The 144,179-nt window shown below is 40.8% G+C and overlaps 4 protein-coding genes across 4 annotated transcripts; 2 read left to right on the forward strand and 2 right to left on the reverse strand.

The window, feature by feature from the left end:
• Positions 1–1,191: 1,191 nt before the first annotated feature.
• Positions 1,192–7,515, forward strand: GJB7 (gap junction protein beta 7). Its single transcript, XM_075707671.1, has 2 exons — positions 1,192–1,885; positions 7,365–7,515. The coding sequence occupies exons 1-2, from the start codon at positions 1,192–1,194 to the stop codon at positions 7,499–7,501; spliced, it is 831 nt and encodes a 276-aa protein (XP_075563786.1). The 3' UTR covers positions 7,502–7,515.
• Positions 7,516–7,655: 140 nt separating this feature from the next.
• On the reverse strand, positions 7,656–63,198 carry ZNF292 (zinc finger protein 292). Its single transcript, XM_075707309.1, has 8 exons — positions 63,164–63,198; positions 33,515–33,669; positions 32,900–32,978; positions 31,296–31,431; positions 21,896–22,098; positions 18,904–19,040; positions 17,518–17,659; positions 7,656–15,795 (listed from the first exon to the last, which is right to left on the reverse strand). Exons 4-8 carry the CDS (start codon positions 31,411–31,413, stop codon positions 8,608–8,610), a joined length of 7,788 nt encoding a protein of 2,595 aa, XP_075563424.1. The 5' UTR covers positions 31,414–31,431; positions 32,900–32,978; positions 33,515–33,669; positions 63,164–63,198; the 3' UTR covers positions 7,656–8,607.
• Positions 63,199–88,148: 24,950 nt separating this feature from the next.
• CGA (glycoprotein hormones, alpha polypeptide) lies at positions 88,149–90,957 on the forward strand. Its single transcript, XM_009480536.2, has 3 exons — positions 88,149–88,248; positions 89,213–89,397; positions 90,880–90,957. The coding sequence occupies exons 1-3, from the start codon at positions 88,149–88,151 to the stop codon at positions 90,955–90,957; spliced, it is 363 nt and encodes a 120-aa protein (XP_009478811.1).
• A 37,312-nt stretch (positions 90,958–128,269) lies between these two features.
• HTR1E (5-hydroxytryptamine receptor 1E) lies at positions 128,270–129,397 on the reverse strand. Its single transcript, XM_009484402.2, has one exon. The coding sequence runs from the start codon at positions 129,362–129,364 to the stop codon at positions 128,270–128,272; it is 1,095 nt and encodes a 364-aa protein (XP_009482677.1). The 5' UTR covers positions 129,365–129,397.
• Between the last annotated feature and the right edge of the window lie 14,782 nt (positions 129,398–144,179).

Consider the following 144,179-nt stretch of genomic DNA (forward strand, 5'->3'; position numbering starts at 1 on the left):
TTGTTTTCCAGCAAAAGTCTGGCCACAGGCAGAGGTCATGATGGGCTGCAGAATCAAGGGACAGCAAAAGAGGTACTGAGCTTTCCGTCTACCTTGAGCTTTGTGATGCTGTGGCCTGATCACTACTCATACTCAAATTTGCCAGTTGATGAGCTTGCTCATACATCAGCACTAACTGCAGCTACAGCAGTGGCAGAGGGATTTGCGTGTGCCACTATAGCCACAGAGGGGTACATTTTCTCTCCTGCTAGGCAGAGCTCACAGGAGCAGTAGATGAGATGAGGACATTAAAAGATAGAACATACAGATCTGGAAACTTCTCAGATTTCCCTCCTCATGTCTCCCAGCCATTCTATGTCCTGGAAATACATCTACTTTTTGTTCTTACAAAACAAAGGAGTGTGGTGCGAAGGTGACTGTATGCTCTTGGTGGTTATCTCAAGTCTTCTTCTGACTTTGAGGAGAGTCTGGCTGCCAATGGTTCCTTAGGCAGATCTTCCAAAAGAAGTGTTCCAGAGTTAGGACAGGGGAAGACTTGTGCGGAAAAGAAACTATAAAATAAAAACATTTTTGGAGCAAAGCTTAGTGCATTTCTTAAATGATAAGAAATACAGCAAAGAAAATCCAATGAAGCAGGACAGGATTTAAAATATTGCACAAGTTTACCGAGAAGTTACACCACAGACAAAAAGAAAACAATTTGCATTTTTGTAGTCAACTTATTATGGGACACATGGTTCCTATACATAAATTTGAAAGTGAAATCTGATTTGACTGTGCTTAGTATTTGCATAACAGACAGGGCTAATTTGAGCGTACCTCAGTGGTAGGGTGCTAGCCTGAGCTTGCCAGAGAACACTCTACCTGATGCTCAGGAGCCCCCTGGGAAGAACAGGCACATTTACTTGCAGAGGACAGTTTAACAGAACAATTAGGCTTCAGCCTAATTGACAAAATCTATTTTAACAGCAAATAAATTTTGTGCAATAGCCTCAAAAGGTACAAATTATCAGAACTAAGAGCAGTTTGTCGTCGTTTTCATTTTTAAATGCTTAGTAAGTTTAAATTGCTTCAGCTACTGGTTATATTTCACCTTGAATGAACGTCTCATTTTTCTTCACCCAAGAGGAAGCATCTCTCTGATCTTGTGTTTCTTTGATACAGCATTTCCTTCTTTCCTTGAGCAGAAAAATGAGCTGGGGATTCCTATGTGATCTGCTGAGTGGAGTGAATAAATACTCAACAGGAATTGGAAGAATCTGGGTAGCAGTTGTGTTCATATTCCGCTTACTGGTTTACATTGCGGCCGCAGAAAACATCTGGAAATATGAACACGATGAATTTGAATGCAATACCAGGCAGCCTGGTTGTGAAAATGTCTGCTTTGACCATTTTTTCCCTGTTTCCCACATCAGACTTTGGGCTTTGCAATTAATCATGGTCTCTACCCCTTCGCTCTTGGTTGTTTTTCATGTTGCTTACCGAGAGAACAGAGAGAAACACCACAACCAGAAACTTTATAAAAGTCCAGGAGAGATAGACGGTGGATTGCTGTGCACTTACCTTATCAGCCTTATTTTAAAAACAGGATTTGAAATGGTTTTTCTTGTTCTGTTTTATAAATTGTACAATGGATTCAAAGTACCACGTCTTGTGAAATGTGACATCAGACCATGTCCCGGTACTGTAGACTGCTATATTTCCAAACCCACAGAGAAGATGATTTTCCTCTATTTTCTGGTGGCAACTTCATGCCTGTGCATTGTATTAAATGTAAGTGAATTGAGTTATCTCATTTTCAAATACCCCATAAAATGTTATCCGAAGAGGTACATCAAGAAACGTCAAGGCTCAAAAAGTGATTGCTACAAATCAGAAATCATCGGTCACAACAGACCAGCAGCTGGAGGACAGCTCCACAACAGCTCCCCATCCTTGCCTCTGAATATACAAGACAAATGTGAAAAAAAGCTCCCCGTTGACTTGAAGGAAGAAGGTCAGAGACCACCTTCCCATTACACAAAATGTATTTGATGAATTGCTTTTCCAATCAGTGCTTTACAGAACTGAAAGGTTACATAGAAAATATCTTTTTCTCTATTGTTCCCCCTTCCTTGAGTGGATAAATTCAGTTGCATTATGTATGTTATACACAGAATCATCTAGATCTATTCATGTTGAAACAAGAGGTGTAGAAGTCTGAAAATTCCATGAAGCTTTTAATATAAACACAGATGCTTAATGATAAATCATGCTGAAACAATTGCTCAAACAGTTGCGTTTTGAATATTACACAGAATTGCTTTGGTACAGGCAAAAAGAGGCTTTTTATATGCAGAGTTGTAAGAACCTGGGATTAAAATGCTGAACAGGAAGGGGATGTACAGCATTTGTCAAGTGGGTGGATGCAATAGCTGTTGAAATAGTGATCGGAAAGCTCTGGCATACAGTGGCTGCTGGTGTCTTGAAGTGAGCTGGGTGGTCACAAGCCCATTCCACCGGACTACTGTGAATCATCTCAAAAAAAGAAAAAAAATAATAAGAGGTAGACACATCTAGTTTAGCCCATGGTGACAGAGACAGACCTGGTTATTTAGCTATTTGTGGAGCACCTCCTTCCGGAGGTATTTAAGCCCTTTACAGTTTTTAGGGTATTTATCATGAGAACGCAGCCTGTAAGGAAAGGTACTTGCTCACACTTGTGCAGGCAGCGTGTACCAGAGCACAGAGTTAATTCCTGGTCACCTGCACCGAGCAGCTCCCGAGTCATTTGACTTCTTTTCTGTTCTGTGGCTGTGGCATTTAAGGGAAAAGATCATTCCCAGTTCCCTAGGATCTGAGTAATGTAGACCACACAATACGGCAAAACAGTAGCCAGCAGTCCTAGTATTCAGTAGCCTGGAATCTGGTCCCTTTAATACCACTGAAAAGTCTGCTACTCCTTCAAGTAGATTTCACTGCCATGGAAGAACATGTGAAATCTAAAAATACGAGAAGCCTGCAGTAGAAACAAAGTAAAAAGAACCACGTATTCCCTCCACCCAAAGTTCAGAATCTCTCTTAAACACCACACATCTCTGCTCTTCATTATGTGTGTCACTTGGGCTAACAGGAAAGGGACAGAAATTAGCTAGGGTGTGTCTTCTGTTGAACCTAGACTTCTGAGATGATAGAAATGAAGTACCTAAAAAGACTTATTTCAGGGCAGTGTTCTCTTTCCATCGCTGGGATGAAAAGACCTTTGGACACACAGCAGTACTGAGCCTGACTGAAACACACCCTTTAGAGAAAACCACCACCTGCCGTAAGAGGAGCTGCCTGAACCTTGATTTTTATCATTCGTGCCAGGATAAAGAGGAGGAAACAGTAGCAAAAGCATGTGAACTGTTTTTTCACCCTCCAAAAACCTCCAGCTTTGGTTACAAAGTATTACTTTTATGAGCACTGGGGTAGCAGTTACAGAATTAGCTTTAAGAACTAATGAATAAACTATGTGCTTCTGACTGTGATTTTCAAGCATTTTTGCTAAAATAAACCTGCTTTTATAAAAGATGAAAATACATTTGCTGCTGTTGAACTTAACAGCGACGGCAGTCTCTCAGACACTAGCTTGCCAGCTTGTGGCCAGTTAAAGTTTTACATCTCGAGTGACGCTGAATCGGTGCATGTATCGAGACAACGTGCTTTACACAATTCACAACATTTTCTCTTAAATCTCTACGTACGCAGAATACGGCTCATGACAGACATGCAGTTAGAAACTCTTTCGCAGCTACTGGACAAAACCCCCCAAGCAGTGCATGAAGCAAAACCATTGCCCATCAGCCCTGTGTAACTGTGACTGCCAGTTTGAGTAACTGAGAACAAACCCCAAAATGTATCTTGGCCCTTTTATACCCTAACACATACTTTTTTTAAGACAATGGCAACACTATCAAAATAAAAAAAATTGCTTCCAAAATGACTGGTTTTGAATTATTAAGGACAGAGTTTAAGACAGCACAGTAACAAAAAATATTTATTCTTTTTTTTTAAAGCAAAGTTTATTTGAGAGAAACAGAAGCACACACAGTTTAGCCAACATAGGTTTCTGACTAAATTTGTGCATTAGCTGCTCTCTGATAGAAAAATTATGTTAAGTCAGGGCTTGAAGGGTTTTAGAGCATCCCCTAAAGCTTTGCAGCTGGTCAGAGCTTTAGACCAAAACTCCTCCTGTGAAACAAGAACTTTAATTCTTTGGAAGGTATATTCAAGGTTTTATTTCTAATTCCCATCTTCAACAGCCATGAAATGATAAATTCCAAAATCAACAGGTTCCAAGTCTCAGAGGATACTTCAGTTTTCACAAAGCCAGTACCTTACACGAGAAATATTCTGAAGAATTATTATGGACAAACTCTGTGTCACCCCCAGCTCACTTGTAGCAAACAGCCAGGTGGCTTTTACACCATGTGCTGCAAAACGAGAGGAGTGTTTGACAAAGCCACTAATGAAATGATCATCACACAAAGCAGCTCTGGCAGATTTTACTTAACCTGAGAGAACAAACTCATCTACTTTCTGAACCTCTGCTCTTGGCCAGCATTTGGTCTTTTACCATCTCCCTCCCTTGCACAGCCCTTTCCCCGCTTTTATAATCCTTTGTGCTCCAGTTTAAGTTTCAGTCATCCATCCATCCCCAAAAGTTGTTTGCTCTTACATTTTTGGTTCAAATGAGTTTGTAGGCTCGGTCCCTAAACTAAAGGTTTAAGGGCTGTTTTGCGTATTCAACTTCCAAGTCACTCAGACAAAATTAAAAAAGGTTTCAAGTGCTATGGTTTTTTCTTTTTGAAGTGTAAAAGTACAGTCTCCGCAAGCACACAGCAATTGGTAGGAAGCTGACCTGAGCCCATACTGTAATGGAAAAATAACACGATCACTTCATGTGCATTCATGCAAAAATATTTACCTCATTCATAGTTCAAAACATCTCTGCGAACATTGAAAGACCCAGCTCTTACAGAGATCCTTGTTTTCTTTAAAACCTAAGTAATGCCCTTGCCTTGTGACAGAAAAGGTTTAAAAAAGAAAAGAAAAAAGTCACAGAAAAAAGCAGGGCATGAGCAGAGCTGCTGCCCCCACTCCCACCTCAGTGAGCTCCTCCAGCCCTGGTGGCCTAAGCCTCGGGGCAGCGTGCCTGCGCAGGGGGCAGCCCCAACCATACTGATTCTTTGGCGCAGAAACTACTTGCAAGAACACAGCCAACTACTTTTCCTTACCTGAGCTAATGACTGGTTTTAGTGTTAATTTTAAAAGCATTGCTCCCTTGCTGTCCAACAGCCGTAGACAGGACACGCCAGAATGCCTTAGGACCAACGGTCCCCCCATCCTGCCGAGAACGACCGCCCCAAAGCACGCGAGGACAAACGCACTACTCTGATCTACACTGCATTAGGGCTCAGACAATGTAAAATTTCTTTGTAAAAACAGTTAACCACAAGAGAGGCTGACTGCCAGTTTAAAGATGTCTTTCAATCACAAAACAGTCTGTACTCTGCATCCAGGCTCCTCGATTTGGTTGCTTCCCCCATCAACAACTGCTTCGGTCAGCACGTTCCCGCTGGTGACAAGGGCTGTAAGGGAAAGCGCCTTTGCTCAAGCGCACCACGGTTCACGGGTGGCGCGTCTGGAAGACAAGCGACGCCGGGCAGGAAGGAGAGAGGGGCCGGCAGCCCCGCAGGCCGAGGTGCTGCTGGCAGCGCAGGGCTCGGCCGGGCGCCCCATCCCGCCCCGCAGCCCCAGGGGCAGGGGCACGGCCCCACGCTCCGGAGGAGCCATCAGTCCAGGCACGCTGCCACAGGAGATACTATACATCACTCGAGGTAGAAGATCTAAATGCAAATACCGAATTTATTTCCCCAAGAGCTTTTGTAGTGCCCTCTGCAGTCCATGACATCTTAAATCAGACCCTGCCTTCAGTCCCCTGCTTTAAGTTTAAAAAACTTTTTTTTTTTTTTTTTAAATTAAACCAAATACCATACTAGCTTACCTGTTGGACAGGCTGTCAGTACCCACCTAAGGAGTGTGCCATGGAGGGCACTGACTATAGTGGTACAGCACCCACTTTAATTGAATTAATTGGGCTAAGAATGAGACAGTATTAAAAATTCAATTCTCAAATTCAGACCCTGCATTCAGATCCAAACCAGAAATTATTTCCTGGATACTTATGACATCGGATTTTTTTTTCTTTTTTTTTTTTTTAAATAGCATTCTAGTATAGTGCTGCGTAGCTAAATAGTTCTATGCTATTCTCAGTCTAACAATTGCTAATAATACAGTCTCTATCATTGGGAATGTCAACGTTGAAACTATTTAACTTACACAACACAAAGATATCTTCTAAAACCTAACAGTTGTGAGGTCTGTTGACAGCGACTGCAGTGGTTAGGTACATCTGAAAACAAAGAGATTTCAGGCAAGCACTGTGGACCCCCTCCAGAGAAGATCCCCTCTACGATCACCACGGCTCACATCCAACAGGAACTCCAGCCAGGGAGACCGACCGGCCTCTGGTAGGTAGAACGTGGCATCATGTGCTTGTAACTATTCTAATGCTCTCTCCTAGAGTTAAAATGCAAGGATTTTTTTTTTTTTTTTTTTTTTTTATCATTCTCAGTCTGCACCTTTGATTTATTAACTTGGCAGAATTATCAGTTTAGTCACCCGGGAGGGACCAAAAGCAAGAGGAGCAAACAGGCTCTGTTCAAATGGAAGCAGAGGCTTTCTGAGAAGGTACGCAATTTAGCACTAGATAGCAAACCAAGGGCTACGCCCAAGCCGAAACGCAGTCGTCTTTCTCCTTTTTCATAAATAATCCTCTCACGAGTCACTTCATGTGGTTGTAGGAGTGTGCTCTCTGCATTGATATTCAAGTAAACTGTCAAAGATTCCAGGTGAATAGCTTAAGAGCAACCAAGAGTAGCATTTAATGCAAAGATTTACATGGCAAGACAAGTTTATAGAAAAAAAAAAATATCAAGCCAATCTCTCCCAAGATAAAGACTATTTTATATTACTGAAGGTAGGTCACATCCAGTAATGAGAATAATCCAAGAAAAATTTTTGGTACCACACAATCCAGCTGGCTTGTCCCATCCAAGTTAAGCACAATGACGCATGGAAACCAACACTGTAGATTCCTGGGTACTGACAGCTCCCACCAACGCATTCACGCTTTTGGTTACTCAACAAACTGGATACCTGTCGTTTCAGTTAGCAGCATAAAGAAATCGCTCCAATCCCGGGCACTACCAGCGGCACCACTTCCGAGGCTCGTTCCAGTGTGGAAAAGAGAGAGGTGGCAAGAGTGCTGCCAGGAACAGTCAGCAAGAGGCAGAAGAGCGCGGAGGGAGCCTATGCCATCAATAGAGCACAACCACCGAGTGTATCTGTAAGATCACAATGTCACTTCCCTTTCAGAAAGTGCCTTGTTTATTCAGTTTTTAATGGTATGGCATAAGGACTCATGTATTTTATAGATAGATACCAAACTGGTATTATCAAAATAAACCATCTGTTTTATAAACCCACTATTTACAAAAACGGTTTCTGAAGTTTTTTTGTTTTGTTTTTTTAACAAAAATTAAACTATACACCAATCTAAGTTACAGAAACAAAAATAACCTTTATAAGATCACATGTATAAAACAAGAAATGAAATGTGATTTTATTTAAGGCAATACTGGGCTACTTCACAAATCACCACCTCAAATATATACACTGCTCCACACTACTAATTTTCTATCACATTCACAACGGATTCTTTAATACCAAATATTGTTTTAAATCTCCAATGTAGCAAACTATTTTTATTCACATTTCCATTTTTATTATGGAATCATAAATGCTTTGTATCCAATTAAAAGCAATGAAAAATGTAGCTATAAGAAAACTATTATATTTATGAGTTAACTACATATGAATATCATCCATAGATACTGGATGTTAAAATTTACAAAAATGAGAGTGTGTCAGTACGTTTAACCTATGAAATGTGATCTTATCCAGCTCCTCTCCTGTAAATAAATGCTTTATGCAAAATAAACTGGATATGGCAGACTTAGCTAGTTTTAGTTCAAAAGTTCTTAATTTAAAATGACTAAAGGACAGTTTTAAAAACTTGCTCACTTAGTTACAAATTAAAATTCCGAATATAAATGTGTCATTTAATAGTTTAGACTTACACACTGCTGGTGGCAGCAAATGATTTACAATAATAAATATATACAAAAAAAATGTATCTACAAATAAAGAGTACTGTTATACATGAGCAGTGACCTGGTGAAAGATACCAATCACAGACAACTCACAAAGATTTAGTTCATGGAAAGGACAATCTGATAGAAAGTTGAGGTTTTGATCAACTATTTACAAAACTGAAGCAATTACTCTGTTCTTCAAGTCCCATAGGGATAAAAACAAATAAGAAGTTTACATGACTTGTGTCATGTTTTTTGCTAGATTAAATCACTTCAAAATAAAAGAGCTCCACAGTTACTAGCATGCTTGATGGCTTCCTATTCAAAATAAATTTTATTACAGGTCATGGTTAAACACATTAGGTTTTCAGTATTTTGACTCCCCTTCCTCGGTACCCATAACAATTACTTTTGCAGGTGTAACCTCTGGATTATCCTCCCAACGTCCTTCGAGCTTTCTCAAACTGACGATAGGTTTCATTTCCTGAAGTTGCTTCAACACACGCTCAGTGCAGTCTTTAAGAGTCTTGTCTAAAACTATCTTTACATTATCACCGCACGGAAGCCGTGATGGGTTGGCAAATGGTACAAGGGTTTCAGTTTCAGAACACGACCAAGTGACATTATTACTTGCTACGGAGGTCTTCTCGTTGGATTTTCGCGAGTTTGAATGGGATCCTTTTTTGCTTCCGCTGCTATGGTAGTCTCTTTCAGTGTTTTTCTTTTGCTTAACAGCAGACTCTTCAAGGAACTTGAGGAATGACACTTCAAAACCCATTGGCTTAAACGAGCTCCAGTCGAAAGCTGCAGGTTGCTCTTCGGCCGTTTGAATAGCGACAGCAGTCTCTTCCTCCCTGTGCATGCTACTCACATCAACGGGTGGTACTTCCTCAGGTTTTTCGGCTCTCCTCCTCTTATTCTGAGATACATTTTTTTCTTTGTTTGCTCTTTTTAAGTTGTTTGATTTTTGCTTTTCTGAGGGGCAGGAGCTGGTCTCCTGCAAGTCACTATTTACACTGGAAGATATTTTTGCTTGATTTTCAGCACTTGAACAATCCTCGTTAATCAGTTTAGTAATGAATAGTTCTGTCAGTTCATCCACTTCATCCTTCTCACCTTTTTCAGTTTCCTTTTGCGGTAATGTAGATGTGCTTGAATCATTATTGCTCATTATCAAACTTGGTTCAGGCTCTTTCACATCACTCTTTTTATCAGTGTCCTCTTGCTCACAAGAGGCTTCCTTTACTTGTGAGACAGAGTGCTTTTTAGATACAATAAGAAGATTTCTGTGTTGGGAAGTAAATGCCTTGGACAGCTTGTGACATTTATAATGCCTTATTATGTTACTTTCACTTGTAACTACAGAGGAACATCCCTTTATCATACACGGATACTGAGTGATGAACCTGCTCGTACATTCTGATAAGGCATCATTTCTAGCCTTTATTGAATACACGTGCTTGCCACGTTTCAGTGAATAAGCCTTATTTTCTTGAACTTGCATTCCTTTTGCGTTTTTGTTTTCCACATTCACGCTTTTCTTTCGTTTTGTTTTCACTGACAGCCTGTTACCTTCTTTTCCCGATCTGTTTTTTAGTCCCCTCTGTTTGGACTTCAATGGTTTCTCCTGATTTGCTTTGCTCGAAATGTTTTCCTGACCTGGTGTCAGTCTCCTGGGTCTTATTAGATGATCTTTATGCTTGTCATTATGTTTGTTAAAAATATGCCTCAAGAGGTTAGACCTAGTAGCATAAATACGGTCACAGCCTTCACAGTCACACTTGAATACGCTGTCATCTTCTACTTTGTTTGGCCTTATCTTAATACCGTGATCTGCCTCAAGATGTACAATGTAGTTAAGATACGCTGTAAACGAAGACTTGCATTGAGACTGATCACAAGAAAACCTTCCCGCCTCTGGAGCCAATTTCATGTTTCCAATTTGCTCTGGGGTCATGTCATGAAGCTTCATATAATGTTGTATCAAGCTGGTAACTTCCTGGAAGATGCGAGAGCAGTCACTCACCTCACACCTGAACTCTCTGACGGCAGGTTTGGTTTCCACCTCATCGCGTTCCTCTTTGCCTGGGTCATTCTCCTCCTCCACTTCGGCAGAGAAGGCAGGGAGGTCAGATTTGTGCACAGCTTGGTAATGAAGGATTAGGTTTTGTTGTATTGTAAAAGCCGCGAAGCAGCCCTGATGGACGCATCGGTATGGTCTGTAAGGGCTGTATCTAGTGGGAAACTCCAGAGATTTTGTTACAGGCTTCCTACGTTTTCTCTCCTCTTTCTCCTTCCTGTACCTCCTAACCTTGCGTACTTTGGGTTGTGCCTGTGTACCACCAAAAGAGGCTGTGTTATGCTGCTCTGGTGGAACAGAAACCGCCTGGGGAGGTTTTTCCAGTCTTTCAGGAATATTATTTTCTGGTAGAAGTTTTTCCAAGACTTTTACAGGCTCTACAACTTCTTTTATCTGAGCTTCTTTGACCAATGGAGCTGCAGTTTTGTTTTCTATTATTAGTGTCTGCAAAGTTTTTATTTCAACAGGTCGTGGAGCTGTGTTTACTGTTTCATTTTGAGATCTTCTGCCATAAGGTCTTTTAATTTTTAATTTTACCATCTCCTCTGTTGTAAAATGATGTACAAGCTGACAATGTGCTCGGAGATTAGAGTTTCTTGTGAATGTTTTTGGACAGGTAGCTACAACACATTTGAAGGGGGCATACTTCAGTTGATGTTTCTTAATTTCTAGTATCATTTCTGCAGTGTACTGATGAACCTTGCCATAGTGTTTAAATAACGCGTCCTTTGTCATAGCACTGTAATTGCAGCCTGGATCCTGACATACAAAAGGCTTATTAACTTTATCACTAAACTGAATGTTACTTGCCTCTGAAGTTATCTGGACAAGGGGTTTATTTTCAGTTGATACAACAGGAACTGGTGGTGCTAGCGTATCTGCTGGAGGACACTGGGGAACAGTCTCAGAGACCTGAATGGGTGAATCATTTTCTAGTTTCAGTTTTTGCAAGCCCTCCAAGATTTCCAATATTTGAGTATCATCCTTTTGAGGTGTCTCAGACTGAGCAGAGCTACTCTTCGCAGCGGTGACATTCCCTGCGTGCACGGCAAACTGTGTGGGAGTGGGTAGTTTTACACTATGTGCAGAATTTCCCAAAGAAGCCTGTGCATTATTTACTTGCAAGTTCTGTCCTGAAGCAGCAACAGTATCCTGAATTTCAGTTTTCACCTCAAGTATCTGTGAATTCATAGCAGTTTTAATTATTTCCAGGGTTTTTTCAAAGTTCTGCATAACATTGTCTTCTGAAATCTGTTCCTCCGAATTTGCTTGCACACAAGAATTTACAGCCATCATTTGGGAATCGCCATTTTCAGTTTTTACTGTTAAAGGGGGTAATGTTGTATGAGCCTCAAGATTTGTTTTGAAGTTCTCTTTGATACTGGCCATGAGTAACTGATTGTCAACATTATTGAGTTTCTGTGTGAGATTTTCCACCACTGCTTGAGAGCCACAATTTGCCAGCAGGTTGGACTGAAAACCTTCTCCCTGTATTTGCACGTTTCCTTCAGTGCTTTTGGTTAGAAGTCCCATCGTTGTATTATTTACTGCTAGTTTCTGCGATGTATCAGGTGCAAGCAAGGGCGTAGTTGCTTTTCTCTTCCTCTTTGAAGCACTGGTTCCCTTCTTATTCAAGTTGCTTGATCCTGAATTCTTGGGACTACTTATAACTGAAACTCGAGAACTGTTCCCTGCAAAGTTTTGCGCTGCTGCAACAGTATTAGAAAACGAGCTAGGACATAAGCCATTTTCAATAGTCTTCAGCATTAAGTCCTCGGTTGCAAAAACAGGCAAACTCTTGCATTCGTTTATTGGAGGAATTTTGGCATTGAGGGTCCTGTTTTGGTCTGTTAGCAGGGTATTGGGGTTACAGACTGTCTGCAGCAGAGGGGACGTGGTTGAGTTGGGGAGAACAGCTGCATTTATCTGAGTCGTACCAGTGACACAGCTTGTTGTAACTACATGTGGAAGTACTTCTGTATTATCAAAGGTACTCGGAATGCCTGCAGTTTCCAAGGCTTGTTTTATAATTTGATTTCCTTCCTCATTCCCACTGGCATTAAAGTTAGTCACATTGGCTCGTGGAAACATAGTCTGCAGTAAGGCTGTGGAACGATTTTCAGCTGCAAGTAACTGGAGGAACGATGGATCTTTAAAGCACGTCTCTGGATTGAAGGCAGACTCCTGGGGTTGCTGCAAGTTTAATGAATTTGAGGAAATAATCATACTGGCAAGCAAAGACTGTCCATTAGCCTGCAGAGCTTCTGGAGAAATTTCTGATCCTTCAAGAGGCTTGCAGTAAGACCTCTTAGATAAGTGACCACCAAGTGATCTAGGATTAGTGAAAACTCTGAAACACCTGCTACAGATAAATTTGCCATCCCTAATTATCGCTGGCCACTTTGCCCGCTTGTTATGTTTTGGCTTCCTTTCTTTCCCATTTGGGCCCCGGCCACGATCTTTTTTCACCTTTTCTGAAGCTGGGTGTTGAGAACTAGTTTCACTGAAGTTATTTTCATTACTCAACTGTGAGGGAAATATTTGATCAACAGTTTCCTCTTTTGGGAAAGCAGAACTAGTGTTTCCTTCCAGTTGCGATGAAAAGTTATTTGTGTTATTTTCCAGTTGTGAAAAGACTGAATTTGGGGGATTCTCTGCTGACGAAGGAAAGGGAGACATTGGACCATTTTCTGCAGGCAAAGGAAGAAAAGGATCTGAACCGCCGTCAATATTCAGAGGCATAACTGTTTTTGCCAGATCATCCAGCTGGGAAGGTAAGCTTGCACCAGACAGATTTTCCATATGTGAACATAAAACACTCTCAGGCTCACTTTTAATACGAGTCGACAAACTTGGATTTATGACACTTTCCACTACAGGCAACATAGGATTGGCCAAATTTTCTAGGTGGGTTGGGAAAAGTGTACTTGAGACATGTTGCACTTGACCGGAACAGGTGGGATTCAAATTAGGTTTGTTCTGTGCAGTAAAAGCAGCACCACTGGGATTGCTCACTTGCGATGGCATAAGATATACAATCTTCCCATCGTTCGGCACATTTTGCAGATTGCTAGATTTTCGTGGTTTCTTATTTTTACGCTGCATTTTAAAAGCAGCATATTGGTCAGGATGTGCTGCCTTCATATGTTTGCCAATGCTCTGTGACGAGTTGTATGTTCGAGTACAACCTTCAACCTGACAATTAAATTTCTGAATTGGGGCTGCTGGTGACACAGCTGGAACTAAAGAGCTATTTATGTTAGGCTGTGAAGGAATAAATGTAATACTTTCTAAAGTTTTTAAAGGCAGGTTATATAGATTAGCTGCAGCCTTAATACTGTCTTCAATTTCAAGTTTGGAAATGGGTACACTGTTTCGGTATCCTGCCTGATTCTGCACACTGAATGGATTTACAACGCTCACTTGTCTTTCTAAGCTTTTTGATTCAAGGGCTTCTGGTTTTAGTGTGTCTGAGGTCACAGAAATACTTTGAATATTCTGAGTCTGACTGAGACAGTCGTCTTCCTTTCTCTCTTGGAAAACTGGAAGACAAGAGTCAACTGATGAGCACAGCTGCTGGGCTCCAGGTTTAGTAGTATCTACTTTACTGGCAGTAGCAGCCAATTTACCTCTTTTTACAAAGTTATCTCGGATCTTCTGGTTAACAGCAGGCACTTTAACACTGCTTGCTGGAATTGCCACTTCTGTCTTCACTGAACCTGTAGGGGACTGCTCCGAACCAGCATTAGGCAACGAATCGCTTTGCTGCAGTATACTTGCTGACGCGTTTATACTTTCATTCCCTACTGGTTCTGCTTTGATTTGATTCCAGACGACACTCTCTCCTTCGGTAAGACTACTTTGGTTGTCAGCCAGAGGAGATGTCAATTCCTCTTTAACGACGACTCCATCGGCATTTTCATTAGCTTCAGAAGGTTGACTAAGATCAGGCTGATTAGCCTGGCTTTCAGGCTGTTGCACTTTTTCATCAGGCTGCTTGTTGTGATCCTCAATGTGCTTTTCCAGTTCACTCTGGGAACGATATACCTTTCCGCAGCCTGTGACTTTGCAGGTATAGGTATTATAGTGTTGTGCTTCGTGATCATAGAGTAAATAGGCTTCGGAAAACACTCTGCCACATTTAGGAAACATACACTTTGCTCTGAAGACTTGATGCTCTTTCCTATGTGTCAGCAGCTCAGCGTAACTGTTAAAACCAGCCTTACATTTCATCTGTATGCAGATATAAGGCTTGCTGCCACAGTGCATTTGTAAATGATCGTTCAGGTGAGTAACACTTACGAAATGTCGTCTACAGTACTGGCAAATCACTTTTTTGCTTTGCATTTCAAGAAAACGTTTAGCTTCTTCATTATCTTTATGCCCCTTTGCATGCGCTATTAGATTTTTAAAATATTTAAAGCCTTTTTTACAAAATGTTACAGGGCAGGTGAATTCATTAACAGGTAGTGGCTTTTGAACTGGCACTATCTCTGGTATGTAAGGTTTATCTTTGTCATCGTTTTCATCATCTGAGCCATCATTATCATTAAACACAATGAAGTCTGTTGAATAGAGACTGTTCTTCTTAATGGGTCGCTGCTCCTGTTTGGATACAGAATCCGTTTTCTGATTCTCATTGGCAGTTGCTATTTTAGGAGGTCTTCCCAGTCTTCTCAGTGGTTTCATAGCAGCCAATCTCTCTTTGCTGGATTTTTTAACATGCAAAGTTACATGGGGAACAAAGTTTTCTTTAGAATTAAAATTTTGGGCACAAATAGGGCAACTGTAAATTCCATCTTTATAATGTTTTTGTGCATGCCTAACTATTCTATGACCTAGGAATTCTTTGTCGCATAAAACACAATACTGCATATAAGCTTGCCAGTTCCTAAATCTAGCTGATATGAACCCCCTCTCTCTGAGTTTTTTAATTTCTCTCTTTTTCTGCTTTTCATCTCTGATACCCTTAAGATGGCTTGTAGCTTCATCAAAAGTGCCAGCAAGCCCATTCACAGAAGTTTCTTTAGTCTCTTCTTGGCAATCCTCAACCTTCTCATAAACTTCACTATCGTTTAGTTCATCTATTGATGACACGATGGATGCCTCCTCTCCCATCAGTGCCAGACACTGACGCTTGAGAGTTTTCCAGTCCCAGAATTCTGGATCAAAAGGCCACTGAGTTTTCAGTACCAGTAAGAGCTCACAGCGCAAAGAATTTGGTATTGGAAGATTCTCTTCATCGTACTTCTGGTCAGGCTGATTATATAGCATTTCAACAGCATAATATGCATCCACAGTGGGTTCAAGAAGAAATTCACTCAGCTGACAAGCACGTTTAACCTCCAAATCGTCTGGAAGCAAGCAGGAGATAGTCTTGCAAATAGATATCTTGACGTCTGTATTTTCACTGGATTCCAAGCGCAATGCTTTCACACACAGTTCAATGCAGGTTGCAAGTCCAGCACCATCGATCTGTGAAGGAAGACTAATTTTAGTAAGTCAGCTTATGACAACCGTTTCTGCATTTGTAAATAGAAGATATCATTATTCAACCCTAAGTGTCAGAAAAAATGCACCTGGAGTTTATAATAATACTTTTTACTTTAAGAAACATAGTGGTTTGTCTTTAGATGCTATTCCTTAAGTTGCATAATTTGTCTTCGTGCTACTAAAAAACCCTGAAAGTTTGCATACAACTAAAACACAAATTAATTGTATGTTTTGTCTCGTTTGAGAGCTTTAGGGCTGTATGTTAGAGGTGTTCAGTTTATATTACGGGAATATTGAGCCTCTTCCATGAAATGAAGCCTGCCAGTTGTGTCACAGTTATTTGAGATGAGCTTCTATGGAGCATTAAGTTAACACTGGGTAGAATTCAAATGGTAAAATGTGCTACAGTAAGAGAAACACACAATCTTCAAAAACATCTATAATTTGGAAATCACTTAAGGTATAAGGGTTTATTTTTATTTTTGAAGATTATGCCACTTCAAAGTCAACTGACCTCAACTGAACACCTGGCTTTATTCCAACTGAAAGTAATAAGTATAGTTAAATGTTCCATCATTGAAGTGTTCCAAAGGTCACGTGGTCTTTTCTCATTTATACCCTCAGGCAATGTAAATTACATTTATGTCCACTTTACAGTCCCTTTATGCTGCCAAGGATGCAAAGAGAGGCCGTGGTATACATGAGAATAAAGTCCAGCAAATTTATGAATGCAGAAGTCTCCTACCCACATGGTCTCCAGTTTCTGCCATCAGTGAAATGATCCACAGCTCACTAGAGAAAAATCAGTGGCACAGAGCAGACAGAGCTCTTAATATCAGAAGCCCCTGCGGAAGTTAATTTTCCTCCCCCTCTCTAACTCCAATTTAGTTCAGAACTTTGGAAAAAATAATCTTTAAGAGTAGAAGCCCATGATTAGCCATACCAGAACACTCCAAAAGGAAAAAAAGAATTTTTATTCTTAGAATGAATATACTGAATTACAGAAATCTCCCAACCAAAAGCTTTCAGAAGAGGTCAATTTAGCTATAAACATTAAATAGTGCAACTATTGAGAGGAAACTAGGAAAGTTAGATAACAAGATCAGCTGAGATAGATGAACAGAGTTTTTAATACAACATTGGATCTAAGTCCACAAAAGGCAAGTATTTATCAAAACAAACTGCATTCTTAAGTGGGAATTCAAAAGGTAGGGGTTTTTTTGTTTGTTTGTTTTTAAAAAAACCTTCCTGTAATTTTCTTTTATATTAACATACAGCCTTCATTTCTTCTCCTCATAAGCTTTTCCTCTCAGTTTTCTGTAATATTTGAAATACAGAAAATAATGAAGAGGAATGTTAGGACCTGCTAACAGAAAATACCTCATTTAGAGGACATGGACAACAGTAGAGGTTATAACCTCACCTTTAGTTTTTCCTTCATCTCAGTTGTGGCATCCAGCTCTATTGTTTATCCCCCCATTTTTTTTTTTTTCCAAAGGAACAAACAAGTTTTAATGATTCAAAATGAATCAACTTATAGTTTGTCTGCAGAAGGAAGTTGCTATAGCGTTTCTTAAAACCAATTAGGATTGTCCCAAAGCCGATGCTACACAAAGAGACAAGATGTCTAAGCAGCCTTCATAAATATTCCTGATTACAGTTCCATTAAAAGTGCCAAAAATATTCTTTCGGGAGTATCCTTACCTCTGAATTAATTACTTTAATCAGGAAGAAAATGTGATAAACAGTCTTAGTTAACACAGAAAGTTGACGACATCTCTCTAGATACACTTGAATAGAAGGCTCTACCCTTTGCTGCAGTTTACTCCAGAAAAGAGTCAGTTCCCTAGAACAAGAGAACAATATTTCAGGGCCAGCAACGCAACCACTAATCTGAGCACAAGAAATGCAAGGTTGAGAACAGTTTCTATATTGTCTTCGGGAAAGGAAAAAATCTGAATTTATTCACACCTTATCACACACAGAAAAAAGCTTTTATTAATATACCCACAGTATTAGTATCTAATTTTCACAATTACTACAATGACTCAATTCCAGAAGGACAGATCAGAATAAAACCAGTGTTACCACAATTTATGCTACATAATTTACAGACTCATGGATGTGGCCTTGAAAGAAGGCTTGCAAAGTAGTTTACTCTTCACTCCACAGACTGGAATTTTACACTTCTGAATTCGTAGTAATTACTAACAGCTATAGGAGGATGGCTTTTCTCTGCTAGATACATTTTTCTTGAGCTGCTCTGCTTTAAGAGCAGAATCTAACTGCAATTTAGTAGAAATTAGCCCCCAAAGCCAAACAGCACTACTGGATCTACATTAACTCACTAGTTCATTCCTCCTCAGCTGCAAACAGCCAAGAGTATTTAGTACCTTGTGGAATGGTGTAACCCCCAAAACTTTAGCAGAATCTGTTAAAGCAAAATCCTGCATTAGCAGATGTTCTCCTGCTGCTGCTGCACATAAAAAGGAGGTACACAAAGCCAATTCTTCAGGAATTGTACAGGTTTGGAAGTACAACCAAACAGTTAGCAGTTGGAAATTCAGAGCCTAACAGCTCAAATATCTGCCAACGAAGACCAGTTATTTGTTCCCACATTAATGAAAGCAAACCCTAAACAATAAATATATTATTATTTTGGTTATAGTAGTAAAGAGCTCCTTTTCTAGAAGTTTGTTAGAGAAAAAAATACTGTGTTATGAAATAAGGACAGATGGGAACAGTATGTATGCTTTAAATGTTGACATAATGCTGACTAGCTGCCTGCAGATATTAAATTCCTTACTTCTACAGCGCAAGATTATTGTCAAGAAAAATTATTAACCAGCTACTTGTATTTGTAAATGCCTCATCATACATGCAGCCTTCAAATTCCTATAATGGAAGCTAATCTTGTCAAATACTTTTTTTTTTTTCCTTTTCTTTTTTAGCTTTCCAAGAGCCTTATCTCCTTCCTGCTTAGCTCAGATTTTATCAGCTAAAGAAAGTTAACTTATGATTTATGTATCAGCTCTGTCTTCCCAAAACTAATTTTTGTTCCACTAGACAGAAAACAATATTCAAACTCACCAGGCACAGTACATCTCTCCTTGCTGCAGCTGGCGAGACAAAAATGCTGCACATAAAATTAGAGCACTTTTTTCATCTCCATCAGATTCTAGGTTACAGATCATTTCTAGAGCATCTTTGCAATCTACTTCTGCAATCTAGAAGGGAGGAAAGGAAACAAGACCAAGACTAAGAAAGTGGTTTCATTTTCAGACATACAGTCATCCAAGCCTTTACAAAAAGACAGGAATTTAGAACTTAGTGAATATTTAACTCTATCAGATAGAGATAAGCTTGAAAGCAAATCAGTGTGTTTCTAGATAGTGTGTCAAAACTGATTAATAAAACAGTTTTTCTAGTGGTGCAAAGTGAATATAAACTTATTTCTCAGACATAAGATTTTTTCGTATCTACTCTCCCAGTCACTTAAACATTTTAACATATATATATGAATAATTAATGTTTTATTACATACATATGATAATTGTAATAAGCAGATTTGTAACTGTAAATTGCAGCCTAACACAAAGATTATTACCTGAAATTCTAACCCAGTCTACTAGTCACTGATGTTACTACTGCTTTAATAGCTGGGCAATTAATGAATCCGACGTTTTACATGAATATTCCAGTATTTTTTAAAAAAATCAAAGATAAAAAGAAAAGATAAGCTGTACAGTAAGAAGGTGGTCAACTGAATGCTCTTCTAGAAGAACATTACAGTCTCTGAAATGTAACTTATTTGTTCAAGCAACTATGGAAACAGTTTTGTAGCAAAACAAAGGAAAAGCCACAGTCACCTGGTAGTACTAGACAGCTGTATCAGTACTGAATCAGCACACTTGTTATAACAACTACTGTCTAATTTGATTCTTCAGCAGACTGGTTCAATTACATCAATTAGCGCATCTGGCAGGACATGCTGGTATTTATTCTTTGACACTGGCAGTTGAAGAATAACTTAAGCATTGCAACAGCACTGTTGGAAGTCTCTCTTGAGAAATCACAAGACCACCCAAAGCAAGAACCAGAAGTGCCCACCCAAACACCCAGCTAGTTTGGTACTTTGGATAAGGTGGCAGCACAGCTTGGTTGGGCACAATGGTATCCAGCTATTGGCCCAGCAATCAAACTACAATATTGAAGACTACAGCAACTTTTTTTTCTGCTAAATTGACACTTTGTAAATACACTAACAACCCTTCACTGAACGTCATTTGAAGTTTAATAACCTCAAAGTCACCTTCTAAAGAAAACTGCATTTCTCAAGACCTCAGAGAGGATGGATTAACATAACTGTAATACCAATTTAGACTGAAGGTCTACTTTGCTCAGCGCCCCATCTCAGATAGGGACCATCAGTTAAAAGCTTAGGGAAGAATATGGGAAAATGAACTTACAATAAAGGGAACTTTTTTCGGAAATGTTTTTCCATCCCCTCAGAGTTCCTAAGGGACCCAGCTTCCAGCAATGGTCTGTACAGGTACAGCCATCAAGTCTGGCAGTCTAACATTTCACATACTGCAGATTTGAATTCTTCACACTATTGAAGCAAACTGTTAGACTAATCCAAGCTGAAAACAAGCTCAAATGCTACTTTTCTGCATATTCTGAATGGATATCAAAATTACCACTAAAGAGTGAGCTGCACTTCTTTACAGTTTACCTTTTTTCCCCCCCTCTGTTTTGTTACTGCTCTCACACCACGAAACAATTATGCTTCTCAGTTCAGAAGTCCACCTTGACATGTTAAGAGCGTATCTGCCTTCTCTCGGTAACACGTGAACTTTGCAGAGTGGTTAGTAATACCGCAAATCATGCTGCAGCTGAAGCTGCAAAGCTAAGCAACTTAAGCAATCCAAGGTTTGGAAGTATCTGAATTAGGTTCTCTGTGACAACCCAGTCTGAACTTATCTGTATGTTACGGCACGCTAAGAAACAAGGCTACCCCACTCCTTTTGTCCACAGGTTTCACGGTTCATTCACTGACCAAGCCCATTCTGCTTTGGGAGCGCGGTGGGGCTGAGTAATGAAGGAAGCATGTTTGCAGGGCCACAAATTCCAAGTTCCATTAAGAGTCTTCAGCAAACAAACACAAGATTGCACATCCCTGTCACAGCTCTTCCTGAGCCTGTTCTGGCACAGCCTACAGCAGCCAGAGCTGGGAGCGTAAGACCAATCCAATCCTACTGATCATTGGAAGAACATGCCCAGTAAGAAGCTGTCATCTTAGAATTCAGTCTGTATCTAGGGTAGGAAACTTTTCCAACTCTAATCACTGCATAGTTTTCAACCCTTTAAGATCAATTTAAACACGCTTAATACTTATTATTAACATAAAAAGATGACAGAGACAAAAAGACAGCAGAGAGATGCAGACAGTCAAAAACCCTGACAATTGCAGTTATTTTCCTTTAAGAAGGGCAAAAGCTCAGATAAAACTTTGGGGTGGGGTGAGAAATGAAGATGTTGCCTGAAAGAATGCAGAAGAGCAAAGCTGTCAGCTCTTCTTTGACTTTTGCATTTAAATGAGAAGGATTTTATATTTCAAACCAGATCAAATATCTGGTTTTACCTTCAATTTCACCCAGGCATTTGGGTCAGAAAAGGTTACATTTATTCTCTGAACTGAAAGTAGCATCTAAAGGGCTCAATTCTATGTACTAGGTACTACACAAAAAGCTATAGTTAAAATAGTAAGGGTGGGAAAACCATTATCTTCACCTTACTAATAAGATCCAAGGCAGAGTTTTAAAATACTTCAAGCAAAATCAAAGTTGTGGCAGAGCCAGAAAATTCCTACTAGCGACCTAATATTACACTTCCAGAAGTGTTTCAACTGAGTCCAGTCAGTTTAAGTGTGACTTAAATGAAAAGAAAAACCGAAATACCAAAAATATTTTAGATCGTATTTTAAAAGAAAAACCTCTTCTACAGAAAAACAACCTATGATTAGTGACTTTATTATCATTAAAGAAATAAGTCTTAAAGAAGTTCTTCACTTTTTACTTACTTCTTCCATTAGCTTTTCATTTGGTGATCCTGAACAAAGACAGACCAAGTAGGTTTGCTTGAAATTGCCTTTTGCACTGATTTCTGGATGGTCAGAGCACAGTTTTGCCAGGGCAGTAGCTTGCGTTAATTGCTTTGTTTTCATTAGGTGCTTAATACGCATATCCAGCAGGACAGGGCCTTCAAACACTAAAAATTCATTCACTTCAAAGAAAAACAAGCCAAAATATTACATACGCATTTCACAGCAGGTTACAGAGTTAACAGTTGGCATTTACTCATTCACAGTTAACCCCTAAAATTTATACTAATCAAAAAAGGTACAAAAGGTACAAAGCATTGATGAGAAAAAGCATCTTTGAGAACTGTACTTGTTTATTATAAGGATTCCCTGCTACAGGAGACCTTTTATCTACCTGCAGGTTTTAATTCATTCTAGTTTCTTGGCAAAATAGCTGCACACAAAACAGATTTAGAAAGCATATGAATATTAAAATATTTAGATACCATTTAATTATAGTTCTACAGTAAGACAAATAACACAAACCCACTTCTCTCACATCCTTCTTTATGTGTTTGTGCTATGCCTTTGCTAATAGTTGCCTTTTAAAGACCTTGCTACAGAAGGATAAATGTGACAAGTGTAGAAGCATCTGAAGTTCTTTGTATCGGTGTTGAATATTTTGTATTACACATCCATACAATGCAGTCAAACTCCTTTAAAAGTTTTTCAGTCAAGGAAGTTCACCACAAAAAAGAGGCTTGTCGTGTATGCACTTGACTGTGTATAGTTTAAAACTCAAAGACACAGGAATGGCTGTATTTTATTCAACTATATTCTGTAGATATGCTGCTACCAGAGTTAAAACTCTACACTAAGAACCCGACTCTAAGTGCTTCAGTGGAAGGCATAAGAATCCTACAAAAAAGGGGAGCACAGGGTAATGTTCCTACTCTTACATATACATCTCAGGTCTCAATCAGATCTTCAAGATCAAAATTACTTCAGGTTTAGTACCACCTCCAAAATATTTAGTTATTAGAACTAGACAGACACCGAGACAATCGATTTTGTTTAATCCTTTTGACATCAACCCCTCCCCGAGACAACTGTTTCCACAAGCTAGTTACATACTGCATGAAAAATCTTTTTGGTTTTCAATTACCCACATCTTAATTTCATGACACATTCCCTCATCTTTTAAAACCAACAGAATTTTCTACTGTTTTTTATTTCTATTCTTTCCTGAAAAACAGCAGATTCATGATGTTCTTTCGATGTTAGGCTAAAATCTTCATCTTTTCTAAATGACATTTTTTCCAGCCTTTGAGTATTTTCATCATCCCTTCCTGAAACCTTCTGGGCATTTGCTGTGCTCACTTTCTGACACATCTTGGTAGAAACATTCATTATATTGCTCTTAATTTACTCGCCTTGAGTTTCACTTGAATCATGTTTCCCATTCACCTAATTTATATTTTCTTGACTTTCAAAGTCCTGTGCGGTCTTGATGAAATAATTAATTTCAGCATCTGCAAAATTAATTACTTCTCTCATATTTGGAGTGTTAGTATACCAAACATGAGGTTTACTGAAAGAAAAAAGATCATCTAATTTTATTCTCTGCTTCCTCCCATCCTAGTTAGTTTTTGATTCATGACTGTCTTTCATTCTATCTCATGATTTCTCCTTTTTCTAGCTGCTTATACAGGATATTAGTAAAAGCCCATCTTGCAATCGAAATTAGGTCAACTGTTTTCTTTTTTATCAGTTTAGTGCACAGAATTTTAGGGCAGAAAATACTGCCTTTTGCAGAAATCAGGCCTGTTAGACCCCATCATTATCTTTCATGCATTTTCAGATTTATGGTTGAATTATCATTTCAAGCAACTTGTTAGTTATTTGTTCAGGATCTGTGTGCACTATTACAAATGATCAGTGATGGCTCACTGATGCATAAGAATATTCAGTCAAATACAAGTTCTTTCTTCCTCTCTCCATGTCAGTGAAGATGAGACCAGGTTTTTATTCACGTAGGAACAAAGGAAAACCAGAGTGCACTAACAGACAATTGGTAGATGGTAACCATTTTTGTGTTTATTAGAGGCCATTTGCCTTTCAAGCAGCAGAATAAATGTTCCTTTCATGTCATTACCAATGTCTTATAAAAAACGTTCATACTCCTGTCAACCCACAAATGACCCAGTGATTAATTACATTCAATAGTTTTAGCCTTGCTCTTCCTCCTACCAGGTACCAGTAATCCTTTCGCCCACAGTGCTTACTCCCAGCTAGTCTGCCTGGAATAACACTGGAACATTTTACCTTATTTCTGTAAGAAGATACAGGAAGACCTTAGACTTTAAGCTATATTGGTAACCCAAGACATTTCACTGTGATTTATTATTATTATGACTGCATTTAATATTTTAGGGACTGTGTTCTATCTGCTAGTTCTCAGTAATCCCCTTCCTTTAGTGTTTACTGCTTCAGCCAGCCTACCTTGCATAAGCATCAGAGCATTTTCTGATATTTTTCTCAACAAGATATAGGAAGACCTCAGGGTTAAAGCTACATATTAGCTCTTAAGCCTTTATTCTAATCCAAGTGATTATAATCATTACAGTTAACATTTGAAAGCTCATTCAAAACAAGTTTTAATTATATTTATTTAATAACTGAACTATGTACGACATTTTGAGACACAAAATGGTGCTGAGGTTGCAGGAGCAAGTCTATGGTAGGGAAGAGTCTAAGATCTGTGTGGTGGGGTTTTTTTTGGTTTTTTTTTTTTTTTAACATTTTATAAACACATTTTATAGTGTTGTGTCTATTTCAAAAGTTATTGTAGACAAATTGTGAGTTTAGCTTAACAAATATAACTTCATAAAAAATACTTTGAGGCACAAGTACTTTTTCAGCACAAATTAGTTAACCTCTATGAGCACAAAACCTGAAGCATTTAATGAGAATGATAATAGTTTATCAGAAGCATGATTCTTGGAAGAATTCTTACTCTTCTTATGGAAGAATTAAATGTCATTTTTGTGCAATGCTCCACCATCCATTAAAATTCACAAACTTATCTTTGTGCAAGGCATGTGCACAATTCACATAAAATTACAGAACTAACATGAGAGGAAAAAAAGACAAGCAGATGACATCTGACAGATGGTATTATGATCTACTAACTCTGGCAAACAAACTTGAAGATACTGGAATCTAACCTTTTAGACACAGTTTCCCCATTATTCCTTTGAATCCCATAGCTGGTCATACTACCAAGTGATTCCACGTCAAGTCCACAAGAACTACTATGAACTTTTATTACAGGTAATGCTTACACCATACATGAATTAAAAAAAGAGAAAAGATATTCCATAGATTAGTAGCACACAAGAGCATGAATAAGCCGCGAGCATAGTTCTGTAGTAATAAGTTCTCTATGGTGGACAGTCCACATGTATGTCACGTTTTGGCTGACTGGAGAACGTGTGAAGCACAAAGCAAAGAATTTTTGCCTTACTGAAAGCACTTATAATCCTACTAACTCTACCCTTCGCCAATTCTTGGGTAGGTATAGATTAATCTACCACAGACCTTTTTTTCTTCTCAACCTTGCTCTGGCCAAGGAGGATGAAGGCAGGAAGTGAATGTACATGTGGACTATCCATCTCAAAGAACTTCAGTTACTAGTCAGTAACCTCTTTAGTCATCTTCAAGTGTTAGTCCACATGTGCGTTCACACTGTGGGAGGCTCTGAACTGTACTTGATACTTTCATATTTACCTGGAGCTGGGTCTCAGAATCCTTCATGCAAACAACATCTCAGCACAATTCTGCTGAATGCAGCACCAATCCTGGATGCTTCTACGATGGCATATTGTCTGGTGAAAGGGTAAAAGAAGTTCCAGGTGGCTGCTTTGAATATACCCAGGATGCAAACACTTTTTTTAAAAAAAAAAAAAAAAAAATTGAGGCTGCTGGTATGATTCGCCTTCTGGCAGTGGATGCTCTGATTACTGAAAATAGTTCCATGCTGGCTGTTTAAATTCTAACCTGCCTGTTATCCACCTTGATAATCTCTGAATAGCGATGTTTGTATCCTTGAACCTCTCTTTCAGTGGGACATAATTCAGAAGTCTGCCTACTACATTTGAACTTATGAAAAATTCAAGAACTTATTTCTTGACATCCATGTTTAAATCTCTAAGGATAAGCAGAATCAGATAAAAAAAGCAGCAGCAGCCTGGCTTTTTGTAGGGTTATCTCAGATCCTTTTCCTCTAGACAGTGCATCTGCTCACCCTCAGTGCCAGCTGAGGAGACACCAGTGACAGTTTTGAAGGATTTCACCATCACTACAAGAAAATGACAACCTCGAGGATGGAAAAACAGGTTCATGCTGAAGATCACAAGCCTCACTGACAGAAACTGAAGGTGCAGGTGCAGTAAGTAGTGTTTTACCATTGCATAGGCTATCACATAACCCAACCGACTTAGGCATACTTCAACTTTCAGTTTTTGGTACACTAAGCAATAAGGCTGACCAGATTAGCCACTGAACTTCAAGAAACATAAATTCTGGTTGTCATGAATTCAGATCAGTTTCAATTCAAGATTAAATCAGTCCTGATCTCAAATTAAGCTGGTAGTTCAGGAGGAAGCCAATAAGGCAAAAGACCCACTATCATGTGAAGAATTAAGACTATCTTACTAAGGTTTCCTTCCCTAACCAGTCAATGAAGCAAAGAAACATGGAAAATTCCTCTCTCCAAATACAAGCGCTTCTTGTTCATCATATGCAATCTCAAGAAAAAAAGGAGCCATGCAGCTGAAACCCAAAGTAGTATCAGGTCCAGTCAACATGCAAATGCAATGCAGTATCCGATAGCAATATGAAAACAGTTGCTGAGTGCTAAAGCAGGTGAACCATTTACTTTCAGACTAGTCAGCGATCACAGCTAATACTGCCATCCTAAATTTAATGATGTGGATAAGATATTTTATTTTCATGTCTAGGATATCTTTCCAAATTTCTTTCTGCTTTGGTACTGAGACTAGTTGTTCCCACTATTTGGGGTCAATGGAAACTGGTTGACTGGTGCTCCACAGCACAGAATGTTACCAACGTGCTCAGAAGGGATCTCTGAAATATTATTTCAGAAGATTGGTACTTTGCTATCCTCATGACCGGATGGGGTCATGTAAGCTTGGGTGATCTCTTAAGTCTAAAATGTCTATGATGCTACACAGACAAAGCTCAAAATTTGATAGACATTCTTTAAAGACAAAGGAGACAGGTTGAGATGGAAAAAGAAGAAAATTCACATGAACCAGCAATATTTTACAGCTCCTGAGCACACTTTAAAGAGATAATACTACTGAGGAACCAGAATTTGAATCAAGAAGTTGCAGGCCTACTTGCAAAATTGTTGTGGGTCCTGTTGGGTAAAGACATAGGCAAGGGACAGAAGCAAGAAACAATAAGATACATTGAACTGGGAGAAGGATCTCTCTTTTCGGCACTCAACTGCTCTGAGGGAGTAGAAGATTGCCTCAGCATTCTTCAAATGAATGTAGATTGATTCATGACACAATACCAAACAGATTCAGGAAACTCAAGAAGAGTTTCTCTCAGGAAATCTCTCAGATGGCAGCCATGAGTAGCGCTATCAACTCCAGATGTCCACTTTGGGGGCTCACAAATGACATCCAAAGACCATGCTGACAATTCAGTTTCTGCAAACAAATTCTCTTTGGAGTCACCAGTCAAGAATAAGGGGAAAAAAAAAACCCTCCGCAGCTCATTAGGAAACCAAATTCCCATTTCCAGGTTAGTCCTCCATACAAAACAGACTAGCGTTTTGGGAACAAGCACAGCCCCAAATGACAATACTGATGTTCCACTTGCAGGGGGAAGAAAGGTAAATTTTCTTCAGAAACAACTCAAGTAGGGTATCAGCATTACAATAGTTCCCAAGAGGAGATTCTCTTTCATTTGGTGACATCTATTGCACAGAATCTGGTAACTTAAGCCAGGTTTCCCAACATTCATGGTCAGAGACGGGCTAAAAATCCAGGACAATGCCAATGTTTGTCACCCAAGCAGATGACAGATCAAGTGGCTGGAAAATACTTCCATTGTGAAAAAATTTTATATGTGCACACACACAAATCTGTATCTACTGTATGTATGTAGTTCCTGCAGTACAGTTCAAGACAGATTTTACTATTTTATATGATAGTACTGTATGAACACCTTGTAGTAATGCAGTAAATCCCATCAGCATCAAAGAAACCAGTGAGAGGCATGCTGTTCTTGTCATTACTTCAAACAACTGGGTATCCATCCTCTACTTTTTTTGAGCTCCTTAGTGCATGAATCCTTACAGACATACATTCATCAGAAAATTGAGCTGTGCCCAAGGCAGTCAGGAGTAAAGCAGTTACTTAATGACATGGCACTCAGAGAACAGTCTCCCTAACATCTTAGGAAGTGAGCACCTCCTGCTCACATTTAGGTGGAACCCATGCAACTGTCCATTCCCAAAACTAGGACAGCAAGAGAATAGTCCAGTTCAGACAAGCCTGCATTTGCTTGACTGTCATCAGAACAAACTAGCTGTACTGTGTGGTCAGAGAAAATGAACTTGCCTCTCACACAATGTCCTGAGTTTATACAATTTGAAAATAGAGACATTCAAAAGGATCCGTCTCTGAGATGAAACGGACACCTATTCGTGCTTCCTACAGGAGACTCAAAGAGGCAAACTGACCTTCAGGACTCAACAACAGAGGCCTTCAAGAAGAGATAATCACTGACCTAAAATTCAGGAGATATCTGGTTATGTCAAAGATTCTGAATAGGTTATAATTATTCTGAATAGGTCATAATTGAGACTACCAAGACTGAAATAAAATGAAACAAACATGAAGAAACAACTGAAACAAATACAGGCAACAAAAGCTTAAGAGGATGATATTAGGAAAATCACCTGCAGTCTCAACTAGTTGTTTCATCTCCAACAGATAAATATTTAAACTAACCATTACTCAAAGACCAAGTTGATCAAATCTGCCAAATAATAACATCCCAGTGTAACAAGGTGACTACTTAAATACTTGAGAACTTCTGAAATAGCAAATGGTAAAGGCAACATTAAGAACAAAATCGAAATCCTGTAAGTGAAGTTTACAAATATTCCAAAGACTGTTATACTGGACTTAAGGTTGAAGACTGCTGAGACAGTTGTCCACTGGAAGAGGGTAAGTGGTAGCCAGTGGGAGCGGTGGATTACAAACAAGAAAGCCAACTCTCAGGGCAACAGAGTTTTGGTATTAATGAAATATCCTTCAAATTAGCAAGATGATGACACAAAACAATGCAGTATTACAGAGGATGACAACAACTAGAGAACAGCTTGTCAGCTGAGTAACAAAAATATGGATATGTAGCACGACAATTTTGCCACTGATACAAGTCAATAACTCTAACAGGAGTCAGTCAGTCAAATCTGAGGCGGAAGCATCCTTGAGTAAAAAACATCCAGGAGTAAAAGGAATCCTGAAATGTCCATAAAAAACTTTGCAGGAAAACACCGATAAAATGAATAGTCATCAAAACCATATTCATGAGGGAGTTCTTAAAAAACCCCTCAAATGTAAGGCAAGTAAAATATTAATTAAACCTCTCTCTTAGAAGTAAGAGGACTGTTAAGAGGACTAAAAGGTGGTTGATATGAAGCTAGTAAAAGAGTACTCTGGGGGACTCAGAGAACTGCATACCAATCCAGAATATGTATTAGAAGCATAATAAATTATTAAAAGAAGTGGCAAAGTGCAAATCTTGTGGAAGAGTAAGCACAACTTCTGTAAAAAAAATGATAATCACATTATACGTTTACTGGACTTATCTGAGGGAGTTGTGGTAATATGAATAAAGGAGATCCAATTAATTTTCTAAAGGCATTAAAAGAAGTCCCTCAAAACCCCTAAATATACCAACCTATCTTGGTAGTACAAAGAAGATCCTTATATGGATAAATTATCAGTGAAAAGAAAAAAGTAAAAAAGAAAACAAACTCTCAGTGGGTTCCCAGAGGATCTGTACCAGGACCTCTGCTGTAAAGCATTTTTATAAATATTTGGAAAAGTGGGGTAGAGAACAAGGTGACAAAACACACTGATAGAAGAAGGGCAGTAAAAACATGCCAGCAGTAGAAGACTAAAGACCACTGCACTCCACAACGTGGCATAACAGACAAAATTAAAATGTGGATAAAAACCCCAAAGTGATTTTCATTGGGAAAAAATGTGATCCTAATTGTACATACAGAAATATAGGCTGTGTGTTAGGGGAAAATCCTAACACTGAAATAGGTACTACTCAAGAAAGAAATCAGGAATAAACCAATTTTAAGAAAACATTGGTTCAATGCTCAGTCAAGAAGCAAGTCTAATGTTAGGAAATACTACGAAAGGAATGCAGAACGAAGCAGAAAATCAGTACGTCTGCATGGTGACTGCTGAATAAACCTTTTGTCCCTCATGAGGAATGGGACAGTAAAGCTAAAAGATGGTATGGAATAGACACTACAGAAGAGCAAAGATGGGATATGACAGCACTCTAACAAATCATGTCTTATGATGCATTCATTAAAAGACGCAAGAATAGTTTACTTTTTAATAGAGAATACTACACGAAATAAGCAGGCATCAAGCTAAAAGGAGGCAGACAGTAAGAGGAACTACTTTACTTGACATGAGAACTGTGTAACTGCCACAGCCACTTAGGTGTGACAGTTCATACAGATTCTAACACTAATTAGGCAAAGAATCAAAAAACCAGCTAAGACTTATTAACACAAGGACACCACTTCTGAATTGCAAATCATTAACAATGGAAATAATACATCAGGAAAATACCATTGTAAGCCTCTGTTGATCATATATTCTTCCCTATGCAACTGCTGTTAGCCATTCTCAGAACTCTGGTCTAAATGAATCTTCAGTAATGGCCCTCTTTGCATTTCGTAACTGAGTAAATGCCATTCTCATTAAAAACAAACAAACGTATTTTTTATTTTTTATGTCAAATCATTTTTGTATACCAGTACTGAACTTACCCCATCGTAAAATAGCCTGTATGTAATCTCCCTTCGCATGGCTTATAAAGAAAATGGCAAGAGATCTCCAGGGATGATTACGTTTTATGCAAAATACCAACATTAAATTCTTTGTATATTCATAGGAACATACTGTCTTAATAATTCAGACAATGCTACAAGTATATTTATTCATATAGCTTATAAATTATCACAAACTATATTCAACGAAAGACTTCTATATATCATAATATTTCAATGTATTATAAAAATGAGGCATGTTTTAAATTTTACCTTTATCTGGATCCAACTGTTCCTGGGAAAGAATACCACACAACACTGGGTTCTTCCACACTCCCTTCTCTTGTGTAAGTGTAGTCAAAATGTGCAGTTCCCGGCTGCCATTTTCCATCAAGTTTTTATGAGCCACCTGAAGAATATATTTTACAAGAAAAAGTGTTGTTAAAAAAAGATATGAAGAATATGTGCCTTTTATACTTGTTTATACCTTATGTAAAAAAAAAAACCTAACCAGAAAAAAAAAAAAAGGAGTTAAATGTATAACAAAACAATCTTAATATAAAACAATCTTAATATTCAATAAGTTTTACTTCTGCCTCTGTCGCCTAAGATTTAGGCTGAGAAACCAAAACAATTGAGTGACCCAAACTCACCTTGAGATATTATTAGTATGGCTACTTCTTAAATTTCTGAAACTAAATTTTGAAATAGGCCTCCCCTTTTAAAATGGATTAGCAAGTCCTCTGGTCCACATATTGGTCTGGCACCACCAGCTGCCTAAACTCTTATTCTTTTCAGACTCTTCAACAGCTCAGTTTTTATGCACTGCAGGCACTAAAAAATACTTTTGTAAAGGTAAATATTTAAGCTGCAAGACATCACTACATGGTTCTGTGCAAATATGATGAAGGCAGGCTGGAGTCTTAAAATCAACTAAAATAGTTTCTACTGCATTTACATACCAGGATAAATTCTGGAAGCAGATGTATGCTTGAGAGCAAACTAAATACCTGCACAAATCTGTGGCTTAAGTAGCAATGCACAACTAACACTGGTCCTTCAACAAACAAAAAAAAGAAAGGGCTCATCTCTCTTCACTTTTCTTTAAATTTTCCACTTACTCCAAAGGCTCTGAAACCTCCCGGCACCAAACACACCTCTTCAGAATTGATTTACATCAGGCAGTTGCTAGTCAAAATTCACTTGAAAAATCAGCCTTGCATCTTCCTATGTCTTTTAGGCTGAGAATCCTGAGCTAACTGTATCTGGTCTTTTTCACTATTATTCCTTCCTTCTCCCTAACCCCAGTGTTTTCTTTTTGTTTGTTTTTTTTGTTGTTGTTCGGGGTTTTTTTTGTTTGTTTTGGGTTTTTTTTTTTTAACTGTAGGCAGAACTTCCTACTACATATTTCTGATAAATACTGAGGAGCTGAACTTGTTTCAACACCCTCCTTTAAAGCAGAGCTCTAATCCTTAACCAGCTAGTGCCCTGTGGGAGATCTAACAATCCTGCAGTATCAACAGATCTTTCACTCATACTAAGTCTCAAATGTACAACCATAAACAGTAAAGAATTACTTATATGATATTATTTAATTTCTAACAGTGTTAATAGACAAATATCTTTTAAAACATGAGCTTTCTTTCAAGCACCTAAAAATATTTTTTTTTTCCTCCACAGCTGCTAGATGAACCATGACAGACAAATGATATGACTGACAGCAATTCTGGCAGAGCACATAGGATTTCCAGCTGAAGGCCTTGATCTTTATCAGCCACCAGGAAACAAGTCTTCAGACATGCTGCATGCTTAATATCCCTAGGTTTCCAAACCATTCTTCAAAGCTGCTAAGTCTTCATTTCATGAATCAAACTCACCTGTACAAAAGCCTGAAATTCTTCCCATTTATTTTCAGGTAAATCAAGAGGCAGACACAGTAGAAGTTCAATACAGCTTCTGGAAGTCAAATGGGAATATTAGTTGAGGCAATTTTTGGCTTTTAAAACATATAATCAACAATTCTAGTATCCAAGTAGTTATTTGTTTGAAATGCCAAAGTCACAAAACAGTTTGCTTTCTTTGAACCCTTAAAGAAAACATGGTCATGAACACTCTTGCAGAAACTGAAGCAAACTCTCCAAAAGACACCGATTTAAAAAAAAAAAAAAAAAAAGGATTTATCTTTGAAATCCAACCCTGTAACAGCTTGTGTAAATTAATGCACTTTCAGACTACATGCAGATCAATAGTAGCAAAGCGTTTCAAAGCCAAGGATGTTGGCTTGTCCTAAGATCAGGAGTCCTTCTCAAGACTGCCCTATTTCCAACAACCAAAGATACTCTCTCTCACATACAGGCATTCAGCATGAGGAAGGAAGGCGCTTCCCAAGCTCTTCATAATTGCTATAGATTGTGAACTGGATTGGGAAAGCGTTTAGGCAGTGAAAAGTTAATCCCATACAGGTTGGTTTAGTAACTGAAAAACATACTCACAGTGCTAAACGTTCAAGCACAAAGGCTACATTTTCACACTCAGAGGTAAGATAAGGTCGTGCTTTAACATAACTTCGGATAGCCACTGTATACACCTCTAACAAGGGCAGAGGGTCTTCCGATGTTTTCCACTTTTCTGCATATTCCAGCAAAGTCTGTTTAAGAAAAGGAAAAAACAACCCCAAAAATTCAGGAACAAATGTAAATGTTTAGCTTTATACTCTTCACTAGTAGACTATCCTTCTTAATGATTAAGATCTATCTCCTTAACATGAATTACATGTTCTCAAAGCGTGCATTTTTTCCTTAAAATTTATTGTTTCATTAAAAACTGGGACATAAACTCCACACACAATCATTCTCTGATCATATAAAAATGTTATGAGGAACACTTCCCCCCTATGGTATCACCATATGATTCATTTTACATTCATATTTTCCACATATAGAAGCCTGAAGAGCATATCTGGGAACATACATACTTAACTTTTTTTCATAAATTCATAATTAAGGGACTGAAAACTCATTTTTTAGACATTCACCTCTACAGTTCAGCTTTTAAGGCAAGTAAATTTGAAAGTATTAGCCTTTATTTTAACTTCTCTACTTTCAGGAACGGTTTTACATTTCCTCTCTCTTGCCGCCTTGCCGATATAGGTATTGTCAGGATATTGCTTTTTCCATGGTCCTGAAAGGAATATGAACTATGCATTTTAAAGACACCATTTATACACCAAAACCTCATTAGACAAAAAGTTGTTTTCCTACTTGCCACACGAATACCTACAAACAGTGATTTTGAAATAAAACTCACGAGAGCAATGGAACAACCATCACCACCTGAAGTAGAAAAGGCTTCTGTTCATTTCAGTTAGGGCCAGGGGACTTGGACTCAGACACACATTAAGGTGGAGTAGCTAGTAAGGTTCTCCTACCAGCATCCAAACCATGTCCCCTTGGATCTCTGCTCTCAAGCCTGAGGCAGCTTAATGGAGCGCAAACCAAACAGCTGCATGTTTCAGCCTGTCATATTAACATGATCAGTTTTGCTGTTTGGTTCTTGGGGTTCTAACAGGCAGAAAGCTCAGAGTAACAGATAGCAATTTAGGTTTTGTGACACCCTGTTCAAAGCAGGGCCATTAGAATAAGTTGTTTGCAGCAACATCCGATGGAGTTGTGAGTAACCTGAAGGACAGAGACCCCACAGCCTCTGTGGGCAACCTGTTTCTGTGTCTAACATATATTGTGATTCAAAGCATTCTACATAGCTCATACTATCAAGGCCATTTAGCTAAAGTCACAGTTCCCCTTTTTATTACTGTCAGCTGTAATTGAAACAATTTTGACAATTTTGGTTTGGAGCCCTCTAGATAGTAAAGGTCTTCTGCTACAGAATCCCCCACATACCTAAACAAAAACCAGAACAAAGTGGTTCCCATTTTAACATGCAAATACTAAAATTTTGTTTAATTTCTAATATGCAAATGTAAAAATCTTAATAAACTTGCTACACCTGGGATATACTGCAGCTCAAAGGATAAAATCTGTCTTTGAGCAAGTTGTCTCTGGCTTTATGTATTAGAACGTAAGAAAACCGAACATTAATTCTTCAGGAAAGGCAAGTCAGTCACATTAAAAGAGAAGACAAAACAAAACTAGGTTTATTCCTGTCTTCAACTCTACTAGGTTTAGCATAAGTTAAATTCAGCATTGCCCTATGTTAGATACGTGTGCTGAGTTAGCTAGTGGTACCATTAAGAACATACTTAAAATTCTTGTATTTGGCAGTGTCCAAAAGAAACCCTCTCAATAAAAAATGTCAATTATATTAAACAGAGTCAGAAAACTGTTCAATGTGGTTATTTGCAGTCGCAATACTGCTGCCAGGTTATAGCACATACAAAACATGGACCAAAGGTATCCCAGTCAAGGGCATAACAGGTAAGAAATCTGCAAGAATTGGCAAACTGTTGCATTAAAACCTATTTTGGTTTTAAAGGAGGTCTTAATACACAGTCACCTTAAAAGAAGTTACATACTGTACCTTTCTGCTGCAGCAGCAGATGCTTCTGCAGCACCTAGTGCTCCCTACTGGAACCTTGAACCCAACTGGAATATTGTCTGTTTCACTGTAACACCCAATATGATGCTCTCCTAACAGCAGCAAAAAAGCACCACAGATCATGGCAGAGAAATCAAGGAAAAGTAAAATACAGCAGAAGCATGAAAGAAGCAACAAAGGAGGACTGGATAAACAAGGTAACAATGTTAGCAAACATCTATTTCAGTACCATTTGGCAATTTTGATCAATGCACTAGAATAATTAGATGAGAACAAAGGAGCCTGCTTCAAAGAATCTTGAAAGAAACTCCAGTAAAAAGTCTCCCTCTGCCCAAATACTCACATAACCAGAGGTACTATGATTTCAGTTATTGATTTGTCATAGATGACATGTTTAAGGACACTAGTGGTAGAATGGCAAAGCTGAAGAAAAAACAGCCTATGAAAGTATACTTTACATCCTTCACTCTCTGGATCTTGAAGCAGTATTTCGGACAGAACAGGCAGTGATTTCTTCCCCTCATCCAGCTGACAGAAGTATTCACATTAAAAAACAAACAGGACAAGCTTCAGGTTTACATGAATGCTATAGACTTGCAGAAGAAATCCCTTTCTACTTAACTTGATGTTGTTTCTTGTTAAGAATACAGCAGAGCAAACAATGCAGCACCTTGCACAGTACAGTACTATAGAAAATTTAAAATAAAAAGCATACTTGTATAATCCTTTTTCCTTAAGGAATAAACTTTTCTTTCTTTTAAGTGCTTGGGTATGACTTCTTTTTGCACTGGAGAAAACACCACACAACCACTTTTTTTAATATGAATATTACAGCATAACCAAATTTACACTTGCTTAAAATAAACAATTCTCCCTGCAAAGGGCAAATGTGAAAATAAGTTGCTGGTAACATTATGAATAAAAGAGGGACAAGCATGGTAATAAAACATTCAGCATAGCTTACTGTTCATATAGATTCTTAAATATGCTGGCAAAATTCTTTGTGTGAGCTTGGAATGCTACCTAGCTCAAACAGGGAGTCAGCTTTGTAATCAGAGTTAAAGCTAATGTTGTCATCGTGAATTACTTTCCTGACTAATTTGAAACAACACATTTCTTTTTTTAGATTAAATATTAAAAAAGCAACAAAAAAAAACCCAAACCAAAAAAAACCCCCACAAAACCCACCACCCCACAAACAAACAAGTGGTAGCTAACATACCAGACCAAGGCAGTAACAGGTTGCATAAACTGCCATTCAGTTTTATCCAGCTGATTGTCCAAACTTGCTAGAACTGGACTAGCCATCATAAATCTGCCAAATAGCTTCTGCCAGTAAGATAAGTTTATATTTAGGAAGTTGATATATGAAGTCATTAATCCTGTTTAATACCAGAAACACTAGGTTTACCTGTTAAAGACTTGATGTAAACCTCATTCTGAATGTGTGGCCCATCTACCTTTACTAGTGTCCTCTTCAGAAGTCTGCAACAAGATTAATGCAAGCTTTGACAAGTGAAGGACATTTCAAAGTTGGCTACCAAGCCAGGACAACATATCCTGAAAGTCTCAAAGTGTTGAGTTGAGCAGGAGAGGGAAGAAGAAAGGGGGTAAGGAAGGATAAGGAAGTGGGGAGATGTAACTAAGCAACTGGTCATCTGAGAAGCATGACTGAAAAATTATCAAGATGATACTCACCAGGCATTGCTAAGACAGCAACACCTAGAGCCTAAAGAAGAAACCAACTGCACTGGTAGAGAGAGAACAATTCATAAAGCAAGCTATGACAAGTGACCATGGAGACCTGTAACGATGAGATCAGAAGATCTCAAGTTTTGTGGGGCAGGAAAGAGAGACCTTACAGACAGTCAGTGTGCTAAAAAGCCTCCAGTTAGGCAGTATCACCATCTGATCTGCACAAGAGAGGATACTGAAGAACGCAGGCCCATTATGACAGAACCCAGCTGGAAATCTCCCAGATAATTAGGAACTTTAGAGAAATACCATGTAGTCATTAATACCAGAAAATTGGATTGGGGAAGAACTACAAAAAAGCACTTGCAGAACCCATGAAAGCCCAACCAACACTACTCCAATCCACATCTAAATTAGTATGGATAAATTGAAGCAAATAAAATTTATTTTTGAAAATACGATGTTTAGTAGTAAACCAAAACAAAAGTAGATATAATCAACACATTGGCAAATTCTCAGAATCCACCACCTAACAAAAAACATTTGGTACCTTGGTGAACTGTTACTACCAATACTGTCCTTTAAAAGTGGCATGTACAGATACAAACACACTGTATAAAGCAAGCAGAGAAGTTTGCACTATAACATAGCGGCACTAATTTCAGCATTAAACAGTGCTATTTTTATCTTGTATATACCAATCAGCCACTTCCAAGCCTTTATATGAACTATATTAAGCACTTATACCCACCACACCCTTCAAAAGTATTCATCAGTATGATAGATTTCCTTGTCTGGATGTCCCCAGACTATACAGCACTGCCACTGTACAAAGAAAATCAAATTCATTCTGCTTTGCTTAATGAATCATTGTTGTGCTCTGCTTACAACCATAAAAAGAAAGAATTTTACCCCCAGCCCTGGGCCTCATTAAGTTATTTATCTCCCTAGTCAGGACATGCTTGTTAATCAAGCCAAGTACTGTATTCAGAGCACAGCAGCAAAGTTTTGTTCCTCTGTGAGACCGAAACAGGCATTTTATTTCAGCAGCAGCTTATAGAGTCAAGAATGCTCAAAAAAATGGAATAATTTCAATTTGTACAATAAAAATCAATAAGTATTATATCTGTGATTTAAACTGTGGGAAATATTTAGCCATAGGTAATATTCAAGCAGTACATTTGATCTTTTTCAGTCTTTGTCAGAACGCTTAATGAATGCTGCAGTAGCAATGCATCCACCGGAGGATGCTTTTCTACTGTCAAAAATTATACCGAGCAACCTCCTTTGCTAAAACTAGCCCTGCAGTACCAAAGCTGTGTTAAAAATGTTTCATACTGAAGGAAGTTGTTACTTACTATAAACCGAAGTTTCACATGTACAGTCCACACCTACGTGTTTCTTTGGCTCTTAAGATCAGATTCTTACCTCTGCAGGTATCAGGATAAGGGCAAGCTTACTTGAATACATCAGAATGTGCCTGGGATTGACATTTCCATTCCCTGCTAAGTGCAAGGGACTAAAAGGCAGGGAAAGTGACAGACAGTGGTCATACAGGTAAGCTGCACCTCTCAAACCACTCCAGCACCTAGCAAAACCTCTATTTCAGTAACTTTCCTCAAGCACATCCACACAGGAGAAGAGTTCAAGCAACAAGCCTGATACAATCAAGTTACGTGGAGATGAGCCTTAGGAGCTGCACACAAAAGGTGGCTGCAAGAACACCCTCCATGAAGTCAACTTCCACAGTGGCAGAGGTAGCTAAGTGATGACTGAGCTCCACGCAAGTAGCCAGGTTCAGGAGTAACAGCACTTCTCAGTGAGATCACTCTGCCACTTCATATTCACGTGGAGAACATTCCCACAAAGGCAGGGCTCCCCTTCAGTTGGCACAACCCCACTACCCACTCCTCCAATACCTGTCAACCAACTGATCCAGAAGAGCAGCTGTTTTCACAGGAACCATCAAAGGGTCTGACTCAAGAAAACAGGGCAGGCTTTCTTCAAAGGTGGTGAAGGACAGCTAGAATTCTGTTAGCACCAACAGAAATTTCAAAAGAAAGTGAAAGCTACAGTCAAGAAAGAGGATAACATAAGAAAATCAGTGAAGCTGGTCTCCCATATCAACCATGCACATGATTTAAGAACCTTTTTCTTGGCTTAAGATTCACCCCTGAAGAAGGAAGGTATGCTTTAATGACTGGTTTAGAGCTGGATGCTTACGATCAAAGGGACTGAAGGGAAGAAGACATATACCATAATGTGATCCAGAACAAAGACATCCTAAAGACAAGGTCAGGAGAAAAGAAGCTGACATTGCTTACTAAACTCTGCTAAATGCTTTGGAATGTCAACAACCCCAAAGAATGGACTGCAGCATGGTAGATTAGGTCTATCACAGTAATGTAGTTTAATATTCTAGGTCAGGAATAATGTGTAGCCATAATGGGTCTGTATGGAGACTGTGAGGAACCGTTCAGAACAAGAAACATTCTGAACAGGAGACTACCTGCAAACAGAAGGCAGTCAGCCACAAGACTCATATACAAAGAGCACCTACATCAAATAGGTATTCAAGAACAGCTTATGCACAATGTCACCAGACAGCATGCTGCAAACGTGATTGGGCAGTCAAGGTCTGTTAGATTCCACCCCTGGGTAGAAAGCCCATCTACATGAGGGCTGTTAGTGGAAAATGCCAAGAACTGAACGTCAACAAAGATTGCCAGTAATGACGATGGACGATGTAGCAGCCTGAGCAAAGGAACTAAGGTATTGCAGCAATGACTCTGGAACACTTCGTCTTGACAAATCTCCTAGAAAAAAAAAAAAGATTATGCAAAGCCTCATTCACATACCTAAACACCGAACTGGATGGCGCAGGGGCATAACCTCTAGCAACACTTCAAGGATAAAGAAGTTTCTCTGTCTTAAGTAAATACATATGTAATTCACATATGTGCAAATACATATACAGGCTATCATATTAAGACAAATCTCCTTTCAGTTACATTTTTCTTGCTTTGGGACTATGATAATTTTGTTGTTCTCAAACCAAACAATTTTGTTACCTGAAAAAACAAATTGGACAAATAAGCTACATAACCAAAGGGGGTATAAGTAAATTTAAGAAATTAACATAGTTTCAGAGATGGCAGGCTTAAGGTGTGTTATCTGTAAAGTATTTCTGTAACAACCCAAAAAGCCTTACTGGAGTCTTATGGCTCCTCTGTAGGAAAACTAGTCCTTTTCTAAATTCCACATTATTAATTACTCTGCAAAACCAAAGACAACCACATTGGCTAACATAGATGGGGAACATTTTTGGCTAGCATACCATGTGAGTAAAGTTCAAAACTCAGCTTCGTGGCATCTGAAAATTTTATATAGCAAAATGTATACTCTATGGTGTATAAGACGTTTAAGTTCAGCAGTATTGGAATAAGCCAAACCAAACAGGGAATAATTTATATAATTTGAAAAAGTGTATACTTTTTTGGTGGATGGAGGAGATGATTTAAGATATTTACTGATGGTGGGGATAATAAAGTATTTACAATAGGTTATAACTTGTAAATTATCTCATGCTTTCTCATGGACTCCTATCAATTTGGTATATACTGGAGGCATGCTACTTAGTATGCATGGGAATTATTGCCAAACTGTTACATGAAAGCAAACAAAACATCATGCTTCACACTAGAGTAGCTGTGCTCATGCTCCACCTTTCTCAGGTAAGACTGCTGTTTTCCCCTCAGTGCGGCAGAAAGTAAGGTAATTTAAATCCCAGCCAAAAGAGGCAAGACTCTTCACACTTATTGTGTCTGTAAACCCACAGACACCAACCACAGAATATGACTGTTAACGCCTATACTCTTAAACAACACAAACCCATCAAATCCACATATTATCTAAATAGCTAAGATAAAGATTATTACATAATTATAAAAATAGTTATCAAGGAGAATGTGACGCCCTAGGGTGTTCAGTGACACATTTTTTTTTTAAGTCTTGACGTTCTCTTTATTCCTGTCCAAACACAGTTAAATACTGAGTGTATCAGTGAAGCACCTAAGCCAAACTCGCAACCTGTCACTTTGAACTGCCTAGAAGCAAAACTAATCTGTAATTTTTAAATAAAAACCTCTGACATTTTTCCACCTGTCAATATGACCAGCAAGTAGTTCTGTACAGGAATAGCTCTTCCAGGTTTAGTAAGTACTAGCACCACAAAAGTTAAAGGAAGTTTTGATTATTTACATCACACTGCCAGCAACTGCAAGAACATAAGGCACACATTAGTTTAAAATGTGACTATTTAGTATTTAATTTGTGATGTCATAACAATTCACATTCAATAAAAAATTTTGGTTGATTGTCTAAATCAAAAGCCACCCAGACTTTTGGTATCCTGATAAATTTCCAACTTCATGTACAATCTATTACCACAGCACTTATATTTCATTATAAAACATGCTTTAAGTATTAGCAGCTTGTGAAAATATTTATTTTGTCACTGCTTGTATTTTGCTGAAGATCTAGACTTGAAATAGTGGCTTATGATTATGTAAAACACAGAATATCTCAGAAAGAGGTATTTATTAAGACACCAGTATCAATTAGTAGAAAAGACCTAATTTTGTGCTGAAGACATCAACATCCTCCTGTATATGCATGTGCACGAAAATACATGCAAAACCAAGTCCCAATACACTGATCCAGGCCAGAAAATTCACCCTGGAGCCTGATCCACTGGCCTACAGCCCACAGAAGTCTTGGCTTTCATTTAAAAGAAAACCATTCCTAGCTCTTGGATTTTTTTTTTTCCTGATGCCAGCTGATATAATGATAGATATTCAACTCATCAAATGGCATACAACCTGCCTTTCCCCACAAAACACGATTTCTGATCAAGATCCTTGAGGCAGTACTGCGAATTCAATGACTTTATTGCCCCTCTCTTGTTATGAGGTGTCACAATGATTTCAAAACAGAAAATCTGAGAAGTAGCTGGAAGAAGCAGCACAGTATATAGATCCTTTACACCAGTAACTGTAGTTTCTTGCAGAGGCAAACATCAGTCTTTACTAGTTACAGTTTCCAATGCTCTGGGGAAAAAAACCACAAGACCACTTCCAGCTCCCACAAGAGACCAAGATGCACAGAGTAGAGATGACCCCAAGTCACTGCCCTGTCTTTCTAGCTCCTCCAATTTAAGCGTATGGCAACATCTTCATGCTTTTACTGTTCCACATGAAACTCCATGGTGGAAAGAACAGCTTTGCACACATTGACACAAACTGAGAACAGCAGCTTTTTCAATTTCTTTCTGCAGTACAAGTTTTTAACACGCTTTAAAGAACAAGAACTGGAAGTACAGTGAAAAGAATTTTATCCAGTGCTTCCAGTAAGGAAAATGGCTTATACCACTCCTATGGGCTGCAGCAGTCCAAAATACCGAATTACACCTTCATCAATAAAAAGTCTAAATCAAACTCCCATAAAGAGTGTAGTATTTTCTTTTCTTTTTTCAGCATTACTGATGCTACTGACAGTTTAAAGAAATTGTGATTCTGTGCTTACTAGTAGCTTCACTTGTACTCTGCACAGCCATTTTCCTAATGTTTGTTCTTTATCATCTTTTAACTAACATTTATGGAGTAAGGGCTACTAGGACCTTGAGAAAATCCATGACCAGAGCTAATCCTTAATCAGCAAGAAACAAGTTTTAATTCCTATCAGCTCCCCAAACACGTTCAGTGTGTAGACTCAAGTGCTTGTGCTAGCACAAAGCAAAGAAAGCAGAATTATTTCTTTTCAGGAAAATGTTGTCTTAAGACTCTTAAACTACTGCACGAAATCAGTAGGACAACATGAGCAGGTTTATCCTATTTCTTCATTGAACAACACTAATAGTAACTAACAAGCAGTAACTCTCATGATAATTGCCTTGCAGGACATGTGCACTGCTTCTATGTTCCCTAATTTTACCTTCTATATGATGATACTTGTAAAACATGCAACTCGGATCCACTTTGTTTAATGCACTTTTTGAAATGAGCAACCAGAATTTCCTCTAAAACAATATGAAAATTAAGAACTGGCCACAGATGTTTCATATACATTCAATTTATAAATTTATGAACTGAATATGACTAGTAATTAAACTACCAAGAATTTCACTGGTCACAAAGCTAAAATTCTCCCCTTTGCTTTCTTAAGAGTCTTCTGAGTTAATTTTCTAATTTACTTCAGTATTCTTCTGCAACCTCAGTATGTTACTAACCAGCTCAGCTGAAGACAACTAACAGTTGTTATCTTGCAGAAACGGCACCCTATCCAGAGCAACTCACTCAGGCATCATTTGCAAAGCAACAAGACTAGATACAAGCCCCAAAGAATTACTCTCCTTGCACTAGACAGGCCCCTTCCCTAGTTTTGTACAGTCTGTACCTGCTTTATTTCTCAATTTTCAAATCAATCTTGTACAAATACTGTTACATTCCAGCAGTTCTGATAAATTTTCACTATTCTACATTTAGTAAGACAATACATAAAATTGATCTATGTTTTTTTTTTTCCTCCCTAGTAGATTATAACCTAGGGAAGAGAAATTAAAAAAAGATGGGAAGAGATATATCCATGATTCCTTTCTGTATTTGAATGTCTAAGGTTTGCCTGTTTAAGACTTCATGTTTACTACACTGCTATGGGAAAAATCTCAAATAATTATTCTTGTCCAGGAGTTAGTTCAAAAACATTAACTGCCAAAATCTTTATTTTTCCTTTTCTAAAAGGTACATGAAAAGATGTTTCTTATCACATTCCTATGTAACTTTTCAGACACTGGGAAAAGCAGACAATTCTCTTAATTTAGCTTGGAATGCCAGAGACACACACACATCTCTCAGAAATAAGTAAAACGTCAGTCAGTATCCTGAAAGACCTTTTTTTAATTTTTTATTTGAAGGAATAAATTGCCTTACTATGGCAATACTATTATCTGATGATAAGACAAGGAGAGTGAGATATGCAAATTGATATGATTTAAATAGGTGTTCTTTGGAAACAGCTGTCTTCCATTATTATCTTGTTATAAACTCAGACCCATTGCCAGACACTGCCTTTTAAAAAACACACAACAAAAGTGAAAGGGAGCAGAATTTGTAGTACCATGAACTGTTTGCTCCACATTAAGTATTGTTCAAGTTCTACTCATCATCTGTGTAGTTTTCTTTTTCTATGCAAAGTGGGGAAACACAAGGCCGTATATATTTATTTCCTTTAGGTCATGAAATATATTGCCTGTGGTCAGCTAATGAATGGCACAAAAAGAGAGTGGTAACTTCAATACTCTGACCTTTAAAGGCTTTGTGTTACTATCTGCTTGCAATTATTTCAGTTCTCACTTCCTCAAATTTCTTGTGTACTACTCCAGATGAGCAAGAACTATCTTTCAAATATAAATAACTGTATTTTAAGAATGTAATGCACAATAATAAGCTAAGATACCTCCTGCTGGTCCATGTCCAAGTTACTAAAGCATGCAATGATGAGCCAAGTGAACCTGTCAAAGCCAGACACGGTAGCTGTAAGGATATGAAAATGCTTATCGTGCCTATTGGGAGTCTTCCTATGCTAACTGATTGCTGCTGAATGTGACAATGCAGCCATACTGACCTGTGAAGAAAACGGAAAAGAACAGATGATGCCTCCCAACTTTGTATTAGCAGCACAATCCTCTGTCTTGCATTACTTTCAGGACTACATTTCCATTTTGTGAACTGTAAGACTCTTACCAAAACTTCAAATGAAACTAAAATGAGAACATCAGCCACTGTATCCCACTATCCAGTACCCTACACATTTCCTCATTCTTGAGCTGCCATCTTTCTGCTTTTGACACTTCAAAAGTAATTTTACTGAAACTCAGACAAGTGAGATTTACTGTATTTCTTGTAAAAAATACTTTTCCTCCTTCATGAATCTGTATTTAATTTTGTTCCCTTTTTCATTTATCTCCATACCTTGCAGATAATCACTAACTGGAAATAAGGATTTAAAAGTCTGACTAGCAGGCCTAGATCATTTCTCTCTGCTGTATTCCTTCTCCAGCAAAGGAGCTGTCTACTATTCAGTTACAAAAATAGCCCAGTTAGGAAGATTAAAGACACCCCCCCAATACTAACTCTAAGGGTCTGTAATCTTAAGACAGTTTTCACTTCCAAAACTAAAACCTATCTGCTTCTCCCTGAAACAGTATTTTCCACGCATATGCTTCACATTGTTGACCTTTTAGGTATGGTAGGCAAGAGTTGCAGCAAATTGCTTAACTATTACTCAAAAGAAAATAGAATAACATTTGAAATTGCCCTTAACTTTCCTTTCCCAGGAGAGTTAAAAGCACCATGAAATATTTGTTAAACCAGTGAAGTTCTTGCAGTATCCATGGTTCTGCAAGAGGTACTGTTCATCAGTACTGGAACACACACACAACTCTATGCTCAAACTTGAAAAGTCTCCACCAGTTACATCTACACAGTAAATATGCTCATTGAAATCCCTTGTATTCAGGACCAGCATCTTAAAGGAGAAACACTGAGGCATCTCAGATGTGCAGCACTCTAACACGGAAGCATGCAAGGCAACTGTGCACAAGCACAGTTCCTCTAGACACATTCACGCTAAGGGTGTGCACACATCCTGATACTAGGGACACCAAAATATTTTGAGGTGTCAGTATAATTTTGGCAGCTAGGCCATCAGATACAGAAGCTTCAGAAAACATTTCATGCATATACATGTTTATACGGTTGCTCTGAGGTATCAGAGATGAACACATTTCTTTAAAAAATACATTGGTGCTTTTTAATACTGATAGATTCACTAGTGAAATAGGAGACATAAAAACAAAAAGTATTTCACAGATCAGTGGATTAGACTATTTCAAAGTGTGATATGAAAATAAAGCTGTTATACATAAACCAATTCCTCAGATCAGGGACAGAACAATATGGTGAGAAGCAAAATGCTTTCATCAAAGGAGTCAAAAAAGGTTGAATGTTCACTGTATAAGACACGGCTTTCCAGGAATAAAGCTAACAGGATGAAATGCTCTCTATTCTTTTTAAGATAAACAAGAAGGAATTTCTCAACTTGCATGCGGAGGTGACAAGCCCCTAAAGAGCAACAGAGCACGAGTACCGGAGAGTAATCAAGTGCTACAAATTGCAAGACAGCTTATTTCATGGCAAAGCCCCTGAATCCTAAGAGATGAAACATGAGGAACATGATGACTTGATCTGTATTCTTGATCAAGTAGCTTGGTATACAGTCGTGATGTTGATGATGTCGTCTGACTTCACAAAAGGGGAGAAAAAGTTTGGTTTTTTTTTTTTTTCTGGGAAACACAGCTAATACGCTGATTCTTGGGCTGGAGCTAGACATTCATCTCATTCAAGTAACGTTCATTTTTGAGGGTTATGTTTTTCAGAGTAAAACTCTGTGAGCCTGAAGCATAATCTCACTGGCTGCTACAACCATTAAAGAACTGAGCATGTGATGAAAATAGCATTGTTCAAATTCCTGGAAAGCTGATAAGAGTCTACTTTCAAGGTGCAATTTATGATAGTTTACAAACTAAGCTGGACTTCCAGCCTTGACTCCCTGTGCAACTCCAGCCCTGTGCCAGTATCATTACAGAATCAAATGAAAAGTCAGTCATGGAACTGAACTGGTAAAATAAAACCAAACCTTTAAGTAAACAGATCTCTCCTTTCAAAGTGGAGCATTAGTCCCAGTTTCAATGCTGAAGTCATCCCTGCCCCACGAACCCACCGTAAATTAGAAGATGACTAGGATGACAGTAGGCACGACTGATGAGCAAAAGAAGATGCACTGGGCAGTCATGTCTTCAAAGCCCCACAGCATCTAAAAAGGAGTTAATTCAAGGAGCACTTCCAGACCATCAGAATTTGATTAAGTGAACACAGCAACATTACCTGTGATGTCTCTCTTCTGTACCATGAGGAAAATGGACTGACTGGTTGAGAACAGCCTTATAACTTGTTTTCTTTTTAATGAAGTAGTTGGGATACTAAAAATATATTAGATATCCCAGTTTAGACATCTCTGGAGTCAGGAGGCTTTGGTACCAATGCATCAGTACTAGCTTATCTCTTTGTGAAGTCCCATGGCAAAGTTACATCCTAAAGGAACACCAAAACAATCTTTACAGGTATGGAAATACCATTATTCTCAGCCTCAATGAATACCACTTTTTTTTTTTTTTTATCTGCTTTCTCTCCTCCTTGTTGTTCAGCATTTTATCAGAAGATGGAGAGCAAACCTTTCATTGCATAAAAAGCAGAAGTCTTTTGATAACTGCTGCAACTTTTTTAAAAAAAAGTTGTTAGGTTAAGGTTCCCATGAAAGACATTTTAATTGAAGGAGGCTAGAGGCAGTTAAGGAGTAGCTGGAATGCAACCAGCATTTATGTCCACATTGTATGAGGACAGACTACCCAACTAAGACGTCAATCGAATAGAATATTCAAGTAAAAACTTGAATAGTTCTTGAACTAGTTCTGCATGTTAAAAAAACCCTTACTAATATAATGTCTAATTTAAACCAAGTCTTTCTCAGATTTCCCACAAGACTTCACTATTTAAGGCATTAGAAACAAATACCATGATCGATGATTTTTAAAGCATTTAGAAGAGTAAGCTAAATGTTTACATACAGTATGAACCCCATCATACCTCCTGCCCATTTTAAAAAGGATGGGGGGGAGAGGGAAGATGAGTATTCCTTTCTTTGTGGTATGACAACCCTCTGATCAAGGCATTTCTCCCTATCGCCATAATCATAATCCATCTTTATTTCCCTTTCACCTTTGCCTCCAAAGAACCTCAAACATAAACGACCCTTTTCCATTCTGTTTTTTTAGTTGGGATGCTCTACAGGCAAACTGATTTTTAGACTAGAACAAAACTTACATAGAAAAGCATGGATATTTCAAATCTGCCCACTACAAGCACCAAACAGAACAGCATCATCTGAAATACTGCTGCCCTCACAGATATGCCAAAATAAAGAACCAGTTCATATTCATATAAGTCAACAGAACCAGTTTCTATTTATTTGGATCTGTGCATGGAGAGGTCATTTTACAAGAAGTCAACACAGCATCGTACTTCCAATTCATTTCCAAAGCAGTTTAATTAGGCAAATTAAAACTGGTCCTAGTTAACTGATTCAGTATTTGTTTACCAAGGCTTAGCACTGTTACATTGATTTTGTAGCTAGACAAGTGCTGCCAGAATATTAGCTCTTACATGTTTGTTATTATAATACAACACAATCCAGAATAGAACAGCAAAACTTCAGCAGGTACAGAACATAAGATTGCATTTACTAAGGATGGCAATCAAATATGATTATCTTTTCTAGTGTACAAGTACTATTTAAATAAAGGTTATGATCGAAGAACATCAATCCCAATTTTTACTCAATTTTAGTTTTTAGAACCTTTCAAGATTTTAAGTTGTTGATGTGTTATTTTTACTTTGAACATGCCTTCTGAATTGTTTCACAATAAAGTTGTTAAGCAAAGCATAGCTCTAGAAAGCCAAGATGCCTTTGGCTTTAGAGTCAGCTGATGTCACTTTAATTCTGATGGAGATATTGACTTGTGCCCAGAAGAGAGGACTGAAGCCAGACTCTTAATTCCATCACTTACTACAAGATTGTATTTAAGCAATTGTTTTCATTCTCAATTTCTGCAGACATGGTGCAGAGCTATCCTTTTTTTTCCCCATTATGACTCCTCAACTGATAGGCTGCAGTTCCAATCTTCTTCACTGTTTTTCTTCTTTTCCTTCAAACAGAAAACTCCAGCTGCTTTTACACTTTACACCCCCATCCTAACACCATCAGCTTCTCCATCTTGCAGTTGAAAGCAAAGGAAAGGCAAGTCAAGATCAGTGAGTACTGAATTGGTGAATCCAAGAAATACTCACGAAGTCAAAACAAACTCATTCAGAGCTGAAGTTCAAAACCAAAATTTAAGTTTGCTGGTCCACAAAAAGCTCACAATGGCACTGCATAAGAAGGCGATCTATACAACAGAAAAGCTGGTGCTGAGAACCCAAGTCCCCAGGAGATGTTACTTCGGACTAGCTTTCAGCTGGTTCCATTAACTGGATATCTATTAGTGTCTGAAGCAGACTGCCTGCAATTGCTTCTGAAGCACAGCTTGTGGTTTAGTTTCACCCAAAATACATTCAATTTCCACACTGCAAAGGCACTCCACAATGTAAAACAAAGTCTGGTAAGCAGGGATGATCAGGGGATCACTTTCAAAGTAAACTTCTTGTCTGACCCAGAGTGTTAATGTTAATAGGCACCCACTATTTTGGTTCACATATATCTTCTATGGATATGTTACATTATCTGAAAACTGTTCTTTCAATCACTCACTTTCTCATTCATCTGCTGAAGAGAGATATGCAGAATAAAAGTGGTTTTGTTATAGTGTATAAGCATGTATGTTTTTATACTCTAGTCTCTATTACAGTGGTGGTTCTTCCAAGGGAAAAAAACAGCCCCACGCTCTGTTCTGTGCTCAAAGTACCACCTACACGATTGCACCGATTTTTATTATTGGTATCTTCAGTACCCAGATACATAGGTATGCACTCTCTAGTACAGATAACCATCACTTATCAAGAGCTAATGTGTTTAGGTGTTATCTAAACAAAAATCCAGTAGCTGAAATACTTTCAAGTACTTGTTTCCTGAACAGTTTTAAAGGTAATCTGCAAAACAGTGTTGCAAAATTCTACCCATCTACAAGCCTCTTTAAAAAAAAAAAAATTCTCCTCTCACCATCCTTTTAATTTTTTTTATTCAGTCTGAGTTTTCAGAACAACCACATCAATCTGAAATGTTGTCTATCAAACCAGAACACAAAGAATAAACTGAATTATAACTGTACAATTTTCTTGCGGCCAAACTGTGAAAATATAAAGATACAGATCTAAGTTTTATGCTCAAGCCTCACCAGAAAGGGAAAAGGAGATGCACAGAAACAGCAAGAAATCAAGTCTTACACATTTCACTTGGACTAACTCATGCGTGTATTCATACTGAAGGAAAGCTATCCTCCTGGAGATTTTCAGAGTCAACAGTAAGTCAGTCCAGAGAAATACACACACGAAAAAGGTAACTGTCAAAGAACTGATATTAACTTCTAACTAATTTTGATTTAATAGAAAGAATTAGAATACATTTGAAATCCAGTAAAGGTAATTAACTACCCTGCAACGAATGATTCATTTTCTCAGTTTGTTCAATTCCTAAACATTCATATGTCTATATAGCAGTTTATAGTGTGTGTATATATGTACTATATATATAGTAGTTTATCAAGTTTCTTGAATATCATTCCACAAAATTACAAAACCCAAAAGCTGATGAAAGATAGAAAGTTAATAAGAATTATCACTAGCTACTTTTTGACTCTTGCCTAAAAAGATTCCCCCCAAATACCCACATCTACTCAGGTCTCCTTCATGGAATTTTTTTTTTTTAAATAAATATCACCGCAGCTCTAGTTACCACAAATATGTAATAACTAAACAGATTTCAATGCTTCGAAAATGCATGAGTGCATTATTTGAACTCCCCCCTCCTTTCCCTACATTTATTTACACTACCTAATAAGGTGTTAATGACCCTGATGGTTCTTTACAACTACTTGACAGTAACTCACACTCTCATGATTGCACATCTCTGGTAAAGAGAGTTAAGACTAATTACAGGAAGCATCCACGTAATGAGGATCGACAACAGAGAAACTCACCCTTAAGACTAACTGTTTGAAGATTTTTTTAAACTATTGTTACAATTCAATTTGTAAGGACATTAGTGTCCCGAGTCTTCAGCATACAAGCATAAAAAGTTAACCATGCCTCTTATCCAACTATTTCTACTTCACTAGGCAGATAAGGTAACAACAAAAATATCCACGTTTGTCTTCTAATGCATCTAACTCTGAATAGCAGGGAAGTACCACTGCCCCTAATTTACAGATAGAAAACCAAGACAGATGTAAGTATGCTGTCAAAAAATACATCTACATTTCTAAAGCAGAGTACATTGGAGGAAGGTTTGAAAAAAAGCACCTCAGTGGATCGGAGGCAGAAATAGAAAAAAAGTTTGTGGGGCTCTGCTGCAACTCTCAGAGTAGTAATTGTGTCATCTACCGTCACCAAGAAAGTATCACAAAAAACACAGCAAGGAAGAGGGACGAGTGACTCCAGAAAATTAGTTTCCAAACACAGAACCTTCTGTTAACTGATAAAGAGATGCTTCTCTCCCCAAATGTAAATCAAAAGGCACAAGCAATTTGTATGTTTTTCACCTGGGCATGCTGAAGATACTGTATGAGCTCAGATTGCTAATTATTAAGTTGAAAGAGGCAAAACAAAAGAGAAGTTACCTTGGTGCTATTCCTCTCATTATTCTTTAGTCACTATTTTGCTTAAGATTCAAAACCCACCTAGTTTTAGAAAAAGAACTAGAAAAATCTAGAAAATGGACAGTCTCTGCTTACATACATAAACTGTTTTAAAAAACAAGTAAATTATTCAAAATACCAGGGAATAACTTCATTAAGCCTCATGCTTTGTCATATACAATAGTAGAAATTACCCTTCTTTAGCCTTGCTTTTAATCTTTCAACATTTTGCATTCAATATGCGCTTTCTGTTTGTCAGTAGTAGTATCTGATTTCTCTCTTGCACCCTTACGTAAGAAGTGAACTTGTCATCCCAACCTTCATATTTTAGTCTGTTTAGTTAAAAACAATATTCAGCAGTTGGCTATTAAACTGGCATTTCAAGAATGTGGTGGGATGTTCATTACAGTAAACTTTTATCCACTGCCAGGAAATCGAAATTACCTATTCTGTTAATTATCAGACTGGCATATGGGCAGATTAAAAATAGGAAGATAGCCAGAAATAACTGTGTCTAATCTGAAAATATGTGCATTTCCTGCAACAGAGGTGACTGGAACCTGCTCTCTCAGTCAAGTGAAATGAGACATTACAAATATTTCTGTAGTTTATCTCCGATACATTTTTGTTTTAGCTATCTTTATCAGCTGAATGCGAACTTCTCCCACTGCTACTTCAAACCTTTTTAATTCTGATGAGAACTTAATTGATAATCTTCTTCCTCAGTAGAAAGGTTACTTAATTGCCATTTTAAGCTTGTCTATTCAGCACAGTCAAATTGGCATCCCAAAGGATGCTTCCATCTGATCTACATTTCCTGTGAAAGAACAAGGCACCTGATTCACACAGAGTCTAATAACCAACTGTGTCCTTATACCTGTGTCAAGGTACTGCCACTGTGTCCATGTCTGAAGAAGGAGAGGAGCCAAGACTGTACTTTCTCCTGAATATGTTAGCAACCCTGAGCAGAACTCGGAGCTCCTGCCATCACACTGGTGTGGTTCATAAAGTTTGGTTGGGTATCCAAAAGCAGATTCAATTACCATACCAGTTTCAACTAGAACATTATGCAAGTTCCAGGTCTGTAGAATTGGGACATTTATGTTTTACCATCTTCACTATTATAGATTTGTAATCAGAAGTTACTTTTTATCCCAGCTATTCTCTTCATAAGAGCTACCCTCCAATGATTAAAGTAAAAATGAAGTTCAGATTATGTCTTTTGTGATTCCGAACATTTAATCTCTTCTTGTCCTCGTCCTCGTGTTCATTCTGTTATAAAACAGCGTATTATCACAAGCTTCTGAGACAAGCAAGAATCACAAGACTGAGGAACTCCTTACTCGTAACTTGATTTAATGCCTGATCACTGAATTCATCAAAACAGAATTCAGTGTGTTAATACATAAATATCAAACAGGATTTATCTTTTCACCAGAACCAATTCTCTCCATCATTTTGAATAACAGAAGACAAAAGGAGTCCTACCAAATTCTGTTCTTCAAGATATACAGGAGACTGAGAAAGCAACACCATATTTGCTATGAGCTCAAATGAAAACTCTTAAGATAACTGCTATATTCAACCCAAAAGACAACAGAGAGTTACAAAATAAAGACTGGTCTTTACCCTGAAGAAATCCTAAAGAATTTTACTCCAGGGAATTACATTTCTCAAAGCAACAAACGCATCTGTCCAGCAGTTAGGAGAGAATGAACACTAGGAGTCAGTATCTGAAGCCAGATAGAGCTTTGGCAGAAGTTGTCCATGTTACATGAGTCCCTATAAGGGCAAAGAATTGGGTGACTAGCTCAGAATAATTAAGAAAATAATCAAGTGAGAACTACATTAGCACAGGATTTTCCTGATTCTCTGATGAAAGATGAATTTACTTTAGCTTCATACATGGAATCATGAAGCCAGAAATATTACATACCAGAACACTGTACAACAGTTACAGAAGAGAAGATAGAGAAGAAATTCAGTCAAACTATTCTTACCAAAAACTACAAGCACATGTTTTTGCAAGTTTAGTCCAATTTCCTATTGGATCAGGCCTATTTTCAGAAAATAATTTCATAAAGCTCCAGTGCCTTTTTGATGTTACATATACCTTCTTTCTGAATGTCTTTGTTCTGCTAAGTACTAGGTGTTATTAGATTAACTCTTCCCAAATGAAAGCAGTGCAGTTCAGCCCTAGAGATGAAAGATCCCAGAAATAATACCACAGAGTTCTCTTTAACACGTATTTGGAAAGACAAATAGGGGAAAAAAAAAATATTCCACACCTCAGAAAAACACCTGCACACTTCTTAAAACACGAAACATTAAGTTCTTAACATACGCAAAAGCACAGACCTAATAAAATGGAGAATACCATTTCAAGAGATAGATTCAGGTCATATTGTTTACCTGTTATTTAAATTTAAATTTGCAAGTTGTTGTACATCATCATTTTAGAGAAGCTGACAGCATAAGAACGTCTTGCTAGTTCCCCTCATGAAAACTACAAAAGTATACACACCGTACTGTAACCGCTCAAGGATTTATATGGAGGGCCTTTAAAAACAACGCTAGCAAAAAAATGTTGATAGATATAAACCAATGCCTGAAGCATTATTTCTCGAAGATACGCTCCATACATACATTAATTTGAAACAGTTTCTTTGGTTTGTGTGTCAGTTTAGGTAATCCATCACACTGAAGAAACGGTATGTTGATGTATTCTAATGGTTCCAGTTTGATCCCTAATTTAGGGAATTCTTATGTAGAAACCACCTACAATATACAGTATGTCTGCATAAAGCCTAGAGTAAAAAAATATTATGACATTTAAATGGCAGAGTAAATGGAAAAGGCCAGATGAAATTCCCTGATTCTTAGTCACAATGGAAGCAAAGATTCCCTAGAAGAGCATATTTTTTTTGCTGCCTTCCAAGATTTATGGTTTACAATGTATTCATTCTCTAACAAAATAATAATTAAAAAAAAATTGAGAGAGAAAATGGACTGAACATTCAAATAGATATATAATTTCCTCATCAAAAAACTGAGAGACATAGTGTGGCTAATTTGATAAAATGAGATGCCTTACTAAACATTAACAAATGTGTATATTCCTTGTACAGTCCTGCAGAATAGCCAATATTTCACGTTTTTTAAACACTGCATCTTCAGTAATCATAGTTTTAGAAAGCATCATAGACGTTATTGATATACATTATTCAAAACTGGGGAAAAAAGTTTGGATTTGTGTAAATGCAGGAATATATGTGCCAGAACAGAAAGTACCTCATATGTTTAGTTATGCTAGCATAGATGTGCAGCTATTGTTTACAGCCAACTACTATGGGTAAATTGAAGTCTACAGTAAGGTCTTCAGGTTGTTTTTTTTTTTAATGGCTGAAGGACTGTGTAAAGCAGAATGCCTCACAGTCTTTGAATGGGCAATAAGAATCAAGGATATTATGGAGGAAAACTAACTGTAACCGCACTTCATACGCTGTAAGTATTAACTTTTGGCTAAAAGTATTTCTTAAACTAATGCTAGTTTGCTGATAAGAGGGGTTTTCTTAGTAACTTTAGTAAAAGCGTCAAGTAACTTTGACAGAGCAAAAATTGTGCATCAGGGTAACTATGAAACTAAGTATCTACTTGCTGAACTAAAAGCTTTTTTCTTTCCCTCAGAAAGTGGAATGCTTGATTTCAGTAGTATATGCAGCACCTTACATAAAAATGTAAGCTTTTGTAAAGATTCTGAAGTTTTATTAATTTTAATCCCTCCATCTACATTTTGTCATCTTCTTAACTACCTTAATTTGTTATGCTTTTGAGAACTATCGCTCTTCTCCGGACTATTTGTGCTCGGAAGGATAAATAGTATGTTTTACAGGAAAAGTACTTAAATCCAAGTCTTACATGGGTTGTCACTTTCTTACTAGATTGTTACCTTCCCTGAAGGCAAGTACTTCAATACCACATAGATCCCAAGGATACAGTAACAAAGCAAAAAGAAAAGGGGGAAAAAAAAGGAAAAATTTAAAACCAAGGACTGCAAAAACTCTGTTCACAAGAGTGAAAACTGGAGAAAGACTGAAAATAGCCTTGAAAATCTAAGAGGTGCTTCCAACAGAACAGGAATATGCTACTTTCCATGTCTACATGGGATAGGATAAATCACAGCAGTCTTAAATTGCAGCAAGAGATTAGAGATCAAGTTAGGCTGTAAGGGAGCTGAGGGGGGGGGGTGTGGTGGGAACATCTGAAGGCAAAGATAACTGAACTAAAATGTATTATCCAGGGAATTTTCTCAGAATGTTTCTTACTGGAAATTTTTGAGAACAGGTTAAACAAGCATTTGTAGCTATGGCTTACCAATAATTAATCCTGCTTTGAAATCATGGTCTAGCTGACCGAAATGTCGTCCAGATACATCTTCCATATGCAGAAAAAGCCGAACCCAGCTAGCTCAAAAAGGAAGTTTTCAAAGCTAAAACACAATGTTGTTATGACTGTTCTTTCCTAACCGTGTACCTATATTTAAGGAGTTTTTAATACAGAAGAAAATTTGCTCAAAAACCAAAAATACAAATGTTTCCTTTTACATTGACAGCAATTTACAAAAATGAAAAGACTTGATTTGTACTACAGCAGATCTTTAACTCAAAACTGTCACCAACATGAGTTTAAGATTCTCCTCATCTGCCCAACAATAATATTAAAAGGCTATTATTAAAGATTTGGCTTTTTTCATAAGCAGATTATAAAGAAAACACACACCTAAAACTAATTGCACCACTTCCAGCTGTCCAAGTGACTGGGTATGTAGTAGTATGTAACTGGGAAACAATTCAAAGAAACTAGATAAAGCTATGTTTTACAAGATCATTACACTTGGTAAGACACGAGATAAACACACACTGAACTAAACTTGCTACCTGAACACATTAGCTACCTAAAAAAAACCCACCAAACCTCCATGTGTATCACATCTTGGTACTTTTCATGCTCAAACATATTTGACTAAATTATCATGACCAAAAGAAAAGGACTGACTGCATGGCAGAAAACTTAGACATTAGCATGATTAGAAAAGCAGATCAATGAGATTCTGATTTTCAGAGATACACAAGTAGAAAAAATTAACTATTTCAGTGACATCCACTTACTTTGATGCAGGAAAATTTGTATTAATAAAAACTTATAGTACAGAGCTCAGAAGTTCTAATGAAGACCAGCTCCAATCTGGCATAATGCCGAGGCTTGATGCCATTACTAAGGACAAGGACTAGAACAATTATGCTCATTGGTTAGACTTACAGTGACGGTATTGTTTTCTAAAAACATACACATTATATCCAGATATGCACATATACCATATTTATGTGAAAGCAAGACAATTTCCCTGATCCCTGTAGTTTAACTTAAAAAAATCAGGGGGTGTTGTTTCCATCTCCCCCCCGCCTCACCCTGGTCAGTAAGATAATATGACTGTTTGACATGACAGGTCTTACAGTAATGAAGGAGCATAAAAATGCCTAAGGCAGCTCAAAGCTTGCATGAGATGACACAGTGATGACACTTTTTTCTTCATGCACTTGGGAATCTGTGTGGTGTAATATAGTTTAGTGGATTCCTTGTGATTTCTGGCAGCTGTACATCTCTCCCTGAATAGCCGATCATCTGGAGGTCACAGGTACAAAAGCAAAATGGAAAAGTATTAGAAGATACGATGGAAATCTTACACTTGTGGTAACGTATTATAGAAAAAACTAGCACCTATGAGACCAGGAAGAAACACAGTGTCATACAGGCAAATGTGCAAAGACGGAAACATCAAAACAGAAGCTTTTAAGGGTTAGCCCAGTGTAGAAATCACTCACTGGACTCAAAAGAAAACACTTTTTACGTAAAGAAGTAGAAGCTGTAGAATGTGCGCATACTCAAAAGAAGAGACAGAGACCTGGTTACACAGGAAATCATTAAACTGAAAGCTCAAAAAATAGAAACCTTACCAACATTCACATTCCAGCAGTTTCTGACTATATTATGTAAAGATCACTATTGGCTGTTGAGCCAAAAAAAAAAAAAAAAGAAGGGTGGATGTCTACCTACACACTCAATGAACAGTTCAATGAATGTTGTCTGGAGTAAGAAACCAGGTGTGATATTAAGAGAAAGAGGAAATGTCTTCTACTTGTATTAAAAGGGCACCTGACATTTTGCTGATGCTATTTTTCACTGTCAGCGAATACCAATCTTACATCAGGAGGAAGGACATCACAACTGCAGGTGCTTGATGAAAATAGCAAAGAAGCCCTTCAAAGGTTGCTTTAGGTCTTTGTATACAGAAAGACTCTTGGCAAGGCATCATACTCTAACTCCTACAGGAAAAAATGAAGAAGCCTACTGAAACACTTCTTTGTCATTGGATTAAGACAGACTGGGTTTGGATAAATCCAGAAGTTGTAGCTAAAAGGTTTAAGAAAGGCTTTATTTCAAATTCTATGGACAGACTGAAGGTTATTTCTGTCATCTTGAGTCTGAAGAGGAAGCTGAGAATACAGAGACTAAAAGGGAAGAAGATGACAACAGTGAGGAGGGCAACAGCACCAGAAAGTTGTGAAGTCTGTGAGGTGTATAATCTGAAGGCCAATTGTAGTAAGGTGTAAGAGGAAAAAAAATAAAACTAAGCTCCCACAGAAACAATTCATTAGCTGAAATTTTATAACTTTATTGTATGTTGACTACAGGTATGTAATTAAAAAAAAAAAGCTTTTTATGTAGAGCTATGTTTGTTTGCTTTTAGGGGGACATTGTATATTTGGATTAGTACAGTATATTCCCCAACATTACCAAAACCTGCTCTAAGTGTGTCAGCACACAGAAGAAGAAACAAAAAATAGGGCAGAACCTTAAGGTATTAAGGTAGGACCAACATGCACGTGTTCCCCAACTAATACATCATGTTCCCCAACTAATACATCACTAGTACCTGAACACACAATAAACATCGGTTTAAAACAGTACGAACAAACTCTATGCAGCCACATTAGTTAAAAACAAGCTTTTTTAAAAATAAGTTTGTTTGTTTGTGGGGGGGTTTGTTTGTTTGTTTAAAGTAGCTAAAAATCTTTACCCCCCCCCCCCATTTTTCCATCACCATTACACTTTTGCTGCTAGTGTTAAGAAGATCCTAGGTTAATATTGAGTAAACTGTCTACACTAGAAGGATATTAATGTGTCTACTGATGGCTAAGCACACTTGCAACAGGCAGACATGACAAGACAACCAACAGATGGGACAAAAAGTACAGGCAAAGTTATTGAGGAAGGATAGCACAACATTCCAATTATTTTTGACTCACTATATGTTGACAATTTGTACATAAGTACAACAAACCTGACCACCTTACGGTTTTGGAGGATTTGTACCACAAAGTACAGCAAGAGGGAAAAAAAAAAAAAAGAAAAAACCTCAGAAGCAGATTCAGAAAAAAGATGAAAAGTCAAAAATAACAATGGAGGGAAGACTAATAAGCTCAAAGATGAAACGTGCCAACTACAGAAAAATAGTCAGGATAAGCAGAGGTACCATAAAGGTTTCACAACTAACTAGCTACAAAAGAAAATCTGTGACCAGCCTGCAATTTGGTATTTAAGGAAATAAAGGTTACACTGGTAATGACCAACTGGAAGGGAACACAACCCACAGTGAAGACCTCTGATATATCTGCCAGCACCACGTTCACCTAGCTCTCAGGGAAAAAAACACAAACATTTTGGTCTTCTCTAACTGAATACAAGCAACAGATCACCTTTAAAAGCAAAGTTTGAAAAGAATGTAATCAGCCACCACATAGTGACAAGAACAGCAATCTTCCTTTGGACCATTCTGAATTCTTGCAAAATTCTCACTTTCAATTTTTAGTCACTACAGCTGAAGACACTTGTTTTGTCTGCCCCAGTCTGCACACATATTGTTTGTGACAACATAACTGTTTGTCAGGGATTTGCTAATTACCAAATTGCAACAGAAGAGCATGAATCACAATTAAAAAGTCATTTTACATATATTTGTATGGATGTGAATTTCACTTGATAACAATTAAAAACAGTGCTCTCTATTGCATGCTGACAATGGTGAACACAACTACATTCACACAGATAGGGTACAGGATTCTGGTCCACTCTACAGTCCCCTTAAAATTTAACAATAATTGCATCACTTCACAGTGCAATCAGCAGCAAAACACAGAAATATTTATAAGCTAATTAAATGCTGCACATAAAATAAATCAAAGTAAACTTTATTCTTACAAGACAAGAAAACCGTTCTATAATATTATTTTCTGTCAAGGTACAAGGGGTCTTGTTTTTCTGTGTTTGTAACAGTTGTACTACACTGTTGGGTTATAAACACTGAAATAGTTCAAATTGAGATTTTTTTTTTTTTTTCAGAACCAGATAAGGGATTTGGTTGTACAACTCCCACTTCATTTAATGAGAGTAGAATACTTAAATCCCTTATTTGCCTTTGAACCTAAGGATCTTCCAATGTTCTACTGCACATTCTTTAGCTTCCTTCAGTATGAAAATACGTTTATTTCTCAAACATTAAGCTACACACTTCTTTTAAAAAAAAAATTAAAAAGTTGATTTATGGCAACAAGCTGCATGGTTGCTGGGCTCCAGAGTCACTACCTGGCAAAATATAATAAGGACACAAGACTTTCCAAGTTCTGTGCAGTTATTTCATGTGTAGAAACTAAGTACAAAGAAAAAAAAAGCAGGTGAAATCATACTGAGATAAACGCTAAAATATTTCTTCAGCACTGCACTTCCAGACTTAAGATATAAATAAGACTCTAAGTTTTGTATATATGACCAGTCAAATTAGTCTTTCATGCATATATATTCAAAGACTTTGTTCCAGAAATCATGGCAGATGCCTTTAAACTGTTATTTAAAAGAGATTTCTGAGATGGCTTTTACTATTACATGAATTTTCTATAACCTCTGTCACGCAGTGCAAGCTAAGTAGCTAAGCCTACTATTTGAATCATGAATACTGTTTTGCGTTAGCCCCAGTAAAGGATTAAAACTGTAGAAGAGGCCGAATAAGTATTTTGGCACCACCAGCACAGGTGACCAGATTTCAAAAAATCTCTGTTAAGCCAGTATAAAAAATATCTGCACACCACCACCATTATTTAATACATTAGGCATGTTGGTTTAAAATTTGAAAAGCAGGATCTTTCAATATTGAATGGCGTGTCTCAACTCTCAGTGTTCCACACCAGTCTTCAGCCTACAAAACCAGATATAGCCTTCCTATAAAGCTTGGTAGAAAAAGGACAGTAACTCATTTCAAAACAGCATGGATTTTTATCTAAGTTGGTTTCCACACAATCGTTTTGTTCAGTGAGATTTATTTTTAAAAGGTGTATGTTTAAGAAAATCAGTAAACTTGGGCCTTACGATGGACTTTTGCAGCAGCCATTAATATAAGAAGAATAATATTAATTTTTGTTAAACTTTAAATCAATCAAGCAACTACTGAAGCCACTCACTAAGCACATGCAACCACAATTCCAGTGATAAATCTGCTTTAGACACCAGTAATCTACTCTGTACAGGTCAAGGATGGTGTCTTCACTCCCACCTACCCAACTACTTCAGTTCAGCGAACAGCTCATTCACAAGTTAGAAGTCGAGCCGGAGCCAGGAAAGCCAGATTTCCACCTCCCAGCGTATGAAATTAAGAAAGCAGGCACAAAGATTAAATAGACTGAGAACACAGTGAGAAAAAGAACCTGAAATACGACTCTGGTATATATGAAATAAAATACGAGAAAGGAATACGCTTAAAATATTTAGTAGCAAATCTCCCTGGTTAGCAAAAAGTAGAGCTCAGTTTAATCCAGAAATGACAGACGTGTAAATTAGCATGCTACAATGGCTACCACCAAGAACCAACTCTTTAAGAAAAGATACAAAACCACAAATAAAACACAATTCAAACTGGCCATGTGAATTCACTCTTATCTGTTCCACCTTTTAACAGTTTGCCTACATTCCATGAATGGGTCACAGCAACGTGTAAACAAACATTATCACTTTTATCAGACAGGCTATTAAACCCATAGTAAAGCTACAGAAGTAGCAGTTTCTGTGAATTTCTGTGGCCTAAAATATTTAAGAAATTGTTTTATACATCGTGTCATACCTAATGCTAGCTGAGAACGGACATCTAAGAGAAATCAGGGCAACGTATAGACACATACGTGACTAAAATGGGGCAGTTTGTTGTAACCGTAGAGCTAGCACCACAAAGTTTGTTTAGAAAGGGATACTCGGCAGGGTCACCAGTTCAGAAGAAACACCTGCAAACATCCCTGCTTCAGGACCAGCCCAAGCCCTCGGGAAGCAGGCCTTTTCCCGACGGCAGTCACAGCCAGAATGATTATACACAATGGTGCTTCAGACAGTGCCAGCTCAGGAGCCCTCTCCTGAGGTGGGATTGCGCTCCCTTGACAGGGCGACAAGGCGGCGAGCTGCATCGCAGACCTACAGACCTGCCACCATCACTGGCGACTTAGCTTAGTCCACCACCACTTCACCGCCTTCTCTTTCCCAGGATGGCAAAAACTCCGCTATCCCTCTAGGGCAGGAGATAGGGAAGGGAGAGGGGAAGGGGCGGGGGGAGGAGGGAGGATACTCGGACCCAGAGCAGGAGCCCCGTGCAGAGGGGACCCGGGACGGACTTTCCGCTCCTCCCCGGCCCCTCGGCGGAGAAGCGGAGCCCCCATCCCCCGGACTGCCGCCCCCCTCCCTTCGCCCCGCGCTTCGCCTCCAGGGGAGGAGGGGTGCCGGAGGGAAGGGGACGGGGAGAGGGGGGGGGGCCCTCGGTCCGCCACCGCCAGGAACAAAGGGCCCTTCGATAAGCCGAGCCGCAGAGCACAACAAAGGGGCCTAGAGACCGCGAGAACCGGGGCGGCCGCCGGGGCGGGGGGGGGGGAAGAGGAGAGGCGGGGAAGGGGATTACAGGCCCGGCCGGAGCGGCTCCCGGCGCAGGGGGGCGGGCCGCCTCATCTCAGCCCACAATGAGCGGCGGCGGCGGCGTCAAGCGCCCCGGCCCGGCCCGGAGCACTAACTCCCAGCGCCCCCTCCCCCCGCCCGGGCCAACCGCCGCACCGGGCCGTTGGCTGCGGCTCCCCCGCGGCGTCCCGGCGGGGCGGCGCTGCGCCCGCCCGCCCCCCGCGCTGCCTCTCGCCCGGGCACGGGCACACACACACCCCGCGGGGGAGGGGAGAGCGCGGGCGGGGGCAGGGAAGGGAAGGAAGGGAAGGAAGGGAAGAGGCGGCCTGACCTGGCAGAGCTGCTTGCAGTACTCGGTGGCCGCTTGCACCGCCGGCTCGGGGCTCTCCCGCAGCCCCGTCTCTAGCTCCACCAGCCGCTCCCGCAGGCGCCGCAGCTCCAGGAGGTCGCCACCTAGGCTACCGCTCTCCTGCTCGGCCTCCTCGTCCGCCATCTTCGCACCCCGCTCCGTCGCGTACGCAGCCCCCCCCCCTCCCTGCCTCGGCCTCCCGGCCCCCCCCGCTCCGTTTCCAGGTCACGTGATTACACAATGCCACGTTCCGGGGAGGGGTCACGTGCCGGAGAAGACGCGCGCGGGGTTGGGGGGGGGGGGGGGGAGGGGGGAAAAGGGGGAGCGCGCGCGCGCGCGCGCGCTCTCCGTCCCCCGCAGCGCAGGACTGGGGCGGGGAGGGGCGGGGAGGGGGCGTGCCCTCCGCGCGTCACGTGACGCGACGCCACGCGCCCAGCGGCCGCGCGGCCACGTGACGGCCCTCCCCGCCCTCCCGCCGACGGGTTTTGGCGGCAAATGGCAGCAAATGGCGGCGGCCCGGGGTTGCGGCGCGGCCCTGCCTTCCGGCGCCGCCGCGGAAGGGCCTTGCCGGGGCGGCCCTCGCCGCTGTCCCTCGAGCTCTGAAGGCAGCGACGGTTTCCCTGGGGCCTGGCTGTGCCAGAGCTGCGTTCCCCTCGCCCGCCCTTGTTGCGTGGAGCGAGGCTGTGGCTCTCCCCAGGGGCCTGAAGGGAGTATTTCCTCTCCGCTCCGGCCTGAGAGCGCTGCGTCGCAGCAACCATTGCTGGGTCAGCTGTGCTCAACACTGCTGGGGTTTCACTGCGTGTTGTTCCCTCTTCTTTTTTCTTCTGCAGAAAGTAACGGGGATGCTAGCCTCAGAGATGCCACAAAGCTGTTTTCTTCATACCTGGGTCATCCTGCTTTTTATTGCAATTGGAAGTGAGAAGTACGGCTTTGCTCTTCAAGTGAAGCAGTTGAGATCTGCAGGGCTTTGTTGCTCTTCAAGTGAAGCGGTTGAGATCTCGAGGTTCTGGAGGGCTTTGTTGCCTGTGCGGTCCTGGTGCTGGGCTGAGCTTCCTCTCACACGCTGGTGATGTCCTCAGAACCGTGGAAAGCTCCAGTGATGGGCACTGACCTCCCCTGCATCTGCCTGAGAAGCTGAGTCATCTCTCTCACCCGTCACAAATACTGTAAATGCTGGAGATTGGCCTGAGGCATTGAATCTGACCAAGAGGAAAACATGGACCTGATGGGCATTGAATTGGCATGGATACATGTTCTGCAGTCTTCTAGGCTGTATAGGTTGATGACTTCACACTCTTTGTGTTGCCAATGTTCATTGAGGAAGTGAGGAGGAAATGTGTTACTGCAGCAAGAGCACTGTCTGTCGGGACTGGATCATTTCTCTTAGTCAGCCAGCAGTGAGAGAAGGTGCACTGTGTTAAGCTGGGCATTTCACATCATCTAGAAAATGAGGATCACTCTGGTATTTTGCACTAACTTAAATCATGTGTAACACTTTTTTTGGCTGGAAGAGACTGTAGGTGCAGACTCCTCAGTATGTCAGTCAGTCTTGCTCAGACCCAGGTTTAATACGATATCCTACACTCGCTAACTTACCTTATATGATCATTGGACTGATTTGGCAACTAAGTTCTCTTTTTTGTTACGAAGGAAAAATGGCGCTGCCTACTTCTTGTGTACGGTTGAAAGCTGAGTTGTATGATGGAATGAACACTAAGTTGGAGCTGGAAAGAAAAGAGGTTCCTCCGAGATTGCAGAAACGTTAGTCTGCAAGTGTAGACATTCACAGTGATAGCATTGAATATGCAACATTTTGGAGACAGATCTGGGGATCGGGTCCAAAAATGACCGCGTTTCGGGTAATAGCAGTAAACCCAAAGTGGTATGTTTCTAGTTTCCCATACAAGTAACTAAGTAGATACCTTATTTGCCATTGTAAGCCTGAAACCTTTTTAAGTTTCTGATTTTTAGCGTACCTGAAACCCATTGTGTTCCAAGCAGAAGAGAAAACTTTCAGCTTTCCCATTTAGGGCTTAATGTAGTACCAGAAAAATCTGACTGGTTTGCGTGTATTCCTCACCACCAAACTGCCTGTAACACTAGTACTAATGAGTGATGCAAATACTAGACACAACTGCACAAAGATCTATTTATTCTTTCTCAATCACTTAATTTATCTGCAGGAGCTAAAATAACTTCTCCTCTGGATAACTCTTTCGGTCCTGTATTGCGCTCTTTGTAATTATTTTCATTTAAGGGTAAACCACAATAGCCAAATTCATATTCATAGTCTATCCTTGTTGTAGCTTGCTGTCTTGTTTCCTCCTTGCCCAGAGGGTTTTCTGAATTGAGCCTGGGCCAGGAAGGAAGCAGAAACGTGGAGCATGAATTTCTTCTTCATGCAAAAGGTTAGCACTTGGAGATGGTAGAGTAAGGGTTGTTTGTTTTGTTCTCATCAGGGTCAAATGGAAAGGAGCCTGTCCTTGAGCTGTCCTACCCTGAAGAGGACTTGCCCTGAGGCCTCCAGGGGCCTGTCTTTAATTGCAGTTCACAGGCAGTTAGTTGCTAAGCTTACACCTAAGAGACAAAGGAAGGAATTAGTATGTAGAAGAAATGGCCACAAACAGTGGTGAATAAGGGAGGAGGAGGTTTTTTTTTTTTCTTGTTTGACAACAGTGAGAATATGATGACAGCTACTGAGGCGAGCTTGATGGTGGCCTGAGGAAGAGGAAAAAAATGCTGGGCATGACCAGATACAAAGCTGTGGTATTCATCCTGTCTTTGAATCCTGACAGAAAGTACACTGTGGTACATAGAGCTCATGGAAGAGAAGAGCTGGTGCCTGACGGTGACAGGAGAGATTGTGCAGAAGAGACAGTCCTTTCAGGTACCTGTTTCCTCCATGGGCTTGTGGGACAGACTATGTGACAGTGAAAGAATGTGCATGTAAGAGAGAGGAGGCTTACTGTTGCAGGGGAAATATAGTCAAGGAAGGCGTTTACTGTAGTGGAAAATACACAGAAGAAAGAAGCAGATGAGGAAGATATGTGTATGGGGAAGGACAATGAATCCTATGATGGGGGGGGGAGGGGGAACCTCAAACCAACCAAAACAGTCCAAAGAATAAAAAGAGGGTGCAGATTGTGAGAAAGAACAGAAAAAGGATGCAAGACTGGAAGGGGAAGGACCTGAGTTTTACACCAGTACAAAGATGGAATTTCTTGTTAAGAGGAATTGGCGGGCTTATTACTAGGCTGTGCTAGAAATAAAGATTTAAGATAAGGGCTTGTGGCAGTCAAGATTCCTCATCATCAAAAATTCCTTTGGGATTCAGATACACTCTTCCCCGCTCTCTTGCCACTTTGTTGACTGGCTCAGTATTTCCACACTGTGGTGTTTTCGTAGCTCCACACTTTGATTCTCATGTCTCAAATAAACCTGTCATTAAGAAGAGGCATATCCTATGGCTCTTCAGATATTCTGGTTGTATGTTGAGGGCTGCTGGGCCTGGCTAGAAATGCATAATAGAAAAAGGAGTCTTCATGATCTAAGCTCCCCTGTAAGTGGGTTATTTACGTATCAGTTGTTTGAAATAGCTTCAAAAAAAGAAACCGTTTATGTGATGTCCCACTACTGGTTTTAAGATGCTGGAAGAGGAAAATCAAGCAAATAGCAAGAGGAGTACCAGAGGTTAGGATGACAGACAGCAGGGAGAAAGGGTTGGAATAGTGATGAGAGTGTTGTTTAGACTGTATGTAGCTGACAGTTGGGAGAAGGACTGTTAACTCTTCCAGGGAGAATGTCATGTTAGCAAGAAACTGTGATGTTTGTGCAGCATTGGAGCCCTGGCAACAAAACTAGATCTTTTAGGGATAACAGAAGATGTGACGGAATAGAAATTAGGACAGGAACACACAAATATTAAAACACTCATGGTGTTTGGGAGGCAAAGGGGCTATAGAAGGAGGATTAGAATTTGCAGTGTGATAGATATTAAAGAAACAAACACCAATAGGAAAGATAAAATAGAACTTGTTGGAGTCAGTGTTGGGGAAATGCAGCAAAGAGCTTCTGTTAGAGAGCATGAAGATGTGCTAGAGGTGCCTGGGTTCAAGTCTGGAGAGAAATAGAATAGAAGATTATTAGGAAAATACTACTTGGACCAGAAGTAGGTTGATAACAAAGGTTCTTAATTTCAAACGTCAAACTTTGGGAAATCAAGGGAATGAGTTGGTGGTGACAACTGTGCCTAGGTGGTCGAGGACTTGCATGTGGAGAAGGCTTAGCATCTGTCAAATGTCTCTGCAAAAACGTTTCTGGAATTCATATCTCCAACAAGAGGGACAGTCAGTCTCAGCTGGATAAATAGCCACTTCAAAAGGGTTATTGGGAACAATCAAAAGCTTGAAAGGAATGGAACAAAATGATTACTTGAAAAATATTAAGAAGGGTAAGAATAAAGTGAGAATTGTCAGAAGCCCAGCTGAGTTTCCTTACAAGGGAAATTAAAGTAGGGGCTAATGAGAAAGAAGATATGAAAATGAATGCTTCCACATTTGAGATGAAAGCAAAAAAACCTATCACATACCCATCTGAAACATCAGAAGATCTTTATTCAGCCAGAAATTTCCATTAATGATGTAGGTGCAAAAATACGAGCTGTAATAATGAAATGTGCTGATGACACAAAATAGTGAGATGCTTTCAATATGAGAAGGATCAAGACTAGATGACCTCGAGAACCTAAATAATAGAATGGATTAATTTTAATAACACAACATGCAAGGAGATGGGTAGCAGTACTTTCTGCTAGGAAAGGAACCTCATTAGTTGGAAGTGACAGTGGGTACAAAGTGTTATTGTATTAGTTGATGATAACCAAGTCATAGATACGATCCAGCTGCAAAAAAATTACTAAAATCACACAACATGCCAGGTCAGCTATTTCTATTAGATACTGCAGATAAAAACATTGGTCTCATCTCATCTGAAACAATTTGTGCGACTCTGGTCACTGTTATTCAGAAAAGATAGCACTGCAGGAGTTAGAGAAGGACTCAAAGGATGATCAGTAAAATGGAGAATCTGTTTCATAAGAGGAGAATAAAAATGGTTCATTTAGCTTAGTGAAACAAAAGGTGAAAATATGTATCATTTCAGTCTAGAAACACTAAAAGTAAGCATCAGTTAGGACAAAGGCTTTTCAAGCTAAGGGATGGTACTGTGCGAAGAAAAACTGGTGTTAACTGATTGCTGAATATGTCGAAACTAGCATAGCTATCATGTTAGGCAATAAATAGTGCTATTTCTAAGGCACTTACATGTTCCTCTACAACACTACAAAAGAAACTTCCTGAAAACAGTAAAATGGTAGATTTGTGCAAGGGGATCTGGTAAAGAAAATTGATTGCAAATGAAACATGAACTCCAAAAGGGGGGAGAAAATTAGTCTCATGTGGTCACATCTTTCTTAAAGATACTGCTGGCTTTTGTCAGGGCTGGGGCCATTTTCACCTGTATTCAAAATCACTGATATAGGTCTATATATTACTCAGTAATCAAAGTGGTCTAAATGTCAGCAAGAAGAAAGACAACTGTGTAGAGTGTGGTCTGTAGGTTGTCTTCTGCATGAACTGGGAGGAGGAAAGGAGAAAGTTCTTGCAACATCCATTTTCAGATTGCATGGAGAATCTTTCTATTCCAGGGGGAGCGAATTAATGATGAGGGAGGACAGCACATTTGAAAATACAGCCTGGGTCATGGCTTGCGCTGTTTTCTCAGAAGGGAATCTTACAAAATAGTTTCAGAGCTATCTTAAAAGCAAGGGAGTGGTTATGTTCTCATTTTACATAATTTAATACAAACCACAATACCATTACCTGTAATTATTGGTGCCTTTCTAGCTTTCCAATTGCCTTTTCTGTTCATCATTTTCCTTTGTTCACTTCCCAGTGCACACTGCCTGAATCCTCAATAGTTTTATTCTCATTGAGAGAATCTAACAGAGTTCTGGCTGTACTTTAAAAAATGATTAAAAGAAAGAAAGGGTGACCTGGAGATGGATATATTTTCCCATCATTGAACCCTTTTCTTCATTCCTTTCCCCATTTGACAAGATAGGCATTTAAATTAAGAGGATTCCACAGAAACACTTTTTTTGTTTTTTAATTTTATGTCTAAGAACTGGATCTTTTTCATGAGCACAGAAAAAAAGGGATTGGGCATCAGGACAGGGCAGTTCTTGTGAACAACTCGGGGAGGGAGATTATTTAAAACAACAGCTGTGAATGTACTGCTAAGAGGTAAAGGGAGAATTTGCTGGTAGGTATGAGGTCAATTAAAAGAAGATTTTGTTTTTCATGTTTATCTGCATTCTGCATTCCTGACTCTTTGTGATTTAGCTATTTTATAATCAGTTTATTACTTAGTAGTGGCACACAGCTCTTCGCTGTGATAAAGCATAAAAATGCTTCTCAAGAGTATGTTTTACAGCAACATTTATTTTAAAAAAGAATATTTAATTGAATTTTTCAGCAAATTAATACTGAAAACCTTTGGTGTAATACAGATCCCAGTGTCAATAGAAGGAAAAAAAGGTACAGTCTGCAAAGGGCAGGAGGAGGAGGTAGAGGAATGGATTTTAAGCATGGGTAGTATAAATGCTCTGTAATCCTTTACCATTCTCTGAGTGATGATGAACTACATGTACTGCCTGTTACAGCAACATTGATTGCAATCAGATGATAAAATCATTGCACAGAGAAAGAAACCACTGCAGTGAAAATGAAAAGCTGGAAATGTAATGAATTCTTGATTCAAAAATGATTTCTTGGAATAAAATGAAAAACTCATAGCTGAGAGTTAGTCATGGGAATAACAAAATGCTGAAAAAATATAACCATTTAAAAATAAAATTCATTTCAAATTATGTATTTATCTTCAACAGCCATCCCACACTTTTCATCAACATTCCTTATGCTGCAAATTTTCCTCACTCGTGGCTTTAGCTTTACTTACAATTAATCCACTGGTATTATAGTGATGGAGATTCTTGCTGGAATGCATTAACTTCCTCTGTTAAATCCCCCCTCAGGCAAACCACTTGAAAAATATTTCCTTTGTCTAGGACACACAGTTTAGTAGCTCTCTTCTTACAGTGAGATAGCAGTTCTTTTGCAGTGATTTATGCATACTATTCAAATACAAAAACTGCATTAGATTATGTTACATTTAAAGATTTAAGACACACATTCCATTGCTTAGGCACCGTTGCATAAGTAAAAATGTAGGTCTGATCCTGTTGCCGTTCAAGCCCATGCTTACAGAAACATTGAATCATTGTGATGTGGAGTTGCAATGATGCAGAGTTATTAGGAGTTGCATGACTTTTGGCTTACAGAGACCAAACAGACCTTTCAAACTCACTGATCACCACGTACACCTGTAGTATTTTTATTAATCATACAAACAAAGTTGCTATGTGCTATTTCAAAAGATGTAGAATCAGGACTTCTGGAGGGAAGATTTCACAGCCTCTGAAATAGCCTGTTTCAATGCTTTGCAATCCTAACTGTTTGAATGGATTCATAATACCCGACTTAAATCTCTGCTGCAAATTTGTCTGATCTTTGTCCTTCCTCTAGTTGTCACGGTGGAACAATGGCCACCAAATCTTTTATGGCAGCTTTCTACATTTTGGAGTGCTGCTGTAATGTTCCACCTTGATCTCTTCATTTCTCAATTTACTGCTCTGTTTTTAAGCCACATAAACCCCGTTCCTTCAGCTTTCCTCACAGTTGGTATTTCCTAAATTTCCCTTGCTGTTGCACATCCCCCCCAGTGGATTATCTTTCTTGGAGTACAGTGACCAATGCTGAACCCAGTACTACACTTGCTGGGACTTTGCCAGAGCTAAGTGGAATAATTATTCTTTGTGTCATCTATTACATTGTTGACTCTTTAGTTTGTGATCTCCCACATTGTTTTCTGCCTACACAGTTGTTTCCTATTCTATATTTAACTTTCTGCCCTCATTAGATTTTTCTTTCCAAAGCGTTGTCTGGTTTGTATTTTGTCTGGTTGATTTTAGTCGGCTGCTTCAATTTTTGAGGCCCGTTTTTAGTGCTGTTTCCATCCTTCAAAGCACTTTGCCGCTTTCCCCAACCTGGTGTCACTGCCAAACTGTAGCAGCGCACCCATGTGCCATCACCCAGGCTGTTAATGGATGTGGGGAATAAAACTGGCCCCAGGACACAGTGCTGTGGCTCTCCTCCAGAGAAACCTTCCCCAATTGACAGCGAACCATCAATTACAGCGCTTTGAGAACAATTTTTCAAATGTTATGCACCTACTGGGTTGCTAATTACCTCTGGAATGCACTGTCGTGGCTTACTTAGGAAAATGCTTTGTGGGACAGTGTCAAAAGCTTGTCATTGTCAAGATGCATCATATCTGCTATTTGCACTTATTTGCTAGAGCAATTATCCTGTCAGAGAAGGAGATTAGCATCAATTGATATGATTCTTTTCACGACAAACCCATTTTGACTGTTTTTTAGTAATTATCATCATCTTCCAGGTATTTACAAATTCTTTATTTAATAATTTGTTCCATTTCAAGGGATAAAAGTTAGGTTGACAGGTATAAAATGCTCTAAGTCCTCTATTCTCTCTTTTTAAAATAAGTATTGCATTTATACTTTTCTAGGGTTTGAACCTTCCTTGCTTGCTGTTATTTCTTGAAAATGATCACCAATGATTCAAATGTTACTTTAGCTAGTTCTCTGAACATCCATGGTGAATTTTGTCACAGCCCACTAACTTAAACACCTCTAACTTTTTTTTTTTTTTTTTTTCCCCCTGAGTATCATGGGATCAAGGGCTGGGCTCTCTAAGCTTGTACTTGACAATCCTGATACCATTCTGCAGTGTGTGTGCTTAGTGTCAAAAAATTGTTGCAATCAGCAAAGCGTGTGTGCTTGTAGAATCGTAGAATCATTTAGGACAGAACAGACCTTTAAGATCATCGAGTCCAACCGTTAACCTAGCACTGCCAAGTCCACTACTAAACCATATCCCTAAGCACCACATCTACATGTCTTTTCAGTACCTCCAGGGACGGGGACTCAACCACTTCCCTGGGCAGCCTGTTCCAATGCTTGACAACCCCTGCTCAGCCAACATGTAAGTACATGATTAAATGTTTCTGAAATGCGCTGGGACTTGCTACATTACCAGAGTTAATGAGACCTCACACCAGTGGCTGCTCTGCAAACAGCCGCACACTGCTGAGTAGGGGACCTGGTGTGATCCCCTGCCCTAAATTGTATTTGAATGTCTACTTGCTGTTGGAAATTCTCTCTTTCTCTGCATACTGGGATAGAAGGAGAGAGGGTATTGGTGGGGAAGGAGAGCAGCGGTGAGCGTAGTCACCGCTGGGCGTGAGCAGGTTGCATGCTGAGGTGTTAAACTAGGGTGAGTGCCAGCCCTAGCCACCAAGGGAGGTGGTTGAGTCACCATCCCTGGAGGTATTTAAAAGACATGTAGATGTGGCACTTAGGGACATGGTTTAGTGGTGGACTTGGCAGTGCTAGATTAATGGTTGGACCTGATGATCTTAAAGGTCTTTTCCAGCCTAAACGATTCTATGATTCTGTGATTTCTAAGCACTGAGTCTTGCCTTTGGCCTCAGGTGGATTGATCGGGTGAGCTCCACACCCATCAGGAAAGCACGTGCAGAGGCACCTAAGCTGTGCTGGTCCCGGGTACAGGAGCAATACAGTTGCACCAGGATATATCTGTGACTCTGGTGACAATCCTTGCTTCCCAGCTGAACTTAGTAATTCAGATGTAGCAGTGTGCTGCTGTGTCTCTACTTCTTTTGGGGCTGAGCTGGTGTGTCTGTATGGGGCCATACCACACCGGTGGATGTCCTGGCACCATTTGGTGCCTGCAGAATGCCTCCAGATCCTGCGTTGATACCCTCCTTGGCCTTTTTTAACCTGCTTTCAGAACCTCAGTATCTGTAGTGATGCTCTGAGAAAAGCTGTAGTAGTTGAAATAGGGAATAGATAGAGTAAATTTAGGCAGGCTGCTAAAAAAGTGAGGTTTTGGTTTTTTGGGGCTTGCTGTGAGCTTTATCTGGCCCAGTGTAAGAATCTGAAGTGCAGCTGTAGATGCCTACATCTGAGCTAGTTGTATAGGTTCCCCTTATAACCAAGGAGAGTGGCCAGTTTATCTTGTCCTGAGACAGTTGTCATAAATAGGTTTAAAAATGCCTTTTTTCTCTTGATTCTGAGGGAATCTAGACTGTTAGCTCAGGTGTCTATATGGCATTGCAGCTGCTTGCATTCGATCAGACAAATCTCAGGCATATTCAAGTAAATTTTGCAGAGTATGTGTAGCCGTACCCTCGAAGATACATACCAAACATGATAAATTATGAAAGTATCAGTTCATATCCACGCCTGCTTTTTTTCCTCATTTCTCTTCCCCACTCTTTCATCTGCATTCAATTTTATTTTGTTAGACTTTAATTTGCTAGACTGATGAATCATTTTCTCCGTGGTTAGTGCTTGCTCATTCCTCATTTGTAGATGGTACTGATTGCAACTTTCTATGTAGGATTTGGTTGAGTGGGAAGGGAAGCATGTGCATGTGATTTAAACTTCTTGCAAGCATTTGCTAGGCCACCACTCAGGTATCTTGTGACCCAGCAGTGGTTTGCAGACAGCAGGATGAGTAACTCTAATGTAAATTGAAGGAAGGCACAGAGGACTCTTTTGTATACCCCAGGAAACTGAACTCATCACTCACTACATTCCCTGTTCTGCCTGTTTGCACAGAGCAATTCTGCAAGTTGTGCTCTGAGGACTGCTGATCATATGTCTATGAGTCCTAATTCATGATTTGCTTCACACAGCTTTTTAAAGCACACTACTATGGGTACCAGGGCTGAAAAAGTTCCCAAGGACATTGCTTCCTCTGTTTCGCTGCACATTAAAGCAACATTGGTGGAAGAGCTAAAGCAGACAGCCAGGAAACTGTTAAAACACAAAGTCATTGGCACTGAGCTTTACTTTTCCCTGTCAGAATGAGCTGATTTCACACATGCGACCCTTTAAACCAATAAATCAATGGCAAACTCGTGACCTTATTTGCTCTAATGAATCAGTTGTATTGCCATGTTCTGCAGCATATCAAACAGCAGCAAATCTGGTTTCACTGGCCTGTGCACTCTGCCTGCTTCAGTACTGCAGTGAAGCTCTGCTTAAAATAAAAAAAAAATGCATGTTTCAGCTTGATAAGGCATATTAAACATTAAGATTTGTTACCCAGTCATAGTTCACTTGGTAGTATTTGGTACTAGCCAGTAGAAGTAGCAAAGTTGTGGTATCTCTGAATTTCCTATCTAACATTTAGATATGGCACTTCAAATGTTTAAAAAATACCCAAACAACTGTAAAGGATATTCCCAGGAAAAGATACAGGCAGTTAATGAATGGTGGCATTGAAATGTTTTTATTAGCTTGCTAGCCAAAAGGTCTGGCTGCTGCCTTAAAGTGGTGTGTAGTGCACTCCTGCAAAAGACATCAACATCCCAAAGTTGGAGCTGAGGGTCTGCTTGCAGGATCATGTGTGGTACTTACCAGTCTGTGAGTATCTGCCTGTACTCTAAAAGCTGAAGGGCCTCAATACCTATTTCTGTGAAATCAAAACAAGACTGTTAAATGCATTTTGTGTTAGTCTGTGGGCTTCTCTATGCCTATCAGGTTCTAGATGTCTGTGAAGTTATCCCTACCTGGAAATAGCTCTGAGAAGGTGATTATGTTTCTGAAAGTCTGCTTACTGTCATCACAGCAGCTGCACTTGCAGCACCATCCTTTAAAAGGATGCAGTGCATTCCCTTCTTAGTATTAAGTAAACAGAGTGTTGGTCTGTAATACTATCTAGGAGCCCTCGTCACAAATAGAAATAGTATGAATAAAAAGATAACCTTTGCTTCAGAGAATTTTCAAGCTAAATGCCAAAAAAGACAAGAGATGACAAATGAGCACAGACAAAGGGAAAGAATCTAGGAGGCAATTAACAGATAACATCAAATCTCACCTTCCTCCCCTTCCTAACCTCCTGGATGGGCTGTAGGAAGTTACAGAGGACTTGGGAAACAGCATGGACCTCAGATTGTCTAAGTGTAAAAAAAAAAAAGCATAATTGTATCTATTCCTGGCATATTAGCCATAACATGAAACATGCTTTGGGCTGGATTCATCTGGTCAAGTGCAAATATCTTAAAAAATGGGTATGACTATCTAAGCCAGTTTTCTTGACCCGTCTATAACCAGTGGAGAGAAACAAGCAATTGTAGGGCATCACCCATTTCATTCTAAGGAGAGTGCTGAGATAGATTAGATGAACTGCACCCTGAAAATGCCTGTGTCTTCCCATTGACTGTAGAGGTAGCCAGAGCAACCAGCTTGGACATTGGCCATCTGTACCACAGATGTCTAAAGCTGGGAGGAATTGAGTCCCACTGTGGTACCTTTTCTCCTTCTGTTGACTTGTGCAAGGGTAAAATATCAATAACCTATACTTCTTGACAGCTTATTATTGAAGTACACACAGAAGTTTGCATGAACAAAATAATTCCTGAGTGCTGAAGCAGGGAGTGATCCCCTGAAGCATTTCTCACTGTATTTCTTGTATCTGGAAAGAGGACATATGCACCATGTGGACCATTTGAACTAGGAGATTTTATTTAGTCCTTTTTCAGCTCTTTTATAATGTAAGCTTAGCTTAAAAAATAGTCTGGGCCACAAAGTTATATAAAATAACATCTTTTAAATTTTTACTGGTTTTCAGACCTCCTTCCCTGCCCTCTTCCTCCCCCAAAATTTACAGCTTAGACCTTTACAATCTACTTAGATAGACATTTAGCTTAAATTTGAGACATTGCTATGATTCATGGCTGGCCCTCTGAGGACAGTTGTGTAATGTTGCTGGCAGCAAATGGCTATGGTTCTGCCTCTCGAGAGTGGCTACATTTCAACAACGTGGGAAATCAACTCTCAGTATCCCACCTTCAAAGTGCCATAAGATCTATGTTGAAGTGTAATTATGTAAATGTAAGCCCTTTTTATTTCTGAAAGGTAACTGTATGGACATGGGCAATATTGGCCTGCTTTACTTTTCAGTATGGCATTAATTATACCACACTAGCCCATTTTCCATGCACTGAGTCACACTGATAACCAAATACCATGTATAATTCCCTTCATTCATTGCTCTGAAAGTCTCTCACAAATATGAAACATATGCTATGCATAGTTCCTTCAGAGGGGCAGGTGGCTGTATGAAGGGATTGCTTGGATGTGTGATCAAAAGAGACTACTGTGAGTGTGGGGACTGACCTGCTGCACTCTATAGACCTAGAACCTCATCTGGAAATTTTAGTGAAGCCCAGAACATCAGTTTGAGATCTGACGTCTTCAGAAAAATGCCCAGGTGGGTGGAACAGGAGGATTTTGGGGGAATGACTTTACTCCTCCAAACCCACTAGGAGATGGTGAGTTCTCCAGGGCAGGGGACCATCTCTGCTTGGTCTCGGTGTGGGTTTCTTAAGTGCTGCTGCAATACAGATTGTAAGTATGGTGAATTTTTTATTCAGCTGAATGACCGGGCAGCCGCGTTTCTCTGTGCAGTGACAGTAAAGAGGGTAACAGCAACATGGTAACCAACCTCTTGGTAATGTGATAGAAATAAGTTGTTTTCTTCAGAATCCCTTTTCCAGCTATGTTTCTGTATCAGTTCATTTTTTTATTGTCAGCACTGTAGGCTACTTCTTGCTTGCTGCGATTTGATCGGAATTTGATGAACTTCAGCATTTTTTCTGCTTTCATTTGTAAAAAGCAAGCAATAAAGTTCTATGAAATGTGAAAGCAATTCGTAATAGAAATCTCTACTAACAGAAGAGGCAATACAGTGAGCGTATGAAAGTGTTCAGATTTGGGGCTAGAGAAAGATAATAGCTAATTGTCTGAACAATTATTTCTGTATTAGATAATGAGAGTTGCTGAAATTGCTAGTTGTATAAATGAGACATCCTGCATTATTGATCAGGGTTCTTTGTTTTAGCTGCACTTGAAGTATACATTTCACTTTTACATGGCTATTTATCAGATCTAAACCTGACATGCAATGATCCATTCATATGGTAATTTTTTTTTTTCATGAAAAAAGCTACATACTGAAATATGTTTAAAGTAAGGCTGCATTATCTATCCCTCATGGTCTACCCTTATGGTGCAGGAACATATTCACTGGCAGAATCAGTTTGATCAGTAGTCTATCTAGGCTAGTGTTTTACCTCTGATAATAAGCACTTAATGTTTCAGGAGTCTAACCAACCTGGTTACTTCAACTGAGCAACGTTATGCGTAACAGAAATAGTCCTTCCTGACCTTGTGAGCTGGTTTAGTCATTGTATGAGGTGTGGTGACTTTTATTAATTAAAAGTAGAGACAAAGAATATTGAAATACAATCTCTAAAGCCCTTGAGGTCAAACCTACCCATTAATGATATTTTGTTTGCTGTTCCATAATGCTGTGACAGTTGTCATATTAGCTATTCTAATTTTGCTCAAAGGAATTGGATTTCAAATAAACCTATTCCAAAAAGAAGCATGAAAACAGCTAAACAGAAGCCATCATCCTGTCAGTACCATAAGTTGCCTAACAACATGCCATGATTAAACATTTTGACCTTGACAAGTTACAGTAAAAAAGGGGAAAAAAGTATATGTGTTCCTTATAATCTTACTATTTTTCTTCAGAGGCACAATTTTTACTTAGCTTTGGTGAAATAATGGTTATTACACATATTTCTGAAGTGCCATCGTCTGTAAAAGTAATTCCTTTAAAAAACAAACAAAAAAGATATGTATTAGTGAACCCTCTTTACACTATGGTTTTAGAATAGGAGAGGCTTTGCAGTCAATTATTTATGTGCAATAAGTACTGAAAGCCTTATTATCTCAGAATAATCAATGTTTGGCTGAAGCTTGAGAACACTAATAGCTAATCTTAAAAGTCCTGATCCAGTGTAATTTGAAATAATGGCAGAACTCCTATTGATTTTAGGCGAAGGAGGATGAGGCCAAAAAGTATTGCTTTGAGAAATAATTTCAGATAATCAGTTGAAAACATCTGTAAAAGAACAGAAAACTTGACTTTCACTCTCTGCATAATATGGTATGAAGTATTTTGGCAGACAGGAGCTCTTTATTTCAGAATGGTGTGTATCTGTATTTTCCATTGTCCTGGGGAGCCTTGTTCAAGTGTATATCTACTGAGCTGGTGTTACTGTCTCTGAGAATAGACAGATGACAACTGGAAAAGTTACGAGCAAACTGGGAAGGAGTTGGGACACTCAGTAAAATATTGAAATAGCTGTGTATCTTTTTGTTTAACACTCAAGTTGCTTCTTTTTTCCTTCAGTCCCCAGCAAATCTTGCTCTTAGTCATTCTGGTGGGACCTTCATTGTTATCTCTCTCCAGCAACTCTGATAATTTGCCTGCGTCAGTGAAGCTTGTGGTGTGTGGGAACCTCTCTCCTCCTGGGACACTTGGAAGATAACACGAGAAATGAAGGAAGTGACACACAAAATGCAAGAGATAGTACCAGAGCTTCAGGGTGCCTTCTAGTGCAGGGCCTGGTGCAGGCTCAGACTTGTGGGTGCTGTGTCAGCTTGTAGGGCAGGGCTGGAGAAAGAAGCCAAGGAGGTATTCGAAGATCACAAGGGCGAAGGGAAGAGGCATTTCTGGCATTCAGTGAGCATGTGTGATAACTTCCATTCTCAGAAGGGGGCTGCTGTTTTCTGAGTTTGCACGAGTGATGAAGGGTGGATTTTGGTTGCATTTGCAGGAAGTTCTGAAATGAGATTTAGTTATTATTAAAAAAAAATCCTCCAGAACTCAACCTGCTTGTCCATCCAAGCCAAAAATGCTATCAGAACTTCATTTTAAAGGTTGTTTCTTCTTATTTGCTTACCTACAAAGAATAGGAAAATCAATAAAGAAGGCAGGAATGGTTCTGAAGAATGCAGCAGTGGTAAAAAAAAAGTAGGTGAGCTCTGTGCTGTCCTTTCTGCTGGTATATAGTATAACAAACCTTGTATTATGCTTATTAAAAGTAGGTAAATTCTGTTTAGTAGTGCTAATCTGTGACCACACTCAGGTGGGGTGTCTGTTTATTGATAGAGCAGAGTTGTTATTTGTGAATAAAAGAGTCTATTTTCTGAAGCAAGGGAGCCCTTTCCCATTCTTTTATTGACAGTGCTGCAGGATGCCCTCCAACTCCTCTGAGTGGCAAAGTAAAAGAGCTTTCCTCTAGCAAGGAAGAGGCAGCATCAGGAAGCAGTCTGTAGATAAGCAGATATCGCTAAGTAGGGAAGTAGGACAGATACCCTGAGACAGCATCTGGCAGAGCAAGGGAAGAGACATGAACCCTCCTGTCGTGGTTTAGTCCCAGCCAGCAACTCAGTACCACGCAGCCGCTTGCTCACTCCCCCTACCCTGATGGGATGGGGGAGAGAATCGGAGGAGTAAGAGTGAGAAACACTCCTGGGTTGAGATAAGAATAGTTTAATAATTGAAATAAAATAAAGTAAAATAATAATAATAACAATATAATAATAATAATAGTAATAATAATATACAAAGCAAGTGATGCACAATGCAATTGCTCACCACCCGACGACCGATACCCAGACAGTTCCCGAGCAGCGGTCCCTGCTCCCCGGCCAACCCCCCCAGTTTATATACTGAGCATGACGTCATATGGTATGGAATAGCCCTTTGGTCAGTTTGGATCAACTATTCTGGCTGTGCTCCCTCCCAGTTTCTTGTGCGCCTGGCAGAGCATGGGAAGCTGAAAAAGTCCTTGACTAGCATAAGCAGTACTCAGCAACAACTAAAAACATCAGCATGTTATCAACATTCTTCTCCTCCTAAATCCAAAACACAGCACTATGCCTGCTGCTAGGAAGAAAATTAACTCTATCCCAGCTGAAACCAGGACACCTCCTTTCCAGAGAAAGCCAGAGAAGGAGCTGTAGGGACCCAGCTTCTAGAAAAGAGCCAGAAGTTCTGAAACTCCGTAATACTTAGGTGCTGAGCTCACACTGATTTCAGTCTTAACAAATGCTGTATTTAGTTTAACTTATGCTCCTTAATAGAGTCCCAGTCCAATTTAGGAACACAGTGGCCTCAGAGAAACTTAAAAATTTTAGCAATTTGTTGCCTTTTTCCACCTCAGAATGACTTTTTCTTCTCCTACAAATAGAAAACAAAATACTGATATTGGCAAAGCATATTCAATGGTCCAGTTTGGCATATATATTTACCTATCTTTTCATCCATACACTTATATAGACCATAAAATCATGATAGCACAGTGTAGCAAAAAACTGTAAGAGTATTGCTAAGTGATTTAAGAATACCCTGTTTAATAAACTAGAGGTCTTTTTCTCCCCCTCTAAAACAGTGAGCCACATTCTCTCATTTCTCATTCAGTCACACATTAAGACAGATTTGACCAAGTATTTTTAGTTGGAGATTTGGAGCAGCTAAAGTAAGAAATCCTCTTAATAAAAATAGGAGCTTTTTTTAAACTATCTTTTATACCACTGTAATTCCATTGACTTCACAAGATTTATTCCTAATACATTCTGATAGGAAAAGAGTACCAGGTTGTGGGCACTTTTATTTCTCTGTTATGCTGTGGGGGTAATATTGTCACTGTGCTTGAGTCCTTCTAATGAAAGAAGTATTGTGTATAGCATTTTCTTTTTACTAGCTGATGACATGCTACAATACATCGGTAAATAAGTACCACATATGAATATACAATACAATCATTACTTGTTTTCTTGATGATGAATAGTTTTCTGGGTTTTGTGAAGCATCCTATAGGACTGCAAGGTGGGATGAGTATGAAATGGGCAGGACAGAGCCAAGTCAGAGGCACTCTATAAACTTCAGCAATTTTCATCAATTTTGCTTTGAATGACAAGAAATATTAAGCTTCTGTCTTCCAGGGGAATATTTCTCAGTAAACTATGTTTACCAATAGCTTTCAAATTGCAACCTTATGCTTTTGTTATTAAATGAAGCAAGGTCGTAGGGAGAGAGATTTTTTTTTAATTTATCTTTTATTAGACCATCTCATATTGTTGGATAAAAAACAGACTAGCTTCCAGGTGCAGAAATCCATCTTCAGTTTTGAAACAGAAGCCAATTTTGAGCCAAGTGTAGGCTGGGGACAATTGTTTTGAGTTTAACTTTGTTACAATGATCAGTTGAACAAATAGAAGAGGAAAAGGTGTCCGACACCTTGAAGCAGATGAGGATGTTAGTGAAGGCAGAGGTCATGAGGTTGCGATAAATGTGTCTGAAATGGCTAACAGAGTCTGGGAGTGCTGCTGTTATTAAAAAGAGAGTTGAGGCAAGGAATAAGAAAACTGAATGGCAGAAGTCTGGACGGGTGCAAGTCACCAAATCCAACCATACAATAAACATTTTGGAAGAGACTGATTGAATCACATATCAAAGTCTCATTTTCATAGGAACACAAGAAGCTATAGGGGTCTCTTTCAATACAGCATCTACAACAGCGAGTGTCAAAAAGTAGGTGCATAAAAAGTAATTTTAAGCCTTTGGATGTTTAGGAGTTTCTTAAAGCTCTAAGGGTAGGGCAGTGAGCAGTCCAAGCTAGTTGCCCTGGGCTCTCAACGGTGAAAAATAGGCACCCTGGAAAAGTGACTTAATTTTGTATTGAAATAGATGTTTAGGGCTGTTTCTCTCCATTTACTATAAAGGCAGTCTAGAGTGAGTAACTCAGATTTAGGCAGTTAACTTCCGACGTGAACTTCTGAGGCCTGAAGTGAATCTCCTTCAAATCTCCAGGACTTGAAAACACAATAGGGTTGCAGGAATGGCCTTGAGCACCAACCCAGGACTGTCTGCATTGCCAGGGGCTATTCCCAGTAGGTGGGGAAGGGGAAGGGAAGAGTTGAGTCTGTGTCGCTTGGCCTCGGTGCCAGAAGGCAGAGTGGAACCTGTCTTACTCACCCAGCATTGACACAGACTGTCATTTGAAATTGAGAACTTACAAGTCCCTAAGCCTTTAAAATCTGCACCCTGGTGCAGTTTTCAGAAGTGCCCCCATTGCATTAGCTTTACTCTAAAAACAAGACGAGATCTTGCCAGAAGTCTTATCTTTATAAAGGTAATCCTTCTATATTTATCCATGCATTCATTCTCTGGGCATTGCATTCAAATGGAGATTATTCTTTTAAATGTTTGTATAGATCTCTGCTGCTCTTTATTTTGTTATTCTTTGCTAAAACAATGCCATTGGTGTAGAAGTGTTTTATGTTTTTTAAAAAAAACATTATTCTGCAGTTTAATAAGAAGCGTTAGGAAACCTTAGTAACTCTTCCTTTTTTCAAATGAGATTCTATTCACTGAATACTGCAGAAAATGACTGGATGCTTGATATTTGAGTTCCCCAGGAAATTCGTACAGCACTGAGTTTGTGCTTGCAGGCTGACCTTTCTTTCATTATATAAGAAAAAAAATAATCTTTATGAAAGTCAAGTCAAAGATAAGATCAGCATTGTGGGTTGGTAATTACATAAAGTAATGTTCAGTCATTAGATAAAATGTACAGTTGATCCTATGGCTTACATGTGGGTGAGGAATATGATCTAGCCTTACAGGTATAAAAGAAAGATGCAGCTTTTTCATACATCAGTTTTGGGAACACACATCCAAGCGTCAAGGGCAGCTCACCTTCAAACACGATCCTGCAGTTTCTCAGCTGTCTGATTTATTCTTGTTGAACAAGGGAGGTAATATATTTTAAAATTTTTGCTACTGTTAAAGAGGAACAATTACATATTTTTTACATTCTCTTTCCCTTCTCTCCACAAGTTTTCTTCTCTCTCCATTCTGTCAGTTTTTACTTTGAAAATAAACTTAAAGGTTGCTTTGGGACTAAAACATCAGTGCTTGGGGTTAAACTAGCTTTGTAAGTAAGAGAAAACAAGGTTCTAGAGTTGTATTGCAGCTAAATGTTGATATTGTGTGTTTTGTGATATATGCTGAAATATATGTTATATAATGTTCCAATAGCTTAAGAAAGATAATATTTAACAGAGCACAGTAAAAGCTTCCTTTGACTTGATGGCGAGATGAAATGAGTGGTGTAGACGCTAACTGGGTTAGCAGTGTGGGCACAGTCAGAAAACCAAGTAGGACCATCAGGCAGAATGGCTGTCACATTGGAAGAGTAGAGAAGATCACATCTGGGTTTTATTGGCAGGTATCTTTGGTGTTTTTGGTATGAGCCTGACAGTCTGACTCAATAGAGGAAGTGCAAAACTGCTATTTCAATTCCCCTTTTGGTTAATGTAATTTAAACAACTTCCCTCTGGGATTGCCTCAAACCCTTATAATGTACCAAATCATAGCGTTACTTGTTCTTAGAAAAAGTAGGATGGAGAATGCCACTGTGCCTTCAACAAAGAGCATGAAATCATGGAATAATCAGTCAAGGGTTGTGGTGTTCTTCCTGTGGCTGGCATCTTATTGGAGCCTTTGCAGCATCCAGGTGATCAAACGGCTCGGGATGATGTGGAAACGGGTTGCTTGGAAAAGGCTGACTGTCTTCTCCTGCTGGTGCATGAGCCCCTCCAGCCAGCTCCTCACACACTGGGGAATGTCCCCTTGGATGGAGTAGGGCTTGACATTAAACTGTGGAATTCTGTCCCAGTGCAGGCAAGGCTGCCAGCAGTCATGCCCCCTCTATGGGGCTGTAAAGAGTGTATACAGTAAATAACCTTAAAAAAAAGCCTTATTTGCTTGAGGGAGGGTCAAGCCAATTTATTCAGTGCAACTCTGTAGATGCATCTGAGCTCAGTTCAGTTCCCAAAATGTTTGGCAGGACCATAGGAGGCTGTGGAACTAAATGAGGTGAAGGACCCCCTTTGTCCTGTGGACACAGGTTACCCTTGTCGACAGAGCAGGGTGCAGAGAGCTGGCAGCTGCTTCTCAGAAACTTGAGAGCCATGTTCAACGCTTCTGTGGGACTGCTGTGTTAACAGCATCCCCCATTTCCTTTGCCACCTGTTGACTAACATCAGAATACTATTTCTTGTACTTGGATGGGTTTTTAGTAAAAGCCCAAGCAGAGATGAGTAACTACAGGTTGCATTCAGCCTGCTTGCATACATACATACATACATTGAACTGGCTTTTAGATACCTCTTCCAAATGCTTCTTTCCAGTGCTTTCACAATTGCTGCCAATGATTTTTCTTCCTGTTCATTACTGGCTGCTTTGAACTCATTTATCCTCTGTTTTCTGCCAGCATGGACTGACTCACTGGGCAGGTGGGAGGGAGGAGGTGAAGTTACTTGTACCCAGCTCCCAACCCTTGCCACCCATTAATTGCAACCTCATTGCCATCTTAGCCATTCAGTTTAGCTGGGCTTCAGATCAGTCTCTTACCTCTAGTTGTTGCTGTCTTAATTAGAAAGAGGCTTGTTTCCATTTTTGTGCCTTCATTCATTGCACTGGAGAGCATTGCACATTGGTCTTGCTCATAAACTTTGTTTCTTTCCACTTTGCTAACCCCAGTCATGCAAGGGCCATGTTCTCATCATCCTGCCTTTGGTCTCAGCCTCATCTGCTTGGGCATGATCTTTTTCTGATTGCTACAAGGATAGAGCTCTCTTTGATTTTGTTTCCATCATTGTCCTGGTTTCAAAGCTACCTTGTCGGGCCTGGGCTCTGCTGCAATCTGAACTGCTACCTTTGATGACTGCGTTGTATGTCTGTTTGATCAATGAACTGAGACCTGATGACCTGTGCGTCGCAGCCTCATGTCCTCATATATCCCTGGGAATCTGTGCAGTGATGGAGTGTCCCTCTGCTAATCAATACTCTCTTTGCACACATCCCAGTGCTCCAGGTTCACTCTCAGATAATCATACCAGGCAAGTAACTTCACTTCTTGGACCACCTCAAGTTTGCCTGTCCCTGCAGATGTGAGCAGGCATTATTTGAACATTTGCATCATTGTGGCAGTCGTTGCAGGGATTCTGCTGGGTAGGTGCAAAATCTGAAGAGAAATGTTTCCATTAGGCGAAAGCTATCTTTGTTTAATTATGCTTTCCCCTCTTTGATTTTCTAGTTATTTCCCGGTTAGGGTTGTCAGCGCCTTCTCTGATCATTATAGCATGCTTAAATAACCTCTACACCAAATATCAAGATCAATTTCTTTGTTGCTGGCGTTATTGTACTTCTCATTGCCACCTCATTTTTAGAAATATTTGGTGCCACAATTTGATCTGTCCCTGGAGAATATTTATCATGGCATAGTAGCATTGACTGGTGTATTTGGAAGAAGAGAAGTTCTTAAGTAGTTAAGGATTGATTTTTTTTTTTTTCCTTGCTAAACACAGCAGCTTTCAGTATCTAAAATGTATATATCAGTGTTGTCAGCTTGGGGCCTTATCCTGCACATCAGTCATGAGCACATCATGCTCTTGTGTGACACTTTTGGTCTTTTAAAGTCAAGGGATCAGGTGGGCTATGCAGGCATAGAAGAAACTGTTCAAAAGATCCAGTTGCAAGAGTCTGGAGATGTGCAAGCAAGCTGTCAGATAGCTCCAGGCATGGCCTAGGGGGGTGACTGCAGAGGTGGAGAGATCTGCATGATCAGATAACGTTTCTGAGAAGGCAGGTAAAGAGTTTGGTGATTAGGAGCTGCGGGCTTGGGATGCTGCCTGGGGTGCTTGTCTGAAGCCAGTCAGGAATAACTGGGGCCAGTGAACCAGGCAGTGCTGCACAGCCACAGCCAAGGACCATCTCTTCAAGGTGAAGGTGAGCAGTGCTTAGCCCGGAATCCCTCACAGGATAATCTGCAAGGACAGGGAAAGTCCCCATGTTGAAATGTGCTCTGTCTCAGCAATTAAAAGACCCTGAAACTCATTCGTCCAAGGCAAGGCTGTCCCCCGCCAGCCAGGTTGGGCGAAGGAATGCTGCTGTCTCTGTCACCTGCACAGGCTGCTCTGATTCAGGAATTTAATACTTCAGCATCCTTTATATGGCTCTTTTCTCCGTGGACCCAATTACTTCACCGTGGGATATAAGTAATTCCTGTTCATTTCTAAAGGAAGGGCTCAGGTCTATGCTTTGGAAGAAAATAATTTTTAAGGGGGAAATTCTGTTTTCTGAGTGAGAGACTGGGCCAAAACAGTCTTTGACTCAGTACAATGAAATTGTCAGTACAATAAGGAGGCTTAGTGCTTGAGAAAGAGGGTTACAAACTTCATGCCTAAAATACTACATTTTAATACTGACAAGAGCAGAAGTGAGGTTCAGTATGTTGTTTTATGTGTTCATAGCTCAGATGAATCTAAGATTTTTAAAAGTAGCATTAGTTGACCAGATGTTTATAACATGAAGATCCAAAAACACGTGACATCTTTAGCCTAACTCAGATTCTGCCTGACTTTCCAGTAAGGGAAGTCCTCTCAGGCCATGCCACAGGCACATAGGAGTTCTCTGGCTCAAAAGAAACACCAGTTTCTTATGACCAGTTTATGACCATATTTTTGTCTCTGACTAGGCTGGTACAAAATCCTTCAGAATAATTTTAAAGGTCCTGTGTAATTACCGAAGAGCATCCTGCCAATCTACATGTAGCCCTTACTTGGTACATTTGATGTTTGGATACGGAGAGAAGTTTCTTGTGTGTGTCATCCCCCCCTCCAAAGTCTTATTGTGAATAATAATTAAAAAAAGTAAACTCATTTAAAAAAAAAAAATCAAGCAGAGAATTTGGGATTATATTTGTACAGTTGCAACTTATATATTCTGCATCTTTAATGTTATGGTTCCCCAGTTATTCATATCAGAGGTATGCATTACCCTGTGGTATAGATTTGATATGGATCAAATATAGCCACACAACAGCATTTCTGTTGAATTACCCAGAGAACATGCGATATGCTATTTATGGCCACTTCATCTTGTGCGCTAGCAGTAGAAGGACAGATGTGCAGTGCTGCATGTAGCCTCTTTTCACAAAATTAATCTATTGAAAAAATTTTTGAATGTTTGAGCTGACTGGGGTGTGTTTATACCAGGACCCAAAAGTCAATTTGCTGCATGAGTAAAATGCAGCCTAAAAGAAATTTGGTCCAGAAGGTTGCAGCGATGCTGAACTCCCTGGGATTACCCTGACCCTGAGCTGCCCTGACGAGGCCCCCGTGCCATGCAGCTGGCCCCAGGGCAGTTTAAAGCCCTCCTGAGCTCTCTCTCGGCACCGTGTCTCCTCAGGTGCTCTGGAGCACAGCATGTAGTGCCTGTCTAATTACAATGGTTGGAGGAGCTTTCTCCCACTGAAGGACAGGACTGTGAAAATCTGTTCATGGGGACTTTGGCACTGAAGAGGTCAGTGCGTGGACAAATAATCTGACTCTTGGTTCAGGAAGTTATGTCCTGATGTGAAATTATTTCCCCTGAAATTAGTCTTTTCGTGGCCCAGATTCTACAGATTCTTTCATCCTCTCCATAAGCATTTGCTGGCTTTATCCAGTCTACGATAAATATTAGGCAGTTATGATGTTTGAAGTTTATGTGCTGTGGTTTATGTTAACATTCAGAAAAAGATGTTAAGGACAGAAAGAAAGGCACAATTTTGTTATGGTGATGAAGTCAATTTTCTGAGCCTATAAAATGCACATCAGTAAACTGCATTTTCAGTTTCAGATCCTGGTTCTAAATTGCCTCTGTTACTTGCACTGAATGCTGTATCAGTGTGTAGCCTAGATGCTAGTACTGTACCCAATGTGAAACAGTCCCTTAAAAATGTATTTATTTGTATTTGCAGAAAGATCATGGGTTGCTACAGGAAGTATGCAGCTGTCACTTTGACCATTTTGTCTGTATTTCTGCATCTTCTTCATGCTTTCCCAGATGGAGAGTTTCTCATGCAGGGTAAGCTGTTTTCAGCATTCAGAAACAGGGCAATTGTTCGTAAAGAGAATTAATTAAACTTTCACATGTTTTACAAATGTGGTAATAAATCTTATCATACAGTTGCATTTATTGACAGTGAGATATGAAGGTATAATAAATCAAGATAATTTTGCTATGAGTATACTTCCTATTTCTTCTCTAAACTTGATTTCTCCAGGTCAAGAGTCTCCCAGATGACCATGTCCTCATGTTGATGGGGGTGATCTTAATCTTTGAAACATTATCAGATAGAAACATTTTGGTTTCTTGTACTCCTGAGATCTAAATGGCAATGTGACATCAGGAACAGCAGAACCATTGCTTCTCCTCATAATATGCAGAATATTTTTCCTCTGTAGATCCCAGAATATGGGACGTTGGTGGTGTAGCATTCTACAAAAGAGGCATAGTAGGCAGATTTTAGGGGTGTTTTGGAGGTTGCGGGGTTTTTTTTTATTCAGCCTCAAACAGAATATAGAAAAATGCAAGCTACAAAAGTCTTGGGATCATTGGGCATTTTTAAAACTCTTGATGACAGTCTTGTCTGAAAACAGGCAATGTTTAAGAAGCACTACAAATCCTGCTGGTGCTATTTAACTCTCCGTAGCTAGTAGGAAGTTTTCTAGGGACAGCTAGTGTAGTAGATGTACAAAAAAACCCTCCACAGTTGTCAACAAAATTGAGTTAGAAAACTAGAAAAGATACAGTGATGCTTGTGCCTTACCTAGAAAGCCACACTCTAGTTTTACAGATGGTGCATGTTGCAGAGTTGAAGTACCCTAAAGAGGAGAGCTTTGCTGTCTGTGCTTTTCTGTTCTGCAGAAGTCAAGCAGCAAAATGCGGCTGGTGCTTCCTCTTACTGCACGCACTTTCCCTTTTTTTTTGAAAATGAAAATACAGCTGGAGACCAAGTAAAAGTCTTTTCTTTATATTCTTATGGCAGGTTGTCCAGAGTGCAAGCTAGGGGAGAACAGATTCTTTTCCAAGCCAGGAGCACCCATTTACCAGTGCACTGGGTGCTGTTTTTCCCGCGCCTATCCCACTCCCATGAGGTCCAAGAAGACCATGCTCGTTCCGAAGAACATTACATCAGAAGCAACGTGCTGCGTAGCAAAGGCTTTTACCAAGGTGAGGCTGTGAATGAGACTTGTTTAAGCTTGTTTTAGGATGCAATGTTTAGCTGAACCAGTGAATAGAAAAGAATATGCTTTTGCTGGAGGCCATTGGAGAACTATTTGAGGAAAACATCTTTGGCATTTATATCCTTTGCTCTTGGGTTCTTTCTTTTTTTATAAAGAGGCAATTAAAATGTCAACCAGTACCGAGTCTGATATTCATCTGGGATGTGGAAATTGATGCAGTGTCGCTGACTTCAGTGAAACTACTTTGACTCATGACACCTGAAGTTCTGGTGGTGGACTTGCTGTCCCCTTGTTTTTAGCTCTCCTGGATATGCACCCTCCCCTTAAATGCTATGCAGTGTGTATTTGATTTTAATTAGTAATTTTCCTTGTTTCTTTCCTGCATAGGCAGGAGTACTCTGGGAAGGCGGCTGGTCAATACTATCAATTACATATATGGGAATGAGGGACCAAAACCATCTGTGCTTGTTAGATTAATTGAGGTTGTGTTTACTTCAATATTATAACCAAGAAGGAACTGTAAATGTGTGCAACTACTTTGAGCATTTAACTCTCTCATCTGGAAGGTTCTCTTAAAGAGAGATTCTGCTAAAGCTGATTATTTTGGGAGTAATTCAGCTCCAGGTGAAGAAACCTTAAATTTCATTGAATAAATGGTGAGCTAGTTGAAACAAGCTAAGGTGTCTATCCTGTGGTGATCTGAATCAGGCTCATTAGGTGTGTTGACTAGAGGCTCAGTTCAGTCACCCGCTCACAGATTTGGTGCCATTTGAAATACCCTGGGGTACTCAAGACATCTATGTATGGCTGGCAGATACAGGACCCATAAAAGACCTTCTGCAGTGGCAGCTGGAGGCTTGGTGGGATTCCGTCTGACATCTCAAATGGAACTTGACGGCTCTGTGTGTGCAGCTGAACAGAGCTCTGGGTCTCCACTAGCTGTGATGAGAGCCCAGATACCTGACTTACCTATAGACACCTACAGCTGAACCTGGCTGAATCCTGGCTTTTCATCTGAATAGAGCACAGATCTTTTTCTAGACCACTGACATTATACTTGCCCTGAGGCAGCAACTAGAATTTGGTTGAGATTAAAAATAAAAATGACTCATTGTGTTTGTGGTCTCTGTTTTTATAATCCCCATGCGAAAAATTGTAAGGACACTTCCTGATTTTTCATAGATTGGTTACTTGACACTTTTTGAAAACGAGACGCTTTAAGAAGTGCCAAATTAAGGGCGCCAAACTATGTCACTATTGAAAACTGTATATTTATGGCTCTGAAAGCCACTGATGATGCAGTTTCACAGGCTGGCATTCAGAAGCTGTTCTAGTACATGTACCCCAAAGAGCCTGTGTACCTTGTGGTTAAGAAAAAGGCTTTAGACATCTTTTACTTGACAATGCTGTTTTTACTGTCCAGCTTATCCTAATTATTTGTTATGTGTTTGTGTTTTCTTTTTTTAAGATTACCCTTAAGGACAATGTGAAGATAGAGAACCATACAGATTGTCACTGCAGTACCTGCTACTATCATAAATCCTAAAGCCTGTCCCTTTGTTAATGATCAAGGACAACGGTGAATGGAATATTTGTTTTTCAGCTTTAATAGCACTGCTGTGTAAAGTCTTATGTTTTCTGGTCGAGACACTGGGTAGACCTTTGAATAAGACGGATGGCTGTTTTATTTCCTCTTTGCTTCTTCATGCATTTAAGTAAGTTTAATTATTTCCATTGGGGATAAAATACAGCACTTGCATGACAACCGAAGGCTTGATCTATTTTTAAAATAAACTGTCAGTTAGATCATCAATGTTTCTTGAGGAAAAATGATGATTTAATAGCTTAAAACAAAAAAAGATTCTGCTGCAGTTAATTTCTAGATTTCTTTTTTTTTTGTGGGAGAGGGAGGGAAGGAGGAAGGGAGGGATGGGAAAGTGGATAGAAAAAGAAGCAATCATTTCCCCTTATTCATTTAGTGATTAGATTTTTTGGAAGACTCAACATTTTGTTTGTCCTGTTTCTCTTCTGTTTTTTCTTTACATTGTGGGCAGAAAGTTTAACAGTGTGTCATCTATGCACAGTGCTCTGTCCTTCTGTGCCATCTTCTATTTTTCTTTGGGCTTAATCTCCTCTCATATAGATAGATAAATGGATGCAGACTTGAATGTTATAAAGAATTGTACAGTTTGGTGTAGCAATGGTAGAATAGAGGAGTGCTACAACAGTATTAGCTATTTAAGCTGTGCCTGAGCAGCATGGTATAGGGCTTTAGTAATTCCCAAATGCAGTGTGCTGGACCCAGATATACAAATGGGAAAAGCAGGGAATATGTTAGGTGAGAAGTGGACCACAGAGTATGTATTCAGAATACACAACCTTAATATCATAAAGTGGACAGAGATAGCACTTGTTCCATTGTAGTGGGTTGGATTGGGGTCTCTGGGGGACCTGCTTGCAGGCCTGGAACCTGCTCATGGGAACTGAAGTGAAGGAATTCCCCTGCTCTTCACCATAATATCTGGGGTGAGAACATGAGCCTTGCTATGGTCGCTGGCTGCAAGGGTTTAAGTGTGCTGTCTCGAAAAGCCTCAGGTATATTTGTGGGGGATTTCCTTGCAGAAGATGCTGTGAAGGTAGCAGTAAGAGGTTCTAATGCGGGCAGGGAAGGTTGCCTGGGGTCAGGCTGTGAGGGTGGCTGGTCTGTCCTGGGGCATGGCCATGGCTGATGTCTGCGCCAGTGCCAAAAGACTCAAGCAGTTTAGACAGGCCTGCAGGGCTAAGCTGTGATGGAGCACTTGAGCAGCAGCCCAAGACCGACAGGGTCTAATGATTCTTTAAATCCACTATTCCTCCACCCTTCTGTCTATTGGAGTGCAAATTCAGTGCTGTTTTCTAAGAACACAATCATGGGGCTTTGTGGAGAAGAAAAGACTTCTCACAGACAGGGAAGATGAGGTTCTTAGAGAAGCATTATTCAGCATATGTCCAGTAAACCTTATTAGCCTGATCTCCATGCCTTAACCTCCTGATTCAGTCTCTTCCCCTGGGAACTACTGGTCTGGTCCAGTCCCATGTCCTAGTGCAGAATCAGCTGCACCGTGCCATTCCCGGGAGATGTTTTGCCTGACTTCCTCTTGAAAAAAAAACCTCCAGTGATTATTCCAGAATCTTGGAGACTGATCTTGTTGCTTCACTATTCTTACTATGCTGGAAAATTTCAGTCTTCTGGAAAGTTTTTCCTTTATGTTTTATCTATGTCTCATTTGCTCCAACATTACTTTTGTTCAAAGGGAAGGTAGTCCAGTAGGGTGGTCTTTAGGATGAGTTCATCAGCAGCAGCACAGGTTTTCACAATGAGAAGTCTAATTTCTCATTCTGGATTATCACTCAAGACATTATGGGAATACATGTCAAGCAGCCGCTATAGCTGACTCACAATTCCAAGTTGTTGTACAATTTATTAAATGGGATTGATGCAGGTACTTTTGCAGGAGAACCAGGTCCTGCCTGGGATCTGTGGGCAACGAGAGAGGAATGATCTGAAGCTGCAAGATGATTACCTTTGGGAATGGTATTACATTTTCTCATAACTTTGACAGGACTGAAAGAGAGAGCAGGGAGACACATTCTCTGAAGTTCACTTTAAGGGGGGGTGTGCCTTTTCATCTTGCCAAACTTCTTGGATGACCTCTTACTCGAGTGAGCTCCTCTGGCAGTATCAAGTACTTGCCTGTCTATCTATGCCCATGCTGCCCACAGTAGCAGGTTGGTGACATGATAAACTTCTGTTTGCATCTTCTGAATCAACTTCCATATTTTGCATTGTAAAATCATAGAAATATTGAAAACTAATAACTAATTAGAGTGAAACCCATGCTTTAAAGAAGACATGGGATACTGATACATCCATTCTAGGATGCCTGGTCTCTTTTTCGTGCTCGGATTTTCCCTCTTGCTTGTACAAAGGCATTTAGTCATGAACTTCTCAACTCATGGATCGCTCTCCCCCCTGAGGCGATCTCAGGCATCAAGAGCTCGCAAAGTGTGTATTGTGAGGGTATGTGGAACGCGGGAACATCCACCTCATTAAGTTATCCGTCTTAAACTCTTCAGTTTAGAAGAAATAACACATAACAAGGAAAGTGATAAAATAAACACGCAGATACACAAACCTAACAGCAGGCGATAAGGGAGACAATAAGAAAGACCAGAGCTCTTCAGCCACTGATTGATGGGCCATTAGCGATGGGCCTCGGGCAGGGAGGGGGGCAGCTGGAGCTCTCTAATCAGTGGGAAGGGGGAGCAAGGCTGCCCTCGGGGCGGTGGGCTGCTGAGGGAGGCACAGGGGTGGGGGTGGGGTGGGGCGCTGTGCAAAACTTATTATAGGATGTTTAGAGGAAGGGCCAAAGGTGGAGAAACATGGTGGTGGTGATCAGGGTGGGCTGGGAAGGAGCAACTGTGGGAAAACAGAGGAGAGGGGTATGGAGGGGCCAGTCGTGTGTGCAAGCTGCCAGACACTGTGCTTGTCTGGCTGAGCCCTCTGCTTCATCACTGCAGTCTGTCCTATCTTCTTATTAAATCCTTTACTTAATTTTTTTTTTTTTTTTTTAATTATCTCACTTTCTATCCTATGTGTGAGTGCTGCAAGGTCTAAGTGCTAACAACTGGAGAAGGGACCCATAGATCTTGGTGCCAGCAAGTAGAGAGACCAATACGCAAGAGGCGTGTAGGCAGTAGCAACTGGAGGGACCGTGGGCCATAAGGCTTGTAGGTCTAGGTGTCAGCAACTGGAGGGACCAGGTTGTATGTTTATGTGGGAGAGCTCTAAATAGCAGCACCTGTAAATACTGAAATGTGTTTATTCTTCCCCCAGTGAATTTAATCCTGTGTGCACGTGTACGTGTAATTTGCTAGCAAACTTCGAGCTAGACTAGTTGGTGAGCGTCTGGAAGGACTTGAGGTCAGAGCCTGTGCTGGGTAAGGGGACCTAGGGTCTGGGCATGGGTGGACTGAGAAGCTGTGTTAATATTCAAGGTATCTGTGATTGTGGGGATGCTTGTGAGACGAGTGTGTTGTGCGCACCTTTGCTTACTAGCAAATTTCAAGCTGGACTAGCTGGCAAGTAGAAGGAGACCTACTTACTGGGTAAGGGAGCCCGAGCATGGGTGTTAGAGGGCTTTACAGGCTGGGCTGATATTCAAGGATCTGTGAATGTGAGTGTGCTTGTGAATCTAGAAAGTGATGGCACATATGTTTTCATAGAGGACTTAAATCCTGATCAGCCAGAGAGGAGGAACAGGAATGGGCTTACTTACATTTAACTGAGGGTTGTTGATTTTTATGTGAGTGTGGCTAAAGGCAGTGGTCTGTCAGGTAGTCTGTGTGTCTGGCTGCCTTGGTGCCCTCTATGTCAATGTGTGTGTGTGCCTGTCTGGGACAGATGCTCAGCTTCACTGCTGGCCAAACCTGCAGACAGGGACAGCAGCCGTGTCCCCCAGACTGGGACGGAGATTTGTCCTGGGTCCCCGTGTGCCCCCGACTGGGCTGCAGAAGTCAGCAAGGAGGGATCCCTGGGTCTTGGAGTCCGTGGGATTCAGGATATCTTACATCCTTAACATATATTATCCAAATACATTTTCTGACATGGTAGCTTTTAGAATCAGGTCAGAATTTAACTGTTTATGTTTGAAGGTGAGTGTAAAAACCAAGGCTGTAGCCAGAAGAGTGGTGGTGGTAGGTCAGTGAGCCCATACACAGTCAGGGCTAGGAAAAACAGTGCCACAGGTTGTTAGGAAGTTAATACAGTTGACCATAATAGAGAATAAATAGGATATGAATGGGAATATATGCTGGAAGACAATCTAGAGTTATATCTGTAGGGATTAAATACCAGATTTCTGGTAGGAATGGAAAACAGAAAAAAAAGTACAATATAGTTTCTGTACATTAGAAAATGGCTAAGATAGAGGCTGGATCAGTAATATATATTCGAGAGGGCATGGAGAGACAATGTCACAAAATCAGAAGAGAGACTAATCTCTTGTTTACAATGATAGCCAACATGCATCTTCTATATTTTAGGAACAGGGTATTTGTGCATGGAAATAAAATGAGGTCCTTGTCAGTGTGGTTTATAAGTAATAATAAATCAGTCAGGCTGATACTGTGGATTAAAAATGCTGAAGATCAAGCAAGCTGAAGATAAAAATGGTATGTTTTTACTGTCACAGTGACCTATATAAATCTACATCACCAAAGTCCTTACAACAAATTCATTATGTGAGCAGAGGGACTAATGAAGCTTGATTTCCTGACGATCTGTGTTCTGCCTCACCAAAGTCCCATTTTACCTTGCCCTCAGCAAACCCCTCTCCCTCCTCCCGGGGCAGCCCCATCGGATGCCATCCTGAGCTTGTGCAGAGCTGTCAGCCAGGGCCAGGGCCGTGCTGCTGTTTGTCCATTCGGCATGTTTTCTTAGAGCTGGGAATAGGTTGCTACTGACTTCTCTTCAGTCAGACCCCAATTTTCATATTTTGCAATTAGCAGGTGTTGATTTTCCCCAGACTGGCAAGACCTTCCAAGGTCTGAGGTCATTACCCATCACCCGAAAATGCTCAAAACCAACCAAAGGGCTGAACAGTTGCTGAGGAGCGGCTGTCAGACAGCTGTGTGGACAGACAGACAGCATGAGTGCCTCACTGCTGCAAGATGCCAGGCTAAACATCCTTCCGATGATTCAGAGGTATTGTGATTTCCAGTCCACAGCTGGTGGACGGGTGTCTTCTTGGCAGAAAGATAAAGCTCTCAAGCTGTGGGGATTTTAACGAACTAAAATTTCAGACCAGACTTCTTACCCTTAGCAAGCCTGAGAAACTCCAAGTGAGTAGTAGCCTTCCTTTTCTCTCCCTGTCACCGTGCCTAAAAAATTATTTTAAATAGTGGTGAGGAGGAAAGAGAAGGTTATCCCAGGACTTGTGTTGCCTAAGTGCAGGCTGTATGTTTCCTCTTTACAGCTGGGTGAAAACTCCTTACTAACTTGGAAGTCACCTAAGTATATTCATACATAGCAGGAGCCTCTTGCAGTGGAGGGAACGCCGTTTGGCTGTGTCATTTGAAGATGACGTCGGGAAACATGTAAACACATTTGGTGATAGAATAAAACTAACAGTTAATCACTTCATTAGTATGTGGAGGATTTCCCCATTTAAGGGGTTTCCCTGTTGCTCTGCAGTTTCCCATGTCTCTGGCATGTGTTAACCCAGCATTTGGCTCGCAGTCAGGTTGCAGTAAGATGCCATCTCATTATATGCACCCATGTAAGCAGTAAATCTAACAGTTACTGTCCTGCCAAACCATTCTGGGTGTTGAGGTAATGAGACAAACCAGTATTCTTTCGGTTGAGGGAAACAAAAAAGCCAGCAAATTTGCTTTGGGAGAGGATTTCAGCTCAGCGTAATTTCTTGGGAACTTGTTTTTTCTATATATTTGATAATTTGTTTTTAAAAACATCTGTGTCTCTCCATGATTTGGTTGTTTTAAAAGCATGCCTTTCTGGCCAAAGCAATGCCTTTCTGGTCAAAATGCCTTTCTCATCAAAGCAATCATCCTTCTAGACCAAGTACTCTGTTTCTGACTCTAAGCATCAGATGCTGTTTAGGGAAGCATGTGAGTCTGGCCACTTCTTGCAGTCAGTTCCCCTTGTACCACCCCCAGTATCCACATTTGTTTATTGGGGGGTATTAGAGGGTGCTTCTCTTCCTTGTCCTTTTTGTATCTACCCATGCACTTCTTTTCTATGAATTTGTCCAGTCTGGTTTGAACCTGCTGATAATAACTGCCTCTATAACCTCCTGTCACAGTAAGCTAGAAAAGTATAAAAAATACTTACTCTAATCTGTTTTAAACTAATCTCCTAGATATTGCCTTCATTATTTTGTAATACTCAACTGTTCCTCTTAGTGTTGTCCTCTCCATCACAAAGAGCCCAGCATTTTTAGGTTCTCCCTTGTTAGGCAGCTGCTTGATCATTTTGGTTGTTTTTCTCAGTGCCTGCTTTAACTCTACTGCATCCTTCCTGAGATGCAGAGAGCAGACCATGAACTGTACTCAAGTGTGGTTACACCAAAGTTATATGTAGCAGCAAAATGATGCCATCTGTCTTGTTCTCAGTACCCTTTTTCATGATACTGTTTTGGCTTTCATTGATGACCAGAGAATTGTCAATGATGATTCTTAAGATCTTTTTTTTCTGACATGCTACTGTCAGTTCTGTATTCAGTATCATGTAGGTGTGTTTTGGCTTATTTTTCCCTAGATGCATTAACTTAGATTTATGTACTCTGAAGCTTATCTGACACCTGTTTCCCTGTTTAGTTTTGTGTGGTCTTCTGGGGTTCTTCACCAGCAGCATAAGATTTGGCTGTCTGAAAGAGTTTAGTACAATCTCTGAATTTGGAAATTTCACTGTGGATTTCCTTCACTAGATCTCTAATGAATATGTTGAATAAAACTGATTCCACTGTTTTTCCTTGACAGTAAAAAGCCACATTAAGCCTTATCCTTCGTTTCCTATCCTTCAGCCAGCTTTTACTTCGTAAGAGAAATCTTTACTCCAACCCTGTGGCCACTTAAGTTTCTTTAAAAACGCTCTTTTGGCATTATTTTGGCATGTCTCCATTTTCTGTGGTGTTACAATGGTAAAACACCCCAAATCTTAGTATCCAGCTCAAGCTGTCTTGAGCTGCTGCTTGATAGAGATTGAACAACTGCCCGGGGGCTGCTAGGACTGGCTTTACCCTGCTGCTGGGTTTGGAGTCAGGTCTCCTCACAGCTGAGTCTGTTTTCCTTTCTTGAAAACTTCATAAGGATATTTTCTTTTGGAGCAAGCCTAGCTATAGTTAGGCTCAGAGAAAGCAAGGCTTGTGTTTCCTGGCTGCAACGTCACTTCCTACATCTCCGCATGGAGAGAGCCCAGAGAAGAATCTGTCCAGAAGTAAAACCACCACTCCAACCACAGCTCCTATCTCTGTTTCTCCTCCTTCCAGAAATTATTATAGTAAGTTACTGCTAGCCTATATCAACACAATAACTTCCACCACATGGTCACAGCTAATCTAACCAATGTTTAAAGATAAAGAGCCAAATAGCTCTTTTTTGCTCTTTTTTTTTCTTTGCATTTTCTTCCCCTTCATCCTTCTCTGCCCATCTTCTCCATAGTGATACTTGAGTGAGCACAGAAGCCCATCAGCTCTCATCCTCAGTAGACAGGGTTAGAGGATGTTCTTCCTTGTTCTCACTTCTTAACTTGGGTGTACACTCATTAATTTGCCAAGTGAGGTAAGGCCAGATGAGAGCATGAAGGGAGAATTATTTTTTTTCCCCTGCAAGTTTTTGTGTTAGCTTGATTTGGAATAGCTATGTTTTTACATGTGTTTGTCATTTCACTTGTTTTATGTCTTTATACTAAGTGGTTCATAATGTTCCTTTCATGCAAATATACTCCCAGAGGAGGATACAACAACAAACGATTCTGAAAAGTCACTAAATAAATTAAAGTGCAAAACATTGAGCCGTGTATTCTTGAAAGGACATAAGGGACACGCAGTTGCCTGGGAGCCTAGGGCAAGGAGCTCCAGCTGATGTGGCCTCCAAGCACAGGGCTGGAGGTAAGAGTCTGAAACAGCTCTAATTTAACATTTAAGAGAGATGCAGAATTGCATGGCTATTAGTAACATTTGCAGCTATGAATGCAAAGATAATGGCAAGCATAAACAAATCTGGCACTTCAATAAGTATATTGGCCCTATAGGCATTAGGAACAATGTTTTTCTTCATTGTGTTTTGGTCAGATCAAATACTTGTTTGAAAAGTTTTCTTTGTATTTTTTTTTACTTTTTCTTGGGTGTGAGGCATTAACCATTGCTGGGGACGATGATAGAGGGGTTCCCAGTGTGACAGTGTTCCTAATAAGGATCCTTCCTAATTTCTTAGTATTACTGAATATTTTCTGTGCCAAGCAGAAGAGAAAACATGATCTTGCTCTGGATGTTGTCAGGCAGTGGGGAGACCCAAACCCAGCAGAATGCTTGCAATAACAAAGCAGCCCATGGAGACAGTGTAAAGCTGTTTACTATAACAATTAGCCTTTCTGCACTCTGTAGTTTCCTCATCCTTGGGCAGCATCAGCCCATTGTCTTTTTGTGGGTGCCATGGATGCAAAAGATTTCTGTGAAGTGCATGGGAAGAGAAAGGGTGGTGATGTTAGGGATCAGTCTGGTGGTTATGCTCTGGATCAGTCTGGTGGTTGCGCTCTGGATCAGTCTGGTGGTTGCATTGTGGACGAGCTCAGGAAGGAGTTGGAGTTCCTGACTGTTGAACTGGATGTTAGGGCTCTACAGGCAGAAGCTGATGACTGTGGAACAACATTTCTTATTAGCTGATGGTATTCTGGGTGTCCATGTGGCCATGAATGTAGTGCAGGTAATGACAAATTTTTTTTTTCCTTTTGAGCATTTGATTAGACAGTGGCTAAGGAGCGAAGATAATGCTGGGAATCTTAAATGAGGAATGTGTTAAAACATAATGCCTTTGTTGTATACATAATCTCTGTTGAGAAATGATCATATATTTGAACTGTGCTTTGTAGTTTCTAAAACCCAATTTGCAGTCACTGTTTTGAGACTTCTAGTTAAAACTCTGCCCTTGATGTTTCCTATTTCTTCTGTATTATATTATATTACACTGTAGTATAAAGCGTCAAGTAAAATTGTTACTGTTTTCTTCCAGGAAAAAAAAAAAGTGTGTTTTTCTGCTTTTGTTCTTTTAAAACCTCATTTCAATGGGCTGGGCAGAAAATCTTGTGCATGGTAGATAGATAGTAGTTTAAGACTGGAAACGACAGCACCGACTTCCGCCTCTTCAGCTAATATAAAACGGGCCTTACAGGGGAGAGGGTTTGGACAAGGTCTCTATCTGATAAGGAGTCCTCTGAGCAGATGGTGTAAAAGAAGAGCAGAAGATTTCTCCCTGAAAGCCTCTCCCCACCCTGAAGCCCTGATGTGAATAGTGCACAGGCTGAGAGAACAAGGTTGTAGGTGCAGGACTGTTTTAACTCCATCATCTTCTTTCTAGGCTTCATAATCTATATCAGAGAGATAACTAGAAATTATATATCAAAGAACCAGAGACCAACATGATCCTCTCCAGAAAACCAGCAACCAAACACCTGTAAAAGCTGTGCGTAGCTGGGTTTTGAGATACCACCAGCCTATTGTGAGGAGAGCGCCCTGCACGCAGCTGGGGATCTTCTCTGAACAAAGGACACAACTCCAGTGACATGAATATATATATATATATATATAAAATGAACTACCTGAATATCACATACACATTTACTACAATAGGAAGATGAAGCCCTGTCAACTGTACACTTCTCTTTGTTGCAAAGTGCCCTATATAGTAACCAGAGAAGATGACATTAAACTTAGGTGTTCTCAGATCCCCCTTTTACCCTCACACATCTATCCCCTGGAGCCATGGCAAAATCCTCCCCAGAAGCAACACATATCTTGGAGCCATCGTACCCCAAATGGAACTAAACTGAGTCCTGAGCCCATCGCTAGAAACACTGTGACAAGTACCCCAGGCAGTACAGCCTGAGAAACACAGCTCACCAAACACCTTTGTGCAAGTAAGAGCAGACCACCACCACCACAAGTCACACTCTGAGCAAGTGGCAGGAGCCAGTGGTTTCCCACAAAAGTTAAAGAAGGAACTAAAATTCATAGCTGGGCTTCGTAGCAAAAATTACAGGCAGGACACTGGTTTCCTAGAATACCACAGCTTTTCCTCGTGAGTCTTTTGCTGCTTCTACTCCATCTACTACTACACCTCAGAGGCTGTGGCTGTCACCTCTCCTCTTCCGAACCTTTCTTTGTACCACAGAGGTGCAAACTATCCTTTTCTTTAAAATCCTTTAATTGGCAAAACTCAACAAATATTGCTAGCCTGCAGCTAGCCTGAAGCTTGCTGTGCTCTTTCAGACCTGAGGAGCTGCTCATCTGTTCCAGAGCTCACCCCTCTTTATACACCCGGGTATATCGGCTGGCGAATAAAAGCACTTGCATCTCTGCAAACCTGGCCCTACTCGCGCTCCCAGACCCTTACGGCTACACCCCCGCAAATACTGTTACCTCTGCGGGGTGCTCTTCTTATCTATAAAAAAAAGTCAGTCTGTCTTTATTCTTAATGAGGCCGTGGAAGCGCAGGGCGGTTCAGGTAGAAAGGGACCCCGGGAGGTCTCCAGCCCGACCTCCTGCTCACAGCCAGCTCAGCTGCGAGATCAAGTGGCTTTTAATGACGATGCCTGGCAGCAGGACAGGTCTGAGCTTTAAAGGAGGAAGGCAAAGGCAGAAATGCTTTAAAGAGCTTTTTGTGTGTGCAGGTGTTGCACAACCAGGGTGTCATGTCTGTGTAGACCCAAGGTCAAGTTAATACATCTTACCTTTTCTCTCCCTGTTGGGTCCATATCTGGAAGGCAAAAAACAAAAGTCCCATCCAATTGTCCCCTGCCAACCCGTATTAATGCTGACGTAGACTGAGTTGACTGGGTCTGACTGTTGAATTTTCCTAACTGAAATACTGCTTTCAGATCTCCTGTCCCGTGTCCTCCATGCATATTCAGTTGTGTCTCAGAGGAAAGCTCCTTTCTCCTCAGAAATTGTTTTTCATTTTTCCGGATTTATTTCCTTGGAACTTCGAGAACATGAATATATTACAGAAGCATTACTGAGAATCTAAAGGCTTTGGACGCTTTGTGTTTTAATTTTCTAAGAGGCATTTTCTTTTGCTGCAGTTCCCAGCGTAAGTATTTATGGCCCTTGAATGCCATCCAGTGGTGGAAAGGCAGGGCATCCCCCAGTCTTCTGATAAACTGCCTCCAGCCATGACAAGTTCACACATAAAATTATTTTTACATTAACAGCATATCATTCTTCTGCCCTATTTGTAGTGAAATCAGAAATCATAAAAATATATTTTATATGGCAGGTCACAGCAACAGAAAAGCCATCTGGTGTTTCACAGTTCTTTAAAATGTGAGCTAGAAATACACCCTATTTATAATTTGAATTTGTCTAGCTTTAAAGCTCAAGCTTAAAACAACTTTTAGCTTTAGACAACTGCAAGGGCTGACTTTTTCATCTTCATGATTTTTTCAGGCAGAATTTTCTCTTGGGATTTGCTAGATCAGGAAAGCTAAAATGTGAGCTCATGTGGAGGGAGGCTGATTCGTTAACCATTTCCATGCGGGGCTTTGGAATAACTGGATATTTCAGAAGCTTGACACACAGAGTGTCCTGGTTTCGGCTGGGATAGAGTTAATTTTCTTCCTAGTAGCTGGCATAGTGCTGTGGTTTGGATTTAGTATGAGAATAATGCTGGTAACACACCAATGTTTTAGTTGTTCCTAAGTACTGCTTATACTGGTCAAGGACTTTTCAGCTTCCCATGCTCTGCCAGGTGCACAAGAAGCTGGGAGGGGGCACAGCCAGGACAGCTGACCCAAACTGGCCAAAGGGCTATTCCATACCATATGACGTCATGCTCAGTACATAAACTGGGGGGAGTTGGCCGGGGGGCAGGGATTGCTGCTCGGGAACTGTCTGGGCATCGGTCAGCGGGTGGTGAGCAATTGCATTGTGCATCACTTGTTTTGTATAGTCTTTTATCATTATTATTATTACTATTATTTTCTCTTCCTCTGCTGTCCTATTAAACTGCCTTTATCTCAACCCATGGGTTTATTTTTTTTTTTTTCCGATTCTTTCCCCCATCCCACTGGGGGGAGGAGAGTGAGTGAGCAGCTGTGTGGTGCTTAGTTGTCAGCTGGGGTTAAACCATGACACAGAGATTGCAAAATATGCCTTGTTGAGAGTACATTGTTACTTAAGTAAAAGTACTTCCTGACTTTCCTACGGTGTGAATTCAGTAAGGATTTGATTCTATGCCATTACAAAAACACACACTGCAGGTAACAACAAACTCTTATCAGTTCAGCCTGTCCAATAAACATCAAGTTTGTTTGAAAGTTAAAAATATATACTGTTTTTGAAAAGTTTGGTTTTGATAAAAAAACCCAAACAACAAACGTACAGACTAAGCACAATTCTTCAAATAGTTATCACTGCACAGTTCTTAAACCACAATTTAAAAAGTCAGATTTTCACCTTCTCTCCTCACCTGGTTTCTGTTTTCCCCATCCCTGCTTTTCCCCATTCCTGGCAATACAGAATGAGCAAAGAGGTAAATGGCCAGAAAACAGAAAGAAACAATTGAAAACAAAAGAACATTTTCTTATTTGTATTATTTCTTCTTACAAAGAAGAGCAGCTTGCTTATAGCTCTGCAAAACTTTGATTTTCAGTCTTTTAAAACTCATAGAATCATAGAAGCATAGAATTGTTTAGGTTGGAAAAGACCTTTAAGATCATCCAGTCCAACCTTTAACCTAACATTACCAAGTCCACACTAAACCAATCAAGGGTAGACTAGACTAAACCATGTCCCCAAGTGCCACATCTACCCGTTTTTTGAACACTTCCAGGGATGGTGACTCCACCACTTCCCTGGGCAGCCTGTTCCAATGCTTGACTACCCTTTCCATGAAGAGATTTTTCCTAATATCCAATCTAAACCTCCCCTGGCACAGCTTAAGCCCATTTCCTCTTGACCCACTCATGTCATTTGGGGCTAATTTTCCTATTTAAAATACTTTCTGCCTAATCACCTCTGCTTTCCAGTGAGATGCGTGTCAAAATATGATTTCTTGCCCTCCAGCAAGATTCCCTACTTGCACCCTGAGCTGGGACCACTCATGCTGCCCAGTACTAGACCACCAATTTGACAATGAGGGTCAGCCCTTGTCCTGAAGCCTCAGCCTCCTCTGTGGACCCTTCCTCACCAATTGCCTTGCAAGGATTTAGAGTGCGGAGATGAACAGATATTCATGCTGTCTCCACCTAAGTTGCCTCCTCCCTGGCTACTATCAGTCCTGGTCATTCATACTGGTGACCTGTTAGCATGCTGCATGACACTGTGTTGGTTTATGCCACCTAGCACAAATCCCAGACCTGGTTCAAGAGTGAGCATTGGGGTTTATTCCAGTATGGCCCCAGTTTTGGAGGACAAGTTCGGAGAAGGACAGACCATGCCAGCTGGCTGCAGGAGCGGGGAGCAAGGACTTGTACTGTTAGTTGGCTTAGTGTCTGTACCTTTTGTGTACAAGTCCTGGGCAGAATGTAGTACTCACTTAAATAAATCCTGAATCCCAGACAGTGTTTATGGTTATGATTGGCATTGGCATTAATGGCTAGTCAGTCCTTAGCTGTTGTGATGAGGCACAAAATGGTACCTGCTCCGGTTTTCATTTCATCCTGAGTGTTTAAACAATTTGCATGTTTGGGAGGACTGCTATGGATGGGGACTATGGGATCAGCAGTGCCACTGACCTCCCCAGGTATAATTTTCAGGGAAGCTATTGCAACAACAGTGGCATAAATTTTGGGCTTAACTTAAATCTGCCTGTCTCTGAACACTAATCCCAGGAAAGAGGTATCACTCAGTTCTGTTGGTGTTACTTCTCTTTACCCTTTGCTTTGACAGGCATATTCCCAATGCCTTTTTCATAAAGATCCTGCATACGCTTCTCCTGATGAGGCAAATCACATCTCTCTCTTATCTGCCGCATCTCTCAAGGAACAAAGTGCTCTTAGAAACCAGGATTCGTAGCAGTTCTCAAAGTGCTGAAAAATAAGCACAGATCAAGCCCCAAAAATTAAGAGCCTAGCGTAAAAGTAATGAAATTATTAGCAGCAATAAATTGTAGGTTTATTTGCCTGCCAGTTTCACAGCCTTTAGCGGTACCATATTTTCAAGCTTCTCTGCCTTCCTTGTACCCCCACATCTTGGAGGAAGGTGCCCAAGTGGAGGGAGACAGGCAGAGGCAGGCAGGGCTGCCTGCAGTCCAGGGTGCCCGGTCCTTCTAGTGTCTGCCTCTGCTTTCCACCTCTGACTGTCCTCTTCAGGCTGCCCAGGGGGTTCAGGATCTCCCTCCATTTTTGGGGTTAGCCACTAATTCCTGGTAGAGGGATAGAGGGAGCTGATTCAAGAAGCAGAGAGGGAATGTGACTTCTACACCGAGTTAATCCTGACAGCAGAGAGGCGCAGGTACTGTTTGCGTGGGTGTTTGTGCCTGCCTGCACTGTACCCTGCAGTCATTGCCACAGATCTCTGGTCCTGGCAAGCCGGCCCCTGTTCGTGCCGTACACCCACTTTTCTGTCAGTCCTGCACAGTCAGAGGCTGTGGCTCTCAAGTCTGAAGAAGCTGACAGGTACATTGTGCAGCCACGCTGAGACCCGTGCTATCCTAGTGCCACACAAGCATTTTTCTGCTTTGCTTCTGCCTGGAGCCTCTCCTAGTATTTCTGAGTCTGGGCAGTGTTGCACTGTCTGATGTGTTCCTCTCTATTTGCACATAGTGTAGTTAAAGTCTTGTTTCCAGCAGCACAGGAACAAGCTTGGATGCTGGGTAGAGATAATTTCCTCACAAAACATCCCCATTTTTACCAGGACCTATTCTTACAGTTCTGTCTCACTTTGTTTTCTGTCATGAGGGTGCAAATTTTCCTGTTGACAGTCCGTGTCTGTCTGCTGGCTCCTCCCTACTTCGCAGTGGCATATCCCGTGTCTGCCAGCAGATGCCATCAAAACTAATCAAACGCAAGAAGCTACAGGTTCTCAAGGGGAGGACAGCCCCGCTTCTCTTCCGCTTTCTCCTCTTCTCCACAGCAAGGCCAGAAAGGGGAAGGAGTGATTAAAGAATAGACTAAAAATAATTCAAAGAACAGGTTAAAGAACATGTAAGTTTGATGTCTTCTGGCTGACCGCATCTGATTAAACAAGTGTGGAAAGAACTAGTCAAAGCCACCTCTGTGTAATTAACAACTATCACAGAGAATTAAAGGAGTATGGGGAGGCTTAATGTGTCTGCATTTAGAAAAGTGAAAATAGGGCTTGAATAATATAATTCCTGAAAAAGAAAAACCTTCTACAGGCCCAGCCAGACTAACTCTGACACCTGAGAAGATGCAGGGCACACTTTTAAGCAATCAATCTGTATACGCCTCCTCAAGTAAAAAAGAAATAGTCAGCATAGATTTGTTGAAAATAAATTGTGTCAAAGAAAACTAGTTTCATTCTTTGACAGGATAATGGCCTACTCTATGAGGGGAAGCGAGAAATGTAATTTACCTTGCATTTAAGTCAAACTTCTCGTACAGCTATTGGAGATACTGTTTTCAAATGATATCTGGGTCTAGAGAAAATTTTCATTCCTAGATGAGTGCACAACTAGCTGAAAAACTGGTCATAAATAATTTTCAAAGATTCACTGTCAAAGGAGGACTTCACAAATGCAGTCCTGTGGGACAAGACCTGAGGGCAGCTCTGATCATTATTTTTATTGATGGTTTGGATGATAAACTAGATGGGATATTTGCAAAGTTTGCAGATGACATTAAGTGGTCAATGGTTTTATGTACCTTGGAGGAGAAGAATTCACACTGATTTTGATAAATTGGGCAAATGTTCCAAAATCAAGGAAATTAAATAAAACCAAAGACAAGTGAAAGTGCAACACTTAACAAGTCTAATGCAAAGCACATATTTTAAAATAATTATCTATGTAAAAGCATTGCAGCAACAGAATAGAAGCCTCTTGTCACAAGCTGCATGGAATAAAACTGGCATTGCTAAGTCAAAAAAAAAAAAAAGCTAAATGACACCTTGTACTGAATTAGCTGGAGAGGAGAGAAAGTTATTTATTTGGCTCTGTTCAGCTCTGGAGGTGAAGGTGTTTGTAGGCAGACTGTGTCTCATCAGGGGTGCAGGACACATGAGCTATGAAGGAAAGCTGGAGGATGTGGATTTGTTGAGCCCAGGAAAGAGAGGACTGGAGGGAATTTAACAGTCTCCTAGCAGAGAGAAAATTCTTATATAGATATCAGTAGAAAGGCTGGTGGGATGGGACAAGAAAAAAAAAAAAATCAGCTTAATGTACAACCAGGAAGATTTAGGTAAAAAAATCAGGGAGAAAACTTAGCGGGTACAAAGGCAGCTGGAGCACGCTGCTTCAGTCATCACTGAGGGGAAGAGATTGAGCGATCGATACCCCTGCCAGCAACCAAGGGGTGCTTGGGGCAGCAGCTGTGCAAGGTAGAGGAGATTCTCTCTCACCTGGGAGCCGCACAGCCCCATCCCACCTGCGTTCCCGGAAGTGATTACTGAATTCATTGAGTTTCCTTCAGTTGCACTTGAGTTTTATTTACGTCCCATTCATGTGAACCCAGCCTGAAGTCAGCTGAAGAGGTTTTGTTGCTCTTCTGTGGACTGACCTTTTCCATCATTACAGCAATGCAACTCAGCTGTTCTCCTGAAGACTTCTTGCGGTGAATTATCTGAGTACATGGCTGGGGTGGATGGATAGCAGATAAAAAACTGGGACTGCGAAGTAATCCCAATCCAGCAGGTGAGAGAAGTCTGACTGCAGTCTGTGCAGAGCTGAGGCTCTGCCCTGGTGGTTTGGGAATGCTCTTGGGAAACAGGAGCTTTAAATGTCAGTAGGCTGAAGAGAGTCAGCATCGGAGACCCTAAGGACCAGGGGGGATCTGAACTTAAACAATCCCACAGCACAATAAGCCAAATCAGATTGCACTCTGGAAGGGTCTTTCCCCTTGTAGAAGATGACCACACCGTTTTTCACTTAGTTTCTTTGTCAAGAGAAATCCAGGGCTGAAACATCTTCCATGTAGAAGGTGAGTTTGGCAGAGTTCAGTCCATCATGGATGGCAGGAGAACTTGCATGGGAAGTTACTGTTTTGTGCGTGCCTGTTAAATTTTAGCTAGGAAGCTTTTCCTGCTGTCTTACTGGAAAGTGCATCAATACTCTTGTCTAGAAATCATCTGCAGAGCTTCTCCAACAAATGCCGCTTGTCAATGCTCTACTGCAATGCAAGCAAATGGAAACTTTAGGTGACAATTCATGAAGTCATTTGCTTTCCTGTTGCTTCTACAGCCACAAATGAAGCCTGGACTTTGATTTTTCTGGGGACTCTGCCAGTTTTGAAAACACATTTTCACAGTGTTTCTACCACTTCTTTCATGGAAACTCTTTTCAAGGAATTGTTAAGATGTGACAAATAAACATTAGTGATTTAACACTGAGGTTAATTGGGAAGACTGCTGTTTCAAGATGCCCAAAGCATGAGTGGCTGATGGCCATACTGCTGGTTTGTATTGAAAATCTCCTGAAATAGATTCCTTTGTCTAACTTTTCTCCAAGGGAGCAATTAAATATTTGAAAATGGACTTTAGGAAACATGGTTGTTCTAGTCTGTCTTTGATGTCCTTTTAAATTCCATCTGGTTGCAGCTGCCACTGCACTGTGCATCCATGTAGGAGGAAGAGGAGAATGTATATATTTGCATTAATGCTATGTTACATACGTTATTAAATCACTGAACTGTAAACTGCTCAAAAGGAGATATTTGTCCTCTTAAGCCATCCCTGCATCAGGAATGGTAACCTGGGGAAGAGAGGTAGGGAACATATATAGGAGCTACAGCTGTGCCCAGCTGAACTCACCACCCAAAATCAGTCAGTGAACTGATACTGAACAGGGGGCTGATTTCTCCGGGCTGAGATTGTGATTATCACACTGATATCTTGTAACAGAGTTAAAAGATGGAGAGAAGTTCACATTCTATGTCCAAATTGTAAGTTCAAGTGGGAAGGAAATACCCATATTTAAGTATTTCAGCTGAAGTAACTGTAGTTATTATCATAGAGTTCAGCTAAACTACACACTGAGGTACGCACAGGATGTTTTCATTAAACAGCACGTTTAGGACAACTTGTGAAATCTTAGCATGCCTTACTAATTCTGTGCCATTGCTAGCTGTTACGGTCAAATCTGCTACCAGTAATAACCAAATGCAGTGGGTGCTGTATTGAAGAAAAATAAAAGGTATTTTCTGCCCCATGATCTGGAAAGGAACCTAGAGCTTTTCTCTTTGTGTGATTCATAGCCAAAAGAAGAAAAGAATTACTTTTTCAGAATGGTCTGAGGCCCTGAATGTGGTTGATGTCTACATTCAGAAAACTCAATACACTGGGGATTGAGAGTGGATTTACTGCTGGTCTCTGAAGTGGGAAGTGGGGTGGGGTAGGTGCAGAAGCAACAAGTGGAACATTACTATTTACACAGAAATCATAGTCAGTCAGGGTAGACTCAGAATATTTTGAAGGTTGTGCTAATTTAAGTGTTGATCACTACAAGACAAAGCTTATGTCAGGCATATGGGGGGGATAAATTCTTGCTCTTCTGCAAAGAGAGGGAACCTGCAAAGAGGATTGTGACTCTTTGCTGCCTTGTGTGCCATGATTTCATTTATACCTTTGCAGAAAAGCTCAGAAAAGTGACAAAACTGAAACTTTCCTCTGCATTGCTAGTAAACGGACCTGAGTTTTCTCCGTATGTCAGTTCTGCGGCTCAGGGATGGGGAGAGACAAACCTAGGTCTTTTCCATTGTCATGTATATACATGACAGAATCTTACTGTCCCTTGGGACAGAGGTGAGAGAGAGGTCCTTGGGGTATGACAACACAATGCAATGGAAGTCATGCGCTGGCATCATGCAGCAGTCTTTGCAGTTGCCTTGGTTTGTACCTGGGCTGGAAGGAAGAAGTGGCTGCCCAGTGTAATGGTAAGGGTATGATGCTTTGGAAGAATGGGTGTCTTCACGTGCTTAAATACCAACTTCTGGGACCTGATTTGGGGGAACTGTCCCAAATTTCTTGGAAGAAGAAGGACGTGTTGCAGACAGCTCAGTCCCCCAGCTTTCCCAGCGGCATTATGTAGACATATGCCCTCTGCAGCTGTGATAGCTCAGGCTGTGTTTAAGCAAGCACTGCTGTATCCGGAGCCCCTGGAAGAACTAGATATTGAATAGTAAACTGTCACGTTTGTCCATTCAGCAACATTTTGATAGATCAGAAATTCATAATGTAAAGGTAAGCCCAGATCCATAATGCCACCAGATGGCTGCTGAGGAGTGGCCCCATCCCAGTGCATGGGCTGAAGAATGCTGAGCTTCAAGCTTCCACCAGCTCACAATGTCAAATCAGTGGGATTTTGGAAGAAACTCCTATTCTGAGGTGGGCAAAGATATAGGGAAACTAGACTAAGGTGGCATGTGGTCTATTTGTAAAAGAGATGGTATGACACAGCACTTGGGGGACAACATCAGGGCAGAGACACAGACAACCCATCCAGTCCTAGGTGTGTGGATATACTCTCTCTTACTTCAGGCTGTCTCTGCTACCCATTGTATCTGGAGTGAGGAGGGAGACAGACTGAAGTGAGAAGGACTGGCACTATTGCACAAGTTGGTCCTCGACCTGCTAGATGCCTGGATTGCCATCCCATCTGCTAGCTGAGCAGGGAATCACTTGTGCTCTCCTTCCCTACTCAGTGCCTGACAGGGACATTTGAGAATGCCACCAGAGGATAAATGGTTATTTTATATACAGGGCTTATGTACTTCACTGAAAAGCAACTTTTTCATGCATATATGTGAGGCATATGAAAAGTGATTGGCTGTAAGTCCTCGAGCTCAGAGATATGCATAAGAGATTTCTCTTGCTGCCAAGGGTCATTTCTTTTTCTGGTAAACACATGCTTGTTTAAGAGATGTGCTTCCTGGAATACTTCTCTCCTGAGATAAGAGTTGCTGAAGAGTATTCTGATAATTAAATGTACACTGTGTGGAGCATTTCATACTTGTAAGTACTTCTCGTAATAGGCACTCAAGCGGAATAAAAAGAAAGTATGTCATTCTGAACCACTTATTGAATGTAGGTTGGTTTCTTGTCTTCTACTCCTGTTGACTTGAGGGGAAGTTGATGGTTGTCTTTTTCACTTACAACTCATGGGTCTCAGGCTCCTTGTGCACTGAGATCTTCAGAATAACAAGCATCTTAAGAAAAGGTAATTGTCTGTGCAGTGAGGCTTTGATACAGACCGTGACCTCTTCATTATTAGGTGTGAGATAGTCATATTTTATTCAAACTCTGCTCCTTGTTCGTGTTTTGTTGGAAACCATGTGAAATCCAATGGCTTTGGCATTGATGATAGAAACCATTTCTCTTCACTAGGAGTGGAATTCGTTAAATTGCCTAGGTAGTAGGGCTACCTCTATAGGCAGTGGAGAGAGACACGCCCTTGTACAGGGGTCATTTGTGTCCTTGTTGCATAGTGAAGAAGGCTACAGGAGTAGCTCAGGTGCCTCATTTCCGGGTGGCCAAAACCAGGTGAAACGAATCCTACCTGAGTGTTTCCTACAGCACCAGTTGCTAACTGGTGAGATGAACCTCAAAGTGCTGCCACCATTATACATCATGATGGCAGAGCAGCATCTACCCCGTTGAGCCATGTTCAGCTTGCTAGTTTGGGCTCTGCAGTGGCACTGCTGGGGCCTGAAGCAGAGAGGAGGATGCTGAGGAAGAAGAGGTGGTTGGTGGTGCCTCAAGGAGAAGGCTAATGGGTCATGAGATGCAGAGCACTGAGGAGCCCAGGAGGCAGACCCTGGGTGAGGGTGCAGGTAGGAGGTGATGGTGAAGACTGCTGTTAAATACCTTCTTTTGCAGTGCGTGGTTTCCTGCACTGACCACTGAATGTCTGTCTACAGCCAAACTTTTTGGCTTGCTTCCCATATTTTTTTTGTGCAGCCAAAGTTTACTCAGCCAATATTAATATTAAGGAAATTTGAAATTTGTTGTCAGCAAACGCTCTCAGCAGAAGCTGCAGTGTAAGTATTAGTGCCTTCTTCCACGGCTGAACTGAGTAGAAGATGTCTCAGGAGGTCTGTGAAACAATTGCAGAGAAGCAGCAGTCTTCAGATTGGAAGCCTTAAAAACATGACATTTTGAGGGAAACCTTTCCCACCATAATGTCTGAATAGCTGCAATCTGTTTATGGGCAAGACATAAGCAGAATAAGAAGGAAGATTTGTCAGGTGATAAGTGTTCAGAGGCTGCTGCAAAGAATAGTGCTTTTTTTTTTTCTCTTTGTCTGTGGTAGATGGGATGAAAACCAACATACTTCAATTGCAGCAAGGGAGATTCAGGTTAGATAGTGAATAAAGCTTTCTGTTGCTGAAGGAAATGAAGCAGGGAAATAGGCTGTCTGAGGAAGATTAGGCATCTCCAACACTGGAGGACTTCAAGAACAGATTAAACAAACATTTGTCAGTAGTGACATGGCTGTAGGTGACCCTGCCTTGAGGCTAGGGAATGGATGGGGCCCTTCCAGCCTTATGATCTGCTGGCTGTCTGAGATGAATTGTCTACTATGGACAAGTCTGTTGGCATCAACACCACGGCAATGCGTTTGTCAGACTGTTAGACCACTGTGAGTACAAACAGCACACCTAACAGCCACGAGTTTAACACTTCATGTTTAACTGGGGTTAATTTCCTAAAATGAAGTGAGGGATTGGGGAATCTAATTAGGAATCCTATTTAAAAAGATCCGAGTGTAACACTTGCTGCTTCTAATATTGCGGACTGGGTCATGCAGCACTACACTTTCTAAAGAACTGGGGTGGGGGTTGTTGGTTATTTTTGAAGTGTGAGTTATTCTCGATTCAGTTAGGACCTGAGTGGTGTAAGACAGACCTGTGTGAATTACAGCATCTTCCTGACACTGCCCTGTGCACTGTGTCCCTTCCCTGCATGCTCCCTGTGCTTCCCTTCCTGGCTTTCCCTCTCTCACTGGGGTTTTGAACAGAGCCTCAGGTGACATGATATATGTCCCTTACAGGAGCCATGTGGACCAATAACTGCATCCAAGCTGGCCAGCTGGCTGGGCAAGGGCCCTTCACAGTGTCCAGTCTGCTTCCACCTGCTCAGCATCTGCTTCCCACTGTTTCCCCATGGTGTGTGAAATGCACCGTTTGGTCATGGTGATCTAGGCAGCCTCCTCGGCTCTGGCTAGTTTTGTAGCTAGTACCAGCTGGCCTTTGGCCACCAAAATCTGTGCTTGACATCATTGGGTGGGAAATGACAACGCAGTTGGTCTCCCAGTGACCACTGTGGTTGCTGGGATGGCAGAATGGTGGTAAAAATGGTGGTAAAATCGGCAAGTGTCATCATCATTACACCCTAGGTGTCAGTATAGGTACATGTCTTAGAGAAAAAACAGGGCTCCAGAGTATGCCAGCATTGTATTTGCAAATGATGTTGATGTGTGTGAATTGTGGCAGTGCCTGGCGGGGCCTCAGTGTATGAAGAAATTGTATGAAGAAATTGCTCCTCCCATGATTGCAATAACCACTGCTTCGCTTTGAAGGGTACTGGGTGGGATATAGGTACCCAGTCAACGGCCCCAAAATAGTCAGGCATACTGCTTGCATGGGAGGCGGTGGCTGGGACAGGGAGGGGAACAAGCTGGAGAGGCGGCAGGTGACAGTATGACTTGTAGGTTTCCATGATGAGGATGGCCACCATGAACTTGCTGATGGTTAGCTCCTAATATGGGGCAGGGAGGATAGGAAACTGATGTGACGACCTTTCAGAAGAGAGTAATTCTCCATATCTGTATGGGTTTTGAGGGCTGGACATTGGTGAGCTGCCACTACAAAGCTGGTGGCTGCTCTGGGCCCAGGACCATGAAGATCCACATCCTCAACTTAGTGGCCTAGCACTCTCCCAAATCAGAAGTATAGGGTATTCCCAACAGGGTGCTTGTGACGTGTCTATAACGGTCAAGATACAGCAGATCTACAACTCATGGCAACAGCTCCTGGAATGGGCCATGCTTTTGGTGTGTGAAAGACTGGCTGTTGCTGGTGTCGGTGCTGGGACTCCAGCTCCTAAGATACCCTGGTATATCTGCAGTACAGATGACAGAGAGTATTGTGGCATGACCCCATGTGTCTGGAGTGTGCAAGGATCTCCTGCTGCTTTTCTCTGCCTTCTTGAGCAGGTGGGGGAGGCCGACACAGCAAGATCAGGAGCCTCCAACTGGAGATGAGACAAGGATGGGAACCTGGAGTGTTAAAACCACCTGTGGGGTAGCTGCTGTGACTGATATTACCGTGTCTGTCCAGCAGTGTCAATGTGGTCATGAAAACCTGACAGAGCAGTGAAACCATGCTCCTGGAGACTAATCTCCTAACCATGCTGCTCCTCAAAGTGCTGGTGCTTCTCTCTTGTGCAGCTGTGCAAACCAGGCTGTCCTTGGAGAGCAGCTGCATGAAGCTGCAGCTCACACATGGATTCATGGCTATTGCCAAGGCAAGGAGTTTCCACCATGTTTGCGTTTCCTTTCTCTGCCTGTAGACCAAAGGATGTTTTTAGACACTCCATTAGCAAATATTTCAACAACACAGATACACTGTCAGTTAAAAAAAAATACCCTCTAGGAAAATTGTGTTAACACTGACACACATAGCACATGAGCTTGTAAGCAGAGAAACTGTACTGCCTTGGCTGCAACAATTATTTTTAAGCCTTTTTTTTTTTTTTTTTGTGCAGAAACTTACTCTTATCTTGAGGTTTTTATGTCTTTTGCTTGGAATTAGGGGACCCGTAAGACTGGCTTTGTTTGCATCCCTTTTCCCCTGCGTGCTCATGTATTCACTGCACAAAGGTGGCTATTTCCTTCAACTGAACATATATTCTCACCTTTATTCCCTTGGGTAGCCTTGCTGTTTCCAGCACCCTGTTGATGTACACATGACCATCTTGAAGTGAAGTAGAAAATACTTTTATGTGATTCAAAGAAAGATCAAAGCAAGTGCTTAGTGGGAAAAAGAAGAAAACTGTCTCTCCCTGGAAGATGAGCTGTTCACCCAGAGTGTGTTTTTTAAAGACTTTATCTTAAAAAGGTCAAACTAGAAAACTCATTCTTGGATGACTGTGTTTCAGCATTCAAGTGTGTGAGTGCGGTTGCCTACAGACAAGGGAGGAGCCCAAGCTCCCATTGGAGCCAGTGAGAACCTAGGGCTTAATTCATTTGCCCACAGGTAAGCATCTAGTGATACCTGGTGCCCTAAAGTGTCCTGCTGTTGCTTTGCAAAGGTACAGATCTGTGAGGCCTGTGACATGCCTGGGTGCAGGTGTCTCTTCCAGGATGAAATGAATCACAACCCCTGACTCCAAAGGCAGCATTGGACAGATCTCTCTTGGCCGTAATGGGAGCAGACAAACCCAGCACACATGTAGGAACTTCTCAGTATACATAAATTTGGGTCTCTTCATGTGCAGCCAGGTCCTGTCCTGTCTTTCTCCATTCCAGACACTCCCTGATATCCCTCTTGTGCTCCCAATCTCAGCCTTATTAGACTGGGGATACAATGCAGCCTTGACCATTTGGGATTTCAATTCATTTTGCATCTTCTGGCAAAGAGCAACTGAGCTCTACATACTCTCATTTTTAAGCAGAGGATTATGTGAAATAATCAGAACTTCCATTTTTGTCTTTAGAAAACAAAGTGTTCATGAATTGGGCACCAAAAAGCTTTGGATCATTGAAATTTCTATACCCCGGAAAGCCAAGTACTACATTTCCTGTTCTAGCAAGAAAATTAGCTTCATGTAAGGCATAATGTAGCAATTACATTGGCAGGAATTAGAAAAATAAGTGGCAAAGCTGCTTTAGAGCCAATAAGAGGTCTTGTAGCTATGGAAGCTTTTGATTTTTGCTCTTTAATTAATGTGGCTTCTCAAGATGCTCACTTGTCAATCACCTTACATAAAATGGTAGATAGGTTAAAAAGATCTTGAAATTGTGGGTTCAGGAAAAATTAAAAGACAAATGTGAAGAACTGTGTGCCTAACACACCTGATAAGCAGTGAAAACAACATGTGTACTAAATTGGTTAAAAGCCAGAAAACTACCATTGGAAAGTATTCAGAGTAAAGTAACTGGGGAGGTTAGAACATGGAGGCAGTTCATCAACCTAAGTGAAGGCCTATAGGAACAGATTAATCTCCGGAGCACTCCCGGCTGTTTCCTTCTGCTTAGCTCAAAATACCTTTAAAAATACTGTTTTCCTGCTGCTTTCAATTAACATTTTAAATGGGATTTACTTGATTTTTAGGCTTGTGCATGTTAATTTTTGATAATGTTTTGGCAAATTAGATGTCTAACAAATAATGCTCGAAGCCTGTTTGTTTATTTGGGGGGATTATTTCACAGAACACAATAGTTAACTTAATAAACAGTAGCTTTCCTTTTTCAGCCCAAACTCCCCTTGGGCTACTGTAGCTCTGAGATAGGCACTTGTTTGCAGTACAAAGCAAGCTGGGTGTTTAGAAGGTGACTGTCTTATGGCCATTCTGAGAAATTGAAGTTTTCAGCTACGGGTGCTGGGCGTGCAGCCTCTGCCTTCCCGCTGCCTTCCCGCTGCCTTCCCGCTGCCTTCCTGCTGCTTTCCCTGGCGCAGGGCAGTGACATCCATGGCACCGATGTGCTCCTAGGGCTGGTGGCTGTGCTTTTGAACCCAGCAGGGTGTTCCTGGGGGGGTCGGTCGCTGGCTGCCTCTTCGAATCAAGCTCTTCAGCGGTGTTATAAACAATGTGATGTCAGTTGCAAGGGGGAAAACAAAGTTAAACTTGGTATAAGTGAAAGTGCTGTTTCTCTAACTTATAGCACACGAGAGAGCAGGATGCATAGCCCTGCATCTAGCTTCCTTGGGGTCCCCAGCCCCATGGCAAAGCCCATTGCAGCTGGATGAATGAGGAACAGGCTTTGGCAGGGCGTTTACTTCCATACCTCTGTTTCCGCCCCCCCCCGCAACGTATCATCTCCACTCTGCAATCCCACTCCTATGCAGAGGGAGACAATACTCGACAACTGTGAACTAAACCCAGACTTGAGCTGTGTCGGTGTTCAAGGTGAGCAGAGTGTCCCTGACAAGTGCCATGGGGGTGGCAGTGCAGCACGTGTCTGCTCTGTGACAGCCTAATATCAGTCGGGGCTGGGGCTGGGGCTGGGGCTGGGCAGCCCACCCCTGCCTTCTGCGCCAGGGGTCTGTGTGGGGGCGTGAAATTACATCTGCCTCCAGCTGCCAGCCTGCCAAGGAGGCAAGACTTCTTATTAGAAAAGTATGCCTTTTAGCTCGGATGACAGCAGCCCGTGGTTTTCATGCTGCTGATGGTAGTTCTGTCCCTAATGGTGCACATATATATGTAAAAGCATAATACATTTCACCTGTCACTTCTTCAGCTTGCTTAGCTTTTTCCCTGTCTCTCCAATGACAGAAGTGTTGATCTCGGAGTACTACAAATTGCAGAGGGCTCTTGCAGAGATACAGAATTGCTGAGAAATACAGGGAGGACATATAGGGAGCAAATCAGGAGGGCAAATCAACCCTCATCCTGGGTACATTCTGCTTCTGCTGGTGTTCCAGGTCCTGCTGCTCGTGTTTGCTGTGGCTTTTGGTTAACTGGTTGGGAAATGCACATGCTAACCTATGTGCTGCTGCTGAAGTCAAACTGACCCACTGGATCTAAGGTAATGGTTCACAGTAAAATATCAGTCCAACAGGATAAGGGGGAAATGTGTGGAAGAGGGAGGAAATGGAGAGATGAGAAGATCTCTAATCTAAAATAATCAGCATTCAGACATTGTTGGTTATTGTAACTCCAAAAGGCAAATTATAAGTCAAGTTTTCAAGCAACCTGGAAAAGTAGCTCCAAATTTTGTGCATCAAGAGACTGATTCAAAGGTAGTTGAAGACAATACCAGGTCTTCTACTGACTTGTGTAACTTTGGATCCAGTTCCCAAATTTTATGGGTTTATGCTATATAAAAATTAACATGACGAGCAGATCACCATGCTCCAGAACTTCTCAAAACTTTGTCCTCTAAAAGGAATTCTCCTTTAGAAGATACCCTATAGGCTGTTTCTTCAATATAGAAATAGCTGTAATCTCCAAAGGGAGTGCAGTTGGCCCAGAGGATCTCTAGCATTTGTGTGCAGTTAGTCATCACCATTGACTTGGGGTGACTGTGCTGATCCCATCAGGATCCATCAATAATGATTGATTTTCCAAAGAGGGAGAGGAAAAGGAGCAAACAGGGATGTGGAAGGAGGTGAGAGGATGTCAGTTAGCTAGGAGAGCCAGCGGGAGCTGCTCAGCACTCTCTGTGCCCCATGAGCTATTTCACGTGGTGGTTGCCACATGACACATTTAAGGGTCAGCTAAGCTATCAGCTGTGACCAAAACTCCCTTATCCCATACCTGTGCACACCTGGAGGGTGGAGAGCAGCAAGGCCACAGGTCTGTGGCTGCTTCGGGGCTGTAGTGGCACCAGCCTGTGGTTCCCCAGCCTGGGGGGAGAAAGGGCATTTGATCTCTTCCACTGCGTTTCCTCAGGTGCTCAAGCTGGGCGCTGAGCTGAGAAGTTGCTGTCACCACAACAGGCCCTTTAAAGACTGGTAAGGCCTTGGCAATGGTTGCCTTTGTGAACGCTGGTGGCTGCTGTACGAGGTGTTGGGAAGCCCGGCTGCAGTGCTTGGGGGTTAATGGTCTCACTGCGTGGTGGGTGTTACCAGCCCCTCCTTTGGTTTTGTCAACACAACCTTTTAGAATCATAGAATCATAGAATCGTTTAGGTTGGAAAAGACCTTTAAGATCATCCAGTCCAACCATTAACCTACACTACCAAGTCTACTCCAAGCCAATCAAGGGTAGACTAGACTAAACCATGTCCCCAAGTGCCACATCTACCCGTTTTTTGAACACTTCCAGGGATGGGGACTCCACCACCTCTCTGGGCAGCCTGTTCCAATTCTTGACCACCCTTTCCGTAAAGAAATTTTTCCTAATTTCCAACCTAAACCTCCCCTGGCGCAGCTTGAGCCCATTTCCTCTCGTCCTATCGCTAACTACTTGGGAGAAGATGTCTGGGTGATGTCTGGGTGATGAGTACTGGCTGGCACAGCCAGTGTGTGCCTTGGCTTTCTGTGCGTGGGCTAGGTTTGGTCTCAGTAATGTGTATGCGCTGTCGGTATCTGTTAGCCTGAACAGTTGTTGTGGTATCTTGTACCAGGGAAATGGTTTATTTCCAGCCAGGGCCAGTGGAGGAGGAGAACGGCAATGCTCTCTTTTACTGTGGGTTCAAATCTTCTGCCTGGTCATGTTTTGCTCTGTGGAAAATCAGGACTTGTTAGTATGCTTTAGGGAATGGGGAGGTTTAGAAGCTGTCCTTGGTGTGGCTGTTTTACCACCTGAGTTGGTCTATTACTGCCCACGGGGTATGTGCCTCCCTGCAGTATGAAGAAGAGTTTGGTGGCAAAAAATGCAGGTCAACTGAGCAAAGCAAAAGCATCCCTGTAACACGATGTGTCCTTTCTACATTAACTGGGGTACATCTGGTCAAGATGCTATGGCCCAAGCTTTTGCATGGGCTGACATGTGAGTACAGCCCCATGAGGGACAATGCTTAGCCCTTGCTGTTGTCTGCCTTGCTGTAACTTGCCATACAGGCTGGATTAAAGAAGCAGGGATATAGTAGCGTGTGCTCAGTCCAGGCAGGTCTGCTCTCCTGGGGATTTCTGCGGCAGATCTGAGTGGAGCCACTGGCATGGAGCAGGTTTGGTGTGCTGGGCCATGCTGCAGGGAAAGGGCCAGTGGCTGCCTTGGGGGCTGTGCCTCGCCGAGAGGTGCCTGGGGCACGATGCTGACGCAGGTGGCTTGTTTGCAGTCTGCCACCTGTCTGGATGCCTGTCCTGCTCTATCACCTGTCTGCTGGTGTAATGGGGTTGGGGGACACAACTCCAGACACTTGCTTAGCGCACAGCCCAGGGGAGACAGTGATCCTGTCCTGCATGGCCCCCACTTTTATTTTGGTCAGTGGTGCCCTGAGTCCCCTGGGCGAAGGTGGAAGCAGCAGTTTGGCTGGGGGCAGACCAGGCTCTGAGGAAGGCAGGCGATAGCGGTGACACCATACCCTCAGTGCACAGGGGAAGACAAGGCGCAACCTCTGCCAGCCACAAAGCCCTGGGTCTCAATCCCCTTCCTGCCCATGGGCTCTGCATGCATGGTAGGAAGGGCTACAGCTCCCTTCCGATCTTAATTAAAACCACTCTTGAGCAAGGAGTGAAACTGCTGTAGTGAAAAATTAAAGGATTATGATCTGTGACTTGCGTGTGTGTGCAAGCATTGGACCAAGACAACCATGCTCAATTTTACAATCGTAGATTAACTTCTTTGACCTAATTGGATTAATTTTTTTCTTTTTGCCTTCTTCAGAATGACGGTCCAGTCATAATACAAAAATGTTCTCCTGAAATTGCAAAAATAAGAGAGGGTATTTTTTTGTGACTCTAAAAAGTGATTCTTTTTATTTCTCATACGCAGGCTTAGCAATAAAAGAATGAGGAATTGCACCAGAATATGTATGAATAAAAGCAAAACTCTAGCTGATAGACTTGATTTTAGTGGTCAAATTCTCCAATTTAAAAACTCTCAAGTTGGAGGTGTTAGACTGATTTTTTGTTTATTGGAGAAATAAACTTGTTGAGGCTTATCCCAGCACGCCAGCAGCTTGGCAGGCTGTTCCTCCTGTAAAGGACTGAGATATTATTTCTAGTGGCATCACAGAATTGGAAGTCATTTGTGTGGAACTTTCTATTCCCCTGAAAAGGTCATTGTAGAAAGCTTTGGAGAGAAACATTTTTTTAAAAATCCACTGGAAGGTCACTCTACTTGTTGCAGGTAGTTCAGGCATGCACATGTGATTTCGTGTTTTGCTTCTTAGTGCTCCTTTAAAATTAATAGCCAGAAGCTGAGTCATTTCAAATTAGGTACAAAACAACAGTTTACAAAGGAGTAGGAATTCTGTCCTCCCTCTTCCCAGAAGTTACGTTTTGTTTCTTAATTGACAAAATGTGCATCTTTTATAAAGCGTAGTTGCAACGAGACAGTGCCTCATAGAAATGTGTCCATTTGCAGTCATGTGGCGTATGAAATGAGTATGGGAGACATAGTGCTTTAGAGGATTTGAATACCCCAATGACATGGGATCTTGCACCAGATAGAAATGAGGGTGAGAATTTGTCATGCAGGAAATTAATCCACAAAAACTTCAGAGAGCTGATCTATATGCTAATGTATTTTAAGAATGCAGTGCAAGCAACTGGAAGAGGGTGAAACATGGTGGTGGTGGGGAGTAGCGGGGTGGTACAGGGGGGCATTTCCAACACTGTTTGTTGTATCTGGGAACCATACTAGCTGTGGCTTTAGTTTCTACTGATAGAAGCCCCATGGGAGAGGAGAAGAGAGAGAATTATTGAAAAGGGATCTTAAAAAATCGTGACACATGGGAAAACATCGTGGTGTATTATGCAGCATCTTTCATTTGGAAGAATCTTCATGCATGTTAGAAATCTGATTTTTAGTAAAACGGCAATAAAACAGTGCCATGGAACAGAGCCTGCAACCCGATTTCCTAAAATCATGAGCAGAGCAATGCTCGGGTGGTGTGTATCAACATAGCACAAAGTAGCCTTGCTTCTTGCTACAGGTTACTAGATGCCACTGTGGTACTGCAAAGGAAAGGAAGGAGAGAGAGATAAGAAACGGAGGGAAAAATTAATGAACAGAAGCCACAGACCAGGAAACAGTGAGATGAGGAAGAAAGAAAAGTGATTAAGAAGGAAAAAAGTTGAAAAAAATAATTCTTACTTAGGTCTTTGAGCAGATGTTCATATCATTTGCTAGTATAGGTTTTTTCCCACAGCTCGCTCATGGTTACGTCTTCTACTTAGAGTAGCAACACTAAAAGTTTGCCTTTAAGGCCTGATTTGGTGCTTATAGAAAGTAGCAGAATTCTTCCCAGTCACACTTACTGAGCAGTGATCCACAGTGGAGATATTGCATGCTTGGGTGGGGACACATTAAACCATGAGAAATTTTATAAATTGTTCTCTAGGGCTGATGCACATGGCAGGATATCATTTCCAGTTTATATAAATTTGAATGTAGCAAATGGTTAGTTTAGACTGAGTGGGAAGGAGTAATTTAATCATATAATACCATTTACATGTGATCACCTACATGGGATTCATGAAAAAGTAAAAATCCCCTGGCAGAGGCGGAGGATGGGGGGGAAAGGGAGCAATATTGGCAATGTTACGTACATAGCATAAAATAGAGAATGTTAAAGAATAATTTTACAGCTGATGAACCTGGCATTTATCCAAACTCAGTTAATTTTTAAAAACTTTATTGGTTTTGGCCTTAAGAGAAAAACAAATAGCAGTTACAAATGGAGTATGTGTTGTATGGGACTTTTATGAAATACAACTTGTAATATATTGGCTAGACCAATAAAAGATATCACAATATTTACTGTGTCCACTTAAACAATAAAGCAATTTAAGATAATTCTTCATACAAATTCTTTGGGTGTGTAAAAGATGAATGCAAACCAGCCTGTCTGTTATTGATATTTGCAACGGTTAAACAATACGCAGGCACAAGGACAATCTCTGCACTTGTGCTGGAAGCCTGTATTTCCTCTCAACACTGCAATGCTGTTTACTTTTTGATAGCTGGGTTTGAAAACAGAGGAGTGGAAACCTTAGAAAAGATTCCCTTATTCATTTAACATCTTGTCCCAGGTAAAGCCACATTTTTTTTTTTATTTCCTCCTGGTACATGCAAAGGACAGAGACTGCTGGCAGTATAGAAAAATAAGAAGTGGCAGCTATGGAAAACTGGACAGCTCAGGTACATGGCAGTGAAGTCTGAATAATGGCAGCCTTTCATGTAAACTTGGTGAAACAGGGTGAAACTTTCCCATTTGGAAAGTTCAATCCCATCATCTATCTCTATTCAGGAAGATCAACAATATTAACCTCATGTGCTGCGAACAGCTCGGTACATCATTGTGGTGGGGAATTCCCAAGCTTTAAAGGGATGTGGATGAGCCAGATCTAATGTCTCAGGACATATGTAGCTCTTAACATGTTTTTGCTGTGTCTAGGATGTGCTATGCACTAGAGAGAGATAGCTCATCTCAGGAGATGATGTGAGCTATGTAGGAAAGATGAAGAAAAAGTACAAATGATACACGTGCAATAATTCCTCCACTGCCCATGTTGACTTTTCCTTTCAGGACTCATGTCAGAAGTGGGTTTGAGAAGGAAAAAACCATCAGCTGCAAGGAACAGGAAAGAGGTTGCACTGTATGGAGGTGGTGAAGACAAAGCTTGCAGAGAAGAGAGCTGAGATTGGCACAAGCAGAAAAGCAGAAGCTGAGTGCAACCTGAGTTACCCGTGCAGGTACAGGTCCCTAAAAGTGAAGACACAGGTCTCTGAAATGATAACATGAGAGTCAATTTTAATGTGTTAGAAAGGGAACAACAAAGATAGGGTACAGAAGGAAGGTGACAAGATAAAAATAACAGGTAAAATGGCATTTGAAGAGTGTATCTTTTGGGGAGGCCAACTGGTTGATGGGTGCAGTCTTCAGGGCTAGGGATGTATGAACTCACTCCAAAGCACTGGCTGCTTACACAGACCGAAAAACTTCTGGATATGGTCCGGACACATATAAGGAAGAGTAAAACCTGACAGACTTGAACACCCACAGTCATAGGAATCCTGATAACAGCACTGAGATGGGGGGAGAGAGTGGGGGCTCGCTCCAGTAGCACCAAAATAAATTTAGGGATTGGAGAGAGTCAGAAACCCAAAGGCAGGATGGTGAGTTGGGTATGTAAAGATAGGAGGAAATAGCACTCGGAGAAAATACGTAGAAGTGACGAGAGAGCCTGAAGAGGCAGGTCTGTATGAGCCCTGCTGTAGAGAGGGGAGGAAAGACCTTTCGAGAAATATAGGAATAAAGGTAGGAAGAAAACTATGCAAGGGGAGCATTAGGGAAAATAAGACTTTGAGGAGGAAAGGTGTTTTAGAGAGGCTAAGGAAGATGGATGTAGGCTGAAGGTCTTGGATGCATCAATAAGAGCTTGCTGGGAAGAGCTTGCGTTGCAGTGTGTGGTGTGGCTGGGCCTGATCCAGGATAGGTATGAATGGGGAGTTGCCATGGACAAGAAGTCAAAGTTTAGGAGATGTCTCCAAACCCTCTGTAAAATCAGCAAATACTTAACACAGAAAAAAATAATGAAGTTGCCAAACAATAGTGCCAGACTAGCAAAAATTTTTATTTCCATGAGACGACAGGTAATTTCTGATCAAGTTGAATAGTTTTAAGTAAACAATCCTTTAAATTGTTCCCAACTTTGAGTCTGAGTGTGGGGAAAACATACAGGACATCTTCATCAGTCTAGTGGCATTTGTTGGAAAACATAGATCTGTGTTTAGCTAATGACTTAATTACAAAAGCAGTAGTCAGCTGGCAGTGAATGTTGAGTCTTTATTTAACAAGGAAGCACAAAAATTAGCCATCCATCTGTTTTTTCCTGTTAATTACCTCTAAATATTAAAACTGAATACAGTCTTCAACCTGATTGGTAGTTTGAGTGGTAATAGTAGAGATCAGATACTAAAAGACAGACATCAGTAGAAGTGAAGATCATAGAATCATAGAATAGAATCATAGAATCGTTTAGGTTGGAAAAGACCTTTAAGATCATCCAGTCCAACCATTAACCCACACTACCAAGTCTACTCTAAGCCAATCAAGGGTAGACTAGACTAAACCATGTCCCCAAGTGCCACATCTACCCGTTTTTTAAATACTTCCAGGGATGGGGACTCCACCACCTCTCTGGGCAGCCTGTTCCAATTCTTGACCACCCTTTCTGTAAAGAAATTTTTCCTAATTTCCAACCTAAACCTCCCTGATGATGCAGCCCCTGTATTTTACAGCTTTCATAGCTGTCTCTGAAACATTTCTACCTACCTACAACAGCTGCTGTGGAGGTCACATTCACCATTTCTGGTCCTTCAGCCATACTTCTGGCTTTAAATGAGCATCAGTATAGCCGACAGAGTTAACTGAGCTGTTACTTTTGCATGAGAAACGTGACCGCTCACCACATGCCAGCAGCAGCGTCTAGCTGTGGCGTTGGCCCCACTTTGAGGGTTGGTGTTAGTGGGGGTTGGACTAGTTGGCCTCCAGAGGTCCCTTCCAACCTAAATTATTCTGTGTGCCGATGTGCCCTTAGGAGCAGCAGTCAGAGCTGGCAGCGTATCTAATTTTGTTGCTTTCCCCCTCTGCAATTCCTTTCCCCAGCATTGTCGCTCCCACCTCTTCCCTTCTTCCAGCAAAGATCCTTGTGCAGCCCACCTGGAGCTGAACCCGAGCCCCAGAGACAGCCCCAAAGAAGCTGGCTGGGGTGCAGCTTCTGCCTCATCTTAGCTGAGTCCCTCAGGGTGACCCAGACTGTCTGTGGGGCAGTTTTGCACATTTACTTTTCGCTCTTTGATCATTACTGTAGCTGGGCACCCTTGTAGCAGAGCAGCAAACTGCCCAAGGGACGCCAAAGCCTACTCTTGTCTAGCAACAACTGCCTATGTGTCCTGTCTTCCCTGCAGTAGTCACTTTGCGGATATTATGCACAATCCTTGTTCTTTATTAACAATTTCTATTGAGCTTGCCAAAAGAAAAAAGAAAAAAAATTCTGGAGCAGTTCTTACAAATACTGCTTTTAATTTTAATTCCTGGCTATTTTTTTTCCTAATAGTGTATGTACTCTGGGGAGCTGCTTCGGAATTTTTTTGGATAGACACGGTCAGGCCACCCTTCCCCAGCTTCAATCAACCGTTTACACCTCCAACAAGCTGCAAAAAGGAAGAACCATAGTGAATCTCAGTGCTTCCTCACTGTAAGACATTTTCAGTGGCTAAGATTATTTTTTTCCCTCTTTTTATATATTAATGTTAGCTAGTAGGGAACCCGAAGGCAGCTGTAGGAGGCAGCTGTGACAATAGCTTCAGAAGGGCAGCTGGAGATAAACCTCCTAAACTCAGGCATGGAAAACCTGGAGTCCTTAAAGCAGAATCGCGCTGCATGTGGGTAAGCGGTAGGTCACACTTTTGTCACCTTCAGACTTGATTTACACTCAGCTTGCAGCACTAAATCTTTCCAACCAAATGCTTTCTCTCAGAAATAAAGATGTCATTTCTCAGCTCCATCTGGAGTTTATTACTCACATGTTACTTACAGTTCCTTGACTCTTGATAAGACAAATGATTGTCATCTTGTAAATTTTCAAAATATTTTTCAGAGATGGCTTCCAGTGCTGTTACAACACTTTCGCTACCTCTAATATTTGTTTTGATGGATTTGGAGCTGCCATGCTATATGTTCACTGTTATTGCATGTCAGGTGGATGTATATGATATTTTCTATACAGTATATTGGTATAACTCAAAAAGAATTTGTCCAGAAAGACGGACAGGGAAGAAAATTATGGTGCAAGGCAAGTAATCAATATTTAAACAGTGCTTAGGAGTTGCTAATGGACAATACCAGATTCTCAGCTTTGATTTTGCCGCTTCCCAGCCTGATTTCCACAATATCTGAACCAGGACATTTTAACTTTTGTAAGCACAGAAGACAGGATATGAAGGACTCTCTGTCTGTCTCTCAAGACAAGGGAAGTAACTCCGTGAAGGACTCCCAGAAGAAGAAATCCTGCTAGAGGACCCGGTCATAGGTTAAGCTGAGAAGAATGCCATTGCAAATTGTAAGATGATGGTAAGGCAGACGTGCAGACTGCTATTTAAAAAAATTATTTTCCCTAGGGTTTTTTTGCTGCTGTTCAAACAGAAGATGATTTAGTTTTAGACAATGTTTCTGATATTCTGTATATTGCTGGCCTGCTGAGAAGATACCCAGTTGTTTAATTCGGCAGGGTAAGATCAATTGATCCATGGGGTTGTGCACTGCGAGGTCCAGGTGAAGTGTAGCAAAAGTGAATAATGCCACCCCAGAATCGACCAAGGCACAAGGCCTGAGCCCTGAAGAAATATGGTTTGGGGTATTAAAAATGTGACCAGTCAGCTATGCAGCTGGTCTTACAAGTGTGACACTTGCTAGCTGTGTCCTCTCAATTGCCAAACAAACTGCACAGGTGTCTGGCCAATACTTTGAGCATAAATCAGGAATCTTACACAAAAAGAGCCACTTAAATAATTACTTTGGAGTACAAAATGGGATCCATTTTTAGATGGAATGAACTGAATTTTGCATTCTGTTTTGGCAGTGTATTTCTGAAGAAAGGAATGGTTTATTCTGCCTTAGCCCAGGCTGGAATTGGTGGTTATTTTCCTTCTAAATGACTGTTACAGTTTTCTCAGAATGCCACAGTAACGATTTGCTGTTTAGCTGTCATGAGCATGAAGTGTTTATTAATTTTTGAATATGTATTTATAGGGTTCAGTTTATAAGCCTTTATATTACTACAGTGCACGATAATTTAGACATTTCATTCTTAAATGAAAAAAGTATAAAAGTGAGTATCATCGTTTGCTTCTCGAATCACTGATTACACAAACTGTCTTAAACGAGTATCTAATAGTTTCTTTTTTTTTGTGGTTTCATTGTTAAAAAATCTGTTCCTTTGTAGAATAAATTTATTTCAAACTCTTTACCATGAATAACACTAGAGGTAAAAAACAGCAGAATGAATTACAGGCTAAAGATAAGTCAAGCAAATAGGCAAACACAAAAATCCCCTTTACCAAGGGAAATGGTGACAGAGTCAAATTATTTTGACTTAAGGCCAGGAGTCATGTCATCATCATCTCCCAGTACTTTTAAGTATGTTCTCGACACCTGATGAGCTTCCTAAAGGCCAGTTTGAAATCTTCATTAAAGCTAGTGTACAGCAGAGGGTTGATAAGGGAGTTGACATATCCCAGCCAGGTCAAGAAGTCTGCTACTTGTGGAGAGACAGTGCAAATGTGGAGGCCCACAAGCAGCTCCTTGATGAAAAAGGGCAACCAGGACAAAATGAAAGCACCTAAAATCAGCCCCAGAATGCGAGCAGCCTTTCGTTCCCGTGTTGTGGAGATCTGCTGCCGGTCACCAGCCAGGTCCAGGTCATTCTCGAAAGGAGGGATCCTCACAGATGCGTTGATTTTATCGAACTCTGTGGTCGGGTCGGACGTGGAGAAGTCCGAGACGCAGAACGTCTGCGTGAGCTTGCAGCTGGCAAAGGAGTTTTGGCTGTCGGTGCTCCTGTTGCTGAGGTGGCGGCTCGAACCCCGCTTTTGGTAAAGGCTCTTTGCAGCATGGTAAATTCTGTAGTACAGGATCAGGATCAAAGTCAAGGGGATGTAAAATGCCCCAAATGTGGAATAAATAGTGTAGATGACATGATCATGCTGAATGCGACACTCACTGGGAATATTGACGCTGTGGTGATTTCTCCAGAACAAAGGGGGCATTGATATGAAAATGGAGATAGTCCACACGGTGACTATCATCAGCCCAGCCCTTTTTGCTGTTCTTTTCCTGGCGTATTCGATAGCGTCTGTGATTGCCCAGTACCTGTCCAGAGCAATGACACACAGGTGAAGGATTGAACACGTGCAACAGGTCATGTCAACGCTAAGCCAGATCTCACAGATGAAGTATCCCAAAGTCCATTTATCTATCATTATGTAAGTGATGCTCAAGGGCATGACAAGAACAGCAACAAGGAGATCTGTCACAGCTAGTGAACATATTAAATAATTTGCCGGCTGGTGGAGCTTCTTGGTTGTGGAGATTGCTGCAATTACAGCAGAATTCAGCAGCATAGTAAAGGTTGTGATTGTGGCCAAGGTCAGGGTAACGAGCATCTTTTCAGTTACTGTTTTTGGCTTCACAGCCACATTGTCTTCAGTGGTGCAATTTGTGAAATTCATTTTCCCCTCCAGGATGCACAGTGAAAGAAGTCGCTGCTTCTGCTAATGAATAATTCCAGGTTCAGAAGTCACCCATTTGAAAGAGGGACAGAGATGCTCTGGGTGCAATTTTTTTTTTTTTTATAATCCCATATTCAACAGAGCAGCAAAAAGCTTCCAGGTTTCCTCCTGTTCACTGTTTTCCTAGAAGATAAAAACACATCTGTTGGTGAACCTAGAAAAATCCCACCTTTTGGCAAAAAGCCCTATGCTTCTAATATTACCACCTCAAATAAACATTTTGGTCTGTTTTTCCTTCTCTTCTCTCCTGCCTTTTTCCCCCTTTTTCTCTGCATTCATAGTTTGTTTCTTTTTCTTCTCTAAAGGGTACTTTGGGCCAGATTTCCTGCTGATGTGAATTATTTCTCCTTTCTCCCACTTAAAGTGGGAGGTTGGACTAAAGGACTTCCAGAGGTCCGTTCCAACAAATGTTTCTGTGATCTCTGTGAATTATAGATAGTAGGAGCTTGTCCTTTTTCCTGCTTGTTAAATAGGCTCCAGCAGATGAAGAGCTGAGGAAATCTGCCTTTTCATTTTAATTGCTATATGAGAGGGTTCAATTACTTCTATGTATCACCTTTGGAAAAAAGAAACAGAGCAGCCTATCTCAGCAAAGGCATGCCAGCATTTCATAGTTTTCTGTTCTGCTTTTTCATATCCATGTCTGTATTAATATCTTGGAAACAGTACTTAAGAATTGCTCAGGTTACCTTTAACATGCAGCTTTCAAACAATGTTTAAAGCTTTACGGCAAATGCTTAGTTTTACACAGCACATTAGTGTTGCTAGGAGCTTATATAGTTTTGTCTAATTATTTCTGACATTTCACATATCCCACTGAGTGTGTCTTTAGAGGAGACAGACAAAAAGCTTTTGCCTTTGCTTTAAGATTTCTATCAAATTGTGCTCACTGTTGGGCAGTCCAGTATGAGGCAAGGTACAAACAATAATTAGAAAAAAAAAGGTTTGTTTCAGGAGTTCATATGTCTTTTCCATACATGCAAATGTTGACTGAAGCCAGAGTTAGCAGTCTGTGAGATGCAACTTGGCATACCCAATGGGGCCTTGCTTACTCATTTGTAATTTATCTTGGCATAAAGGATGTAGAAAACTGAAAGCCTGAACCCTTTTCCATTAAAATAAACAGAAAGATTCCTTCCCCTGGCTTCATTTATTGAAGAGTAAGGAGTCCTCTAGGCTAGTTGTACAGGCTCCCTTGACAGGCAGGAGAATGAGATAGTGGTTGCCAGAAATACACTTTTCCCCTCTCAAGACAAGTCTTTAAGGCAGATGGTGTGAATCACATCCTGGAAATGCTGATCTTTATTTTGACTACAAGTGGCTTCTCCACACTTGCCTTTAGAATACATGCCTGATTTTTAGATGGCTAAACTTGAGAGGTAAAACCCATTCCCAGTGACACCAGTGGGACTTGGATTAGGCTCTGAGAGAGAGTTTTCACATGCAAGCTAATGAGGAATTAAGAATTTAAATGAGGAATTATGAATTTAAAGCTAGTCAGCTGCTTAGCTCTGTGTACATATGCTCTTATTCAGAAATTGGAGTGCCGCCTTCTGAATGAGCTGAATGAGGAACAATCAAAAATAGAAACTTCAGAAAAAAACTGTTCCTTGCAGATAGGCCCTAGGAAAGCAGATCTGAATTATCTTAAACTCTGGGTTAGCAAAATGTGAGTTTTAAATTCCTCCCAAGGGACAGCAGAACCCCCCCCTCCTCCCCAAACTACACTCTGCTCTTCAGAAACTGCTTTAAAGTATCAATAGTGTTGGAGAAAATATCAGGCCTGATTATTAAGAATAGACTGGACAAGCCAGATGGAAATTCATCCATCGGTCTTCAGGTTATTACTGCATTGGAAATGCCAATTGGGTCATTTAGGCCTAAAGCTAAAACTTCATCTCAAACCTTCTTCACAAATTGTTCATGGGAGTCTTCTCTGTCAAGCCAGATCTTGATTTCATTAGTTTGCACCCTGATTATGTCTGACGCTTTGACTAGAGGATAAAGCAAAGAGGCTTTCTCTACCTCTCTGCACTCCTGGAGCATGGACCATAAGCAATTGCAATCCGTATGCTTTCCTCAGCATCATCACTTAGCAAGTGCCCCCTGGTCCACAAGCACACTCAAAGGTACTGGAAGACACCATATGATTCACATGTCCTCCACAACTGCCTATTGATCTGGTCCATGCACAAGAGAGCTCCTGCTGCTTCTTGACGTAAGTGGCATTTTTTTCTGCTTGTCCTTCACTTCTCTGGGAGTGCTGAAGTTTCGTGGCCCCGGCTTTTCTCCCCATCCTGTGTGGTCCCCACCTTATTCTCTGCTGAGCACTGCTTATATGCATCTTTAATCCAGTAGGAACTGAATTGCTGTGGTTCTCCCCGCAAATGGCCCTTCACACCAACACAGCCCCAGGCAAACCCTTTCTGAGCTCTACCCTCTCTCTGCACCACAAGGATACTCTGAAAAATAAATTCTTCTTTTCCTTAATGAACTTGTCTTTAAACAAACCCCATCACACTTTATCAGGCCCAAACACCAGGTTTCCATTAGGGCAAAGGGTACTGCTGATCACACAAGGGAGCTTGGTTGTTTAAGTCTGCTCACTGCTCCGCAGGGCCAACATTTTTTTCCTTGGAAATCCACTGCAATAATTGAAGATGGGGAAAAATATAAACTAAGCATCTCCCCTGCAGAACACGAGCCTGCAGGTACCTCAGATCAGGCAGGCCCATTGCTTCATGTCAAAACCCATGACTGGGGAGTTATTCGGTTTTAATTCCCATCCTCCTTATAGGAAATGAGCCCTTAGCAATTCAGACAATATAAATACTATGTACAAGAACTGTATTAAACCAACATTATTACAGATGTATATTTACATGCTGAAAAGTCTAGAGATGTTGGGCTGAATGTTTCCTCTACGGCTTAAGTTTGCGCCTCTCTTCATCCCTTACCCACATCATGAGGATACACACTGGCATCATAACATTAATTAGTAACAGTGACTGTAGGCATTGTGTTTTCTTTCTCCTGCTGTTTCCGTGCCATGCCCCTTTCCAAGCCATCCTTGTTTCTATACGATCTAATCCCGACTCCTGCTTCCCAGAGCACAGACGGTCCCTTAGCCCTTGCTGTTCGCCTCCCAGCTCAGCTCCTGTCCCGGAGCAGCCTGATGCTCCCCTGACCTGCTGCTGCCATCTTAGCCGCTACCTCCGGTGGCTTGGCCAGGGCTCGTGTCCAGCCGCCTGCAGTGCCTGTGCCCCAGCCTGTCCCTTACTGTCATCGCTTGTCCAGCTTTCGTCTCTCTGCTTTTGAATTAGAAGGCACCTATATGGAATATTTTGGCCCAGAAAAGAGATGGGTTTTTAAAATGGGAAGTGATTTACTAGAAGGTGCCAGTGATTGACCTTGCTTATTAATACAGGACAGTATTTAAATGCTACTTATCATTAATCTTTAAAAATGCAGGTGTGGTTGTGGTCATATATTTTGTAGTTCTTGTATTTTAATTCTTTACTGCCTGTCTTTGGTGGTACCTGGCAGCCCCTGAGCAGAGTCAGGGACCATCTAGTCCAAAACAGAACAAAAGAACCCAGGCTGTGATTCAGGAAGGCAAAGCCTACTGGGGTAATCCCGGTGTAAGGGGTTCCCATTGCTTAATTTAGGATTAGCTTGGGGAACTTATGTGGCTTCATATTCTTCACACTCATTTTCTGGTCTGGCCAGGGTACCTCCATGATCTGCTTCTCATCTGAGGCTGCATGACAGGCAAGGATGGTGTGACCAGGACAGGTACCCATCCTGGGGCACTGGGGAAGGGGCACAGGGACTCTGAGATTTGGTCTTGTGCAAACACAGTATTGGAAAATTTGTAGTCTGAGTGTTAGGTCATTTATGACAAACACATGTAGAAAGAGGCTAGCTATAAAGGTTGCAGTGACAAAGCCGTGTATGTTAACAAGGAGAATTTTACTATCTCTAGTCAATAATAGCTGGTTTCTAGTATCTCTATCACTTGCATACTGTTGCTATATATAGTATTACTATCACTATAGTAATTGACTGTGGTTTTATAAGTGACTTCTTGGAAGGGGCATTAATAACATAGTTATTTTATTTAAAGTACTCTCACTAAAAGCACTGCCATGTTTATGTTTTGCAGCTGTATCCCTTTAGGCTGTCAGTCATTTCATACAGAGTGAATTTTACACACACAGACTGATTTTACTGATTGGTGGGAGAAACTCATCTAGGTTCCTCCAAACAGGAATCAATCACGTTTCATATTAGCTAATTATCGGTAATGGCATTGAGTGCTGTCTGGGAGGAGGAAAGGGGGAAGAGGGTGATTAATTGTTCCTTAAAAGCAACTGGACAGCTTTAAGCTGTGAGATGGCAATGTCCATGTCTGCTCCTGCCAGAAAATGTCTCCAGCTTCTCAGCAGAGGACCTCTGTGTAGCAGAATATTCTGAATTTCTGGTGGACAGACTAACTCCCACTCCTTGGCCACTGAATTTTTCACCATTTCATAAGAAATGGAATAACATCATCTGGAGAGAACAAGGGGACCTGGCATGGCACATATGTACATGCAGGGCAGGTTAGTTCCTTTACACCCACGGTTTTACATTTCCTCTAAGCAATTATGGCACTGTGCAAATGATACATCTTTGTGCCCTTGACAGCAATCAATCAGTTTGACTTTGTTAAACCCTGAATTGGCCTGAGTGCTTTTGACTTTCAATATTTCCATTATTGTAGCTGTGAAGGGCAAGAATCTGTTGCATGCTTTGTGATTAGCTTATGGAAAATATGACTTAGCACATTTATGATAATGTTAATATTTCAAACTATGGAAAGATGCTAAACTTCCAGTACTCTTCCTTGTTATCTCAAAGAGGTTGTCTCTTCCAAGTTCATATACAAAGCACCAAAATTCAAGCCTTTCACTTCAAATATATTTTGCAAGATCTTGCAACTTTCTAGATCATCCTGCCCTTGTAAAGTCAGCTGAACTTCTTGGACTTCATGGCTCCTTGGTAGCCAGCTGATACAGTTGAGTTTAACTGAAGATTATAGGTTTCCAAATACTTTGTATTTTATTCTGGCATGCTGGTGTTGCTTTGGGCTTCTGAGGATCTCAGTGTTGCAGAGGTCATGTTATGGCAGCAGTCTTAATTGACTGCAATTTATATAGGCACCGATGCTGTTTGTAACATGTCATATTGGGAAAAGCAGTACCCAGAAGCTGAGAAAGTGGAGATGGTCAGAATCACACCAATCTGTGGCAGGATTGTCAGCAAAATAAAATCTTGCTGTCACCAGACAGCTCATATTCACACTCACAGCATGAGATTTTGATACCAGCTGTATTGTAGGCAAAATGAAGGCAAACTATCAGAAGGTAGGTTGAGGTTGCTTTACAACAGCGTAAACTGGGGTAGGACAATAAATGAAATGGCTATTTTTATGTGAAATCTGAAATTTTGTAAGAACCTGTCTTTAAGAAATTCCTAGCTGCATTATGGGGCCTCAGATTTAGGGATGCAACCTTTTTCTACACAGACCGAATGAAGCCAAGAATGAAATTACTATGAAGTTTGTATGAACTGAGCTATGAATTTGACTTTCAAGTTAGATCTTCCCTGTGCACACCGGTGAACCGAGCAGCATGCTGGAAAGACAGGTTGGAGGAACTCAGCACTAAGCAAGACGTGTGGAGGCACAGCTGTTTGTGTATTTATATCTGTAGCCATCCGATTAACGCTCATACCTGTACTCACCCTGACATAAATAACCAGAGCACAGTATGTTGTAATCAAGGATATAATGGCCTGAAGGCTGTTCTCCAGCATGTTCGTGCAATGGAGATTGCTAGGGCTGTAGGGAGACCCCCGCCACTTGGTTTTGGCCGGGGGATGGGCTGAGTGAACAGCACAGGGGATGCTGCTGGGCATGAGGTGAGATGGATGTGACAGATACCAGCGCAAGCACCTGACAAAAGTCACAGATGGTGCCCCAAGGGATGGCTGGGTTTTGCAAGTGGTTGAGATGGAGTTACGTGAGAAATGGCCAAAATTCACAGATAAATGGAGGGGAGCGCTGGGGGCTTTTTGGGAGCACAGTCTTGCAAGACCCACAGCACCTCGGTCACTGTATCCGGAATTGCATATAAAGCTGAGCTTGCCTATGTAACCATATTAGAAACACCAGATTTGGGTATGGATGTTGCAAAACTGGGACCGATGGGGAGAGGGTTGTCCCTCTGGGAGGAGACTGGGATAGAGAAAGGGAGGTTCAAGGCTGGTGAAGAGGAGGGCCAAGAAATGGGAGAAGGGATAACAACGATAAAATGGTGTACGCATTGCTCACCCGCAGCCAAAATCAGGCAATAACCCAACCTGTTGTTCAGACCAGAGCATACGAAGCAAACCTCTGCTGTGGTTGAGAAGCCTGGGGGGATGGGTAATTTTCCCCATGCTGGCTGACATGGGGACCCAGGGGACAGAGGGATGCAGCACCCTGGTGCCACCATATTGGTCCCCGGACCAGACCTGATGGCTTTGGTAGTTACCCACCACCTCCTTGGGGCAATGATGTGTGACCGTGTCCTCTTGCCTGTGCAAGAGGCAAAAGCAAGTGCTCATGCAGGCCGTTTTGTGTGCGTGTGCTTACTATAGCGGTTCTGCTTAACATCCATTGAAACCTAAATGCTGTCCATGGGGTTTCTGAAATGGCAGGCTATGAAGCGGTGCTTTAGCACTGTTATTTCTGTCTCTGGATCTGCTATTTTGTTGCTCTCCAGCTCTTTCGCTGAAGAGCTTAGGACAAATGCCAGCATGACCATGTGGTTTTAACTCTCTCAGCATTCAAAGTGGATCTCCTCCAGCTTGTCACGGTGGCTCAACCTCCCTTCCCAGTGGAAGCCTGGAGGATTCTATGATTACGCTCCCAGTTAGGAGCCTGGGAGAAAACTGCTGGGAGAGAGGAGGTGCTGCCTGCCAAAAAGCCATGGTGCTGTCAGCAGCCCATCAATATCTTCTCTCTGGAGGGGCAAGAGAGGCTCTGGCTCAGGGGGAGGTCAGGACTAAGACTCATCTCCCTCAGTACGTCCCAGGTCCCAGCCTTTACGCCCTCAAAATGGGAGAACTTTGGTTTTTAATTGCTGTAATTCCTGGCTGCACTCTTCTCTAACAAAAATTATACAGTGATGCACTTTCCTACAGGTATGAGCTTCCTACAGACTTTTCCCATCTACTTCACAAATGCTTCTGTCATGTTGGCAACGCTCAGGATCATTCTATTTGAAAACAATTCTACTCTAACCTGAAATTCCAGTTACAAGAAACCACGTCCTGTTAGTCAAATACTTTAGGGTGGGCTTATTGATGGATTTTCAGTTGGTAAGGCACCTTCTTAAGCCAAATTGATGCACATCCATTTTAAACTCATTTGAATCTCCAGGATGAGTGTAACTACCTCATTTGAAAATGCACCCTTCTGCCTAACCACTGCAAACCTGGGCCTGAATAATCTGATCTGGAGTCAATGAAAGACCACAAGCTGGCAGTTTTGCAAAGCTATTTTTACAGAAATCCTTCTAGGATCACACTTCAGAGGTAAGCTTTTCTGGTGCAGATCTTGGCACATGCAAATGAGAAACAGTAATTAGTGATGATCTTCAAACCATGCTTCCTCCCACAAGCAGTGGTATAATTATCATTCACAGATGATTACTCATTTTTATCTGCTTTCAATAAAAAATTAGTAAATCTTAGGCAGTGAACGCTCATAAGATGCTGCTGAGCTACAATCTGATACAAACTAAGACTCAATGCAGATTTCATCCTGTCTTTAGTCAGACATAAATAAAATTCTCTGCGATGGTAAAAAACCCAGATTTCTCATAAACAACTGGAGTAGCGCCTACTCTAGTTGTAATAATTAGCAATAAATAATACTCTAAATTTATAATAAATTGCTTTAAAGAGTCTATTGAATAAAAATAATTTTAAAACTCATCTTCACTTCTCGTAACACCTTAGATCTTTAGCACTGTACATTTTAAAAGCCCCTTTTGCTTTATACTACACAAAATACTCATTTAAGGTTCAGCTCATTCCTTGCAGTTCACTTCACTTTCCCCTTTTCATGTGATGTTTAACCTATGAACGCCGGAGGCTGTATTTTTGCATACTGTGCAGCCAGGACACATGGGTAGCTAGATCTTAAAACGTTTTTGGGGCAGAATTTATAGTAATCAGTTGTACAACCCTATACTGTAAAAATATGTAAGTGCTGCCTTTCCCACCAAGTTGTGTCAGGAAGACCTTTCCCTGTGCCTCCTCTTGCTCCAGAGATGAGCTATGGAGATAGAAACCACCTTTCACTGTAAATCTGTGCCTGACAGTGTAGAAAAGAAAAAGATGTTCATTTGTTTTGCAGACCGTATTTGTGTAAGTGCTGAAATGAGCTAGCTTGGGTACCAGAAACAGCATGCTACATTAGCATGGAGTGCTGAATGGGTTAATTCACCCAGCCAAGAAATAGGGTAAATTCTCCGCTATGGAGTTCCTGGTCCCTGCAGCTGGACAGCCTTGTTGTGTGAGTTAACCTGATTAAAGCTAGCTGACGTGCTCTTCCCTGACACATGGGACACCTACATTACCAGAGGCATGCAAGCTTGTTTGATTGCCCCACAGCAGCATTTGGCTGCTCCAGGGCTGTGCTTATCAGCAGATCTCATCTCAGTGCAAAGAAGGGGCTCTTGATCCCTGGTGATTTCCTAATTTAGTAGATATGCAGACCCAAGAGACATGTAACCTACACACTTAACCTCTCATCTGGGAAGAAAAAAATGGTCTGCAGAAATTGCTGACCCTTGCAACCTTCACACTTAGCAGTTACTCTCATGTAGAGAGGTTGTTGTCTGATTAATTTTTTTATTTTCAAAAACTTGTGGTTAAGACTGTCTTATTTGAACTTCATATTTCTAAATGCTTTTCACTACTAAAGATGACCTTTTCTCTGCGTTTTCTGTTTTGTCTGTCTTTGTACATGCATCTTCACAAGATGCCATGTTACCAGCATTCCCTCTCCTGTGTTTGTAACTAAATTTTTAAAGCTATTGATCTTTTTAACGTATGTTGTTTCATAAGGTTGACCATGGCACTGATCCCTGCTATAGATTTTTAAAGATGACAAACGCAAAACCTACTTCAGGAAAATGTATAATCTTTAAAGATCTGGTGACAGACCCAAATCTCTGGTTGTGGAACAGGTGGCTGCCCCAAGGGAAGACATTTACCCTAGGTTTCGTGCTGCTGCAGTACCCAGTGCTGGTTTTGGCCTGGCTGTTTTGCTTTGTGCTTCCCTTTTGTTTTACTGAATGGTTCAGCAAGGCGCAGGCACAGGCACAAAACGAAAGAGCGGGGACGCTGAGTATTGGCGGATCTGTGGGGCCCTCCATAGTCCTTCCTCCTACTGCTCCAACTTCCATTCAGAGTATTTATTCATTGACTATATGACTAAGACCTGCAATCAGATAAAATACAGGTGGGAGGACAGCTTGGATAATGAGATACCATATCAGACACTGGCAGCTAAGCTCTGCGATCGCTCCATGTACTTTGTAAGGGGGAGGGCAGAGGAGCGTGTGGTTTCCAGCACTTACAGCCCTCCTTACAAGAACAACGCTTGGAATGACGTTTGACTGCTGGGTGGCCCAGGGACAGGTATTCGTGAAGCTAGTTAGTGAGGTTTCACTGTAAAGTGAAGCCCCTCAACGTTTGCTCTCCTGATGGCACGTGAATGGTCCTGAGCAGGCATCTGCCTGCAGCCACATTGCTCAGTCAGCCAGGCAGCAGCTAAGATGCAGATCCATCCATAACAAGTCAACATAGGACAAGAGGAAATGGGCTTAAGCTGTGCCAGGGGAGGTTTAGACTGGAAATTAGGAAAAATTTCTTTACGGAAAGGGTGGTCAGGCATTGGAACAGGCTGCCCAGAGAGGTGGTGGAGTCACCATCCCTGGAGGCGTTTAAAAAACGGGTAGATGTGGCACTTCGGGATATGGTTTAGTCTGGTCTACCCTTGATTAGTCTAGAGTGGGCTTGGTAGTGTAGGTTAATGGTTGGACTGGATGATCTTAAAGGTCTTTTCCAACCTAGATGATTCTATGATTCTATGATTCTATTCTAAGTCCCAGCAACATTTTCCCCAAGCAAAATAAACTGCAGTCACATTTGCCTTCAGGAAAAAAAAAAAAAAAAAAAAAAAAAAAAAAAAGCTGGTAATTCTAACTGTAGAGGCCATGCTGTCATGACACTGGAAGACCGGCACTGAAGAGATCCATGTTTCTTAGCTGGGAATAGCACAGACAGCACCTTGGTGTTTGAAGGAAGTAGAGAATGACACAACAATGTGCTGGAGGACTTGGGAGGAGAGCAGTTCGCTCTATTATCTTCTGAAAAAAATCCTCTTGCTTTAAAAAACAGATCCTGGGGCAAAATGTTTCAGTGTCCCTTTGGTCACTAACAGTTTAATCTCTCTAAGTAAGAAATCTTTGTTTCCCCTTTTGAATGGGCTTACGAAAGAAAATCCAATATTCAAAACTAATTTTGATTAATGCTTACTGTTTTTTTTCAAAATTCTTGACTTCCCCAGAGGTTGCAGTTATGTGGAGAATGGAAGAACTATCCATAGAGATTCAGGAATGGTAACTTTTAAAATAATATGAGCTATTTTGAAGGTTAGTATCCTTTGAACTAATATACTGTTTTGTTTGTTTTGTAACTAGAACCAAAACTGCCTCGTTGTGACTCTCCTCCCATGGTTCTTTTGGAACAGAAGGCATGCAGAACTTGTAAAATTGTTGTAAATAAAGATGACTTTGCTGGAGAAAAATCCAATGTGGGAAAAGTATTTTTGAAAAAGTCCTTCATTAGAAAGAATCATAGCACAGGCCAGGTTGGAAGGGACCTCAAAAGGTCATCCAGTCCAAGTTTTCATGGGAAAGGGAGCCTAGATGAGAATCTGTTTAATTCGCCAACTATTAAAGCACTGCACTGGAACATCTTAAAAATTCCCCTGAAGAATAAGAGGACTACGTCTAATATAACTAGAAAAGGTTGCTGAAGGAACAATTGGGTTTTCTCCCCACCTGGCAATCCTTATTTTTACTGTCTTTGAGTTGAAGATCCCAATGCAGTTTGCAAGCCTAACACTTCACATACTGCACACAGGCCCTGCAGGAGGCACGGTCCAATTCCTCACTTATTAACACCTCAGGGGGGAGAAATGCAGTTTGCAGGTGGGTAACTGTGTAAAGACAACGGGATTGACTTGTCCTGCAGCCCCTGATGCCCGAATGTTGAGTCAGCACTAGAAATTCAGCAGCACTGTAACCTGCCGATGAACTGGGCTTATCTCTAGGCACACACTTGAAATCCTACTTTATCTTCATTGCTTTATGGCCTAAAGGGAACCTAAATATGTCTCTAAGACTGCACCTTGTAGGGAAGACTTGTTCCCTATGGTGAACAGTTATTGCTGGGCCACGCTTCCTGTGTCACCTGCGATTTTAAAGACCTCTGTTGTCATCAGTCAGACCCTCAATCTTCTCTTTCCTACCCAAAGAGTCTGAGCCTGTGCAATCATTCCTCATACAGAGGAAAAAGCCCGTTATACAGGTGCTACATTATTAAAGATGCTTAGGTCACTTAACTCCCACCAAAAAGAAACCCTGGTCCATAAAATCCCTAACTCTTGTATAAAGACAGCGAAACATTAGCTCCCGGGTACATAAATCCTTTCTGAATATGGGTATGAGGCTCCTAAATGAATTAGCCACTTTAGGTTTTCTTTCTGAGGTGTATTTTCAGGCTTGGAGCCCTGCAGCGTAGCACAGCATGAGTGGCAGGGTCAGGAAACTACTGGCAGGAACCTATTAGGCCATGGTCTGTTATAGTTTTGTTACTTTACATTTAAACCACTACCTAGAAAAGGAAGCATCTGCTTTTCAAGGTCTCCCAAATGCATGGAGAAAAGCTGTAAGAAAAATCTGCACTGAATTCTTATCTGTGAATGCATTTTCCATCTCAATTTCTCATCTTGCTGCTTAGAGACATGTCAAAGACACACAAATATTTACTGATGATTATCATTTATTCAGTGAGGGGGAAATGGTGCTATTTGTATTTATATGGAGACTATCACTTTATACAAGCTAAATGTCACCGTACATGCATTGTTTTTCCAGTCAATATTTGTTTCTTGCTGCTTTCTGTGCTGCTTTCTGTGTCAGGAGACTGATGTTGATGGGGTTTATTTAATCTCCACATGACTTGTTTCTGTACACAACGGTTCTGCAATTCATAAAGGCCCCAAATGAACAAATTTGACAGACTAAAACTTAATAGTGTATTAAGGACCTTGAGACCCTTTGAAATCAAGGGAAATGTTTCCATTGTGAGCAAAAGATTTCAGATTAAGCCTTAGTGAATATATGCCCAATTTCTTGCTGATAAAATGAAGCAGATGACTCATACAATGGCTCTAGACTTGCTTTGAAAGGAAAATTTTGTATGACTGAACAAATAGTTTTATCGTAGCAGAAGGCGCTGCGGGTCCTTACTCATGTTGAAAAATGTCTCATGTTGGTGAAAAGCACTGGGCTGGTGGCATGAGACTGCTGCTGGGGACTGCGAGCGTGGGATTTCCATCTGGCCACTGTGTTTGCTGCGAGCACAGGAGAAATGAATTACTGACAGCCCACGTGGTGTACAACACCCTAAAGGTCAAGGACAGACTCCCGTTTAGTATGAGAAAACACTTCTTGCACAAGTCCTGGGTGCAAATCCCACCGATGAAGAGACATTCAGATATTAGACTGGCTGAGCTCTGACGGTGGCCTGATGTACCCTCAGTTTGCCACGTGGGAAGAGGGTCCAAGGATGCTACAGTACCTTTAAGGTGTGTGAGTTTGTATTTGAACTGGACTCATGCTACCATTGCAGTCTTAAGGCAAATGCTTGTGGGCCTTGGGCCCTGTGCTGCAGTTTGAACAAAAATCTCAAGCTAAACCCCATCAATAGCGCCTGAAAAATCACATGAAAAAGAGAATTACTGCTTTTATTTCTGGAACTTTGTTGTTGGTAGTGGAAGCCATGGGAACTGATAGATCAATGCCAGACACTTGCTGAGCTGACAGCACATATGGACAATTTTTTGGTTACCCATATAATACAGCCACTGTTATGATAATGCGGTTACATTCTTTGGGGCCTTAGTGATAACTGGTTCTAGCTGTAGCTTTCATATGAAGGCATACTTTTTCTCCGAGACCCTTACTATACCCACAACCAAGGTAAAATGTTTATTTTTGTCCATTGCCTGGGATAACTAAACCTCATCTCTGCTTTTGGAGACTTTTAGTTGCGCCTAAGCTCACATAACTGACACTGTAACTACATGTCTGGAGCAATTACCATGTAAATACAAGATAAGCAAAATATATCATTATGAAAACAATTGAATATCAAGCATTTTAGACATGTCATTATATGAATTAGTAGCAATTAGCTGTCAAAACCCATAAGCACAATATAATTAACCCACAAATACAACATAAATATAGAGTAATTACAAAAGTTCATCCACTATAAAGACTGAGCTGTCTTTTAACAGGTGTAATAAAATATGATGAATCAAACTCTGCTGGAAGTAATGTATATTAAGATAGTAGGAGTTGGTGTGCATGTTGGAGAAAGAGAAAGGACAGTGTTTGGCTTTAACTCTCAGCAGAATGCCACTGGAAGTCACCTGTTTTTCAGCTATATACTATATATACCATATTTCTATTTTTCCCTTTTGGTAGTAAATTGGTTATACTGAATACAGAGGACTGTGGTTCACGCTAATAACATCCTGTGATGACTAGCACATCATATCCTTTTATTAACCAGAAAAATGCTTACGTGAACATTTGTCCTGCCCTTGCTTGGGTTTTGCTGCAGCAGCTAATACTCATAACAAGTAAGAGATATTATTGTGCTAACAAGGGAAGGGTCACCAAAAAAAACCCAAAATCAACCAGAATCCCCCCCCTCACTGCTCCCCCCAGGTACCTGTCTCAGTGGCAGAAGACTGATTTTAAAGGCATGATACATTTCACACCTACGGTGTGCATTTCAACTACATTTTTCTAATTAAGAACACTATAAATTTCTGGAATAAACCAGACTTCTCTAATCATCAGCACAAGCAAAGCCTTGATTTACTCTGCTTCAGAAAATGAAGGAGACAATGAGGGGGTAGGAGATGGAGAGTGTCTGTCTCTCTCGCTTTACCAGACATCTACTTCAGGAAGCTTGGGTAGATACAGACTTGGGTAGAACTTACTGTGGGTTCAGAGGTGAATATAACAAAGCAAAATGTTTTAAAATTCATCAGCTGTATAAAATTCAAACAGCATACATTCTCTAATTCATATGGGGACTAAAAATGTGTTTATGTCAGTGTGTGCGCATACACAATTACCATGAAATTGTATAACCAGTATGCTATTCCTTAAATGCTTATTGAAAGTCTCATGATTTTTAAACTCTAATCATGAACACCACCACTGTGCTCACTCACCTGCCCCCAAGATGACAAAAGGAAGGGGCCTGACATTGCGTGACCCCTATTCACCCCAGCAAGGGCAGAACAACACTTACGCAGCATTGGAGGCTTCCTCGTCCCACGTGGGAA

The sequence above is a fragment of the Pelecanus crispus genome, chromosome 3 (genome assembly GCF_030463565.1).
Source record: "Pelecanus crispus isolate bPelCri1 chromosome 3, bPelCri1.pri, whole genome shotgun sequence".
Lineage (NCBI taxonomy): Eukaryota > Metazoa > Chordata > Aves > Pelecaniformes > Pelecanidae > Pelecanus > Pelecanus crispus.

Bases quoted from the DNA above. Each gene is read 5' to 3' on its own strand.
- GJB7 (XM_075707671.1), top strand. From the start codon at position 1,192: ATGAGCTGGGGATTCCTATGTGATCTGCTGAGTGGAGTGAATAAATAC. The intron at 1,886-7,364 runs GTCACAACAGAC...TGCCAGGAACAG, and splicing joins CTACAAATCAGAAATCATCG to TCAGCAAGAGGCAGAAGAGC.
- ZNF292 (XM_075707309.1), bottom strand. From the start codon at position 31,413: ATGGAAAATGGCAGCCGGGAACTGCACATTTTGACTACACTTACACAA. The intron at 17,660-18,903 runs GTGAGTTTGAAT...CTCTTGTTCTAG, and splicing joins GGAGAGATGTACTGTGCCTG to GGAACTGACTCTTTTCTGGA. The intron at 15,796-17,517 runs GTAAGGATACTC...CTTCCTTCACAG, and splicing joins TTAAAGTAATTAATTCAGAG to ATCGATGGTGCTGGACTTGC.
- CGA (XM_009480536.2), top strand. From the start codon at position 88,149: ATGGGTTGCTACAGGAAGTATGCAGCTGTCACTTTGACCATTTTGTCT. The intron at 88,249-89,212 runs GTAAGCTGTTTT...TTCTTATGGCAG, and splicing joins TGGAGAGTTTCTCATGCAGG to GTTGTCCAGAGTGCAAGCTA. The intron at 89,398-90,879 runs GTGAGGCTGTGA...TCTTTTTTTAAG, and splicing joins TAGCAAAGGCTTTTACCAAG to ATTACCCTTAAGGACAATGT.
- HTR1E (XM_009484402.2), bottom strand. From the start codon at position 129,364: ATGAATTTCACAAATTGCACCACTGAAGACAATGTGGCTGTGAAGCCA.